Consider the following 144,179-nt stretch of genomic DNA (forward strand, 5'->3'; position numbering starts at 1 on the left):
TGTGTTCCCCTCATAACGGCATGTGAATCCATTCCTACAATGTTCCCATCATAACAAACGGTGAACACATCCTCTGTCCTCCTCGCAACAGCCTGTGACCATATCCCCACTCTCATCCCCTCGCAGCGGCCTGTGAATGCATCCCTGATCTTTTCCTCAACAACTGCTTTGGGAACCATCCCGAATGTGATACCCTACCTGGTGAAAGTGAAACCAACCTCACTATGTTACCCTAACGACAACCGATAAACCAATCTCCAAGCTGCTCTCCTCGCCAATGGCCTTCATCCTATCCACACTGTGTTCTCCATGTATTGACCTGTGAACCCATCCTCAATCTATTCTCCCAGCAACACCCTGCGAAATTAACTCCACCTTGCTGCCTTAACAAAAGCGTTAGGACCCATTCCCAGTCTTTTCCCAGAGTAGCAGCCTGTGGCGCAATCCCCAAACTCTTCCATAGAAATGGCGTGTTAAACCATCCCCACGCTGTTCTCCAATCAACTGCTTGCGAGTCCATTCCGATCTGTTTCTCTAACAACAGCCTGTGCACCCATCCACCGTCTCTTCCCCAAACAATGGCATGCAAACCCAACCTCACTCTGCTCTCAGGTATACAATCTGTAACGCTATCTCCACTTGCAGTCCGAGCAACTGCCTGTGACCCCATCCCCTGCATTTTCCCAAAGAACTCAACTCACACTGTTCTAGCAAGTACCTGAGATCACAACTGCGCTGTGTTCTCCATCATTGGTCAATTAACCCATAATCTCTCTATTCTGCCAGCAACTGTCTGTTGCACGATCTATGCCAGAGGTGGAGAACCTTTTCATGTTAGAAGGCCACATTATGTTAGTTGTAATCTAATACGGCCGCATCAAAGAACCTTCAATTATATATTCTTCCAAATTCACATTTGTTCAATTGTGGCAGTCAGTCTGTGAGGATTATTTCGTTGATTTTTCTTTCACTCTCTGGTATTTTAAATACATTCATTTTAAGATTAAGATTAAACTAATAAAGGACAAAAAAAAGATTTGTTCTGAAAAATTTTGATTCATTCAAAAGGACACACACAATGGCCTAGAAGACCGCATGCGGCCGAAAAGCCGCAGTTTCCCCAACCGTGATGTATTCTATGTTCTCCAAGAAATTGCCAGCGAACACATCCTCGCTGTTTTCACAAAACAACAGCCTGTGAAGCCATCCGCAATCTGTTCTCTTTCAATGACCTTTGAACTATCCTCATTCTGTTCCCCTGACAACTGCCTGTGACGTAATCCATTCTCTATTCTCCTCGCAACGGTCTGTGTACCTATGCCCAATCTGTTCTCGCAGCAACAGTCTGTAACCCCAGCCGCCTTTGCTCCGCAAGCAATGGCCTGTGAATCCAAGCCCTCTCAGTTCTCCTAACAATGACGGATTACCCGATCCTCGCTCTGTTCCCTAGCAATAGTGCCTAACTGCTTCTGCAAAATTATTTTCCTTGGAATATCTCTGTACACATACCCACGCTTTTCTCAGGGCAAAAGTCAGTGACCCCATCCCAACTCCAATCACCCCGAAACGGTCTGTGGTCCCATTCCATCCATGTTCCCTCTCAATGCACAATGATGGCATTCTTGTCCCGTTCACTAGCAATAGTATTTAACCGCGTCCGTCATCTGTTTTCCGACAACGTTTGCCATACACGTTTCCAAGTTTTTCTCCTGTCAACAGCTGAAACTTCATCCACTACCTGTTCACCGAGCTTCATCCTGTGACCCCATTTCTACTCTGTTGTCCTAGCAACTGCATATGATCCCATTCCACTCTGTTGTCCAAGCAACTAGCTGGGACCCAAAAAAATATGTTCACCTAAACAACTGCCGACCAACCAATCCACTTCTCTGTCCTGCTAGCAACTGCCTGTGACCCTATCCCTCCCATTCACCAATCTGTGAAACAATTCACAATCTGTTCTCCTCGTAATGGCCAGTGAACCCATCCTCACAATTTTCTTCCCTGTGACGTTTTGTGACCACATCCGCACATTGTTCCCCTAACAGCGGCCTGTTAACTCGTCCCAACTCTATTCTCCTAGCAACTGTCGGTGAGCCTATTTCCACTCTGTTCTCCTAGCAACAGCCTGTGATTACATCCCCGCTGTTTTCTAATCGCAAACGCCTGAGAACCATCTCCTTTCTGTTCACCGAATAATGTCATCTCAGCCCAAACTGACTCACTTCTCTAAGAAACGGCCGGAAACGCCATCCCTACTCTGTCCCATAACAACGCCCATGAAACCATTCCCACTCTGTCCTCCTTGCAACTGCCTTTGAACCCATCCCTTCCCTTTCCAATGGTAAATAGCTTGTGAACCTTTCCAGTCTACGTTCGCCGAATAACGGCCAGAACACATATGCTCACTCCATTCTCCCAGTAACAGCCTGTTAACCTACCCTAATCTGTTCCCCAGCAACGGTCTTTGAACCCAAACCCACTCTGTTCCCCTAGTTACAGACTGTGATCGAATGCTCAGACTGTCCGCCAAGAACAAGCCTTTGGCCCCATCCCTAATCTGTTCTCCAAGCAACTCTCTGTGAACTCATTCCCACTGGGATTCCCTACCAAATGCCTGAGACCCAATTCCCGCACTGTAACCGAACAGTGGCGTGTGAACCATCCCAACTGTGTTCTCGGAATAACTGCCTGTAAATCCACTTCCACACTGTTTTTCTAGCAAAAGCCTGCGAACTCATGGCTAGTCTGATTTCCTAACAACGACCGATAAACCATTGTTCTCCAAGCAATGGCCTGTGGAAATGACCCCACTCATCGAATCTGGCTGTGACCATATCCCCACTCTGTTGTCCTTGCAATGGCTTGTGAACAATATCCCCGTTGTGTTCCACGAACGACAGCGTATTACTTAATTCCCACTGTGTTTCCCTAACAAGTGCTGATGATCGCAGTTCTGCTGCTTTTCCCGCAATTGCCTTTGACCCAATCCCTATTCAGTTCCCTGGCAATGGCCTCTCAAACCATCCCCACTCTGTTCTCCGAGCAACTGCCAGTGAGCACATCCACATTCTGACCCCATTCTCATTCAGTTCTCAGTGCAAATGTCTGTGGCCCCTTGCACGCGGCGTTCTCTGAGCAACAATCTGTGACCCATCTCTGCTGTTTTCTGATATCAACTGTCAAGGAACCCATCCCCTCTCTGTTCCCTTAGCAATGGACTGTGGAATCCATCCCGCTATGTTCCCTGAAAAACGGACTGTGACTAAATCCCCACACTGTTCCGCTGGAAATTGTCTGTGATCGCCCATGTTTCCCTAGAAACATCCTGTGAACTTATCATAACTCTGTTCCACTCGCAACTCCCTGTGATCCCACCCCACACCACTCTGATTGCAACGGCCTGTAGTCGCATTCCAGTTTTGTTTCCCTAGCAAGTGCCTGTGACATCAGCCTCGCTGTTTTGCGATAGCAGCAATCAGAGAACCCTTCCCAAAAGTGTTCCCTAGGGATTCTCTGAGAAACCATCCTCAAACTGTTAACCTCAGAACAGCCTGTGGCGCCATCCCCGTTCTGCCAGCAATGGCCTTTGAAACCTTCCCTGCATTTTTCTCCAAACAAATGCCTTTGATCCCCATTATCTCTAATTTCCCCAGCAACTGTTGCCCGAGTAATGACCTGTGGACCTCTCCTCATTCTGTTCTCCCTGCAATCACAGGTACAACTATCCCCACACTTTTCCCCTAACAACCGTGTATTAACGCATTCCGACAATCCCTCCTTCCTGACGATCTGTGAGCCCATCACGACTCTGTTCGCTGAGTAACCACCAGTGAACCCTTCCCTGCTGTATTCTCCAAACATGTACCTGTGCCCCAATCCCTGCTCAGTTTTCTAGCAAAGGCCTGTGAAATCACCTTTACTCTGTTTTCCATGGAACTGCCTCTAAAACCATTTTCATTGTGTTCCCATGTCAACAGTCTGTGACCCAATCCCCACTTTATCCTCCAACAAACTGCCTGTGAACCCATCACTTCCCTTTCCGCTTGACATCTGACTGAGGACCTTTCCACAATCGGATCCCCAACCAATTGCCTTTGACCTAATCCCCACTCTGTACCCAAACACTGGCCTGTGAATCCATTCCAACTCTGTTCTCCAGGCAACTGCCTGAGAACCTATTCCCACACTGTTTCGCTTGCAAATGCCTGCGAACCCATGCCTACTCTGAAGTCCTCGCAATGGCCTATGAGACCATACTGCCGACTGCTCTCCAAACCATGGCGTGTGAAGCTGACCCCATTCAGTTTTCCTTGGATCTGCCTGTGACCTCAACCCCACTCTGTTGTCCTTGCAATGGCTTGAGAACCCATTGAATCTCTGGTCCCTGGACAACGTCCTGTGAACCCAGCCAACACAGTTCTCCAACGAACGGCTGGAAACCCCACCCCGTTCTGTTCCATAACAGCACCCCGTGAAACCATCCACAATCTGTTCTACGACCAACTGCCTGTGAACGCTCCACACTATGACCCCGAATAACGGTCTGTAATCCTATCCCCACACTTTTCTTCCAGAAATAGCCTGTGAACCCATCCTGCTCTATTCTCGAGTAACGCCCTATGAACCCAACTCCACTGTTTGCTCCGAGCAACAATATGTTGGTCCCATCATCGGTCTGTCCTCCAAGAAACAGTGTTTGGCCCCAACGACACTCTGATCCCCTAATAATTGCGTGTGACTCCGTACCGCTCTTTTCCTAATACAACGGCATGTTAACCCTTTCCCATTCTCTTCCCCTCGCAGCCGCCTGTGACTAAATCTACACTCTTTTGCCGAGGAACAGCCTGTGAAGCCATCTTTACTCTTTTACCCACGGGCAGCCCATGGACCAGTCCCCAATCTAGTCTGCTGGCCCCCGCCTGTAACCCCATCTACACTGTATTCTCCTCGTAACGCTTTTTGAGCTTATCCTCACTTTGTTCTCCAAATAAGTCCCTTTGAAAGTGTGCGCACTTTGCTCCCATTGTAATCGTCATTTGACACATTCTATATTTGTTTACCATCGCAACAGCCTGCGACACATCCACACTCTGTTCTTCCCCACAAAAGTCTGTGAGTGCTTGCCTGATTCCTTAACAATGGACCGTCCATCCAAGCACCGTCTTTTCCAATAGCAATCGCCAGTGAACCTATTTCCACACTGTTCACAAATCACCGAACTGTAAGCCCATCAATTCCTAGCTGTCCGAGCACCTGCCTCTGAATTCATCTCTCTCCGTTGTCCTCGAAACGACTTGTATTCCCATCCCCTCTCTGCTCAACTTTGCTTTGAAAAACATCCCCGCTGTGTACCTCGAACAACATGTGACTCAATCCCCACCCCGTTTCTCTAGCAACTCCATGTAACCTTATTCCTGGTGTTGTTTTTTTTAGAATCAGTCTGTGACCCAATCCGTGCTCTCTTCACCAGCAACGGCTTGTGAACACTTCCCATTTATGTTGCCAGAGTAACGTCTTGTGAACCCAGACCCACCCTGTGCTTCAGGAATGGCTGGAAATTCCATCCCCATTCTGTTCACCTCAAAAGGGCCTTTGACAAATCATTGCACTGTTCCATAGCTACACTCCCTGAAACCGTCCGAGTCTGTACTCCTAGCAATTGCCTATCAACCTCTTCCATCACTTTTCCCTTGGCAACCGCCTGTGAACTCATCCACACTATGTTCCCCGAGCAACAACCTGTGAATCCATCCTGAGTGTTGTACACATGCCGTTGCTACGGGAACAGAGATTGAATATATGCACAGGTCATTCCTCGGACGGCAGGGTGGGTTTGGTTTCACAGGCTGTGGCTGAATGACCACTCTCTTGTCCGAGCAACTGCCAGTGACCCCATCCCCACTTCGATCCACTGGCATCTACCTGTGTCCCCATACCCACTGTTTTCAGAACGCAACATCATGCGACCCTTCCCCATTTTCATCCCCTCTCTACCGCCTGTGAACCATTAGCAACAGACCTGTTCCTGAGCAACAGAGTGTGAAGCCATCCTTACTCTGTTTCGCATCGGCAGCCTATGGCCCATTCCCCAATCTGTTCGCCTGGCTACCTCCTGTGACCCCATCTACTTTGTGTTCTCCTCATAACGCTCTGTGAGCTCATCCTCACTCTGTTCTCCCATCAACCCCCTGAGAGAGTGTGCACTCTTTGCTCCTCGAACAACAGCCTGTGGACCCATTCACAGTCTGTTTTCCAAGCAACATAATGTGTCCCGATCCGCACACCGTTCTCCTAGCAACTTACTGTAGGCGTATTTCGACTCTGATGATCGAGCAATGGACTATGAATCCAATCATAGTCTATCGCCAAAGCAATGGCTACTGAATTCGAACCCTCACTTATCACAAACCAACGAATTGCAACCCAATTGCCACTCTGTTGCCTTGGAGCAGTCTGGGAAACCAACCCCACTGTATTATCCGACCTGTGAACATATTTAGTCTCTGTTCCCCTGACATCGTCCTGTGAACAACATCCTCTAGTGTTCCTCAAGAAACGAACTATGAATCAATCCTTACTGTCTCTCACTAACAACTGCAGCGCAGTTTGCCAGCAATGGCATGTAAAACCATCCGCACTCTGTTCCCCGAGCAATGGCCTGTGAACTCATCCCCCACCAGTTCGCATTGCAAAAGTCTGTGAAACCTTCCACATTCTTTTCTCGCTGAAACAGCATGGGCCCAATCTCCCCTCTGTTTCCCAAACACTTGCTTGTGAATCTATACCCTCAGTGGTCCTCCAGCAACGGCCTGTGACCCCTTTATCGCTCTTTTCCGAAAGCAACAGTTTGTGAACCTTTCCTTAATCTCTTCCCTTCGGAACAGGCTGTGAACCATCCCGCTCTGTTCCCGAGCAACGACCTATGAACCCATCCTTACTCTGTTAACCTAGCAACAGACTTCGGCACAATCCCCGATCTGTTCGCCTGAGAACACCCTGTGATCTATTCGACATTTGGTTCTCCTCGTGTCATTCTCTGAATCTTTTCTCACTCTGTTCTCAAAATAAAACAGCTGTGAAAGTACCTGCACGCTGCTCCTCTAGAAACAGCTAGTGGATCCATTCCCAGTGTGTTCGCCGAGCTATAATCTGTGACCGTCATCCACACTCTGTTCTTCTAGGAACTGCGTTTTTGAGCCCATTCGCAATATTTTCTCTCGCAACAGGCTGTGGACGCATTCAAAAGATGTTCCCATAGGAATAATCTGCACACCCATCTCCATTCTCTTCTCACATCAATGACCTGTGACAACATCGCCACTGTGTTATTCTAGCAACTGCCTGTGACCCACATTCCCACTCTGTTGTTCGAGCAAAGGCCCTTGAACGCCTTCACCGGTCTGTTCCGTGAGCATCATTCAGTGAACACCATCCCTGCTGAGTTCCTCGAACAACGACCTCTGATTTCTTCCCCATCTTTTCCCCAATAATAGTCTCTGACACGATCCCCTTTCACTTCTCCTGGCAACTTCCGCTGTAACTCCATCCCCGCTGGGTTCTCCTCGCAAGTGCCAATGGCCCCACACCGGCTGATTTCCAATAGCAAAAGACTGGGAACCCATCACCTCACTGTTCCCTTAGCAATGGCCTGTTCACACTATCCCCGCTCGGTTCTCTGAACAACGACCTGCGTTTCAATCCCCACACTGTTTCATGAGCAACTGTCTGAGGCGGCATCACCCAGTGGTCCCCGAGCATCAGACTGTAAAATCATCACCAGTCTGCCCCCTCTCAACCGCCTGTGACCAGACCCCACTTTGTTCTGATAGCGACAACCTGTAATCCCTTCCCCACTCTGTGCCTCTGATAGGAATCTATGACGGAATAGCCATTCTTTTCTCTTTGCGATCAAACGGCTGTGATCCTATACTACACTGAGAAATCTTGGTAATGACGTTCGAAATCATACTCACTGTGTTATCCCTGCAAAATTATCCCCACTCTGCTCCCCTAGCAACTGCATGTCAACCGAACTGTACCCCTAGCGACGACCTGTGATCCCATCCTCACTCTGTTCCCCTTGTAACTGGCTGTGACGCAATCAGAGCTCTGTTCTCTCACAGTGGCCTGCAAATCCAAAGATACTATTTTCCCCTAACAATGGCCTGTGAAATTATTCTCACTCTATTGTCCGAGCAACTGTCTGTCAACGTGCCCTGTCCGTTACACTCGTAATGTCCTTTGAACCCATTCCCAATCTTTTCGCCTGTCAACAGGCTTTGAATCCATCCCCAGACTGTTCCACTCTCAATGGCCTGTGAACCCAACCAGAGTCTGTTCTCCAATCAATGACCTCTAATCCCATCCTTGTTCATTGTTCTCACAACGGCCCAAAATCCTGTCACCCCTCTGTTGTCCCAGCAACTGCATGTGACAACTTTCCCACTCTGTTTCCAACATTCAATTTCGAACATATCCCCTTTTGATTCCCCGAGCAATAGCCTGTGAACCGGGCCCCACTCTGTTCAAGCAACAGCTGGAACTCCATCCCCGTTCAACTCCCCAAAAAACGACTTGTGACCCGAACCAACTCTGTTCTGCTCGCATCGGCCTGAAACCCTATCCCCGCTTTGTGGCCGGAGAAATGACTTGTGAACCTATACCCATTTTGTTCTCCGAGCAACCTCCCGTGAACGCAACCCTTTTTTTCCGCGAGCAGCTGTCTGTGAACCCTTCCCCAATAAGTTCTCCAAGCAACAGTCTGGAACCCCATTCCCACTCTGTACCCCTAACAATGACCTGTGGTTCCAACACAACTATGTTTCCTCAGCAACTGCCCGTGATCCTATCTCCGCTATATTCCCTGACAACCGCCTGTGAAAACAATCCCACTCTGTTCCCCGAGCAACAGACTGTCGCCTTTACCACTCTGTTCTCCTCGCAACTGCCGTCGTCCCATCCCCCGATCTTTTGCCCGTGACACCATTGTCTTCCTTTTCCCTTGGCACCATTCTGTGAAACCATCTACAGCGTTGTCCCCTAGCAACAGACTGGAACCCACCCTCACTGTGTTCCCCAGCAATAGCCTCTCACCCCATCACCAATCTGTCGTCCCAGCAACGGCCTCTGAAACTATTCCCACTCTGCTGGCCTAGCAACAACTTGTAACCCCATCCCCACTGTTTTCTACAATTAACGACTTCCCAAACCATCGGCACTTTCTGACCCTACCGCCCTGCTGTTACTCTAGCAATTGCCTGTGAACCCGGCCATACTTTGTATTCCTTGCAACAGCCTGTATGCCCATCACTACACTTTTCTGCTCGCAGCGGACTGTGGGTCAAACAGCACTCGGTTATTCTAGCAACTGCCTGTGACCATATGTCCGCTGTATTCTCCGAACAACTGCCTGTAATCCGATTTCTGTTCTGCTCCAAAGCAACAGCATGTGAAACCATCCCCAATCTGTTGTCGTAACAGTGGCCATCACAATGGCCCATTCCCAAGACTGTTCTCCGAGCGACAGCCTGTAACTCCACCTTTACTGTGTTCCCTTGGCAATAACCTATCACCCCATCTCCATTCTGTTCTCCCAGAAACGGCCTCTGAACGTATTCCCAAGCTTTTCCCCGAGCAACAGACTGTGAAGCGATCACGGCGCTTTTATGAGCAACGGACTGCAACTTCATCCATACTGTGTTGTCCGAGGAAAGGCCTTTGAAACAACCCCCTAATGTTATCTTAGCAACAACCTATGAGCCCTGTGCCAGTCTATACTCCGTGCAACTGCCTGCGACCCCATCCCCTCTCTTTACCCCAGCACCTGCCTGTGAATCCACTCACACGGTATTCCTGGAGCTACTCACTATGAATTCATCCTCATTGCTTTCACCTCGCACCGGCCAGTGGAAGTATGACCAATGTGATTCCCTAGCAACAGACTGTGAACCCATGCCCCATGATGTTTCACTTGCAATGGCATGTGAACCAATCGGACTCTGATGCCCTAGCAACAGACTCTGAAAGTAATCCAATTCTGTTTAACTAGCTCAGCCTCAGAACACAAACCCACTCTGTTCTCCCATCAACGACCTGTAAACAGATCCCACTCTGTATTCCGAGCAATGTTGTGTGAACCTATAAAGTCAAATGTTGGCCAATCAACGGCATGGAACCACATCCCTGTTCTGTTCCCCTCTCAACGACCTGTGACCAAACACCCCCCCCAACGCCGTTTCCCCAGCAACTGCCTGTGACCCAATCCCCACTTTGTTCCGTAGTAATGGCCTGTGAAACCATGCCCACCCCGTTCTCCTAGCAACTGCGTCTAACACAATCCCCGCTCTGTTCCCGAGAAATGGCCTGTCAAATGAAACCCATTCGGTTCCCCAAGTAGCTGTCTCTGAACCCGTCCCAACTCTTTTCTTCCAGCAACGGCCGGTGAGTCAATCCCCACTTTATTTCCCTAGCAGTGGGCTGAGACCACATCCCGCTGTATTCTCCTGATACTGCCCGTTCCCCCATAGCCACTGGTTTCCGACAGCATTATCCCGTGGTACCATCCCAATTCTGCTCCCATAGCAACAACCTGTGATCCCATCCCCACTCTATTACCTCGCAACTGCATGTGACAACATTCCACTCTACAACTCTATCAATTGCCTGAGAACCCAACCCCATTTTGTTCTCACTACAACGACGTGCAACCCCATCCCCACTCTATTCTACGAGCAACGGCCTGTGATCCGATGTCCCAGATGGTTCTCAAAGCAACCGAGTTTGTGAACTCATTATCACTTTGTCTTCTAAGCAACCGTCTCTGACTCCAACACCACTCTCTTTTCCTAGGAATGGCCTGTGAAACTAAAAGTCCGACTGTTCTCAAAGCAACGAATCTCCTAACAAAGGTCTGTGATCCGAACTCACGACTGTTCACCGAGCAACAGATTTTGAACCCAAATCCACTCTGCTGACCCAGGATTGGTCTGTAAACCCCAACGTCCGAAGGTTGTTAAAACAACAGCCTATGAACAATCCCCTCTATTTCCCCACAACCGCCTGTGAACCCATGCTTACTACATTCCTCTAAAACCGGCCTATGAATCCATCCTCACTCTGTTCTCTAAGCAACGGCCTGTGAATCCATCTCACTCACGTTTCGCCTCGCAACTGCCTGTGGACCCCTCCACACTGTGTTTAGAATGGTAAGTGCCTGTGATCCCATCCTCACTGTGTTCTCCAAGCAACGACTTGTAAACACATCCTCACTCTGATCGCCGAGAATAGGCTTGTGGCAGCATGGAAGTTCAGTTGTTAGCACTGCTGCCTCACAGCGCCAGGGACCTGCATTCGATCCCTAACTCAGGTAAATGCCGATTTGGAGTTTGCAGATTCTTCTTGTGTCTGCGTTGATTTCCTTTGGGTGCCTCCGTTTCCTCCCACAATCCAAATATGTGCAGGTCAGGTGAATTGGCCATGCGAATTTTCCTATATTGTTAGGTACATTAGTCAGTGGTAAACATAGGGTAGGTTAAAGTGTCTGGGTGGGTTAATCTTCGGAGGATTGGTGTGGACTTGGTGGGCCGAAGGACCTTTTTCCATACTGTAGGAAGTGTAATCCAATTTAAAAATCCTATTCACGATCTGTTACTCAAGGAACGGCCTGTGAACCCATCCACAATTTGTTCCCCGATTGTGGGCCATGAACAGATCTTCATGCAATTCTCCCAGCTACGGTCTGCAAGTCCATCCACTCTCTGTTCCCCATGCAACCCCCGTGAACACATGCCCACTCTGTTATCGTAGAAACGAGCCATGAACCCACATGCCCAATTGTTCTCATGACAATGGCCTGTGAACCCAATCCCTCAGTTTTTCCCTCGAAGCTGCCAGTGAAGGCATTCTCACTGTGTTAACCTGACAATCGCTTCTGAAACTTTCTCCACTCGTTTCTCCGTTCAGCGACTTGTAACAGCATCCCCACTCTGTTGTCAAAGGAAAGGTCTGTGAACGCAAGCCCACTTTCTTGTCCGATGAATTGTGAGTGACCCCTTTCCCGCTGTATTATCCTCCCAATGGTCTGCGACCCGATCGCCATTCTCTTCTCCCAGAAAGTGGCTCTGAACCCAGCCCCACTCTGTTCCCCAAGAATCACGCTTGGGACCATCACCATTTTTTTTACCCGAGTGGCAGCCTGCATCACCGTTCCCTGTGTATCCCCCTAGCAATTGCCTGTGAACCCATCAGCATGGTAGGAAACAAAGACGTAAACTCATTCGGTGGGAGGGAGATTGCGAGTTGGAGAGTTATTGAAGGAGATTGTGCAACACTTGCGGTGAAAACAAGGGCAGAGTGACTTCAACACAGCTCCTAAGCTCAAGTCCCGGCCCGACCCATCCCATGAGGACCAGGACTTGTGATTAATTCTGTTTCATTCCTGTTCAGCTTCTTTAGCACCAAGATAAACGTCAATGTTGTTCACTCCACTGATCGGTATATTTTAATGAATTTGGAGAAAGTGCGGACTGCAGATGCTGGAGAATCGACTTTTTGGGCATAAGCCTTCTCCTGCTCCTCGGATGCTGCCTGGTCTGCTGTGTTTTTCCAGCACCACGTTTTTCAACATTTTATTGAATAGTTGTTTTGCTAACAAATTAAACTGCTAGATAGAGTGAGTGACGTTAAAAAGTCTCATTTGCCACGGAATTGTGAGAAACTTTGAAATATGTCCCTGCAACATCTCCGCCCCTCCACCCCTCGAGATAGATTGGACAAATCCCCACTACCCTCAGTCTGTGACCATAATGAATCTGCTTCATCGTTGAACATGGAAATAAAATGAGCAAATCTGGGATGGACTGATCAATGCGTGGAATTGATTGATTGTTGTTTTTTGGTGAAGGGATATTTGAGCACATTCTTCAGTTAATGTCGGAACTTAGTCTGTGTCATTGCATAAATCGCGGTGTTTCTGCAAGAACTAAGGATCTGCAACATGAAGCCTAATTCCCGCACAAAGTTGTGCAGAAATATAGGGGTACCCAGTGTCCAATGCATTCGTCCTCACATAGAATACACCACTAACGTTGACCACAACAGAATGAAATTAGCTGAGACCACAAATAGTAAAGTGATGGAATTTTTTCGGTTTCTCATTTCTGTGTCAGACTGAGCATCCTCGTTGGTGTGAGCCCGGAGTCTCGTGCGGGCTCTGCAGATCACTAAAATATGTCTGACGGTGATAACATTAAGCAGCAAAATTAGGAGAAATGGGAGAGCCAGTGTTAGAATGTAGTGGAGGGACTCAATTGTGAGCCAAACACGAGAGAATTTAACACCGCCTGCGTCCAAACAAAACCAGGGGGAGTTCCAACCGATATACCAAGCTTCGAGCATAAAATACCAGAAAATGTTTTTAAACAGCTCAGCACAGTCACTGTTCCTAGAACCACATACGCTGTTTTCTCATTGCAATATTTGATTTTCAGCTTCTGGCAACAAATGGCCACAAAACGATCAAAGGTGAAAGTGACGGTGAACCAGACAGAACAGTCAGTGGCTGCATAAAGCAGGACGGCGTGGATGTTACACACGGGGATGGACGCCAGGAAATAAAACTGTTCCGGATAAACAATGGGAATGTGTCTCATTATCAGGTCCAGGATAATGACCAGGAGATCCGCCGCTGCCATGGCCGGCAGGTAATGTCTGACACTTGGAGTCAATCCACAATCTTTATATCGCAGGACGTAGATCGTCACTATGTTAACTGTGAGAAAGGAAAACAAATATATTATCCACAAACCTGGAGGCAAAGTGATCATTTTGATTGAGAAACCAGTGAGATTTTCAAACCAGTCATTTCATTCAGAAATGTATTCACAAAACTGGAGCTGAAATCACAAAAGGGACGATCTGAATTACTGAGAAAATGATGTCAAAAAAACAAAGGAAACCTTCCGTCTCCAAACACACAGAGACATGGATATAACAGCACATTGTTTCGTGAATTTCCACAGATACAAGATCACTCGACAGCAGACACAGGTCACTTCTTCACAGCTCCTAATCGGGAGGATGAAATATTTGCTGTCGTGAAGGATTCTCTCCCAAATCCTTGAAGATAAACTGAGGTTGGGAATTTATGTATTTCAGTCTAAAGTGTGGTCGATCATTTGTCATAGAGAAATGTAAACGCAGGGAAAACGTATTCACCACTTTAACTACCTGAGGGTACATAGAAACATTGTCTCCTTCTGACTGAAACGGGATCACTTTCCTCGGAGTCTTATCTTTTATTTAATTAGCTGCCATTCGGCCATTCACAAATAACGTCAGTTATAGAATCTTCCAGTGAAAATTGGGTACATAATGTTCCGGAGAATGTTCTGCAGAATGTCAGTTGTCGGATGTTGGAGAGAGAATGTTCCTTGGAATATCAAGTGTGGATTGTTCAGGGGAATGCTGGTTACAGAATGTGATGGAGTCATAAAGATCCACGTCACGGAAGCCCTTCTGCACATTAGGTTTGGTGAAACTGACTCAGTCTCATGAAGGAAATATCTCCCCAGTCTCTACTCAAATGGCATTTTGCAACATAAAAAATATATTGTTGACACTATCTCAATCATTTGATGTAAAATCCTCTTTTATGATCATACAGGTGTCATTCATATTCATTGCCAACTTCATTTTTGTATAGAACGCCCAAATATAAAATGTTCTGGATATTCAGTTCCAAATATTGGTCACCTGCAGCCATGTCACTCTAAGCCATAAATCATACCGATTTCCCTCATTGTATGCAGTGATTTCTTCAATCCAGTTTAAGAGTACACCGAACATTGACATTGAGTGCCTTTCATTCAGCTTTTGAACTCATTATTTCCTGCTCTAGTATCACCTTGTTTCCTTGTATTGACGGTTCAGGAAACAGTCTGACAGCGTCATACTCACAGAAGCAGACCTGAGCTGTCAAATTTCAGAGAGCTTTGTCATCTTCCCTGGCTATATCCTGTCCCAATGGCAGGAAACATGCACCAGTGATAACAGCACCTTCGAATACAATCGAGAAAGGGGCTCCCCGGAATTTGCCCAACATTGATTCCAGAACCCGGGAAATCACATGTTAACAGGTCAAACATGGCTAACGAAATGTCCTGGTAATGGGCATGTATTGCATTCCACAGCAGCCCTTGGGGATAACTCAGTTCCCCTCGATGTTGAAAACAAATCGGAGGAACCAATGAGTATGACAAGGACACATAACGTACTTTGGGTTTGGGACTTCAATGCCCATCACCAGCAGTGTCTCCACAGTCCCATCACTGACTGAGCAGTTCGAGGCCGCAGGTACTCAGCAGCCAAACTGTGGGAAGTGATTGGGGAACAAACAAGAAGGAAATATTCGCACCACAGCACTTGACACAGATGGATCTGATCCTGACATTATCTGTTGGAGCACCCAGTCCGGTCAAAGGAAAAGGCTCAGCCTCATAGTGAAGTTATCACCCACTGTGTGACATGGTACTACCTCCTGCGAAGTACGAAATACTTTTAAAGGACAAAGCAAATGGAAACTGACCATTCGTGACGTCCTGTGGGCGAGGAGCAGCTGTAAAATCAATGACCTTCATTCCATCATAAAGTCAGAAAGGGCTGTTCACTGATGGTTCCAAAATATTCAGCACCATTCCCAACTGCACACATATGGAAGCAAGCTATTCAACTCATGAAATGTTTGAAACAGGAACAGAATGAGGCCGTTCTGGCATTCGAAGCTGTCCTTAGTATCCAAAGCATATCATTGAATCTCTCATATTAGTTACACAATTAAGGAAAGCGAATATTCAGCCTTTCAAATCAGTTATACAGGAATATAGCGAGGTCCAGTTACTGAGCCAAAGCAAGAATAAATGAGTCTTTATCAATTTAACACAAGTTAATGAGCATAGAGACGCAGTGAGCACAGATGGGGACTTAACGTCTTGCAATCGAAATCAACTATTTTGATAAATGGAACAAAGTTAGAGCTGAAACGATCAATAATGCAAAGGTAGACTGGAAACGATATTATCACGAGGAGGTATAGAATGAGTAAATAAATAATCTATGGATAATTTGACAGATGGAGTAACATGTGCATAACTATTAGCATCTGAATGTTTCTGCAAGAGATAAGACTCCGTATTACATAAGATAGGGATTACTAAACTTAAGGGGCAGGGTGTACTGGACGGTTCACACAATCTTTCAGACATCGGAAGTGTTGCCTTCTCACCCGGATGGACTTCTCCCTGGTATTCCCAGTGGCTTTATTGCTCTCATTACATACGGGATATTTTGAGGTGTTGTGGTAATCAGTGGGTTTGTTCTGACTTGTGTGCCAAGTGGATAGCTTTTATCCATGAGGCCACCCTTTCTTTCTAAGTGGTGAACGGAAGACGATAGAAATGGCGGTCAGTTCTGAAAATAAAAGGCTGTGTCTGCTGTCAGGACAGCGGGTATTCACCAACATAATGTAATGTGTATTAGCACATTGAAACATTAATGGAGTGAGACAATGAGGGTGCAATCATAGAATGAGAAGTTAAGGCATTGCCAGATCAACTGAAATGGTTAGTTACATCACAGTCTCAATCTAACATAAGAAACCATTAACACAGACGAGATATCCGTTGAGCAAGGAGCACTGAGTGATCAAGCTCTGCTCAGTCCAACCAAGTAATCTTTCCAGAATGAAACCACAGCGGTGCATTGATCTATCAACCCTAACGAGATAAATCTCCAGCGCGGGGAGCTATGCAGAACATAAAGACGAGCCGATCAGCAGCCTGACATCGTCATATTAATGGAATCAGATCTTTCGCAGGCACAACCATCATCCAGGATAGGTCCTGTCCAACGGCAGCACAGAACTAGCAGAGGTGGTGGCACAGTCGGGAGGGAGTTGCTCTGGGCGTCCTCAAAATTGACTCTGTACCCCATGAGGTTTAATGCCTTCAGGTTAAACATGGGTAAATTAATGTACTGCTGATTACCACCTAGCGTCCTCCATGAAACTAATGAATCAGTACTCCTCCATTTCGAGAAATAAACACTAAGAGGAAGTACTAAGAGTGGCAATTTACAAACTGCACTTCGGCAAGAGGATTTCAAAACTCACCATTAAGAGTGGCTCGGCAGCAGTACTTGTGATCGATTTGCTGTTATCCTAAATGACATAGCGGGTGAAATGAGTCTGGAGCAGGTGGGGAGGGAACCAACGAGATGGAAAAACATTCTGAACATTATCCTTAACAATCTACCAACTGCTGATGTATCTGTCCATGACAGTATCTGTATGACTGACCACGTGCCGTACTTTTGGAGGCAAAGTCCCAACTTCACATGGTGAATATCCTCCATCATGTCCTCTGGGAAGATCATCATGTTAATAGGAGCAGGATTTGATCAGATCCAGCAACTCAGGACTGAGATTTCCTGAGATAATGTAGACCATCAGTTGCAGCAGAATTCTTATCCAACACAATCTTTCATCATTCCACTAATCTCCCCATGCCAGCTACTCTACTTCTCTCTTTATTTGCACATCACGCTCTCCCCTCCTCCAGTCCTGAAGAAGGGTTAAACTCGAAACGTTGATTCTCCATGGCCCAATGTTACCAGCCTTTTTGTGTTGTTCCAACCTCCTGTTACACAGGCAGACAGGGACCAGCAACCATAGTTCGCCCAACAACGTCCTTGAATCTCTTCCCTGGGTCGAGGAAGAGGAAATTCACGAACACAGCAAGACAGGAGGCACTTCAGACATTGTAAACTGTTACAAAGAAATACTAGGATGTCATTGATATTGCAATACAAAAAACAAATGAAGCACAGACTGCACAAACAGAGTGCACCACGTTGATCCTCATGGCTACATTGCTAAAGGGACATACTGTTAATTTAACGTGGTTTGCTAACGGGGAGTAGGGAAAATATTAGGTTTATAAATAGTCTGAAGGAGACATATTCCATCTCCGAGAAGACAGGCTAGAGTTTTATATGCAGTTCAGAAGATGGTAGGAATGGCTGACGTTTTTTGGGTGTGGCTGCTGAACGATTTGTGAACAACGTGACGTTGAGTGCAGCGTGTCGAAACAACTGGACATTGTGGCGTTGTGAGTTTATTCTACTCAACGTCGCAAGAACTGTCTTAACAACAATCTTCAACTGGAGGAAGATGGTTTCTTTCCGATACATTAACCATTTTGCAAGAAAAGACAACACACAATTTACTGTTCTGATTTGTCAATGCCCTGTATGAATTCTGTTAGTGGCTCATGAGCAAGGACAGTCACCTCCTTTTTGCCAAGAGCGATTCCCATCCTCTCAACTCAGAATAATTACAATATCACGTGAATGGCATGATTTGACAAATCATTTATTTGCCTTGCCAACAGCTGTGCTTCAAGTACATCCACGCCAACTGCAACGCTGCTATTGTCAGTGGAGATGGTTAGAGATGGTGGGGAGGCGATGGCCGAGCCGTATTAATCTAGCGTCCCAGGTGAGGACCCAGGCTGAAAATTCGAATCCTACCACGGCAAATAATGCAATTTGAATTGAAGAAAATATCAGAAATAACGAATCAAATGATTCGATGAAACGACTATCGTTTGATAGATAATCCTACCCAGCACTATATTTCCTTTCAGGGAAGGAAATCTACTATCTTCATTTGGTCAGTCTTACAAGTGACTGCAGATCCGCAGCAATATGGTTGACGCTCAGCTGCCCTTTGAAATGGTCTGTAGAATCTGCAGTCCTCACTTTCGCTTAGTTGATTTTAACCTGAAAGTCAAGCTTCTTCCAAAAATGCCCAACTTGAAGAATTTCTCCTCCTTTCTCTGCAAGGATTTAAGTGAGTCTCTTCATGTCACTGCAACCCCCCAGGTCTTCTCCTCAGCCACTCGGCATCGGCCTCATGACGTGTCCTACCTATGCATCTACCGTCCACCTCTCCGCTCCAACTCCCTTCTGACCTATCAAGTTTTTCCTCTCCTCCATCTAACTATTGCTCTGCAACCCCACGATCCGTCCATTCATTTCCCCAACCCCTCGGCTCACAGCCTCATTCCTGATGAAGGGCTTTTGCCTGAAACGTCGATTCTACTGATCCACGGATGCTGTCTAATCTGCTGTGCTTTGCAAAATCCCCTCTCTACTCAAGGAAATGAAGTACTACTTATGGATTACTTACAACACACGGACTCCAGTGAGTTAAAAAGGCAGCTCACCAACATCTCTCAGACATGAGGAAATGGAATTAACTGCTGGCCAAGAATCCATTAATTAAAAAAAGAAGATGATCACAACATAATGAAGAGACACAGAGGCATAATGCACTTTCAAGAGGTACTTTGTTGTAAAGCCTGCATGGGCATGATATTCACGAACATTGAAACAAGAGAAAAATAAATTAAGTTAATCTCGTATTCTATTTCTATTCCAGCTGATCATAAACAATCCCTGTTTGCTTCTTGCTTTCTCTCGCTTGCTCTTGCTTTTCAGCATCTACGCACAGCAATCCTTCTCCCTTCACAACAGATATCCATTCACCAACATCAATCATTATATTTCGCAGGTGTGTACAGTTTTTATATATAGTCAGTTGACCCGAGATGCCAGTTGTGTTTTCTTCTCGAAACGTGTCTGCCAAATCTGCTCAGTTTCTTTGGCAATTGCTCATGAATTTAGTTTCCGATCTATAGCATCGTTCTGTGTTTTCATTCAACGTTAACTTTTTTATTTCATGGGATGTTTGCATCGCTGGCAAGTGCAGCTTTTGTTGATATGACTAAGTGACCTTTACTGTGAAGCCATTCATTAAGGTAGCACAGAGCATAGCACATTGTTGTGAGTCTGAAGCCAATCTTAATTCAAACTAATTATGTTAGATTTATTTGGCAAAGGGCATCAGTGAAATAGATAAGCTTAAGATCAATTTCTGGTTGTGTTACGGTTGCCTTTACTGAAATTCGTTTTTATTTTCAATTCCTGTCATTTGAGTTTTCATTCTGACATTATATGTGATAAGGTTTGAAACAGTGTCTTCAGTATAACTGTGCCTTTGAGTTATATATCCAGCGACATTTATAAACTGGCACAGTCTCTCGATCATGAATTTACTTTCAAAACAAGAGCAAGGTTGTGATGGAAATATTTGCACCAGAAAGCTGCTTGGAAGAGTGCTGGAACCGTAAAGTCTTAATTTTGACTAGTTGTAGATAGTGGTTTATTTCACAACAGCAATGACACCAAGATGGGGACTGGTGATACTTGAAGCAGGTCGTGAATAGGGTTCGTGATGGAGGGAATTGCAAAACATACATCAATTCAGGGCAAAAAGCGACCTTGAGTTTGTGAAGAGCATTTTTCTCAGATACCTGTGAAGGCAGGGACGGAAGTTATGTTAAAGGTAGAGGAGGAAGCGGCTTCTGAAATTTGTGTCTAATGAATGGCGTTTGCAAGTGAAACTGAAGCCAATAATGTCAACATTTATCAAACATTGATAACATAAATAGCGATGAAGTTCGTTCACCATAGTTTATGGGATTAATAAATAGAGACATATGGAGAGACTTACCAGGAACCCCAACAATGGCGATTATGGGATACCAACCCGCCTGAATAACCATTAGTACACATGATATCCGATCTGGTAATGTTGGCCAAGGCAAGGAAATTAAGAGAAGACCCGCAGGTTCTGTTCTCTCCCCTCCCTCTCTCTGCAGCTGCTGATCACTGTCAATGTTGGAGACGATGAATGTGCTATTACAATGGGATAACACAATGAATGCAGACCGTTACTAAATGGAGATGGAAAGCCTCCAATGGCAGAACTAGAATCCATGGAGACAAATATCAGACACGGTCACTGAACAAACAGTTCCAGTTAACTTCTGTCAGTATGATACTTGCAGTTCACAATATCAAGTGGTTTGGATTGGATGGTGACAGCGATGGCTCTTCGTCTCATTTTCATCATGAATTCTGTCTCCCCAGTTTTACATCAAGAGCTACCCTACCTTATTGCACAAAAGAAAATGATGTTTTGTTCCATCTACACCAGCGGCATCCACACATTGATATAGGAACTTTTCTTGAACACATTTGACAAAGTCTTCACTATTCAAACCTTCAGCACTCTAGTCGCCCCAATCAATGTGTGAAAACATAAAAGCACCCATTTTTTCACCCTTATGAAGCTTACATATATCTGAGAAATTCGTTTCTCAGTTTCTTTCTTACCGCAGGGGATGCAAAATAAAAATCTCATCAAAGTGATCGTTCCTTTCTTGTTTTTATGCCTGGACGGTTTTTCAGAAATATCTTCCCCAGTGAGAGCAAGATCACATTCCTTTATCAATACCGTGAAGTCTTACCCCATGCTTCCTCTTCTGTTCCTTTTATAACACCTCACACCGGGAACATTGTGTTGCCAATATGAACATCTCTCAAGTTTCTGTAAGAGCTATGATATCACAATCATGTTCTTAACCATGCCCGGAGTTCGTCAGCGTTTCCTGTAAGAAACTTGTATTGAAATAAATGCAATTTAGTTTACCAGAATTACTATATCATCTGACTCTCTCGCCTTTATTTTTGAATTGATGTGCTTTCCTCAAATTCAGAAACTTATCCATTCATCCTAACTTTTACAATGCTACTTATAACACACCTACTTGCCTTCTCTATCAATATAAAGTCTATCTACGTAAAGTGAGTAAATCTCCCTGTTAAGTTATTGATATCTTTCCAGATTAGATCAGGCCAATCCTTTTTCAACAAATCTTTTCTATTCCAAAACACATTCAAATTTCGATAAAAAAAACTAAATTCCGAAGCAACACACCTGCACTTGACACATTGATTTTTGTCCTTAACCTTTTGTTCTTTCCCTCCTTGAATTTTGGCATTGTGTGTAAACCAGAAACTGTTATTTTAAGGTTTTTTTTAACCTTCCACCTGACCTCTGAGATGCACTCTGCACTGCTTTAAGCATTATCCTACAAATGTCATACCTAACAATCTGCTTTAGAGTCATCGAGATGTACAGCATGTAAACGTATCCTTCATTCCAACCCGTCCCTGCTGACCAGATATCCCAATCTAATCTAGTACCACTTGCCAGAACCCGCCCAGTTCCCTCCAAGCCCTTCCTATTCATGCACCCCTCCTTATGCCTTTCAAATGTTGCAATTGTAGTAGCCTTCATGGCAGTTCATTCATACAAAGATAACTTTCAGCTTTTAAATGTTCCCCCTCAGATCGCTTTTATATCTTTCGCCTCTGACCCTTAACCCATGTCCTCTAGTTCTGGACTCGCCCACCCCATGAAAAAAAAGATTATTTATACTGTCCATGCCCGTCATGGTTTTATCAAACTCTGTAACGGCATCCCTCAGCCTCCAATGCTCGAAGGAAAACATCTCTAGCAGATCAACCTCTCCCCATAGATCAAACTCTCGAACGCTGGCAATGTATTTGGAAAACTTTTCTGAACTATTTCCAGTTTCACAGCATCCTTCCGATAGTAAGGAGACCTGAATTGCACGCAAGATTCCAAAAGTGGCCGAACCAATATCTTAAGCAACTGCAACATGACCTCCCAACTCTTGTACTCAAAACTCTGACGGAAAAAGGAAAGCATAGCATACGACTTTTTTACTATCCTATCAAACTGTGACACTGCTTACAAGGAGCTATGAACCTTCACTCCATGGTCTCTGTTTAGCAACACTCCTTAGGACCTTATCATTAATTGCATGTGTCCTGCTAAGATTTTTTTCCTGAAATGCAACAACTCGCATTTATCTGAATTAAACTCCACCTGCCACTCCTCAGCCCAAATACGATAGACAATAGACAATAGGTGCAGGAGTAGGCAATTCAATCCTACGAGCCTTCACCGCCATTCAGTATGATCATGGCTGATCATTCCTAATCAGTATCCGCTTCCTGCCTTATCTCCACTTTTTTGAGAGCTCTATCCAACTCTTTCATAAATGAATCCAGAGACTGGGCCTCCACTGCCCTCTGGGGCAGAGCATTCCACAAAGCCACCAATCTCTAAGTGAAGAAGTTTCTCCTCATCTCTGTCCTAAATGGTCTACCCCGTATTTTTAAGCTGTGTCCTCTGGTTCGGCACTCACCCATCAGCGGAAACATGTTTCCTGCTGCCAGGGTATCCAATCCTTTTATAATTTTATATGTCTCAATCAGATCACCTCTCAGTCTTCTAAACTCAAGGGTATACGAGCCCAGTCGCTTCAGTCTTTCAGTGTAAGGTAATCTCGCCATTCCAGGAATTGACCTCGTGAACCTACGCTGCACTCCCTCAATAGCCAGAATGTCTTTCCTCAAATTTAGAGACCAGAACTGCACACAGTATTCCAGGTGTGGTCTCACCAGGGTCCTGCACAGCTGCAGAAGCACCTCTTTACTTCTATACTCAATTCATCTTGTTATGAAGGCCAGCATGCTATTAGCCTTCTTCACTACCTGCTGTACCTGCATGCTGGCCTTCATTGACTGGTGTACAAGAACACACAGATGTCTCTGTACTGGCTCTTTACATAAATTAATTCCATTGAGGTATTACTCTACCTTCCTATTCTTGCCACGAAAGTGGATATCCACACATTTATCCACATTAAACTGCATCTGGCATGCATCTGCCCACTCACCTAACTTTTCCAGGTCACCCTGTAATCTCCTAATATTCTCATCACATTTCACCCTGCCACACAGCTTTGTTATTGCTGAAACCATCTTCTATATCATTAACATATATTGTAAAAAGCTGCAGACACAGCACGGATCCCTGCGGTACCCCACTGGTCACTACCGTTTGTTTCCTATCAGACAACCAATTTTCAATCCAATCTAGTACTTTGCCCCCAATACCATGTGCCCTAAGTTTACTCACTAACCTCCTGTGTGGAACTTAATCAAAAGCTTTCTGAAAGTCCAGGTACACTACATCTACTGGATCGCCCTCGTCCATCTTCAGAGTTACATCCTTCAAAAAAATCAAGAAGATTAGTCAAGCATGATTTCCCTTGCATAAATCTATGCTGACTCTGTGCTAACCTGTTACTCCTAACCAGATGTGTCGTAATTTCATTCTTTATAATAGACTCCAGCATCTTTCCCACCACTGAAGTCAGACTAACTGGTCTATAATTTCCTGCTTTCTCTCTCCCACCTTTCGTAAAAAGTGGTATAACCTCAGCCACACTCCAATCCTCAGGAACCGACCCCGAATCTATTGAACTCTGGAAAATAATCACCAATGGATCCACGATTTCCCGAGCCACCTCCTTCAATACACTGGGATGTAGACCAGCAGGCTCCGGAGACTTATCAACCTTCAGACCTAACAGTCTCTCCAACACCAAATCCTGCCAAATATAGATTCCCTTAAGTTCAGGTCCTTCAATCACTGTTACCTCAGGAAGATTGCTTGTGTCTTCCCCATTGAACACAAATCTGAAGTACCCATTTAATTCTTCTGCCATTTCTTTGTTCCCCGTAATATATTCCGCTGCTTCTGTCTTCCATGGCCAAATTTTAGTCCTAACCATATTCTTGCCTTGACAATACTTAAAAAAAGCTTTTACTATCCTCCTTTATATTATTGGCCAGTTTACCTTCGTACCTCATTTTTCCTCTGTGTATTTCCTTCTTAGTAATCCTTAGTTGTTCTTTAAAAGCTTCCCAGTCCTCTGTTTTCCCACTTATCTTCGCGATGTTATACTTTTTCTCTTTTAACTTTATATGGTTCTTAACTTCCCTCGTCAGCCACAGCCGCCCATGACTCCTCCTGGGATCTTTCTTCCTTTTAGGAATGAACTGATCCTGCAAACTCTGCATTATAGACAGAAATATACGCCATTGTTCCTCCACGGTCATCCCTGCGAAGGTATTGCACCATTAAACATTGGTCAGCTTCTCCCTCATAGCTCCATAGTTCCCTTTATTCAACAGAAGTACTGCCACTTCCGACTGTACCCTTTCCTTCTCATAAAGCAGATTGAAGCTTAATGAATTATGGTGACTACTTCCCAATGGCTCCTTCATTTCGAGGTCAGAGACCTATTCTGGTTCGTTACACAATACTAGATACAGAATTGCCTTCTCCCTGGTCGGCTCCAGCACCAGCTGCTCTAAGAATCCATCTCTGAGGCACTCCACAAAGTCTCTTTCTTGAGGTCCAATACCATCCTGATTCTCCCAGTCTACCAGCATGTTAAAATCCCCCAAAACAACTGTAGTAACATCTTTACCACAGGCCAATTTCAGCCCCTGATTTAACTTACATCCAACATCCAGACTACTGTTTGGGGGCCTAAAGATAACTCCCAAGAGGGTCTTTTAACCCTTAGTATTTCGCAGCTCTATCCACACTGACTCTACATCCCCTGACTCTATGTTCCCCCGCGCAAGGGACTGAATATCGTCCCTTACCAACAAGGCCAACCCACACCCTCTGCCCGTCAGTCTGTCCTTACGATAGCACATTTCCCAGGCCCAGTCCACTTGAAGCCACGACTCTGTTATCCCCACAATATCATGTCTGCCAATTTCGAAAATGCCACAAGCTCATCTGTCTTATGTCTAATGCTTCGTGCGTTCATATACAGTATTTTTAATTTGTTACTGCTCTCACCCTTCCCATCAACCCCTATTTCACTCAACCTTACAGCATGATCCCGTTCCTAGTTTTCTGCCTCATTGATACTGTTGTCTTTCTTGACTTCTCTTGTTTTAAGTTTCCCTTCAATTTCCTTTTTAAACATCCAGTTTGTCCCCCCCACCCCCCCCCCCCCACCCCCCCCACTACTTAGTTTAAATGTAGCGGTGTTGCAGTAGAAAACCTGCCTGACAGAATGCTGGTCCCGTCTCTCTTGTAGAATTTATGCTTACCACAAAATATACCCCAGTGATTCAAGAATTTAAATCCCTGCTTCCTGCACCAGTTCCCCAACCACACGTTGAACTCCATTATCTCCCTGTTTCTGCCCTCACGAGCCCGAGGAACTGGAAGCAAACCGGAGATAACCAACTTGGACGCCCTGCTTTTCAGCCTTCTTCCTACTTCTCCGAAGTCCCGCTATAGTATGTTCCTCCTCTGCTTCCCGACATCATTTGTGCCAACATGTACCACCACCTCTGGCTCTTCACCCTCGTCCTTGAGGATTTCCTCCACTCTGTCCGCGATGTCTTTCACCCTGGCACCAGGAAGGCAACACACCATTCTTAAATCCCTTCTGCTGTCACAAAAACCCCGGTCAGTTCCTCTCACGATTGAGTCCCCTATTACCACGGCTCTATGCGATGTCCGACTCTTCCGCTCTGCCTCTGCGCCAACTTTTGATTGGCAAACCTGGCCGCCTTGCGAACTGGCAGTGTCATCAGTCTCTACTGTTCCCAAAAGCTTCAACTTGTTCCTGACAGGTACTTCTTCCTGGGTCTCTTGCACCTGTCTCCTCTCTGCCTTCCTCGTCGTCTGCTTTCTTCTGGCATGATTGGTGTAATAAACTCGCTGATGGTCTTGTCCAGAAAGATCTAGTTCTCTCAGATGACCCTAAGGTCCTCGAGTTCTTTCATCAGCGCTGCAATATGCTCGGTCAATAGCTGAATGTGCACACACTTTCCACACATATACGAGCCAGACACACCAGAGTCGGTGTCCTCCCACATCATGCACGTAGCGCACTGAACCAGATGGGCAGTCATGTCTTCAACCTCTCCAACTGTGGCGTAATCACTTCACTCAAGCTCCTTGTCAAAGACTCCTGAGCTGAAGCCTCACTCTTCGATCCAAACTTCCTTAGACACTCTTTTTTGTGGCAAGTCTGTGGACTCTTAATTTAGGTTAGAGGAGGAGGGAGGGAGGGAGACCCTACTTTGTAGGATCTGGGATTTAGAACACACCCACTCTAATAGCAATCACGTACCTTCCCGACCGGATTTGCGCTCCGCCTGAACTTCCGCCCAGCTCCCGCCACTCTCTGCTGCGAAAAGTCCAATAGGCCATCTTACCATGGTCCCGTTTTAGTCTGAGGTAATATTATTTACTGTCCAATACACCTCAAATTTTCGCGCCATCTGCACTTACTAACTGTACCTGCTATACTCACATCCAAGTAAATTGTGAAAATGACGAAATGTAGTAGGTCCAACCCCGAATGTTGGGGCACTCCCCTGTCACAGGCATCCAATTGGAAAACTGCCCTCCACCACCACCCTCTTTTACCTTCGTGCCAGTTCTGTGTCCAAATTGCGAGGTCACCCTGTATTCCATGAGATCATACCTTGCTAACAAATCTTCCGGGGGAACCAAGAAATACTGAAATCCATGTCGATCACGTCAACGAGCTTCGCTCATCAATCTTCCTTGTTACTTCTTCAGAAAGCTCAATCAAGTTCGCAAGATATGATTTCACACGCACAAAGCCACGTTGACTATCCCTAATCAGTCATTGCCTTTCCAAATACGTGTATATACCGTCCTTCACAATTCTCTCCAACAATCTTCCTTCCATCGACGTCAGGGTCACCGGCCTGTCGTTCCCCAGATTGTCCTTACAACCTTTCTAAAATAGTGACACCACGTTTGCCAAAGTCCAGTCTTCCGGAAAGTCATTTGTGACTATCGATGACACTAATATTTCAGCAAGCGTCGCAATGATAACTTCAGCAGTTCACCACAGAATTCGAAGTTACACCTGATCAGTTCTTGGGGACTGTACACTTTCATATGTTTCAATACATCCAGCATTTTCTCCTCTGAAATATGGGCACGTTTTCGTATGGCACCATCTAATTCCCGAAATTACATATATATTTCATATCCTTCTGCACTGTGAAAACTGATGCAAAGTGCTCGTTTAGTATCTCCCCAATCTCCTGCGGCTACATACAAAGGCCGCCTTGCTGATCTTTGAGCGGCTCTATTCTCTCCGTACTTACACTTCTTTTTTCCATAAAATATTGGGGAAACCATTTGGATTCTACTTAACACACTTTATCAAAGCTATTTCATCCACTTTGTGTGCTCGGGTTTGCATTATTAAGTATTTTCATACTGCCTTTATACTATTCTAAGAATTCAGTCAATCTACCCTGTTGATACCCGAGTTATGCTTCCTTCATTTTCTGAAACATACCATCAATATCTCTATTCATAGAGCATTCCTGACAGCCTTTCAATTCATCAAAGCAGGAGTGTGCTGGCTCTATCTCAATTCTAAAGGCTTCCTTTTGTTCCGTATGTCCCTTTACTTGGGTACATCTGCCCCATATCAGCTTCTGACAGTCCTTGCCTAATACCGTCAAAATTAGCCATCGTTCAATATACAACTTCAACTTTCAGATCTGGTCTATCCTTTCCCATTACAGTTTTAAAATTAGTAGAATGATTCTCGCTGGCTCCAACGTACTATCCCACTGACTCTTGCATTATTTCCCAAGAGCAGATCATGAGTTGCACCTTCTCTTGGAAGTACATCCACGCACTGAATAAAAAAGGATCTTGTGCACACATACCAAATTCCTTTCCATCTAAACACTTAACACTATTGGAGTTCTTATTTCTCAGTTCCACCCAAATTATTTCCCTAAATGTATTTCCAGCAATATCCTCCCTCAGTGGAGCTGTAATGATCTCCCTTATCAAATACGCTACTCCCCATCACTTGCATCACATTCTGCCTTTCCAGTAGCATTCAAATCCTGGAATATCAAACTCCTCGTCCTGACCATCCTTTAGCCACGTTTATGTAATTGCCATGATATCCCATTCTCATGTTCCACAGCAAGCTCTGCTTTCTCTGCCATCCCTGTTAGACCGCTTGCATTTAAATAATTTCAGTTTAATTTATTCTATTTTGTTCTCTGCTTTATCACTGACTGCCCTGAATCTTTTACTCGCTCCATTTCTCAACTATATCAATCTGAGATTGATCACTATCTCACTATCTCCCTGGGTACCACCAATCCACCCTACTAGTTTAAATCCTCCTAAATAGCTCCAGTAAATTTATTTATCAGTATAGCAGTCCACTTCCAATTCACGTACAATTCGTTCTTCCACATAGGTCACTTCAACTCAGAAGAGATTCAAATTAGCCAAAAATGTGAACCCTTCTCCCATAAACCACTTCCTCAGCATGTATTCATCTCCTATCACCACCCTCACTCACTTCTCGCACCTGGAGTTATTCAGATATTATTACTCTCGAGGACATCCTTTTTAAATTTCTGCCAAATGTTCTGTATGCTCCCTTGAGAATCGCATTATTTTCTCTTCCTATGCTGTTGGTCCCAATATGTACAATGACGACCAATTTGTTGCTTTTCCCTTTGTGAACATTCTGCACCATCTCTGAGACGTCCTTGATACTGGCACCATTCTGACCTTTTCCCTGCCAGCCACAGAAACGTCTGTCTATTCTTCAGAACAGGGAGCTCCCTAACACTATCAATCTCAATGACCCCGACTTGCCTCTCATTTCATCAGAGTCAGTGCCTCGTTACAAGAAAAGTGGCTGTTCGTGATACATTCCCCTGAGAATCCATCACTCCTATTTTTTAAAACAACATTTGAAATGGGGACTGACATAAAATATTCCTGCACTATCTGCCTACCACTCATCCCTTTCAGTAATCCATGTATGTGAATTTTTCTGCGATTTTCTCCCTTCCCTTATCTGCCATCCATCGCACACTTTGGTCTTGTCAATTCGTCAGTGCCTGTCACTGGAGCTCCGACTCGTGCATTCAATCTGATACGACAAACAAACAACAGCAACATGTAAATCTCATCTTTAATAATATGCTTGAAATACTGAGAGGCGTTCTTAGTGCTCGCATCGGGAAAGCAACACATCATTCCAAATCTATGCTCACTGCCACAGAGTCTCCTGTTAATGCGACTGTTAGGGGAGTCCCCTGTAGCAATAATTCTACTACGTCTTGTCAAACGCTGTGTCACAGCCAATTCGTTGCTAGTTTCCAATAGCTCTTCCATTTTCCGAGGAAAGACTGTCCCCTTTCCAAGAACTTAATGCTTGTTTGATGGAGGCATAACTTACCTCTTTTAAGATTTTTGAACTACCTTGTTACATTTCCTGGCAGACATCCAACTGTCTGATTTAATTTGCTGAATAACAACGTGTCAAAATCTTCGAGCCAACTGTATGTTGTATATGGCCTTAAAAACATCATGTCGAAAAAGTTGGATGTTTCATATCACTATGGCTTACCTTTCATGACCTACAGAAAATTATGTTTAAATGAAAAACATATAAATATACATAGTCATCAAAAGTATAAAAACTAAAGAAGTCATCCATTTATCTAATTAACTCAATAAGACGATTCCTCTACAATAAATTCCTGTAAAATTTAAGTCTTCTCCAAAGCTGAACACGAATAGAACTCTCCAGAATGAAGGCACAGCGAGAGCCGTAGACTCATAGAGATGTACAGTATGGAAACAGACCCTTCGGTCCTACCTGTCCACGCCGACGAGATATCCCAACACAATCTATTGCCACCTGCCAGCAACTGGCCCATATCCTTCCACAACCTTCCTATTCATATACCCATCCAAATACCTCTTAGTTGTTGCAGTTGTACCAGCGTCCACCACATCCTTGAGAGCTCATTGCATACATGTACCAACCTCTGCGTGAAAAAAAATTCCCTTCGGTCTCTTTTATATCTTTGCCCTCTCACGGTAAACCTACGGCAAAAAAAAAAACGCTTGGGTTTTGAAAAAAAAATCTTTTGAATTGTGAAAAATCTAAACCTTTGAAGACGTAAACAGACTCTCCTAATTTCATTGCAGACCAACTTTTAAAAAGCTTGTTAAAAACAACTATCTTTAAAGAAAAATGTTGTGATGTCTTTTGCTTAGTTTTTCTTCTGGTTTGATTTTGAATGTTAATAACACAAAATGCGTATATAATCTTATGTTAATAAACTAAATTAACGGCAAAAAGGTGCATCATACATCTGTATTTTTGCCTCCAATCCCAGCAGCAGCTGTAAGGTCCATGCTGCTCTAAGAACATTTTAAAAGGTTTCTTTTACACTATGGAGATCAGTGGGGTATGTTCTAATATATTGCTTCCAATTTAAACTAGACTTGCCGACATGAATTGATTTCCTACTCTGTCTATGAAATAGATTTGCATTGAACCATTTTCCTTATCACTTTCGCTCTTAAAAAAAAGAACTGAACAGTATTTTTCCACAAACTCACGAAATACTCTTTCAGATCTGATTCTTGCAGAAAATGTTACAAAAAACAATATCCAAGTCCACATTAAATACTAATGTTGCAGTGAAAGTCTCCTAAAACTACAATAATCCAATATTAATTACGTTCAAGCCTTACAAACAAAATATAAAGAGGGGTATAGTATAAAAAGGGAATTGAGCTCCATGTCCAAAGGAAAATGAGTGGCTCTCACATAAAAAGGCCCGAAATGCATCACGCGGTAAATTCATTAAAACGAGAAGAACAAGAGGCTTAAAAATTCTCCTTTGCTTAATAACACCTGAAGGTCAGGAAAAAAATCAAAGCTTATTTATTAGTTTCCAAAACAATGATGATGAAAATGTGAGGGATGAGCTTTGGGGCGGGGAATGATAAATAATGTTGTGGATGGCAGAAAGATTAGCTGGGTGTTTCGCAGCGATAAGGAACGTCTGAGGAAGCAGAAGAATGTAAGTCGCTTGCTCAGGTGGCCAGGTCAAAGGCTGATGAAATTTTACACTGATAAATGTGAAGTGATGAATTTCGCAAATAAAAAGACAGAGCGTATGCAAACCATGAAGAGCAGGGTCGATGCCTTTTTGAAGGGGAGAAGGTTGAGAGGGTCGGCTGGTCGAGGTATTTAAGAGCATGATGAGCATGGACAGACTGAACGAACAGCAGCTGTTTGCCTTTCTCGAAGGCTCAATAACCAGGAGACACAGTTTTAAGATGAAAGTTGTCCAACCATTTGTCTGTAAAACCTAGGAAAATCTTTCCTCTTTCTATACTTTAATATATATATTTATGTGTTCACACACACACACACACACACACACACACATATATTCGGTTTCAAAATATTTCAACATTTATATTGCCTTCCGAAAAGCTTGATGCAGAGGTTTTCCCTTTCTGATCCAGGTGCCCTGTTCCCGCTCCCTCAGTTTCGCAATGTATCCACTGAAATAATATACTGCTTTTCCATTCTACTCACCATGTTCTCAAACACAGACACATTTTCCAAACTATAATCGAAAGACTAATCCCATTCCTTGAACAACCTTGACCGTTTTATAGACACATGTCCACTTCACATTTTCCAATCGAAATATTTCAAAAATATACAGATTATGACCACATTCCAATGTACTTGTAAAGTGATATTTTATTGGATACTTAAACTGCAAAGGTGTGACAATGCTAAAGTGCTTTGCTTTCCAGTTCACAGTCAGCAGTTGCAGCAAATTACCATTAAAACTCAGTAGAATGTGCCACTCTTGAACTCTGATCTAAAATTAAATTTTCCCCTTTCTCATAAAATGCGAATGTTAATTATGGACTGACTGTCTGATTGCAACGTTTTGATTTGGTTTTGTCTTGGCAACTAAACACCAAGAATTAGAAACGGGGGTAAGCATGGTCTGTCAATCAACAAGGTTTGACTGACGTTGTTTCTTCATATTACTGTCTTGTTCTCTACACACAGAGCAACGTGAATCTCCCTGAACGAAACCCCTCGACACTTGCCACCCCAAACACCAACGCTGAATAAAATCACCGCAGGTCGAAGAACTTCAGGTCGTAAAACATAATAATAACACAGGAATTAGGAGTGGGAGTGGGAAATTCCGCCCTTCGATTCACTGCATTACTTTCTATTTCAGTTCAAACTCTGAACAATCAAGATGTTGGACGCTTTGTGACAAACTGAGGGAATTGATGATTTGTCCGACCTAAGCCCACAGTGAATTATAAGAACTTACATGAATATTTCTGTCAACTCAGAGGCAGTGAGCAAGTTCTGACTGTATTTCTAACTTCAATTCGTAATTAATTAAAATGCCCAATTGAGTGTGCCACGCAGCAGAGGGAACTATATTGCTTGTTTGTCGTTGCGTTGAAGAAGCTAAGCTGGACAAACTCGGCCCCAGGTCCTGATACTCAGGCAATAGTTGAGCTCATGAAATGTGCTTTAGTCATTGCGTCCTTTCTTTCACCTCTGGGTCACCCACTACGACAGAATTTTGGTAGATGTCGTCTCATTCCCTGGCTTCTTCTCGCCCTATATTCCCCTTTCATTCTCACATTATCTCTCTCTCTATTATTTTTCGATCTTCCCATTTTGTCACCTACCGATTATATGCCAGGGACAACATCGATCGGGCAAAAGTGCCGTGTCTCTGAAGATATCATTTCGAGAAGGAAGCAACTGTGAGACCTGAAGATTTACAGGTTTTCTTCAGGGAGCATCTGTCGCTTGTGATGAGGGGGAACACAGGAGGAAGTGACAGAGAGAGACACTGTTACACTGGTGCATCAGTTTTTACTTCATTTATTCGATGAAACCTCCCTCCAGTATGTCGATTGCAACCAGGGGTAGGCACACAGAGGCACACGTATATAGAAATACATCAACACTTCCGTTGTATCACTTTGTCAGGGATGCAGGCACAGCATATACTGAAACACGTTTACACCAGTACACTGAATTTTCAGAAGATTTATAAATTCGGTTGAGTTTCTGAATTTACGTTTGCTCATTGAGCTGGAAGTATAGTATCAGGTTTTCCATCAGCAAAATAGGTAACGTCAACAGTGAGCCTGAAATGAAGCAGTAGTGTTATGCCTCACGCTATATTCTTGGGTTTAGATTTGCTTGGATTGTTGAATGTCATTTCCTGGGTTGGTGCTGACGCTTCATGTTCTTTTTCTCAGATGTTCGTAGATAGCATCAAAATCTATGTGTTTGTTGATAGAGTTCCAGTTGGAATGCTATGCTTCCAGGAATTCTCGTGAGTGTCTCTGTTTGGCTTGCACAAGAATGAATTTGTTGACCCAGTCAAAGCGGTGTCCTTCCTCGTTTGTATACAATGATAGTAGTGATAGTGGGTTATGTCTTATCGTGCTGAGGTGGTATTCGTGGCATCCTACCGGCTATGTTTCTGCCTATTTGTCCAATGTAGTGCTTCATTTCAGATCTTGCAAGGTGTTTTGAAGTCCATTCCGCTTTGCTGTATAGGGTGTTTTATTTTCATTTGGTTGGGTTTGTGGGCAACAATGATGTCAAGCGCTCCGTAGTCTGGCAGTAGTTTCTGAGGTGACTTTGTTGCAGGGGAGAGTAGCTAGGGTTTCTGCGCGCTGTCTATAGAAAAATATGCATATAGACAGGGAGAGAGATTGAAGTGGATACAAGAGACAACCCTGTGAGATTAGATTAGATTAGATTAGACTTACAGTGTGGAAACAGGCCCTTCGGCCCAACAAGTCCACACCGACCCGCCGAAGCGCAACCCACCCATACCCCTACATTTACCCCTTACCTAACACTACGGGCAATTTAGCTTGGCCAATTCACCTAACCCGCACATCTTTGGACTGTGGGAGGAAACCGGAGCACAGAGACACGGGGAGAACGTGCAAACTCCCACTATGGAGCACAAGAGAGAGAAAAAGACAAAGAAAGGGAGAGAGGGAGAAACAATAAAATACAGAAAACGGGAAGGAATTTGAGGCAGAGACCCAAAAGCAAAAAGGAAACTGGGAGAAAACAGAGCAATCGGCAGTATTTTGCGCATTTTTGGCCGCATTGTTGCAGGAAGGATGTACTGGCACTGGAGCGTGTTCAGATGAGATTCACGCGGATGGTGGCAGAAATGAACAGCTTAACAAGGGGGGAATGTTTGATTACTCTGGATTTATCCTTGATTGTTTGTAGGTGCAGGAGTGTCAAGATTAGTTTAGCACAGCAGGCCAGACAATATCTGAGGAGGATGAAAATCGATGTCTTGGCTCAAACCTCTTCATCAGGAATGAGGCAAGAATCCTCGGGTGGAGAAACAATTGGGAGGGATGTGGGGCTGGGAAGAAGGCGGTTGAGAGAGCAATATGTGGATGGAGGTGGGGTGAAGTCAATAGGGCAGAGAGGGGGATGGAGCGGATAGCTGAGAAGGAAGATTGACAGGTGGGACAGATTATGAGGACGGTGAAGACCTGGAAGGTGGGAACTGGGTTAAAGTCGGGTGGAGGAGAAATTAGGAATCTGGTGATTTCCACATTGATGCAGTCGGGTTGAACCATCCAAGCCAGAAGACGTTTTCTACCTTCGGGCGTCAGGTGGTGAGGGAGTTGTGGTGGAGTAGGTCCAAAACCGGCAGGTCCTCGGCATTGTGGGAGGGCGGGTTGACAACGCCAAGGGGCTTTGGTGTTGATTCTTTTGCAGGGATCCCAGAGCTATTCCCTATAGCACTCTGCGGAAGGCATTCGCTTTACCCAGTGAAGAGGAGACCGCATCAGGAGCAAGAGATACCATAAATGACACATGTGAACGTGTAGGTGAAACTTTGATGGATGTGGAACGCTCCTTGGGGGGCCTTGGCAGGAATGAGGGAGGAGTTGTGGGCACATGTTTTGCTATTTCTGCGGTGGCAGGAGGAGGTGCCATGAAGGGAGAGTGGGTTATTAGGCTGCGTGGAACTGACCAGATGGTCACGGAGGGAACGGTCTTGGTGGAAGTCAGATAGGGGTAGGGAAGGTAATATGCGGAACGCGGACAGGGTTGGAGAGGGAAATATGCTAGGTTAAGTGGAGAATGAGGATCTAATTGAAAGGCAAATGATACTAAACGGCTTTGGTGGAGTGGATGTTATGAAGATGGTTCCACTGGTAGAAGAGACTCTGACGCGAAGGCATAGATTCACTGGAAAGGCAAAGCCTTTTCCAACGGAGTAAAAGACATACTTCCTCAGCCAGTGAGAGATGCACACACAGAATTCGTTGACATAGAAGGGTATAAAAACCTGGGCACTGAGTTATCTTAAGGTTTTGATAGATAGGTTTTGCATATCAAAGGGATCAAGGGTTATACAAGAAAGCGGGATAATGAGGATTAAAAAAAAATTGCCATGATATCAGTGCAGATGCAATGGTCTGAAAGATTTCATTTCTGCCCCGATGCATTGAGATTCCAGTATCTCTCCCTCCCTCCCTGTATCCCTGACACAAATACACACAACTGTTTCATAAACTACAGTCTCTGTCACAGAAGCGCTTCTCTCTCCAAAATCCCAGTTCATCCAGTCAGTTCCCAGCTCCCTCTAGCTGGAACACAACTCCACGAGATAAGGAGCAAACCAACAAGTTTTTTGTGAGATTAAAAGAAGAAAAGATCGAGGTGGAAGGATAAGCAACTTCTCAAATGGCAAGGCCAATCGTTGGTATCGGACCCTCCATTGTCCCCTCACACAGTTACAATCTCGCTAACACATGCGCGCGCGCATACACACTCACACACACACACACACATGCATGTCACAGAACTGAAATCCACACCGAGACAAAGCTGTAGATTCAAATCGGGAGAAAGTAAGGACTGCATATGCTCGCGATCGAAGTCAAAAATTATGGCGCTGTGAAAGCTCAGCAGGTCTGGCAGCATTCACGTGATTAAACGTGTCTCTGATAATACATCATCAGGAATGTGGTTTGTGGGCCTTGGGGTGGGGGACTGCGAGATCAATGGTAGGTGTCCCGGGCTGGGGGGAAGATAACGGAGAATTCTAGAGATAGATGAAGGTGGGGAGAACGTGATTCGTTGGAGAGGAGGCTGAAGTAGATAGATGGGAATGTGAATGGAAAGATCAAAACGGAGGTGCAGAGTTGGAGGCTTAAGATTGGGCAAAGTGGCAGAGGGGAAATGAGGAAACTGGTGAAATCCGCATTCAACCTGTGTGGTTGCAGAGAGCCAAGGTGTCAGATGGGGGGTTCTTCCTCCTGGCATCAGGCAGTTAGGGTTTGTTGATGGAAAAGTTCCGGGACCTGCATGGATAAGTGGAGATGGATGGGGAGTTGAGGTGCTCAGCCACGGGTTTTGGGGTATTTTGTTACGGGTATCCCGGAGATATTCTCTGAAATAATGCACCAGTTAGTATTCTGTCTCCCCGATGTAGAGGAGATCTCATCGATTGCAACAGATACAATAGACAATGAGAGGCAACTGGGGAAAAACATGTCAGTTTCTGTCAAATATGCAAGGATTGTTTAGGGCCTTCGATGGAGGTGAGGGGGAGGTTTGGCCGCAGGTTTTGGAATTCATGTGGTGGCAGTGGAAGGATCAGGGTTTGGGTTCTGGGCTGGTGGGGGACGTAGAAATGACAAAGGACTCGCAATGATCTTCCCGAAATGCTGATTTGAGTGGGGAGGGAAATATATCATCGGTGGTGGGGTCTGTTTGCTGGTGGCGGAAGTGTTGTAGGATGATGCAATGTTTCTGGAGTTTGGTCGGATAGACGATGAGAACAGCGGGTGGTTCTGTCCTTGTTGCATTTGGGTTGGTACAGTTCAAGGGTGGACATGTGGGGCATGTGGGATCTCCTCTGGATGTCATAATCGAACACGTGGGAGTACAAAAGTGCGGCATTTGAACAAGGAATCCGTCTGAGAATTTATATCGAGGAATTGGTCATACTGGAATATTGCCTAACCGGCTTTGGTATTTCTGCACCAACTATCAACTGTGAAGTATCAACCTAACTGCAATAAGATTGAACTCAAAGAGGGGAACATACTCTTGCGCAGATTTATCACACAAGGGAAAACCATATCTTCACACAGGAAACACGATACGTTTTTGCGACCGAACTTATCCAATGAAATCTGTGAGTTTGCTTTTAATTCGTTTCTGAAACTATCAACAATCCGATTCACAGATGGACATTATGAAATTACACTGCTTTCTCATCATAATTCAGCGGGATAAGTTGGGAATTATCATATTGACGCAAAGTGTAGCAAATATGTTTAATTTCAGGGCAGTGTCAGTTATATTATACAGTGTTCGTCTGTATGTAATTATGTGTCTGTATGCATTTGTTTTTGAAGGTGTGCACTTGTCTACGTTTATTTATCTTTGCTTGTGTGTGTCATTGCGTTTGTATGGAATTGTATCTGTCAGTGTGTAAGTTTTTGTTAGTTTAGCTGCGTGTGTCAGTATATCTGAATGCGTGTTATATTGTCTCTGTGTGTGTGTGCTAACGTTATGCGTGTGTGTGTATGTTTCTGTGTTTTGCGAATGTGTAGGTGTGTGTATGCGGATGTGTGTCAGATTGTGTCTGTGTGTCTTCATGTGTGTGTGTTTGTCGATGTCTGTCTGCGTGTGTTTGAGTTTCTGCTGGTATGTCTACGCATCAGTGTGTCTACCCCTGTCGGAATAAATCTGCATTTTTATAATTGCTCTTGCATGAGCTAGTGTATATGAATCTATGTCTTACTGTGTGATTTTATGTCTCTGCATCTTTGTGTCTGCTTTGGGTTTCTGTCTCTGTTTCTCTGTGTATATTTACTTTTCTCGAACTGTCACCTGTGCTTGCAGATGTCTGTATGTGTCTGTGGGTGCGGGTGTGATCGCTGATGCATATGCATGTTCTGAATGGAAGTTTGGTCTCTGAGCTGGAAGGTTAGTTTTCAGACGCTTCCTTACCATACCAGATAACATAAATGATGGGAGCCTGAAACTGTAGGCAGGAAGAGTTAAGACAGACAGAAATAGAGAGACGCAGAAAGAGAAAGACAAATAGACTGATCCAGACCTGCAGGGGTGCAGACAGAGACGGAGAGATCCAAGGGAGACAGATAGAAAGAGAATAACATGCGGGATAAGCAGAAAGAGGGAAAAATATGAATAAAATCCCACGAAATGGAATCAAGGACAGATACAGTGAAACAGGAAGAAATCACATTGCGAACAAGAAAAAAAGACAGAGAGAGATAGCTGAGGGGATACACACCCAGTGACAGAGTCAGAGAATGACGGTGAGAGAGGCAGAACAAGAGAAATCCCAGGGAGGGCAGAACAGTTAGAGACATGACATCTAAAGTGAGTGGGAGAGAGTCGGAGGTGGACCTGATGTCATAAAGCTCAGGTAACAACAGCACTATCCGACAAAACAGAGACAGAAGGAAAAATGTGGAGAGAAGTGAAAAGTGCATTTCATACATCGGCAACACTGATTTATGGAACAGTTCCGGTGCAAAACGGGGACGAGACAGAGTCGAGGGAGGGATCTGAGAGGAGGAGAGAGACTGAACGGGATGGGGAGGCGGTGCGAAGGATTTTGGGGTATCCGAGACTTATTGAAAGCTTTGTCAAGACAGACATTTGCGAGGATTTAGGCAGAGAGAGATTGGGAGAGAGTGAAATCTGTGTGATCCCACTGCACAATAGACCCTTCTCTTCACTTCGTGTCCCCATCCACGAAGTGAAGAGTACACTAGCGTGTGGCAAAAATCCCAGAGAACTCCTCAGTCGCAGCATTCTTTGTCGATCTGAGTTTGGAATTGTATAATTAAACGACAAGGAGACGGCGTAGCTTATTAGAATTATCGAGGTCTCTCTTTCTGGCGAGAATTTCAGCTCTTGCCAGAGAATTTCTCACAATAGAACGATTTGTTCTTTCTGTCTCTGCGTCATTCTGAGATTCAGCTTGCCAAACAAATATCCTCGGGAGTGAGAATTGAACGACTCAGGAAGATATAGAAATTGATTAAAATAAAAGTAGTACCAAAAGCACAACAAGATTCCCTCGCTCCTTATTTTCAAAATCTGACTCATTTGCCCCTCAGTTACACCATAGCAAGACGTCACTGCTGGGCATGAACCTCCGTAATCCTAAACCTTATTTGCCCAATACATCCAATGCAACTAAATCCAGAGAAATTGGGTGCAGGGGGTGTCTGAACTGTCTCAGGATTGTACCAGCGTTTCTGTTGCAGGGTAACACAACTACAGATACCGACTGTCGAGGCCGTGATTCAGTTCCTCCTTGATAAATTCCAACGGCTGCGTGTCTTCCTCCCCCTCAGAACCCTTTATCCCCACTTCTAGAATCTGCGTGTCTGCCTGTGGCTGTGTCGAATCTTCGGTCTCTGAGGAATCCTCCGAGCGTGTGAGAGACAATGCGACAGAAATTGATCATATCATACTCAAGAAGTTTGTATTCAAAAATAAAATCAATGAATGATTTCCAAAGTCCCTCCGGTTTTTTCAGCTTTTTTCCCTTGACTTGAACCTCAGACAACAGGAACACGTTTCATCTGGAACTGGACGCAAGTGCTGCCCTAGTTTTTCCTTGTTCTGAGAGAGTGTACATTCAGATAGTGATGAGGCAGCCACATCGCAGAGCCCGTAACTCTCCCTCCGTCTATCACTAACTCACTCTGCCTCACTCATTTCGTCTTCAACTTAACGCCTCCAACTGGTTCTCAGCCACGCCAAGGGGGTATGAAAAAACAAAAAACAAGGACAACAATGCCCTTACCCCGTCCCTCTCCCTTAAAACGCCCAGAAAACTCGTGACGCTCCATCTAGAATTGGTACTAATTCGATATGAAATAGAAGAAATGAAAAAGAAAACTAATTCACTTGAACAGGCCCTTCAAATACACAATTCTACGCCAATCCTATTCTTATATCGAAGCATCTCACCTAATTTCCAATGATATGTATCCATTTGACATCTGCCCCTTCATCTGCCTGTCTGCACACGTCATAAAAGACGCTATTGTGCGCGGCTCTACCACCTCCACTGGCAGGTTTTTCGAGGCACACATCATCCTCTGTGAAAACAACTTCCCACGCACATCTCCCTGAGTCAGTTCTCCTCTCAGCTTGACCTCGTGAGCCCTAGTAATTGAGTCCCCGAACTTACAAAAGGCTTCTTGGTATCTCGCCTGTTTATACCTCTCATGATTTTTCGGCCTCAATGATTTTCCCCCTCCCGACACCAAAAACCTTCGTCTTACTGGTCAAAATAATCCTTACCTCTTCAACTTCCTTTTGTTGGTTATTGCCCTCGATATGAGGGAACATCCTGTTGAATCTCTTCTGCACCCTCTCCAACGCATCCACTCTTTTTCCTAATACGTTTACCACAACGGTACACCATATTCCAAATGTGGTTCAACCAAACTTACTGAAATTTTCCAATGACCTTATACTGAGTGTCCCATTCTGATGAAGGAAGGCACGCAGTTACTGGAACACTCGATCAAACTGCATTTCTACCTTCAGCGTGTAATGGATTTCTCTGCACTCCAATGTTGCCCAATGCCTTTTTCGTTTTCCTCATAATTCCCTCAAAATTAGTTCTCCCAAAATGCACCATTCACATTTGTGTGGATTGAACTTTATCTGCCATTACTCTGCACAATTCTCCAATCTATCTGTGTTCTTATACTTCTCCGACAGTCCCCATCCCCCACCCTAACCCCATCCCTAACTGGTACTCCATCAATCTAAGTATCATCTGCAAACTTTCTAATCAGAATACTTATACCTTCCTCCAGATCAAACAAACGACAATGGTTTCGGCACGGACTCTTGTGAAACACCATTGGTCATGGGTATTCATATTATGAAACTCCCTTCCACTACTACTCTCTGGCTCCTATTGACTAGATAGTTCTCTATATATCTAGTTTGTACAGTCTGGGCGCCAGGTAACTTCAATTTCTGCATTGGCATCACATGGTGAGTCTGCTCAAACGCCTTACTGAAATCACGTATATGGATCTACAGACCTCTCCTCAATAAACAACGTTATCATTGCCTCAAAGTATTCTATTAAATCAGCAAGACTTGACCTTCCAACCAAAAAAAATTCTGATAAGACAATTGTCTCCCGTATGGTAAAAAAAATCCTATCAATAAATATCTTCCTCAGCAGCTTGCCTAACACTGTTGTGAAGCTCACCCGTATACAATTATGAGGGCTATCCTTCTTCCCCTTCTTAAACAAGAGGACAGGCCTAGTAATTATCAGTCCTCCATAACACTTCAGCGGAAGTAGTGGAAGCTGATACAATTGCCGCATTTGCCAGTGATCTGGATGGGGAGAAGAATAGGAAATCATTTCGAGATGCTGGTGTTGGACCGCAGTGGACAAAGTTAAAGAGCACACACAGCAGGTTACTGTCCAACAGGTCGAAAGGAATACGGGACTCGTGCTGGAAAACGCGACCCCAGATCACGTTGGACATATGCTCGATATGGACGAGTTAGAAAGATAGGTCTGTGATTCGATGACTCGAAGACTCCACAACCTCACCCGTGTTAAAGGATTCGCCAAATTTATCTGTTAAGGCACCAGCAATTTCTTCTGTCACTTCCCTCATTAACCTTGAATAGATCGCCTCGGACTTGTGGACTTGTGCACTTAATGCCTTTTAGAATGCCCAACACTTCCTCCCTCCAAATGCACATTTGACCTGGAGAAATGAAACGCCGATCCCTAACCAAGGCGTCCATAACATCCCTCACCTCTGTGACTACCGGTGCAAAGTCCTCATTGAGACTCACCCATTTTCTCAATATCAATGCATAACTTTCCTCCATTGTCCTTCACTGGGCTACCTCTTTAAACTAGATACCGTCTTGCTCTTTATTAATGAATAAAGGGCTTTTGGATATGCCTTAACACTGTTCGAAAAACATATGTCATGATAATGTTGAGCCTTCTTCATCGCCTCATTTCAGATTGATCTTACTTTCCCGATATTCTTCCAAAGCCTCATCTGTCACCGAGACCATATGTATGCTTCCTTTTGCCTCTTCCCTAGATTCACAGCTCAACTGTTATTCATGTTTCTCTCATCTTGCCAGGACCATGCCTCAGTTTCGCACGGCACCTCTGTCCTGCACACGCATCAAACTCTTGCACATATGAAATGTAGATTTAACCTCAAACAGCTACTCTAATGCACATTCTCTAGTGTTGGTTGAATTTTGCTGTTGTTGGTCCGCCCCCCAATTTAGCAGTCCTACTTTTGGACTACTCTCTTCTTTGCTCATGAGTTATCTAAAACTGAGGAAATTGTAATCCTCCACTGGTGGTTCAACAAGCTGGTCGTGCTAATTCGACAACACAAGCTCCGGTATGACCCGCTCCTGAAACGGGCAATTTTCAGCTTATTCTGTAAAACGCATGTGGATTCTCTTTACAATTCTGCTTCATGCTAAACTCTAACAGTGAGTAAATGCCAGCCCATTAAAACCTCGTGTCAACACCACTCTATTGTTCCTACATGTTTCACTAATCTGTCGACATACTTGTACCTCAATCTCACGTTCACTATTGGGAGGCCTGTAGTACAGCACTAACATTGTTACTGCACCCTTCCTGTTTCTGTAATCTACTCATATTGCTACACTGGTCGAGTAATCCATCATGTCCTCCTTCAGCAGAGCTGTGATATTTCTCTGATCTCATGCAACTCCTCCACTTGTTTTACCTCCCTCCCTATTGCTGCTGAAGAATCCACATTCTGATATATTCAGTCGCCAATCTTGCGCTTCCCTGAATCAAGTCTCAGTAATAGGAATAGCATCGTGCTCTGAGATACCAATGCAAGCTCGAATGTCATCTGCGTGTCTAGTACATTTTTTGCATTGAAACAAATGTATTCCCTTTGTATTTATCATTTGCACACTGAGGATTCTTCCACTTCGCCATGTTGACTTCATTATCGAACTCCTTCCCCACTTTAGTTACAACCTCCTTACTGTACACTAATCTCTTCAGTTGATTCACATCCCCTGCGAGATTAGTATAACATTCCCATAACAGCGTTAGCCAAAGCCTCCCAGAGAATATTGGTTCCTATAGTGCCAGCCTGATTTGTAATAGTCCACCTAGCCTCAGAACAGGTTTCCTTATACCAAACATCTGAACATCTCTCTCCTGCACCATCCCTCAACTCACTTAATGGTCCTGACTTTTCTTTCATTTTTTTTGCACTGGCTAGCACGTGGCATGATGTTAAAGATTATCATTTCGCGAGTACAGGTGCCTGCCGGTCCATCTTTGTGCCCTATCTCTCTCTTTATCTCTCTGTCTCTCTTTCTCTGTCTCCCTTTCTCTGTCTCGATTATTCTCTATATCCCTGGTCAGTCATCTCCTACTCCCAAGATTTGATCAATATCTCTCTCCTCTCCCTATTTCTATCTGTCTCTCCCTTCCTCACTCTCTCACTCTTTCATTCTCCATTTTTCTATCACCCTCCTCTCTCTGCTCATGTGAAATCTCTCTCGATGTTTAGCTTCCTTCTGCTCTCATGAAATGATCATTGTCTCTGTCTCTCTGTTCTCATTTATTCCTCTCTCATACACACATAAGCATACTCTGTCTCTCTGTCTCTGTCTCTCTCCACTGTCATACTTTTTGTACTTTCATCTATCCTCATTCCATTCTTCATCTCTGCTCAGTTTTCTCCAGTTCTTGGAATTCGATTGCTTTCTCTGAACTCCAGTTCCTCCATGTTTCGATTGAAATGTTCTCTGCTGCCCCGCGTTTACCAGTGTTCCTATCTGGAAGTTGATTTGATATTATTATATTATGGTATTCTGATTCGTTTGTGTGATCAATAAATCTGCATTTTACCATTGCTTTGAGATTGCTTCCAAATTTTGTGGCATTTTCTCCCACTCCATATATTATAAGGAACATTGCCCGACGTTCAGCTTAAGTTAATTACTGCAGTTCCGACAAAGTGAAAATGCTGTCCAAGCTTAAGGTGTGTCACATCTTAGCTAAGCATGACAAGCGAAATGCCAAACCAATGCGATGATAAAAGACGCTGATCTCATAAAAAAGTATCTTTAAATTTAGTATTATATTAACATGAACTCACAATATTGTTCTCATGCAGAAAAACAAAACTCTTGAAACCACTGTTAGATTAGATTACTTACAGTGTGGAAACAATCCCATCGGCCCAACAAGTCCACACCGACCCGCCGAAGCGCAACCCACCCTACATTTATCCCTTACCTAACACTATGGGCAATTCACCTAACCCGGACATCTTTGGACTGTGGGAGGAAACCGGAGCACTCAGAGGAAACCCACGCAGACACGGGGAGAACGTGCAAACTCCACACAGTCAGTCGCCTGAGTCGGGAATTGAACCCGGGTCTCAGGCGCTGTGAGGCAGCAGTGCTAACCACTACAATAGCTCTCTGGCAACTTTGTTTGAATGTTTATCTCGTCATACTTGTCACGCATCCTGCACTCTACTTAAAATTTAATGGTCATTTTTATACCTTCTCTACACTACAATTTCACTAACCTCAACCACGACGCCAGTCAGTGCATTCAATGCTTAAATGCGTGCTGGACAGAAGTAAAATAAGTTTCCTTAATTTCTCGATTCTGCTTCATTTCCAAAATACCACAAAATTGGGTCTTATGGTTTCTAGCCTGATACCATGGGAAAACATGTTTTACTTACAACCATGTCGAAAGCCATGAAAATTTCATTAAGTTCTGACAGATGCCATCTTAGCCTCTCCGATACGAGAATAAACAGTCAAAAATATCACACTTTATCAATTCGACTGAACTCTTCCTTGTTTTGAAGCATGATTGCAAAACCTTCTCCACACTCCACAATAAATGTTGAATCATGCATAAGATGTCACACGCGTCAATCTGTTTTATAATCAAATTACGGGACGTGAGCATCGCTGACGGATTCAGGTTTTGTCGCCAAACTTTTCTGTCCTTGAAACGGTGATGTTGAATTATTTTGACGACAGAAATATATTTGCTTCACAAGAGAAACAGTCCTAATATGGAGACATTTTCATCACATGGTTGTGCACCCATTTGTGTGCTGCTCTTCCGTCCAGGATGTCATTAGTCCTCGGTTTGAAGGGTGCTTCAAGATGCCTTGATGAGTTTTTTATGGGATACATGAGCTGATTTCTAACTTATATCCTATAAATGTTGAATACATTCTCCTTGCTCTTCTTTCCCTTCATTAATTATTTATATTCAGAACAGCATACCGAGTCTTCACTGACCTAAATGCTCTACTGTTTTTAATGAGATTCGCATGTAACCACTCACGTGCTCCTGCAAAACCATTACAAAATTACCCTTTATTTATATTTTTACTTGCCAGTCATTTCAGCAATTTTGTAGTCATCCGCAAATCTACAAACGATGTCTCGTTTGCATTCATCTTAACCGTTTTTTTATAAATGAAGAACAGTGGCCTCACCAACACATGGAAAAATTGCTGACCTGGTCAGATTAGTGATAGGTGAATGTCATAGGCAGAGCAGCAATGTGACATATTTTGATGAAATGACTGGGAAGTAAAAGTATAAATGAAGGGTAATTTTGTAATGGTTGTGTAGGAGCAGGTGAGTGGTTATGTGCGAATCTCATGAAAAAAGAGTAGAGAATATGCTGCTCTGAATCTCAATAATTAATGAAGGGAAAGAAGAGCAAGAAGAATGTATTCAACATTTATAGGATATAAGTTAGAAATCAGCTCATGTATTCCATAAAAAAAATCATCAAGGCATCTTAAAGCACCCTTCAAACCGAGGACTACTGACATCCTGGACGGAAGAGCCACATACAAATGGGTGCACAACCACGTGATGAAAATGTCTCCATATTAGGACTGTTTCTCTTGTGAAGCAAATATATTTCTGTCTTCAAAATAATTCAACATCACCGTTTCAAAGACAGAAATGTTTGGGCGACAAAACTTGACCCCGTCAGTGATGCTCACATCCCATATATTGATTATAAAACAGATTGACGCGTGCAACATGTTACGCATGGTTCAACATTTATTGGGGAGTGTGGAGACGTGGTTTGCAATCATGCTTCAAAGCAAGGAAGAGTTCAGTCGAATTGATAAAGTGTAATATTTTTGACTGTTTATTCTCGTATCGGAGAGGCGAAGATGACATCTGTCATAACTTCATGAAATAATCATGGCTTTCGACATGGGTGTAAGTAAAACATGTTTTCCCATGGTATCAGGCTAGAAACCATAAGACCCAATTTTGTGGTATTTTGGAAATGAAGCAGAATCGAGAAATTAAGGAAACTTATTTTACTTCTGTCCAGCGCATATTTATGTATGGAATGCATTGACTGGCGTCGTGGTTGAGGTTAGTGAAATTGTAGTGTAGAGAAGGTATAAAAATGACCATTAAATTTTAAGTAGAGTGCAGGATGAGTGACAAGTATGACGAGATAAACATTCAAACAAAGTTGCCAGAGAGCTGTTGAAGTAACAATGGTTTCAAGAGTTTTGTTTTTTCTGCATGAGAACAATATTGTGAGTTCATGTTAATATAATACTAAATTTAAAGATGCTATTTTATTAGATCAGCTTATTTTATCATCGCATTGGTTTTAGCATTTCACTTGTCATGCTAAGCTAAGATGTGCTATCAGCTTAAGCTTGGACAGCATTTTCACTTTGTCGGAACTGCAGTAATTAAGTTAAGGTGAACGTTGGGCAATGTACCTTATAATATATGGAGTGGGAGAAAATGCCACGATATTTTGGAAGCAATTTCAAAGAAATAGAAAAATGCTAATTCATTGATCACACAAACGAATCATCATGACATTACATAATAATATCAAATCATTTTCCAGATAGGAACACTGGTAAACGCAGGGCAGTAGACGACATTTCAATTGCAACATAGAGGAATTAAAGGACAAAGAGAGCAATCGATTTCCGGGAACAAGAGAAAACTGAGCAGAGATGAAGAATGGAATGAGGAGAGATGGAAGGATAGAGAGTATGACAGTGGAGATAGACAGAGAGCGAGAGTATGTTTGTGTGTGTATGAGAGAGAAGAATAAATGAGAATAGAACGATAGAGACACTGACCATTTCTTGAGAGCAGAAGAAAGCTAAACAGCGAGAGAGATTGCAAATGAGCAGAGAGAGGAGTGTGACAGAAAGAGCGAGAATGACAGAGTGAGAGAAGGAGGAAGGGAAAGACAGAGAGAGAGAGATATTGATCAAATCTTGAGAGCAGGAGATGACTGACCAGGGATATAGAGAATAATCGGGACATAGAAAGAGAAAGAGAGACAGAGAGATAAAGAGAGAGTTAGGGCACAAAGATGGACCGGCAGGCACCTGTACTAGTGAAATGATCATCTTTACCATGATGCCACGTGCCAGCCAGTGCAAGAAATGAAAGAAAAGTCAGGACGATAAGGTGAGTTGATGGATAGTGCAGGAGAGAGATGTTCAGATGTTTGGTATAAGGAAACCTGTTCTGAGTCAGGGTGTGACTATGACAAATCAGACTGGCACTACAGGAACCTATATCATAGAACATAGAACATAGAAGGATACAGCGCAGTACAGGCCCTTCGGCCCTCGATGTTGCGCCGACCGAATCCTACCTAACCTATACTAGCCCAATAACTTCCAAATGCCTATCCAATGCCCGCTTAAATGACCATAAAGAAGGAGAGTTCACCACTGATACGGGCAGGGCATTCCATGAACTCACAACCCGCTGTGTGAAGAATCTACCCCTAACATCTGTCCTATACCTACCACCCCTTAATTTAAAGCTATGTCCCCTAGTAACACCTGACTCCATTAGCGGTAAAAGGTTCTTAGTATCTACCCTATCTAAACCCCTAATCATCTTATACACTTCTATCAGATCTCCCCTAAACCTTCTCTTCTCCAATGAGAACAGCCCCAAGTGCCTCAGCCTTTCCTCATAAGATTTTCCTACCATTCCAGGCAACATCCTGGTAAACCTCCTCTGCACTCGTTCTAAAGCTTCCACATCCTTCCTATAGTATGGCGACCAAAACTGCACACAATACTCCAGATGAGGCCGCACCAGAGTCTTATACAACTGCAACATGACCTCAGGACTCCGGAACTCAATTCCTCTGCCAATAAAGCCCAGTACACCATATGCCTTCCTCACAGCACTATTTACCTGGGTGGCAACTTTCAGAGATCTGTGTACATGGACACCAAGATCCCTCTGCTCATCCACACTACCAAGTAGCCTACCATTAGCCCAGTAATCCATCATCTTGTTATTCCTACCAAAGTGAACGACTTCGCACTTAGCTACATTGAATTCCATTTGCCACATTTCCGCCCAGCTCTGCAACTTATCTATATCCCGCTGTAACCTACCACTTCCTTCCTCACTATCCACAACTCCACCGACTTTTGTGTCATCCGCAAACTTGCTTACCCAGCTTTCAAGTCCTTCCTCTAGATCATTTATAAAGATAACAAAAAGCAATGGTCCCAAAACAGATCCTTGTGGTACACCGCTAGTAACTGCGCTCCAAGATGAACATAATCCATCAACTACTACCCTCTGTCTCCTTCCAGCCAGCCAATTCCTAATCCAAACCTCTAATGTATCCTCAATGCCATACCTCCGAAGTTTTAGCATTAGCCTACCATGGGGAACCTTATCGAACGCCTTACTAAAATCCATATACACAACATCTACTGCTTTACCCTCATCCACTTCCTTGGTCACCTTCTCAAAGAACTCAATAAGGTTTGTGAGGCACGACCTGCCCTTCACAAAACCATGCTGGCTATCCCTGATCACGTTATTCCTACCCAGATGTTCATAAATCTTATCCCTTACCATTCTCTCTAAGACTTTGCCCACCACTGAAGTCAGACTCACTGGCCTATAGTTGCTAGGGCTATCCCTACTCCCTTTCTTGAACAATGGGACCACATTCGCTATCCTCCAGTCCTCTGGTACTATTCCTGTTGACAACGACGACATAAAAATCCAGGCCAATGGCTCTGCTATCTCCTCCCTAGCTTCCCATACGATCCTGGGGTAAATGCCATCAGGCCCAGGAGACTTATCTATATTCATCCTTTCCAATATTCCCAAAACCTCTTCCCTGCATATTTCCAGGGCATCCATTCTAATTATTTGTGATTCCATATTCACATCAGCAACAGTGTCCTGTTCCTGAGTGAATACTGAGGAAAAGTACTGATTTAATGTCTCTCCAATCTCCTCCGCCTCCACACACAACTTCCCACTACTATCCTCGGGGAAGCTTTTGGTAACGCTGTTATGGGAGATTTATGCTAATCTCGCAGGAGGTGTGAATCAACTGAAGAGGTTAGTGTACAGTAAGGGGGTTGTAATTAAGGTGGGGAAGGAGTTCGATAATGAAATCAACATGATGAAGTGGAAGAGTAGTCAGTGTGCAGATGATAAATGCAAAGGGGCAGTTTGCCTGAGGTACATTTGTTTTAATGCAAAAAACGTACTAGACAGGCAGATGACATTAGAGCTTGTGTTGGCATCTTGGAGCACGATGGTATTCCTATTACTGAGACTTGATTCAGGGAAGGGCAAGATTGGCAACTAAGTATATCAGAATGTGGATTCTTCAGCAGGAATCGGGAGGGAGGTAAAACGAGTGGAGGCGTTGCATGGTGTCAGAGAAATATCACAGCTATGCTGAAGGAAGACACGATGGAATACTCGACCAGTGTAGCAATATGAGTAGATTTCAGAAACAGGAAGGGTGCAGTAACAATGTTAGTGCTGTACTACAGGCCTCGCAATAGTGAACTTGAGATTGAGGTACAAGTATGTCGACAGATTATTGAAACATGTAGGAACAATAGGGTGGTGGTGACGGGAGATTTTAATGGGCTGGCATTTACTCACTGTTAGAGTTTAGCATGAAGCATAAGTTGTAAAGAGAATCTAGATGCGTTTTACTGAACAAGCTGAAAATTGCCCATTTCAGTAGCGGGTTATACCGGAGCATGTGTTGGCAAATTAGCACGACCAGCTTGTTGAAGTACCAGTAGAGGATTAAATTTCCTCAGTTTTAGATAACTAATGGCATCCCAAAAGGATGAGAGCAGTCCAAAAGTAAGACTGCTAAATTGGGGGTTGGACCACCAATAGCAAAATTCAGCCAATACTGGAGAATGCGGATTGGTAGTACCTGTTTGAAGTTAAATCTACATTTCATATGTGCAGAGAGTGTGATGCGTATGCAGGACAGAATCGCCGTGCGAAACTGAGGCATGGTCATGGCAAGATGAGAGAACCATGGATAACAGTTGAGCTGTGAATCTAGGGAAGAGGCAAAAGGAAGCATACGTATGGCCTCGGTGACAGATGAGGCTTTGAAATGGTGTCGGGAAAGTAAGATCAATCAGAAATGAGGCGATGAAAAAGACTAAATGTTATCATGCGATATATTGTTCAAACAGTGATTAGGCAAATCCAAAAGCCATTTATTGGTTAATAAAGAGCAAGGTGGTATCTAGTTAAAGATTTGGCCCACTGAAGGACAATGGAGGAAAGTTATGCGTTAATTTTAAGAAAATCGTTGAGATTCTTAATGAGGACATTGCACCGGTATTCACAGAGACGAGGGACGTTACGAAAGTCGAGGATAGGGATCGATGTTTCATTGCACCAGGTCATGTTTGCATTTGGAGGGAGGAAGTGTTGTGTATTCTAAAAGGCATTAAGTGCACAAGTCCACAGATCCGTGGGGATCTATTTGAGGTTTATGAGGGAAGTGACAGAAGAAATTGCTGGTGCCTTAACAGATACATTTGGAGAATCCTTTAACACAGGTGACGTTGTGGAGTCTTCGAGTCATTGAGTCACGGCCCTTTCTTTCCAATTCGTCCATATCAAGCATATCTCCAACGTAATCGGGGTTTCCGTTTTCCTGCACGAGTCCCATATTCCTCTCGACCTGCTGGACAATTAACTGCTGTTGTGTGCTTTTTAACTTTGTCCACCGCATACCAACACCAGCATCTTGAAATGACTTCCTGTTCTTAACCCCACTCAGATCACTTATAAATGCTGCCATTGTATCAGCTGCCACTACTTCCTCTGCAGCGTTATTGAGGACTGGATAATTACTAGGTCTGTCCTCTTGTTTAAGAAGAGTAGGAAGGATAACCCACATAACTATAGACAGGCGAGCTTCACAACAATTTTAGGCAAGCTGCTGAGGAAGACATTTATTGATAGGATCTATTTACCATATGGAAGAAAATTATCTTATCAGAAATATTTTTTTTGGATTGAAGGTCAGGTCTTTCTGATTTAATAGAATACTCTGAGGAAGTGATAAAGTTGATTATTGTGGAGCAGTCTGTAGACGTCATGTATGTGATTTCAGTAAGGCATTTGGGCAGACTCACCATGTGACGCCAATGCAGAAATTGAAGTTACCTGGCGCCCAGACTGTACAAATTAGGTAAATAGAGAACTATCTAGTCAATAGGAGCCAGAGAGTAGTAGTGGAAGGGAGTTTCTTAATACGAAGACCTATGACCAATGTTGTTCCATAAGAATCCGTGCCGAAACCACTGTCGTTTGTTTAATATCCACAAACGACCGTGGGAAAGTGTAAGTATTTTGATTAGCAATATTGCAAATGAGACTAAGATTGGCGGAGTCTCGATCAGTGATATGGTGGGAATGGGGGACTGTCAGAGAATGTATAAAAACACAGATAGATTGGAGAATTGTGCAGAGTAGTGGCAGATGAAGTTCAATCCACACAAATGTGAATGGTGCATTTTTGGAGAACTAATTCCTGAGGGAATTATGTGGTACACGAAAAAGGCATTGGGCAACATTGGAGTACAGAGAAATCCATTACACGCTGAAGGTAGAAATGCAGGTTGATCGAGTGGTCCAGTAACTGCATGCGTTCCTTCATCAGAATGGGACACTCAGTACAAGGTCATTGAAAAATTTCATTAAGTTTAGGTTGAACCACATTTGGAATATGGTGTACCGTTCTGGTTAACGCATTAGGAAAAGGAGTGGATGCGTTGGAGAGGATGCAGAGGAGATTCAACAGGATGTTCCCTCATATGGAGAGCAATAATCAAGAAGAGAAGTTAATGAGGTAAGGATTATTTTGATCAATAAGACGAAGGTTGTTGAGACCGGGAAGGGGAAAAATCATTGAGGCCGAAAAGTCATGAAAGGGATAAACAGGTGAGATAGCAAGAAGCCTTTTGTAAGTGTGGGGACTCAATTTCGAGGGCTCACGAGGACAAGATGAGAGGGGAGATGTGCATGGGCAGTTTTTTTCACAGTGGGTGACGAGTGCCTCGAAAGACCTACCAGTGGAGGTAGTAGAGCCGCGCACAATAGCGTCTTTTATGATGTGTGCAGATAGGCAGATGAATAGGCAGGTTTCAAAGGGATACGTATCAGTGGAAATTAGGTGACATGATTCGATAGAAGAACTGGATCGGCGCAGAATTGTGGGTTTCAAGGGCCTGTTCATGTGAATTAGTTTTCTTTTTCATTTGCTCTACTTCATATCGAATTATTGCCAATATTGGATGGAGCGTCACGAGTTGTCTGGGCCTTTTAAGGGCGGGGAAAGGGCATTTCTGTACTTGTTTTTGTTTTTTCATACCCTCCTGGTGTGTCTGAGAACCAGTTGGAGGCGGCAAGTTGAAAACGAAAGGAATGAGGCAGAGTGAGTTAGAGAGAGACGGAGGGAGAGTCACGGGCTCTGAGAAGTGGCTGCCTCATCACTGTCTGAATGTACACTCTCTCAGAACAAAGAAAAACCAGTGCAGCTTTTGCGTCCAGTTCCAGATGAAACGTGTTCCTGTTGTCTGAGGTTCAAGTCAAGGGAAAAAAGCTGGAAAAAAACCGGAGGGACTTTGGAAATCATTCAGTGATTTTATTTTTGAATACAAACTTCTTGAGTATGATTTGATCAATTTCTGTTGCACTGTCTCACACATGCTCGGAGGATTTCTCAGAGACCGAAGCTTCGACACAGGCACAGGGAGATACGCAGATTCTGGAAGTGGGGATAAAGGGTTCTGAGGAGGAGGAAGACACGCAGCCGTTGGAATTTATCAAGGAGGAACTGAATCACGGGCTCGACAGTCGGTATCTGTAGTTCTGTTTCACTGCAACAGAAACGCTGGTCCAATCCTGAGACAGTTTGAGACACCTCCTGCACGCAATTTCTCTGGATTTAGTTACATTGGATGCGTTGGGCCAATACGGTTTAGGATTATGGAGGTTCAAGCCCAGTAGTGACGACTTGCTAAGGTGTAGCTCAGGGGCAAATGAGTCAGATTTTGAAAGTAAGGAGAGAGGGAATCTTGTTGTGCTTTTGGTACGATTTTTATTTTCATCAATTTCGATATCTTCCTGAGTCGTTCAATTCTCACTCCCGAGGATGTTTGTTTGGCAAGCTGAATCTCAGAATGACGCAGAGACAGAAAAAACAAATCGTTCTATCGTGAGGAATTCTCTGGCAAGAGCTGAAATTCTCGCCAGAAAGAGAGACCTCGATAATTCTAATAAGCTACGCCGTCTCCTTGTCGTTCAATTACATAATTCCAAACTCAGATCGACAAAGAATTTTGCGACTGAGGAGTTCTCTGGGATTTTTGCCACAAGGCGTTGTACTCTTCCCATAGTGGATGGGGAGACGAAGGGAAGAGAAGGGTCTATTGTTCAATGTGATCCCACAGATTTCACTATCTCGCTATCTCTCTCTGTCTAAATACTCGCGGATGTCTGTCTTCCCAAAGCTTTCAATAAGTCTCCGATACCTCAAAATCCTTCACACCGCCTCCCCATCCCGTTGAGTCTATCTCCACGTCTCAGATCCCTCCCTCGACTCTCTCTCTGGTCCCAGGGTTTCACCGGAACTGTTCCATCAATCCGTCTTCCCGATGTCTGAAATGCACTTTTCTCTTCTCTCCCCATCTTTCCTCTGCCTCTGTTCTGTCAGGTCGTGCTGTTGTTATCTGAGCTTTATTACATCAGCATCCACCTCCGTCTCTCTCACACTCGCTTTAGATGGTATGTCTCTAACTGTTCTGCACGCCCTGGGATTTCTCTTGCTCTGCCTCTCTCACCGTCATTCTCTGACTCTGTCCCTGGGTGTACTTCCGCCCAGCTATCTCTCTGCCCTTTTTCCTTGTTCGCAATGGGATTTCTCCCAGTTTCATTTTATCTGTCCTTGAATCCATCTCGTTGGCGTTTATTCATATTTTCTCTCTCTTTCTGCTTATCCCGCATGGTATTCTCGTTCAGTCTGTGTCCCTTGGATCTCACCGTCTCTGTCTGCAACCTGCCGTCTGTACCAGACTATTTGTCTTTCTCTTTCTGCATATTTCTCTATTTCTGTCTGTCCTAACTCTTGGTGCCTACAGTTTCAGGCTCCTATTATTTATGTTATCTGGTATGGGAAAGAAACGTCTGAAAACTAACCTTCCAACTCAGCGCTCAAACTTACATTTAGAACATGCATATGCACCAGCTATCACACCCGCACCCACAGACACACAGACATACATACACACAGACACACATACACATCTGCAAGCACATTAGACAGTTCGCGAAAAGTAGACATACACAGAGATACAGAGACAGAAACCCAAGCAGACAGAAACATGCACAGAGACATAAAATCACACACAAATACATAGATTCATATACACTAGCTCATACACGCGCAATTGTAAAAATGCAGATTTATTCCGACAGGAATAGACATACTGATGCGTAGACATGCCATCAGAAACTCAAACACACACAGACAGACATCGACAAACACACGCTCATGAAGACACACAGACACAATCTGACACACATACGCACATACACACCTACACATTCCCAAAACACAGAAACATACACACACAAGCAGAACGTTAACACACACATGCAGACAAGATAACACACATTCAGATATACTGATACACGCAGCTGAACTAACAGAAACCTACACACTGAAAGATACAATTTCACACAAATGCAATGTCACACACAAGCAAAGATAAATAAACGTAGACAAGTGCATACCTTCAAAAACAAATGCATGCAGGCACACAATTTCATACAGACTAACACTGTATAATGTAACTGACACTGCCCTGAATTTAAACATCTTTCAAGCACTTTGCGTCAATCTGATAATTCCCAACTTATCCTGCTGAATTATGATGAGAAAGTAGGTCAGTGCTGCTATGTCCCTTGTTCTTTTTTTCAGAGAAGAGGTCAATGAACAAGGATACACTCATACAACAAATCGGTGTAATTTCATAATGTCCATCTGTGAATCGGATTGATACTTGTTCTCGGAAACGCATTGAAAGCAAACTCACAGACGTCATTGGTTAAGTTCAGTTCCACATAAATATCATGTTTCCTATGTGAAGATATGGTTTTCCCTTGTGTGATAAATCTGCGCAAGAGTATGTTCCCCTCTTTGAGTTCAATTTTATTGCAGTTAGGTTGAAACTTCACAGTTGATAGTTGGTGCAGAAATAGCACAGCCGATTAGGGAATATTCCAGTGTGACCAATTCCACGATAAAAATTCCCAGACGGATTCCTTGTTCAAAGGCCGCAATTTTCACTCCCACGTGTTCGACTATGACATCCAGAGGAGATCCTCATGTCCCACATGTCCGCCCTTGAATTGTTACCACCGAAATGCAACAAGGACACAGCTTTCCTCGTCTATCCTACCAAACTCCAGATACATTGCATCATCCTACACCACTTCCGCCACCAGCAAACAGACCCTACCACCTGTGATATATTTCCCTCCCCACTACAATCAGCGCTTTGGGAAGATCATTGCGAGTCATTAGTCATTTCTACAGCCCCCACCAGCCCACAACCGTTGCAATCGATGTGGTCTCCTCTACATTGGGGAGACAGAATAATAACTGGTGGATTATTTCAGAGGATATCTCCGGGACACCCGTAGCAACAAACCCCACAGCCCGTAGCTGAGCACCTCAAATCCACATCCATCTCCACGTATCCATGCAGGTCCCCAGAACTTTTCCATCAACAAACCCACCTGCTAGATGCCTGGAGGAAGAACGCCACATCTGACGCCTTGGCTCTCTGCAACTACGCAGGTTGAATGCGGATTTCACCAATTTCCTCATTTCCCTTCCGCCACTTTACCCAACATAAAATACACTGTACAGCAAAGCGGAATGCACTTAAAAACACTTTGTAAAATCTCTAATAAAGCACTACAAATGGAGACACTCACGAGAATTCCTGGAAGCATAGCATTCCAACTGGAACTCTATCAACAAACACTTAGATTTTGATGCCATCCACAATCATCTGAGAAAAAATATCATGAAGCCTCAGCACCAACACAGGAAATGACATTCAGCAAGCCATGGAAACCTAAACGCATGAATAGAAAGTGGGGCAAATCACGACTGCTTCATTGCAGACTCACTGACGACGTTACCTATTCGAGTGATGAAAAAACCTGATACCATCCTTCCAGCTCAATGAGCAAACTTAAATTCAGAAACTCAACCGTATTTATGAATCTTCTGAAAATTCGGTATATTAGTGTTAGCGTATTTCAGTGTATGCTGTGCCTGCATCTCTGACAGAGGGAACTCTGCTGTTTCGTGGTGACTTTATTGCAAAAGTGGTCAAACCCTCCCCCTTCTTCCTGTCGGTAGCTCTTGCGTTCAAAGTGATACAACGGAAGTGTTGATGTATATCTATATACGTGTGCCTCTGTGTTTCTATCCCTGATTGCAATCGACTCACTGGAGGGAGGTTTCATTGAATGAATAAAGTAAAAACTGATGAGCCAGGGTAACAGTGTCTCTCTCTGTCTCTTACTCCTCTGTTCCTCCACGTCACATGCGGCAGATGTTCCTTGAAGAAAGCATCACTGCCTGTAAATCTTCAGGTCTCACAGTTGCTTCCAAGTTGAAATGATATCTTCAGAGACACGGCAGTTTTGCCCAATCTATATGTCTCTGGCATATAATCAATAGGTGACAAAAATGGGAAGATAGAAACATAATAGAGAGAGAGAGAGTGATAACGTGAAAATGAAAGGGGAATGTGGCGTGAGAAGATGGCAGGTATAGAGACGATATCTACCAAAGCTCTGTCAGAGTAGGTGACCCAGAGTTGAAAGAAAGGACGCAATGACTAAAGCACATTTCCTGAGCTCAACTTTTCCCTGAGGACCAGGACCTGGAAACAAGTTTGTCCTGCTCAGCTTCTTCAATGCAACGATAAACAAGCAAATTAGTTCCCTCTGCTGCGTGGCAAACTCAATTGGGCATTTTTGTTAATTACGAATTGAATTTAGAGATACAGTCAGAACTTGCTCACTGGCCTCTCAGTTAACAGAAATATTCATGTATGTTGTTATGATTCACTGTGGGCTCAGGTCGGACAAATCATCAATTCCCTCAGTTTGTCACAAAGCGTCCGACATCTTGATTGTTCTGAGTTTGAACTGAAATAGAATATAATGGATTTTTTTGCGAAATTAATTAATCTCAATGATTTATGCATTTGTGTAAAGGGATATTTCAGTATACTCTTCATTTCCTGTCTAAATATCGTCTGGGTAACTGCATAAATCATCGTGTTTGTGCAGCAACTGAGCAGTTGCATCATGAAGCCCAATTCCTGCGCAGAGTTATCGAGTTTCACAGAGTCGTAACCCAACCAAAACATCCGGTTCCACAGAGTATCCACCATTATTACTGACCATAACATGATGAAATTGAGCGATATCACAAACAGTAAAATTATGGATTTTTTCGATTTTGTATTTCTATGTCAGACTGACCGTTCCATTTGTCTGAGAACGGAGTCTGGTGGCCACTGAAATGTGTCTGACGGTGAAAACATTGAGCAGCAAAATCAGGAAAAATGGGAGTGTCGGGGTTATAATGTTGTGTAGGAAATCAATGGTGACCCAGACAGGAGAATATTTAACACTAGTTGTTATCACACAAAACCAGGGGGAGTTCTGCACCAGTATTGACCTGTGTACATAAAATACCAGAAAATGTTCTTGAAACAACTCAGCAAAGTCACTGTTCCAAGAAACACCGTTGCCGTTTTCTCACTGCAATACTTACTTTTCAGATTCTGGCAACAAATGGCCACAAATCGATCGAATGTGAAAGTGACGCTGATCCAGACAGAACAGTCAGTGGATAGCGTGGACGTTACAAAGGGGGATATGCAGGAAGAAATTGAATTGCTCATAATAAACAATTGGGATGTACCTCAATATCAGGTCGAGAATAATGACCAATAGATCCGCCACTGCCATGGCCCAGAGAAAACGACGGACACATGAAGATAATCCAGTCTTTGTAACAGAAGATGAAGATCGTCACTACGTTAACTGGTAGGAAGGAAAGCAAAGAAAACTATGCATCATCTAAATTCGAAGTTACCAATTTCATTGAGCACGTCATGGCTTCAGAGGTTATTAGAATAATTGATGCTAAAATTACAATCGAAAAAGATCTGATTTACTACAAAAATGTGATGTAAACCGCCAGCACTCTCCCAATCCAAACGCACAGGCAAACACTTGTATTGACAGTGGATTTCCTGAACATTTCCACACACTGGATCACTCGAGAGCAGATACCGGTCACTTATTTTCAGTTTCTAATATGGAGGGACAACACGTTACCGTTCTGAAGCATTTTCTTCCAGTTCGTTGACGACAACGATATTTTGGAAGTTTCTGTCTTTTGGTCAAAATTCTGGTCGACATTTGTAGAGAAGAAATTCAAACGCAGGGAAAACATACTCATTGCTTTAACTGTCTGAGAAGTCTTGGAAACTGCGTCTCCTTCTCCCTGGAACGGGCTGTCACCCCTCTGGATTATATCTTTAGTTAAGTTAACTAATACCGGGCCAATTTAAAATAATGTCAAGTATAGAATGCTGCACAGAATTTATGTTGCACAATATTCCGGGAAACGTCGGTTATGCAATGTTCTGGAGAATATCACTCTCGGAATGTTCCAGGAAAAATTAATTGCAGAATTATCTGGCGAATGCCTGCTACAAAATAGTTTATAGAATGTGGGTTATGGAATGCTCGCTGTCATTCGCTTATGTAATTTGCAAGGAATAGAGGTTATACAATGCTCCTGAGAACTTCGGTTTTTATGAAGGTCAATTATCGAATGTTGCACAGAATGTTGGTTACAGAATGTTCAGGAAAACGTCAGTCACACAATGTTCTGGAGAAAGTTCGTTGTAGAATCTTCCAGAGAGTGTTGTCTAAAGGATATTTTGGGGAATATCCGTGAGTGAATTTTCCATGGCAATACCTTGATGACTTGTTCTCAGATCATTTTTTTCCCTAATTTATGGATGCAATTCCTTTATCATAGAACTAACCAAATTAAAACTAAACTCGTCTTGGTTTTCACTTCTCAATATCGGTCGCCCTGCAGCCATTTTCATTAAATCATATCATTTTCGTCAATGTGTGCATTCAATTCCTCAATGTTCTCGAGAATACAAGACATTTTAAAATTGATTGACTTTCATTCCACGTTTAACCCATTATCCACTGCTCCATTGTTGCCATTAATCTGTATTTTGACTATTCAGGAAACAATCTGACACAGTCATGCTCACAAAATCAGACCTGTTCGATAATGTTTCATGAAGCACCAAAACCATACCCTGGGATATACTGTCCCACTTGCAGGAGAGACCTATCATTGTTTGTGGCACTGTGGTACACAGACAAGAAATGGATTACCTTGGAACTCGTCAACATTGATTGTAACACTCAAGAAATTTCATATTAAGTGGTCAAATGCAGTGAAGAAAATCGCTTGATAATGGATATATACTACCACCCATACCAACCCTCAGTGATGATTAAATTCTCCCGACGATGAAACCTTGTCGGAGAAAGCACTGAGGGTGACATGCACAGAGAGCAGTCTCTGCGTATAATACTTTAATTTCAATCGATAAGATTGTATGCACAAACCCACCACAAGCCCAATGCAGGGCAGAGTCTCAAGTACACAGTAGACAGACTTCAGGAAGTAACGAGTGAACCAACAAGAGGGAAGCATTCTCACCAAACCTCTTTTCGTAGATTTATTCGACCCCAACAGTATCAGCAAGAGACAAAGCACACAATTCTGGCGAATATAAAGTATCCACTTTATTATTGAAGATACCGTCCACTGTATTTTGTGACACTACCTCGTGTGAAGTAGGACATAATTCGAGCGGAGCGATAAAATCGAAACTGGACACCCATAAGTCACTTTAAGCCATCAACACCTGCAACATTCCTTCCATCATAAAGTTGGACGTAGGCTCTTCACTGATGATTCTAAAATGTCCAAACCATTCAGAACGGCAACAATACTGAAACAGTCTATTCAAGACTTCAAGTGTTGGAAACCTGAACCTGTGGGCGGCACGGTGGCACAGTGGTTTGCATGCTGCCTCACAGCGCCAGAGACCCACCAGACAATTGAGCTCTATCCAGGCGACTGACTGTGTGGAGTTTGCACGTTCTCCCTGTGTCTGCGTGGGTTCCCTCCGCGTGCTCTGGTTTCCTCCCACAATCTAAAAATGTGCAGGTTAGCTGAATTGGCCATGCTAAATTCGCCCGTAGTGTTAAGCAAGTGGTAAATGGAGGGGAATGGGTATAGGTGGGTTTCGCTTCAGTGGGTCGGTGTGGACTTGTAGGGCCACACTGTAAGTAATCTAAAACGACCATTCAGAATTTCAAGCCAGAGACTCAGCAATTGGAGTAGATGTTTTAAACTGTCACGCATCTTACACAGTAAATGTAACGTTCAGCCATTCAAAGCTGTTACATCAGAGTACTGGGAGAACGGGTTACTCTGCCGGTAACAGTGAAAAATGAGAGATAAATAAGGCTTTATCAATTTACCAATAACTAATGACTGGTTGTATATTGGATCAATCATGAACATAGCTACCTAATATCATGGGGCTGCAGATTTGTGTGACTCTCTGGATGAAGTTTCTATATTATCTGTGTCTGGATGGTCCACTGGGTGCTCAGGTTTCCAACCACACTACAAAGGTTTGCACATCAGATAGCGAGCAATGGTAAGTCATCCACAATGTGTAGCGATCTGCCGTGTAGGTGGATTTGTCATGGGAACTTGGCGGTTATGTGGTGACTGAATTATTTTCAGGTGGTCAGTATGGCCTCGATGGACCGAATTATATGCTTCCAGGTTACAAGGATTTCATGGTTATCTCTGATTGCAGGGTCTCAATGATCAGTACCATGTCCTCAAATATATTCATCATGGATCAACATTTTCAATAAGTGGAACAATGGTTTTCCAACTAAATTTGTCAACGACGCAAAAAATAGGCTGGTATCTGAAATACCTTGTCGCAAAGCTATGTTCTAAAAGCTTTTCGCTTTGTCAATAATACTGTGCCCTTGCTTTTTTTCAGAGGGATCGTAAACCAGGGGGAGCTCCGAAAGGACTGGTTTAGCACTGAGATGAAAAGCTTTATGAAGAACCCGAGTTCGTTTCATGTAAACAAAGGAGATATTAGGAAAAACGTTTATATGCTAGAATTGGCTCAAAGGTAGATGAGAGAACGTGGTGGTGGAGGGTTGCCTTTCAGACTGCAGGCCTGTGACCAGTGGAGGGCTACAAGGATCGGTGCTGGGTTCTCTACTTTTTGTCATTTACATAAATGATTTGGATGCGAGCATTAGAGGTACAGTTAGTAAGTTTGCAGATGACACAAACATTAGAGGCGTATTGGACAGCTAAAAATGTTCCCTCAGATTACAACAGAATCTGGACCAGATTGGCCAATGGGCTAAGAAGTGGCAGATGGAGTTGAATTCTGATAAGTACGGTGTGCTGCTTTTTGGGAAAGCACATCGTGGCAGGACTTATACACTTAATGCTAAGGTGCAAGGGAGTGTTGCCGAACAAAGAGACATTGGGGCGTAGGTCCATAGTTCTTTGAAAGTGGAGTCGCAGGGAGATAGGATAGTGAAGAAGGCGTTTGGTATGCTTTCCTTTATTGGCCAGAATATTGAGTTCAGGATTTGGGAGGTCATTTTGCGGCTATAAAGGATATTGGTTAGGCCACTGCTGGAACATTGCATGCAATTCTGGTCTCCTTCCTATCGGCAAGACATTGTGAAACTTAATATATTCTAGTCTAACCTAACTGAAGAGAACTGCAACACGGTTAAGCATGGTTTATCGAAATTATAACTGGACAGTGAGACTTACCAGGGACACCAACTACAGCCAGAATGGGATAATAAAAATACAGAATAATCAAAAGTGAAATTCGGATCCTTGCTGTTAATGACCATTGATGATAATATGTAGAAAGATACCACACAGCCTCGAATATACCCTTGTCCAATGTTGTAACATTCCAGTCGATTGTTCTGAGATTCTGATTCATTGTTATAAATTTCCAGTCAAGTGTTGTCAGCTTCTGATCTATCCTCCATATCTCTCTGCAGTTGTTGATCCTTGTTAGTGCTGTATGAAATGCTCTGCACTTATCATGTGATGCAACATTGAACGGAAATCATTTATAAATAAAAGTAGGAACGCTCCACTTGGACAATAAAAATCCATGGAAACTGACGGAAATCACAAGCTCCGAACAATCAGGTTCAATTAACCCATTCCTTACATGGCTGCTCATTTCAGAATAAAAGGGAATACTTAGTTTGGAGGGATTGGATGAGAGTTGCTGAGAATTGAGACATATACCTTTCAAACTTTTTAATTTTCACTCTAGTATGTGGGATTACAGAGAAAACAATGCAACGTCGTATGTGTCCCACTCTGCAAAATGAGACTGACTAGATAAAATGACTTGAAGTAAAATTTCTATGGACCATGCAAAATAATCACAATATTTAACCCTCGTTGACTTTGTGTAATGCTGCTCCTATTTTAAGTGCGTAATATTAAATCCTTTTGCAGCTTTGAGACATCGTTCAGAGCATTGAGGCTTTTATTCAGGAACATGAGGAAACAGTTCTTTACTTCTATGCCTGCTATAGAGTGGTGCGAGGAAGCCATTCAGCCCACTACTGCCAATTAGGACGTGAAAAGGCAGAAAGTTGGCACGTTGTCACATTTTGGAAAGGGAGCCATTCAACACATAAAGAAGTGTTCCCAAAGCTCAACGAGGACTCACTGTGAGGCCACCTACAATACATTTTGCTGTTTCCGTTTTTGTAACTGGGAAGGAAGGGGTCTCCAGCTGATACAATTTAACAGCGGTTCATGGGTAATGTGAAGAACAACACTGTCCCTCAGTACCATTCCTGATGAACAGCAGGAGGCGATACAACTATTCGATGCTGTTGCTCAGGAGCAAGAGGAGGACATTCAGTTCACTAACCTGGTACACAGGAACAGGAGGGCGTACGTTAAATTTTCCAGCTTGGCGACCAGGAATATCTGTAGGCCCGTGAGCCTCCAGGAACATAATACCCACGAATTCGGACAGAAATCATATTCCCAATGAATGTGACGCACTGGGAGAGAACGAGGATTGGTTTGTTGCAAACAGAAGAATATGAACAGGTTTAAAGAACACGTTATTCAGTCCTGCTGCTACATTGATGAAAAATCATATATCTCCTCATTCCGTTTAACAGGGGTTTCATTCTCTGCAGCCACTGCTCCATTTGTTGGTTATATTACAGACACAGATGTTGTAACTATAATCACCTGAAACCGCAAACTCCAGGAAACCATCCCCAGTATCTCTACAAACTTTCAAATATCAGAGTTAAGTCAAACACCAATCGACGGCAGGATCTAAGCCTCATCTAAATAAATAATCATTGAGTGGTGCCTCACGTGACAAAACACATGATCTGCAGAGCAAGTGACGTCAACAGAATTTCAGTGGACAGGATTAGAACACGGTACAAAGATGTGCCTCAAAGATTCTGAAACCGTCTATTTAACATTCACCACCGCACACGTCGCTGGGAAGCGAGAGAAAGCGTGAGCAATGCGTTTAGACAACATCGGAGCTTCCTAAAAGTGGAACCCGATGTTCCAGAGTGAGCCATACCTAGGTGAAGAGAAAGATGCAGAATGTTAAAACTAATCAATTACTTAATGGAAAACAAGTAGTTGACATTTGGGGTTGATCCTGGAATTGGATGACATGGAGAACTTTACATTTGGAGTTCCAATTGTGAAAGTGAGAATATGAAAAAAAGACATTGCCACATCAGCTGAAGTGGTTAGACATGTCACATTCGCCAACCACCTCTCATAAGCAGTAGAAGGTGATGGCTGCAGATGCTGGAGAATCAGAGTTGGGAAAGGGCGCTAGAAAAGCACACACGGTCAGGCAACGTCCAATGTGCAGGAAAATCAACGTTTTGGGAAGAAGTCATTCATCAGAAATATCGTGGAGGCGGGGTGAGGTTGGACGGTAGGTTGGCGGGGAGGATGGACTGGATAGATAGGAAGGAAAATGGGCAGGTCAGAAAGATCAAGAGTGCAGTGCCAAGTTGGAGGATTGGATCTGGGACGAGGTGAGGAAAGGGGAGACGAAGAAAGTGGTGAACCGACGTTAATGTCGTGTTGTTGTAATGTCACAAGATGGAAGATGAGGCCTGTTTCCTCCAGGCGTCGCGTGGTGAAGGCCCAGGAGTTGCATGCCCTTGTTGAAGTGAGAGGGTGAGTTGAAGTGGCTGGGGTAGAGCAATGTAATTGTTTGCTGTGTGTATCAAAGATTGTCCCTCAGACATTGCCAGTTACTTTCCTGTTTCCCTAAAGTACAGCAAACCGCATTGAGTGCAATGGACACAGTCGATGAGATGTGTGCAAATCAACATGCCCCCCAGTTCATCTGCTCTAATTTCTGCACCTCCACACTTGAACACCACCACGCTTATCAAATAATGAGCTGAAGTGTTCTCCTACTGGCAGAGAATACCCCTGCCTGGCGAATGTCTCATTTTCTCCATTGCCATCGCGGCTGCTCGATCTCACCATTGTACCATGCCTTAGAGCATCCTTGCCTTCAGTATCCTGGATAGACAAAAGTTGTCCGAGTCAAATGAGTACCTGCTGGTTCCATGATGGGTGGCGCCTCACGTGTCATGTTTGGATCCATATCGACACTATGACACGTCTTTCATTGGCTGCTATGGCAGGGTTGTGTGTCTGACTTTGTCTTGAATGTTGGGCAGTTCCAGACAATCGTATGGTGAAGGTTTAGCTGTTGTTTGAAGGTGAGTTGTGAGGGCGTAGGGAAGATGTTGACGATGTGCTCATGCTCATTGATAACGTGTTGCAGGCTGCAAAGAACTAGAGCTGCTCCCTCCCAGTTGGTGAACACTTCAACAATTATGGACGTTCGGCCTCGGACCTTCGGGTGATCATCCTCAAAGGCGGACTTCAAGACAAGCAACATTGCAGATTGACCAAGCAGAGGCTGATAGATATGTTCAGTACGCATGAGGTTGGCTTCAACAGGGACCTTGGGTTCATGTCTCACTGCTGGTGACCCCACTGGACTATAGATTCTCCTTCAAATACACACACTCACACAAGCACCCGGAAACACACTCTCTTACATACTCACACACACTCCACGCGCACACTGATTTGTGCATTGTCGCACAACAGAACAAACACAGATGCACACACACTTATACACAAACTCATGCTCTCACTCTTTTGCTATGCTTCACATACACACGCAAACGCAAACAAGCACACAGACACACACACACACACAGACACACACACACACACACACACACACACACACACACACACACAGATCCAGGTGTGAGTTTGCATTTGCAGAACTGCATTGCAGGTGCTTTCGATTCTGTTCATTATTCACACAATCTGTAGGCAACGAAATAATTTTGGTAATCCAAGCAACATTTTGTAAATTCCTTGCTTGTAATCAGAACCAGACTGGCTAAAGTCTGGAATAACTACAGACTTCAACATCAAATCTTTAACGCGTTGTCTGAGCTGAAATGATACCTTTTCGTGCTAAATCTTAAGTTAACTCTGGAATATGAGTTTAATGAATATTTGGAATTTACATGTTAATTAATCGAAACCTGCAAAACATTTTGAAAGGTGTAAGACGTAACAACAATGTAGATTGATTCAATACGTTGCATCAGTGAATGACATTAAGATATTTTGCAAGAATTCTATGTTTAATGATCCTCCTCCACTTGACGCAGAGCCACGCTCCGATAGCTTGTACTTGCAACTAAATCAATTGGACTGTAACATTGTGTCTTGTGATTTTTCACTCTGCCCTCTACACTGGGGAGACAGGATTCCAGCTCGCACATCAGTTCAGGGAACATCTCTGAGACACTCGCATTAAAGAATTCAGCCACCCTGTGGCCGACAACTTCAACACCCCCTCCGCCAAGGTCATGCCATTCCTGGACCTGCTGCACCGACAAATCAAAGCCTTAACCGGGACCTTGAGTTCATGTCGTATACAAGTGGTCCGACCACATTATATTCCCTCTCATGCACACACTCACGGAAGCACACATAAACACACTGTCTTACATAGATAATCACACACACATGCAGACGCTCTTTCCTACCTGCACTCTCTCTCTCATGCAAAGACACAGGCAGCCCCAAGAGTCGCACCCATGCGCACACCTCCACACAGGCCAGTGCTCCATCGTGCACACAAACAAACTCTATCAAACACGCACGCACAATCGCATACACACAAACACACGCACACCCACGTTCTCAATCTCTCTATATGCCTCACATGCATGTTGAAAGAAGTGGGCCTCATCTTACTTCTTGGTAGCCTAAAACTACATGGCATCAACGTCGAATTTGCTCTCCCCTGACTTCAACCCAGATCCAATCCTACAATTCGGCAGTGTCCTCTTGAAATGTCATATCTGTTTATTTTAATACCAACTACATGCTCAAAAATGCCCTCTGACCTATCACCATCTCCCCGCGCTAGCGTCTACTATTGACTTCCCAGCTTCCTTTCCCCAGAACCACACCCAAACTCTTGTTCATCTTTATCTTTCAAGCACCATCATCCGCCCACCACGCATATTCCTAATAATGGGATAATATCCGAAATGTTGATTCGTCTCGTCCTTGGATGCTGCCTGACCCGCTGTGCTTTTCTGGCGCCATACTTTCCAAACTCACAGAAACAGCCCAGTTTCCAGAAACAAGATGAAATAGTTGTTCAGCAACGAGCACTGAATAGAACATAGTATACCGTCCAAATGAGTTTTGCAATCTGTACATGATTAATAATGATAGAAAGTTGTGCAGTCCACATCTTCGCGTCAATCTCTATACTCGAACTGGGCTTGTTATTACATTTGAGAATTTGTGCTGATCACTGCAATGCATGGATGTCTAAATCAGCGGTTCTAATATGTCTCCAGCGTGAGAAAGCTTGCAGAACATAGCAGCTTGCCAGACAGCTCTCCCGATTCTGTAAGCATCTTCTGTCTCGGTACAGATCCCCATCTCTGAAAACTCCATTTACATAATCCTTCCCGATATGTAGAAACATTTCCAGCCATCCCTAACTCTGTAATCTCTGCCAGGTATCGCTAACATTCACGTACCCCTTCAAATCTCCCAGTCTCTGAAACCTCCAGCAGCTGCTTCAACCCTCTGTTAGATCCTGCACGAAAAGTCACATCCTTTTCGGCAGAACCTTCTCCTATTAATTTCCTGCAGCACCAATGTAAGCTTTTCTTTCTGTTTTCTGCAAGCCCTCCATCTCAACATCCTCCAACCGGACGTGCCTTGCTTGCTCTAACCGCTTTCAAAAAAACAATCTGCCTGTACAAATGTGAGATTCTCCATCAGGATCAAGGGTTATTTGAAACGGGCGCTCTGCAGGTTGGAAGGATGCTACAAATGCATGAATGTTTGTAGACATTATAGAATGTACACAAGTAGGAAGGGTTATCGAACATAAAAGATGTTATTGATATTGGCAATTTGAAGGCACTGAGGGAAGAATCTGAAATTCACCTTTTGGCTTTCAGTTTCAACAAAAATGTAATCGAGCTGCAAATGCGCAGGCACATTGTTGAGTCTTGAATCTGTCTGTTCTGACTGTGGAACTACGTACTGGAATAGGTACCAGGGGCTGATTCTGCACAGGCTGATGAGAGAGTGTTTGGTCTTCATGATCGAACTTTGGAGCTCAGTTTCAATAGAGGTGAGATCAGCCGACTACATTCAGACAAGGGAGGGAATTTAGGATCATTCTGATCTCATTGTGAGACACGTTTTCCAGAATGGGTGTGGATAAGGTAAAATGCCCTAAAGCGCTGTGGCTTGTTCAGTTCTGAATGTAGTTTCCTATTCTGTAATTATGTCACGATGGGATTCTGAACTGAAACAATTACAACAGAAATTACTGTATCAACAACTTCCAACTCCCTCATACTCCTGGTAATGCTCACATTACAGAAGGAGCTACCCAACATTAGCTCCTCACCCCCGAATAGGGGAAGGATCCTGACCCAAGCAACTACGAAACGCCGTCTGACTGTTTTCAATCTCCCGGACTGGTATACCTGACTCCCCCTCACTCACTGGGTACCTTGACAGACTGTGGAGAATGATATCAAGTATCCTGCTTTTTTTTTTCTGTCTATGCTAAACAACATGAAAATATGACAGTAGTGTCCACCTGGTTGGCTGGCTGAGGGAAAACACAGCTCAAAGCAGGATTAAGCAAAACAAGAATTCTGCCAGCATTCAGATCAGCTCAAAGTGAGTATGTGTGAACACACAGGGAGCAGCCAGAGGTGCAGTCCATTTGCCGGGTGTGTGTGCTTGCAGCAGCATTGCAGTGAGAGTTGTCTGTGCAGCACTGATGTACAGAAGCATGCTCTCAGTGATTTGGATATGTGCTGCGATGTCATGATGAGATCGTTGTGTGATGTATACCAGCTTTGTTGGGTGTGGAGTGCATGCAGCTTCTGTCTTTGTGGTTTTCCCAGAGACGTTCGTTACCAACATAGAAGTCTGCAGGAGCGAGCAGGGAGATAAAGTCACTAGTTATCAGCTCTGGCTTTCATGTCAAATTGCCCACACTGAGTGCACCCCACAGTGGGAAGGAGGATACAAAACTACAAAAGGATGAGGAGAGATCTAAAGCAATGTAGCTGTCGATCACTTGTAATCAATCAGTCAGCAATTGGCCTTCATCATGCTGATATCTTGCCTTAAAGAGCAGTACAGCAGAGGACCAGGCCCTTCAGCCCAGCAAGCCCGCACTGACACATGCTGCCTTTCGAAAGGTATAAAATTTATGATATCATTTTATTCCCTGCCTACTCATGTCTCTGTAAAGATATTTCTGAAACCTTGTTTTTGTTTCTTCTTCTATGATCGCATTCCAGGCACTTTCATGTCCTGGAACAGAAAAGAAAATCATGCTTCTCATATTCCCTTCAGACTTTCCTCCTTTTACGTAAAACCTATGACACCGAGTAATTAATGTATCCACCTTGAGAGAAATTCTCCAACTATCCATGCCTTAAATAATTTTGTTTATTCTCTGTCATTAGCCACTAATATCCAATTGAAAATAAATCAAGTTTGTCCAATTTCTCCTCAGGACTAATTTCCTATAAATTAGACAAAATCCTCGTATAAGTATTACAAACCCTCTCCAACCCGTTTACAACGTTTTGCTGATCTGGCAACCAGTACAGAACACAATATTCCAAATGTGCACAAAACAAAGTTCTATCTAGCTGCACCGTGACATGCTAAACTGCATATTCCAGCTCTCATTAATGTACGCAAGCATGTGATAAGCATCCTTGATCGCAATGTTTATCTGTTGCTATTTTCAGGGAACTGAGGACCTGTATTCATAGATCCCTTCGGATGTTGAAGCAACGGAGAATTCCTCCATTTACTGGATACTTCTCTCTGCAGCAGGCCATTTAAATTGCGTTGCATCGCAATTGCCCAGATTAAATAAAATATACTTTTTTTCTCCACCAAAGTCTTGAGCCAACATATAACCTGCTGCATTCTGTGCCAATCAACCTCACCATCCTCACCTTGTCTAATATATTCACAGATTTCCAACCACAAAAACACCCTGCCGCCACTCCTCACTCTTCTATGACCAACAGTTCTGTATCCATCTTACCGACTGACGGCTGATCCCATTTGACTTCAAGTTCTGAATGACCCTGCTGTAAGGAACCATATCAAAGTTCTGTATGACCACAAAGATGCCCCATGCCATTATCAATCACATTTGCCACTTGTGCAAAATATTAAATCAAGTTTGTGAGATAAGATCTTCCCCACACAAAACCGTGTTGCGTTTCGTTAACAAGTCCATATTTTTCATTATGCAAGACATTCCCTTCTCTCAGAATCGCCATTAATTTCCCGACCACCGTCATAAGTATCGCCAAGCTGAAATTTCTTGAATTCTTCCTTGTTGCACTTTTCAACATAGGAACTAACCATTAGCTATTCTCTAGTTCTCTGGGAGCTCTCCTGCGACGAAACAGCATAAAATGAGTGTGCACAAGGGCCCAGCATTTGACTCCCTCTCTTCACTCAGTAATCTGGGATTGATCCCGACATGTCCTGGGGACTTGCCTATCCAATTGCTTTTTAAAATCATACAGCAAGTCCACCACTTTTAAACATTGAAATGCTATAGAATATCCCCATATCCTTCCCTTGACAAACTATCCAGAATATCCATCTCGTTTTTGAATACCGATACAACGTATTCATTCAGGGCGTCGACCACTTCCTCCAGCTCCAAGCATTAATTCCGTCCTTTGTCCTTGAGTGGACCTATTCTTTACCTAGCTATCGGTTTAAACTTGATAAGCCAGTTTGGGATTTTCTTTTCCCCAAAATACATTTAATGGTGCCTTTTAGTTCTTCTAATTCTTGTTTTTTTTTCTTTATTTATCCCTGGTTTTCATGATTTTCGAGGCTTCCAAATGTCTGGAGTTAAAAATTCTCAGTTGTGCCTCTTTCCTTTTTTGACTTAGTTCATAATACTTCTTATCCCAACTGGTTTCCATATGTTGTCGTCGCATCCTGTCCCGATGACGATGTCTCAAATTCCTAAATGCCGTAACATCGACAAGTGTCTGATTGGCTTCTCTGGCATATCTGCCAGATTCATCACGATAGCCTACATTACTGAGGTTCCTTTAAGCTTCAATTCAAAATCAGAAACTCTACAAACCTTCTGCATCGAAATGTGATTTCTATCGTTTGACTTTGACGTTCCTTACTTTCCGTATTTTGATTTATTGTAATGAAAAGAAACTGCTAAATATCGCTCGATATATCTGGCCAGTATACTTCCACAAATACTGTTGCCTTTATAATTTATGTTCTGATCTCACCCCTCCTCACACCACTGACTGCCATTAGCGTACATTTTGTGCCTGAATGATTGTAGACTTTGAGGAATGTCTGGATTTTGCAACCTGACACTTTTACCTTGAGGGAACACGCATTCTCAGAGCCACATTAATCTCCGATCAGAATACCTGCCACAACTCCGATTCTGATTTATCTAATTGTTATTGTTTTTTTGATCAGCTGGATGACGTTTGTTCTCAGGTTAATAAAATGAAACTGGGTCATCCTAATACTCCAGCTCTTAGTCTGGCTTTGTCCCTTCAATATTTAAGTGAGAATCAACTGAAATATGATCTCATTTCCCAAAATGCTGCGCTTTTCTTTCCAGATGGCAGTGACAATCAATGACAGATACTGTTGAAAGAATACCATGGTAATCACAGCAGATTCTGAGTGTTGATGGTGGACCGAGGGAATGATTGTGGATTGGGACCGATCAACTGGGCTGCTTATTCCCAGATGTGTCAAGCTGTTTGTGCATTACTGGAGCTGCATTCATTCAGGTAACTGGATAGCATTCTACCATATTCCTAACTTGAGACTCAGAGATAGTGGACAGGCTTTCCTAAGACAGGAGAAAAGTTACTTGCTGCAGGCTTCCTAACTGCCGCTCTGGTATTCTAACCAGATCAGCTGTGTGATCTTGGATTAACCTGAGAATGTTCATGCTCAATCGATTCAGCGAAGTGACTGTAGTTGGATGTCAAATTGCGGTGGTGACATGGTTTCGAATACTTATTATCTAACATTTGTTTTGCTCAAATGTTTCTTCATTTTTGCCAGCCCAAGCATGGCTTTTGGCCAAGTCTTGTTGCACCTGGAGTGATTCCGTAACCTGAGGATTTGGGAATAGTTACATCATGAACCAACTTGATCACATCTGACCCTAAGAAAGAGGGAGCATGCAGATGGGTGATTTTCCCTTTGATCGGCTGCCTTTCTCCTTGTAGACGACCGAGGGTTTATACGGTGCTGTCTCATAAGCCTTAGTACAGTTCATCTTGAAGTCAGTATGTAATGCCAGTACTGAGCATCAGTGGTGGAGGGAATGGATGTTTGTGGAAGTGAAAGCAATCGAATGGACAGGTTTTGTCCTGTGTTATTGCTGGGATGTAATCCTCATTTCCTTTGAGGACAGGCTTTCGGGTATCAGCAGGTGAGTTACACATTGCAGAATTCTGAGCCTCTGACACGCTCTTGAAAGCAATGTCAGTGATATCACCCAGGATGCTAATAAGCACCATATTGAATATCAAGCAAGGACAGTTTGTGTCGTTATTTATGAATTTGTCTCGCAATTGTATAGTTTGAATACTATTTGGCATCTATGAGATTAAAGCTGGATATTATCTAGGTCTTGTGACACATGGACAATTTCGGTATCTGTGGAATGGTGTAATCAATGAACATTCCCACTTCTGAATTTCGGATGGAGAGAGGGTCATTGCAGCAGGTGGAAATGTTTGATTCTCGAACAGCCTCTTTCCAGAGGAATGGCTGCAGAGCTGTCCTGGAGTTTGAATTAGAGACACTGACATTTTTTTTCTGGTAATAATTCCAAACAGGGCAGCACTTTCCCTGTTTCCAACGAAGTATAATTTTACTCAGATTTATTGTCACACACTGGTATATGATGCCACGATGTTACGGGTAGCATTCACTGCCCTTTTGGAATTTCATCCTTTTCAACTAATATTTCAGTAGGGTCATGGTTTTCGTGAGCCTAACGAGACACTAACGGAATGCCACTGAGCACGTTATTGCTGATTTATCACATTATTGCTGGCACCTTTCTTCATATTTACATGGCAGATCGTACACCGATGGCTCAGTGGCTGGCTGCAATGTAAGTGTTCTGCTTTTTGTTTACAGGACAAACTTGGGCCATTTATCACATTGTTTGGAGATGCCAGTTTTCTGCCTGGAATGGAACAGCCTAGTTGAAGAGTTATGAATCACTGGAGTTAAATCACGGCTTCCAGTGTCTCCAGTCATTATTTTAACATTTTGTGGAGTCAATCTCATTGTCCGAAAATTGGGGTTTCTGCTGCTGGAGTCGACAGGAGGAGGCGGGAATGAATCATCTGCTCAGCCCTTCTGGCTAAAGATTGTTACAAATGCAACAGTTTTGTTTCTTTTTTCCCATGATGTGCTGCGCTCTCGCATAACTGGGGATTTCATTGTTGGAGAGGAGCCTCTACCTCCAACAGTCTCTTTCATTGTCCACTACCATTTATGTCTACATGCAACAGAACCACAGAGTTCGACCTCAAACATTGTTTGAACTATCACTGAGCCCTGTTTATCACGTATTGCTGATGCTGTTTCACATGCAATTCGTTTTGTTTTATAGCTGAAGACAATAAGATCTCCTACAATTTGTCCACTCACGTCAAGATCTGGATGGTGCGACTCCCACAGTGTACTTCTGCACCCTTCATTGATTCAGGGTGGATCCCTAGTTTGATGGTTACTGTGGAGTGGGAGGTATGCCGGGCCGATAGCTTGCAGACTGTTTGAGTTGTTCTGAGTATGATTCTGCAGCGGGTGATGGCCCTCTGCACCATGTGGTCGCCTCTTCGTTAGTTACTCGATCTGCTTACAGTCTGTCCCATTCAGCACACGGGTTACTAAATAAGATGGTGGTGGGCCTTGGACCTTCCTCCCCATAAGGACTGTGTAGTGACAACACTTACCAATATATTAAATGGAATGGTGTAGCTGCAGCTGGCAGATTGCGGATGATGTGGTCAATTATATATTTCCCTTCTGTTTATTCCCTGATACCCTGATGCAGAGCTGTCTCGCAGCCTCCGGGTGCAGCATCAATGCTGAGCAGTATAGTGACTATGCACTTTTAGATAGTAGTTGCCTCCCTCTGCCAAGCTTTGCCATGTTAGTGGGACCAAACCTACCAGCATGATTTGCGATGTTGACAGGACAAATACACGTTCACTGAAGTCTGATTTACAGCCAATGTCTGACTACTGCTTGATTTATGTGTGGGGAATTTACGGCACGTCACTTTTACGTTTTGTACAATGAAGAGTTAATATCACTTTACTTGTTACATATTTTAAAACAAGCCAAATAGCATTGTTGTTCAGTTGAAAACAATTCAAGTTAACAATAATTCAACTACCAGAGTACACAACTAACTCTAGCATAATCCAGTGACAGCAGTAAATAGCTGATTCATGTTCAGACGATCTTGCAGTTAGCAAAGCCGTTGAACACTACTTTGAAGCAAAACAAAACTGAGTTCAGACTCATTGCTACTTGGCCTCATAACTACCTCCAAAATACTCGGTCAGCCCTAAAATCTTACAACAGACCTTCCAAAAGGGAACTGACCAGTTATTCACACAATCCTTCAAAACAGACCAGTTAGAGATATACCTGAACAATTGGGAATGTATGGGGCAGACTGGTCAATGCCCGAGCACCGAGCTCCGTGTTGATACAAACGCAGTTCAACATGTGGCAAAATCACCAGACAACAGAAGTTTCTCTCTTCTGATGTGTCACCTAAACTGTGTAATTCTGTACCTTGGACCCGATCCCGAATTACAGTGTTTTAAAGGTGGTGGACTCCTGCAACACACGGCACCTGACATCGAAACCCTCATCTCCCATATCCAGTGCATGTCAGCTCCACAACGTCTGAATCAAACAAGATTGTGCAGCCACATTGATTGCCAGCACGATCCCAGCCCAACATCCTTGTGTGTAAATCCAGCTAGAAATTTCGACGGAAACGTTTTCAGCATTGATCGAACAAGGAGCATCAAAGTCTCTAGTGAAGGTCCGACATCCTTTGATAATACCAACAATGAGCATAAAATCCACCCATTTATTCAGTTCACATTTACAAAAACAATACAATGAAAATAGGGCTCAAATCACAGCAAGGAGAATTGAAAGGATAAGTCTCCTTACCCCATCCAAGGACCAGTTATTATTAAGTGCAAGGTCTTTGAAATTATACAATGCTTTTTACATGTCGTAATATTGTGTGTTAATAATTGATTCTTCTGCTCGTTAGATTCTGCCTGGCCGGGTCTGCTGTTTCAGCACCACCAGTTTTAACCCTGATATCCAGAATTTGCAACCCTCACTTTCTCCCTGCTAATATTCGCACCTAATATTTTTCATGACAACAATATTGCTGTGCGCGTAAGCATGTTACATTCAGTTATGAGAACAATTTCAGTTGCTTTTGTCTATCTGCAGCTCAGTAAATTGGTAATGTGAATGTCAGTGTCTGTGTGATGCTTGGTATGTAGACCGTGACTCTGAAAGACTGTTTCCAACAGTATATTCCATCAGTTGTTCACAACAAACAAGCTACGGACTAGACCCAGCCTGCCTGCACTCACAAAACACAAAACTCAGTGTTCTGTATTGGGCATGATCAGACGTTATTTTTCATTCTAATTGATTTACGGAATCTGATTGACTCAGTTCATATTCTTCATAACTTGTTGCCCTTGAGAAGGTTTTGTTGAGCTGCCTTATTTAACTCCAGTCCAAGTGCTGCAGGTGGACTTAAAATGCTATTTCGGAGACAACTTTAAGAAGTGTAATTGTAGGGATATCAATATATCACTTGTTCTTCTAAAACTCCAAGTTTTAGTAGTCTTTCGTAACGAGCCTTGGTAAACTTGACACAGCTGAGTGTCAGTGGATTTTTTTTGTTCTTGTATACATGTTCAAAATGCATCTTATAGATGGTGTAAAAAATGAGGTCTGCAGATGCTGGAGATCACAGTTGAAAATGTGTTGCTGGTTAAAGCACAGCAGGTTAGGCAGCATCCAAGGAATAGGAAATTCGACGTTTCGGGCATAAGCCCTTCATCAGGAATGGTGGACAGACTTTCAGAATTCATGAGGCTAGTTATTTTTGCAGGATTCCCAGTCCCTGAAATATGTTTGTCGCCAATGAATTTGTATGGGTTGAAAGGTGTGGTGCTCGAAAAACACTGCATGCCAGGCAGCATCCGAGGCGCAGGAAAGTCGACGTTTCAGGCATCTGCCATTCACAGGATCACGATCAGCAATCGTGACTTTACGGTGTAGAGACCAGGTATATCTTCAACAAGTGCAGAGGATTACCTGATTTGCATTTGCTCCAGTTTTGCTATTAATCTTTAAAACAGTACTTGGTCAAATGCAATCATGATGATGTTATGTACAGTCACTCTCGATCACCACTCGAGTTCAGTTGCGTGTTTTTTTGTTGTCCATCATTAAACCAAGGAGGCTCTGGCAGAGCCTAAAATGATCTTCACTGAGCAGGTTGGTGCTAAGGAAGTGTTGCTTGATCCCCCTGTAGATGTCATTGTTCATCACTTTATTAATGATAGGAATGAGACCAATCTGGCAGTCATTAATTGCCTGATGTTTTGTCTGTGTGTGTATAGGACACACCTGGACCGTTTCCCACTTTGCCAAGTAGATGCTGGTTGTAGTGGTTCTGTTCGTCGAGCTGGAAGTTTTAGTTGCAAACGATTCGTCCCCTGGCTAGGAGACATCATCAGTGCTCTGGAGCCTCCTGCGAAGCGCTTCTTTGATTTTTCTTCCGGCATTTATAGTGGTCTGTCCTTGCCGCTTCCAGGTGTCAGTTTCAGCTGTCCGCTGTAGTGATTTGTATATTGGGTCCAGGTCGATGTGTCTGTTGATGGAGTTTGTGGATGAATGCCATGCCTCTAGGAATTCCCTGGCTGTTCTCTGTCTGGCTTGCCCTATGATAGTAGTGTTTTCCCAGTCGATCACACTACTATCATAGGGCAAGCCAGACAGAGAACAGCCACGGAATTCCTAGAGGCATGGCATTCATCCACAAACTCCATCAACAGACACATCGACATGGACCCAATATACAAATCACTACAGCAGACAGCTGAAACTGACACCCGGAAGCGGCAAGGACAGACCACGAGAAATGCCGGAAGAAACATCAAAGAAGCGCTTCGCAGGAGGCTCCAGAGCACTGATGATGTCTCCTAGCCAGGGGATGAAACGTTTGCAACTAAAACTTCCAGCTCGGCGAACAGAACCACTACAACAAGCTACAAATCTTCGCACAAACTTTGAACACTTACGGGCGATAGATGCTGGTGCTGTAGCCCAGTAGGAACAGCTTGAATGGAATGTTATCAAGGCCCACGCCATCGCATTATCGAGCTGCTTGTGGATATCAAAAAACATGAAGCAAAATAGCTGAAGACTGCCATACTGAGGAGACTAAAACAGAACATTGCATTGACACTTCCGTCTGAACATTGTTGTGAATGTTTCAGCCTTATATGTTCCATTGTACTCCTGGGCTCTTCTACCATTGAGGAATGTGATATTGTGAGGTCCATTCTCCTCCAGTGAGTTGTTTGATTATCTACTACTACTCACTCAGACTGTATGTGACAGGATTTCAGAAATTCGGTCGGATTCATTGCTTAGCTGTGTAAATTACTGGAAACTTATGGTTTTCAGTGAGTAAGTGATCTTGTTTGGTAACTTCACCTCAATTTGAGGTGTACCTGGTTCTACTCTTAACAGGCCCTCTGTATTCCACATTGATTACCCCTGGCTTGATGGTCTGGTTAAGGTGGAGCCTAAGGCAGGCAGTGGACATGACAATTCTGTTGGACTACAATTTTGCTGCCGTTGGAAATGCTTGACTCAGCTTTACTGTTCAGTGCTGAGTTACTAGATGTATTTGAATTCTGTCCCATTCAACACAGTAATGGCCTCTCTCTCTCTCTCTCTCTCTCTCTCTCTCTCTCTCTCTCTCTCTCACACACACACACACACACACACACACTCGCTCTCTCTCTCTCTCTCACACACACACACACACACACACACACACAGTATACGTTATTCACGTTGACAATATAGTCACAGATCAATGTGTCTGCAGCCGGTAGATGGGTAAGGATGAGATCAAGAATGTTTCTGTCTTATTTGTTCCCTCCCCACCTGGTGCAGATCCAGTCTCGCAGCTATGTCCTTCTGTACCCTACCATCTCGATTGGCGATGCTGCTGCTGACCCCTTTTCACAGGTAGTTTTGAATTGCTGCACTCAATAGAAATTCTCCAGTTTTGCTTCTCATTACTCCCTCCAACCTTTGTTCAATGCGTAGGGTAAGCTGACGGAGGGGAGTCAGCAAGAGGGATCCGTGTCAATATGTCATCTGACATCATGATGCTGAATAAGAGGAGTTCGCAGGATGTTTCTGATTCAGTGTATGATCTGATGCCATGAGGTTGATGGAGGAGAGTGTGCACGAGGTTAGTGATTCATGTGACAACATAAGGAAGATGGAGGGGAACAGCAGGAGGCTCCCGTATCATTGTTTGATCTGACGCCATGAGTCTGAGGAGGTGGAGACAGCAAGTGGTTTCCTTTTCAGTGTTTGATCTGACACTACGAGGGTTCATTGTGTCACATTGTTGCTTGAGTAGGCTGTATAACTGCCAACACTGACCACAGCTCCCAGATGTTAGGGAGGAGTAGTTTGCAGGGCCCATGGGACTTCTTTAAAAAAAACATTATTACTGTCAATCGAAGGGCGTCTGCTGTGCTGTATGACACTGACACTCTGGCTCTTGTGATTGAACACTACACAGTGACACATTTTCTGTTCCTGCCAAAGCAGGACTGCAGAAAAAAAATCCGAAGTCCGTATTCCAGAGAAATGGACTTTTGTTTTCTTCACGATGTCACCAAGTCTGTTTTGAAGCTGTCCACCTGTCCCTCTGTATCTTTCCCTGTCATTATCTCAAGCCGCTACGTCCATCTATATCTCAGTGACGCTCCACATCTCCAAACACTTCATCAACATACCGACAAATGTAATTTGGTCCAATATCTACACCCACCTTTCTCAGAAACCTCCTCCAGCTTCTACACTTCTCCCAATTTTTGCAGCCTCCTCCAGCCCCTACACCCTGCTCTATCTCCGTAACATTCGCCAGCCGCGACACCCCCCTTCATCTCAAACCTCCTTCAGCTGCCCTACCCCTCGCTGTCTCTGTAATCAACTCCAGCTAAGTCACCCCTTTCTATCTCTTTAGGCTCCTCCAGCTGCTGCACTGTTCCCTATCTCAGTATCCTGCACCAGATGCTGCACCTCTCGCTATCTCTGTCGCCTCCTCCATCGACTACACCCCTTCCTATCTCTGTCACCTGCACCAGCTATGACGCACAACTCTATTCTTTTTAACCTCCTCCAGCGACTACTCTCCTCCCTATCTCTGTAATTCCCTCCACACTCTTTTACGATACCGACCTCTTTAACCTCTCAAGCTACTACACAAACCCTATCTCTGCAAACTTCAGCAGCTATTCCAGCCTTCTTCTTGGCTGTGAACCTTCCCGAAACCGACACACATCCCAGTCTCTGTAATATCTTGTGGACAATACTTCCTTCCATATCTGTCTCCTCCTCCATCATCGACACACTTTCATATCTCAGTAGAAACCTCCAGACACTGCTCCCTTACTCATCTCTGTAATACCCTCCATGCATCTGAAATCTATGCTATTCCTGAAACACTTCCAGCTCCGACAGCCTTCACGAACTTCGTAGCATCCTCCATTCCAAGCACAATTCCCTATTTCTGTGATAATCTGAAGCCCTATTCTACTCATTAACACTGTAAGCTCCATCACCTATTACATTGCATCGTCAGCTCTTCCTTTCACTTTAACCACCAACACTATATATATCCCACATGATCTCGGTGACCTTCAGCACCTACACTACTACTGATCTCGAAAACCTCCACGATTCCAGAGATAACTTCTGATCTCTGTATTCTCCTGCAGCCCCCGGCAAAAACTGCCCTCTGTGCAATTTCATCAAACAGGTACATCAAGTCTCAATTTCTACACTTCTTCCTGTTTCTGTAACCTCGTCCAAAACTGGCATCCCTCTCTGTCTCTGGAACTTGCTGGTGTTCCGAAACCATTACTTCTCACTGGAACGTCTAACTGCTATTGTATTCCTCCCTAGCGCTAGAACCTTGTGCGGAATGTATCGCTCAATAACTCCGTAATCTCCTCCAGCTCCTACATTCCTCCTTATCTTATGGAAGAATCACCCATCCCATTTTGTGTACACTTCTCTGGAGGTATAATCCTATCGCTGGAACATCCTCCAGACCCATTACTACTCTTTATCTTTGCCACCCTCATCAATAATGAGAGCCGTTCCTATTTAATAACCTGCAACAGCAATTACATATTTCCCTATCTCGCACAATCCACAAGCAACAACTCCCTTCCTTATCTCTGTAACTTCCACCAGCTACTTAGTAGACTCCTCCTTATCACTGTAATCCCCTCTTGCACATGCGGCCCTCCTACCTCTGTAGATTTCTCCAGCATCTTCACATATCCATTTTGTTTTAGCCTCTGCCAGCGCTTTAATTCTGCCATATCTCTGTAAGCAGATCTATTACCTACGCCCCTCCCTATTGTTATAAACTTCTCAAGCTACTACATCCCTCCTGATCTCGGTAAATATTTCCACTCCTAACTCTGTAATGTCTACCAGCTCTACACTGTCCCATATTTTTGTTCTGCGGTCGCTACACAAGTTCCTATTTATTTATACTCATCCAGTTTTGACACTGCTCACTACATTAATCATCACCTCCAGCGTATTTCCATCCCTATCACAGTTACCTCCTCCAGCATCTGTATGACTCATATTCATGTATTCACCTCCAGCAGCTGCAATATTCGATATCCTTGTATTCTCTACCAGCACTTGCACTCCTCTCTATTGCTGAGACCCCCTCCAGCATGTATATGCCACTATCCCAAAATATTTACCTGGTGACTCAGCAGACTCTACTTCACCAGCGAGAGTAGGGCAGCGTGAGCCATGGGGCAGCTGCAAGATAAATTAGGATATAATATACTGACCTGGTGAATCAGCAGGGCGAACGTTGAAAAGGAACGGACACAGTCACGTGGACTGCTGGGAAAGTTAACTCGTATATTAATGCAGATGAAAAATCCAAAATATGATACGTGTAATGTCTCCCACCCATCCTCTTCCTCCTCGAACCCGAACAAAGGTGTGGTGGTTCATAAGGTAAGGATTTTCGAAAGTTTCCTTTGGCAATTTACAGCAGAGCGGATGGAGACTCGGGCAATTCCATGCTGCTCTTGCAGGTTGTGGATATTAAGGTTCACCACCAGTGTCCCTGTGGACTTCACCTGGGAAAGGTGCACTCAACTCTAGCTGCTGACAGACTGCGTTAGGGAACTGGAGCTGGATGATGATCACATCATTCGGGAAGCTGATGAGCTGACAGACAGTGGTTATCGGGTGACAATCACTCTTACATAACAGGATAAAGGCAAGTGGGTGACCGTCATGGGAGGGAAAGGGAAAAGACAGACCGTGCAGGGATCACCCTGCCCGTTCCGTTAATAATAAGTAAAATTTGGGTAGTGCTAGGCAGGATAAACGACTGGGGAAAGCCACAGTGGCCAGGTCTTTGACAGTGGTCCTATCTCTGTAGCTCAAAAGATAATGGGCAGAATAGAAGAACGATAGTGTTAGGACTCTCAATGGTTAGAGGAACAGACAGGAGATTCTGTTGTAACAAGTGAGACACTCGGATGGTATGTTGCCCCCCGGGTGCCAGGGTCAGGGATGACTCAGATCGAGTCTTCAGGGGAGGATGTGGAGCAGCCAGATTTCCGAGCACACCTTGATAATCACATCAGTAATAACATGATCCACTTCTGCTGGCAGCACATTACACATGCGTAACACCGTCTGCAAATAAAGAGGAAATGACCCTCTGTTTCCCTTTTAGTCTGTCCCCTCTAATCTGCAACAGGTGCCCTCGAGTCCTCGCCGTGGGAAAAGGACTGAGTGGTTTCACCCTATTCATGCCTCTCCTGATCTTGCACACTTCTATAAGACTCTCTCCCGTCCTCAACTAGTATTATAAATTCTCAAGAAACATATGCTCTCGCTTGTCCAACCTTTCCCTATAATTCAGACCTTTGAGTGCAGGCAACATTCTTGCAAATTTCTTCTGCACTCTTTCCATTATAACAACATCGTTCCTAGAGAATGTATGGGAATCAGTTTAGCTCAGATGGTTGGATCATTGTTTTACAGAATAGTGTGATGCCAACAGTGTGAGTTCTAATTCCCATTACCTGCTTGAGGTTAACATGAAGGACTTTCCTTCTCGTCCACGCCCCTCGCCTAGCGTCTGGTGACCCTTAAGTTAAATCGCAAAAAAATGTCGCTTCTCTCTAATGAGTGTAACCCCTATGGTCCGGTGCGACTATGGCGACACAACAATAGCAAGGTGATCAAAACTTATCACAATAGACCAAGTACAGCCTTAAAAACGACTTGGAAAACTGCAAGTTAACTTCTGAACTTCTGCACTCGGTGCCGTGACTGGTGAAGGCCAGTGTGCCTAAAGCATTGTCCACAACACTGTCTACCTGTAAACTGTAACAGAGTACTGTGCACGTGAAATCCAAGGTCCTTGTTCTGCTACACTCCTTCCGACCCCTGCATTCTCCATGAAAGTCACACCTTGATTTGACCTTCTAAAATGCAACACCTCGCACCTATCTGTATGACACACCATTTGACATCTTTCTGTCCATTTGCCCTGATGAGCAAGATCCAGCAGCAATTTCGGATGATCTTTCTCAATCTCCATAATACGGCCTATATTTGTACCATCTGCAAAATTACGAATCATGCTTTGTACATTGTACATTAATGATATCTACAACAAACTGTCATGGCCCAGCACTGACCGCTGATGCACTCCACTAGTCACAAGCCTTCAGTCCGACAAGCATCCTTCCACTTTTGCCCTCTGCTTCCAATATTAATCCAATGATGTATGTGATTTGAAAACTCACCCAGCTTCCATGTGATCTAAGCTTCAGGAGCAGCCTACCATTTGGAATCCTATCAAATGACTTATGGTAATCCATAGTGACTATATCTACTGCCCTAGGAGAAAATGAGGACTGCAGATGCTGGAGATCAGAGCCCAAACAGATAATAGATTCCAGCGACATTACTACACTGACACAGTGTCTCTATCTTCCGTAGGAGGATATGAAACAGTGTCTTTGGTGTAATCACCGGCGCCTCTACATTACATTTCCAATGAAATTACACTACCCGATGTGTACATCGGGTCCTTTTGTTTATATCTGACAGGTAATGCCGCAGGCAGAAGGCTTTCAACTCTGCAAGAAATCTGTTATACTCAGGGGAGCATGGACACGTATGCAGCTGGGCAGGTCAGTCCATGTCGGGAGTTCATTGAAAAAATGTCACTGTTGAAACTGGACACTCACGCTTCCTCCTGTGCGTCTGATTTTGTAACTTGTATTCTTTTTGTGCAATGTTTACTCTTTGTGCAAAGGTGATTGTTTATTGGGATTTATGCAAGTATTTTCGAACAGCATAATTAAGTGACGATAGCCTGTCATGTTCTAAGAGGATAGGTTTTTCGGGTATTCTCTTTCTGGTTCGTTATGTTTCATTTAGTAATTTTGTGAGTTATTTCTATTTGTTTAACACTCGGCAGTCTGACCAACTAATTAACTCCAGGAATATAGACTATGCACTTTCTTTGAGAGAAAAAACAAAGTTACGGAAAGGCCACGTGCCTAAAAATGTTTTCAGCCATCAGGCCTGATCCATAATAGATTGTGGGCTCTATGCAGGATTTGCACACCGAGTACTGGGTGTTCGTCTCTTTTATTTGCTGACGATACTAAGCTGGGTGGCAGTGTGAAATCTGAGGAGGATGTTAGGAGATTACAGGTTAAAATGGACAGGTTAGGTGAGTGGTCAGATGTGTGGCAGATGCAGTTTAATGTGGATAAATGTATGGTTATCCACTTTGGTGGCAAGAACAGGAAGGCAGATTACTACCTCAATTGAATTAATTTAGGTAAAGGGGCAGTACAAAGAGATCTGGGTGTTCTTGTACACCAGTCAATGAAGGCAAGCATGCAGGTACAGCAGGTAGTGAAGAAGGCTAATAGCATGCTGGCCTTCATAACAAGAGGGATTGAGTATAGAAGCAAAGAGGTTCTTCTGAAGATGTTCAGGGCCCTGGTGAGCTGCACCTGGTGTATTGTGTGCAGTTGTGGTCTCCAGATTTGTGGAAAGACATTCTGGTTACTGAGGGAGTGCAGCGTAGGTTCACGAGGTCAATTCCTGGAATGGCAGGACTACTTTCCGCTGAAAGACTTTCGCGACTGGGCTTGTATACCCTTGAATTTAGAAGACTGAGAGGGGATCTGATTGAGACATATAAGATTATTAAAGGATTGGACACTCTGGAAGGAGGAAACATGTTTCCGCTGATAGGTGAATGCCGAACCAGAGGCCACAGCATAAAAATACGGGGTAGACATTTCACGACAGAAATGAGGAGAAACTTCTTCATCCAGAGAGTGGTGGCTGTGTGGAATGTTCTGCCCCAGAGGGCAGTGGAGGCCCAGGCTCTGGATTCATTTAAGGAAGAGTTGGATAGAGCTCTCAAGGATAGTGGAATCAAGGGTTTGGAGATAAGGCAGGAGCAGGGACTGATTAAGGATGATCAGCCATGATCATATTGAATGGTGGTGCAGGATCGAAGGGTAGAATAGCCGACTCTTGCACCTATTGTCTATGGTCCATTGTGTTCATTTGGTTGGATAAATATATATTCAGATAGTAGTGAATATTTCAGTCACCAAGAACGTTCAGGAGTTGGAAGAAGTGATCTAGGGGATTTTACAAAAGTCAAATAAGACCAAGCTTAGGGAATTAGTAGAGAAGCTGGTGCTGAATCGAATTCAAAATATGAGGACAAATGAGTTTATTGCAGCAGTATCTCAGCTTTTATATTGGCTGGAATTCTGGTCACGATCCGGGGAGATGGCTCAAACTCAAATACAAATGGAGCAGCTTGAGCCTGAAACAGAAATGAAACAGTTTGAATTCCAATTAATATCAGAAGAGAAATAAAGAGAACGAATGACTTTAACAGAGGAAAGTCTAAAACATCAAATGGTTTCAGCAGAAGACAAAGAAAAGAACGGACATCATTTTAGACAAAGGGCGCACAGTATTGTAAAGTGAGGTTTCAGCGTCGTGAAAGCGTTGAGAATTTGTCGCAGGAGTACTGCACAAACACTCATTTTCAGGAATACCATTTGTATTCACCAGTCGGGGTGTTACCCACTATGTTTTAACAGCCAGTGGATACACAGGCAACTGAAGCAAGGGACTCTCATCCTGGAATCTTTCCTGATTATGTGTTAACGAGGTCACAAAGTCACCATTTGACACAGAATGCAGAGGTGTCTGATAAGGAAACTGAAGTCGCATCAGCAGAGACTCTGTTTGGTCAGATATTTGAGACAAAACAGGAGCAAATAGGTGATCATGCAAATATTTTAAACTTTGAGCTGAACTAATTGAGTTACGTGAGAAAGATGAAAATTTAAAGCAGTCGTATCAAAACCCGTATACGGAGAGTGACTCTGAATGTATCCCCGGGTTTTATTAAATTAAAACTTTTGTTCTATTGGGGAAATGGAGAGCATCACATCTTCAAGCTGATGAGAAATAGGCAGATATTCATCTCATTGTCATGCCAGTGGGTATGGAAAGGAAGTGTTGCGAGTACCGCATGAGAAACCACTTGGAGGTCATTTAGGAGTAGGAAAACACAGTCTTTAATATAAAGCCCGTTATACTGGCCTGAATTGCAGAAGGACGGAGTTGAATCTAGTCAGACATGTCATGCGTGACAGAGAATTTGAACCACTGGTGGTAATAAAACCTTCACTTTGCCTACCGATTCCAGCATTTCAGGAACCTTTGACAAGAGACTTAATTGATTCCTTAGGTCCCTTATCTCACACGAAAAGTTGGAATCACTCTTCCTTAACAATAATGGATGTATCGACACGGTTCCCAGAGAACATCTCATTATGCACTATTACACCTGAAAGAATTCTCGATAAATTACTAAATTTTGCAACTAGAAATGAGATAGAGACAGTGTCAGATCAAGGTTCCAACTTCACATCCGAAATATTCAAGGACGTTACGGACGTTAGGGACAGCCTTGGTATAAAACATCTCAAACCTACTGCATATCATCCACAATCTCACGAAAGGTGTTCTCAAACATTAAATACAATGTGGAGGCTTATAGCCAAGACTGCCCTGTGGATTGGGATAATGGAATTCTGTTTGCACTTTTTACGATCAGAGATGGACCAAATGTATCGACCAAATTAAGTCTATTTAAATTAGTGTTTGAGCATGAAGTGAAAGGACCGTTAAAATTGATTAAGCAGAAATTCGTAAGTCCGAATTCAGAGATCACGCATTTGGACATTGTTTCAAATCTTTGGGAACGATTAAACAGAGCTGGGGAGTTCGTTTGACAACATTTAAAACATTCACAAAATGAATTGAAATAGGTAGCGTGCAAGAAATCAGAAAGGTGAAACTTTGCTATCAGGGATAAGGTTTTTTCCAGTGAGGGGTAAAACTTTAAAAAGCAAAATTTTGTGGACCCGATCAAATCGAAAACGAATTGAATGACATGAACTACTTGTTAGGAACACCAGACAGAAAGAAATCCCACAGTGTGTGTTATGTGTAAATTATGTTGGTAAGGAAGGAAAGCAAGAGGAGAAAGTGATAATAATTACGCCACAGAAGGAACAACTAAGTTCAAAGAATAGTTAATTGGATATTCCTCAAATTTAATTTCGCAATGATGAAATTGTCAAAACTTGGAATAAAATCAAAATGATCTGAAAGAGTGATTTCTATCATGTAGGCAGCTATGCACAAACAGACTTAAAAATACTAACGTTGCTGTTCTTGATGTAGATACAGGAAATGCTGTTCCGATTAAGCAACATTCTTTTCAAAAAAACTGGCTAAAGTTGGTACAGGTTCAGAAGCAGGTTCAACCTATGCTCCAAGAGGATATATTTGAAGTAAGTTGCAGTAACTGAAGCTCATCCATAGTCATGGTACCAAAGCGAGATGGTAACCAAGGTTTACGAGTTGCAATGACAATGCAGTATCAAATTTCGCAGTTGGAAGATTGTTGAAAAGGTAAGACAAACAACTTACATTTCTAAGTTGGACTTGCTCAGAGGCTACTGTCAGGTACTTCTATCAGAAAGAGCAAAGGCAATTTCGGCTTTCGTATTGCCAAATTTACTGCATCAGATTTAAGTCATGTTGTTTGTTATGAGAAACTCACTGGCCACAATAAAGTCATTCCTGCATGACCCAACTGTCTCTGTACATTGAAGACGTGGTGATGTTTCATGATTCACGGAGGAAATACCTACCATATTTATAGGACGAGTTCAATCGATTTCAGAATGCCGGCTTGGTGATAAACCTGGATAAAGCTGAATTTGGATTAGAGTGTTGCTTGAAAAACACAGACTGTCAGGCAGCATCCGAGGAGCAGGAAAATCGACGTTTCAGGCAAAAGCCCTTTGATGATGAATGGCTTTTGCCTGAAACATCGATTTTCATGCTCCTCAGATGCTGCTTGATCGGCTGTGAATTTCCAGCATCACTCTTATCTAGACTCTGATTTCCAAAATCTGCAGCCCTCACTTTTGCCTAAAGCTGATTTTGCCACAGCCCAAGTCACCTTCCCGGGATATGTTATTGGACGCAGACAAATGGCCCCATGGGATGCGAAAAAGAAGGTAATTGGGGACATTCCCACGCCATCGTTAAAAAGAGCTGCACTATGGTTCCTGGGAGTGGGTGGATTTTATCGAAACTTTTTGTCGAATTTTAGCAGTATGGTTGCTCCACTCACTGAGTTGCTCAGGAAAGGCAAGAGATTTCATTGGACAGCGGACTGTTAAACGGGATTTTACAGCCTGAAAGCTGTGTTAAAAACTGCCCTGGTATTAACCAAACTTGATTACATAAAGATTTTCAAATCGGCTATCGATGCGATTGATGTGGGTGCTGGTGGTTACTCTTGCAGTTAGACGACAAAAAGATTAAAAACAACATGTTGGTTATTTCTCCAGGAAGTACAACGTTCATCAGCAGAAGTACTGGACAGCTGAGAAGGAGACTTTTAGCTTATTGCTAACATTGCAACAGTTCAGTGTATATTTTACAAGCAACGCATCTGGGACATTTTAATACATTGACCATAACTCATTAAAGTTCCTAGAATAATTTAAAGACAAAAATGCAAGATTGTTCACGTGGAGCCTGCTGTAACTGACATTCGATTTGAAAATTTGCAAGTGGCAGGTCGTGAAAACATGATTGCTGACTTATCATCGTGGCTCAAATGAGTGATGAAGGAATTCAGCGCTAGGAAGACGTTAGCCTGATTCCGAAGTTTGTTGTACATGTTCGAATGTTTACATTCAGAGAGTATGTGTGTGTTTTAGTGTACTAAGCAACTTTTGGGGAAGGTTTTGAGGAATGTAGCCTTCTTTAGATATTGGTAGTCAATTTCTTAGGTGGGGGGGATGTGTCCCAAAGCTGGTCCTTTTACAACGTTATGCTGTCCTCGATCATTTTCAGAGGTGTTCTGAACAAGGTTCCAGCATGTCTGAAGTTTGAATGGTTCATTGGGGCCATTTTGTCTATACCTAACAGATAATACTTCAGGCAGATGATTAGAAAAAAAAACTGGAATAACCAAGTTAGAGTGGACAGCTCTATGAATGCGCAGGTCAGTTCAGTTCGGGGGTTAGTTGAGTCTGGGTCACAGTTAAAACTGGATGCTTTTCCCCTCCTTCTGCCTTTACGACGTCGTAACCTGTAAGTATTTTGTGCCATTTTATTCCTTGTGCTAAGGGGTTTGTTTATTGGGAATGGTGCAAGTAGTTTGGAACAGCACCGTTATGTCTTGACAGCCTGTCAAGCTCAGATAGGATATGTTATCCGTTATTCTATTTTCTGTTCTTTGTGTTTCTTTCCGTGATTTTGTAAATAAATTCCAACTATTTAAAACTCGGCAGTCGGGCCAGCAAATACACGTTGGGAATATGCATACCGAAAACACATTGCGACGTTACGGTCTAAGCTACTTCCTTTAAAATGTTTGAAGGAGCTGGCCTGGTCCATAACAACGTACAATAACCTTGTTCATTAAATCCCATGGATAAATGAGTCAGGAGTGGAATGAATATAATATTGGTTAGGAGACAGAAAGAACTGAGCCAGTAGCTGAGGAGACGTAAGCTGAGTATACCATATTGCCCAAATATAACCAAATTCAACATATAGACACATCAAGAAAAGCAGAATTTAGAGATAATGGAAATCTGACATAAAAGCACAAAATAGTGGGGAAATACAACAGATGAGACAGGATCTGGAGTGAGAAGCAGAGTTAATATACTGAGTCGGATATGAAATTGCTCTGATAAAATCAAATTGGATTCAAAACGTAATTCTATGATTTTTTTTCTCTGCTCTGATGCAGCCAGACTGATGAGTTTCTCTGTAGCACTTTCAGTTGGTGCAATGGCATGTGGCAGACAGTAATGCTGGGCGTTTGCTTTCAGGAAAAATCCTGGGATCAGCAGTTTTCACAAAGGCTGTTTCTAGGTTTTCATAGTTTGTCAGTTGTACAAATGATTTAAATGAGAGTATAGAAGTTATGGTTAGTAAGTTTGTGGATGACAACACAATTGATGGCACAGTGGACAGTGAAGAAGGTTTTCGAAGGTTACGAAAGAATTTTGTTCAAATGGGTCAATAGGTTCTGAAATAGGAGATATAGCTCAATCTGGATGAATACAATATTTCTAAAAGACAGTATGCGTTTTCTGCTGTCTGATGCACCAGGAAGTAGATGGTTTTGCTCCCCATTACATGTGTTCATCACAAATAAGTAGTTCATGAATATGAGAGGCCTCACCCTCTTCATAGTTACCCTCTTGCTTTTAACGTATTTGAACAATTTGTTTAGATTACCCTTAACCGTTTCAGCTCATACCATCTTATATCCTTTTTTGTCTTCCTGATATTTCTCTCAATAATGTCCCCCACACTTTATATTGATTAATAAATTAAATTAAGTTGTTTTTATATGAAGTAAGATTCGCTTTCATTCTTGAGTAGAACGGCTATAACTTTTTTTCATCCATTGTTCACTAATGTTCCCAGCTTTACCGTTCACTCTAACAAGAACATAATGCCTCGCAACTCTCGTCGTCACACGGTTGAGTGTCTCCCACTTGTCAGACCTTCTTTTTACCTTTTAACAGTATACATCAATCAAACTTGGAATGTCCTTGGCGGATGCCTTTAAAATTTGTGGTACACCAATTAGGAATATAATGTTAATTGGCTTATTCTGTTCCATAACCATTTTGAAAGTAATAGTATTATGACTTCAATACGCAAAGTGTCCTCTCACTTTTACGTCAGTCACCTGCCCTGCCTATTATAGAAAAGAAGATGTAGTTTTACTCCTTCTCTCTAGAAGCATTCACGCATTGACAAAGACAATTTTCTACAAAACATTTAACAAAATCTTCACCACAAACCGTTAACACTACGGTAGTCCCAGTCAATCTTTGGAAAATTAACATTTATCATTATGAAAACCTTAATGTGTTGATGTACATCTGAGACCTCCCTACATATTTGTTCCTCAATTTTTTTTTAATGTTGGGGAACATATCGTGCAATCCCATCAACGTATTCTTTCTTGTTTTAAATTTCTACCAATATATTTTCACTGGACGATTTGTCACAAATGAGCACATTGTTCAATGTCTTCAGCGTGATCTTTACTTTCATATCTTCCCTAGTTACTGCAATACTTTATTCCCTAATCATCGTCTGGGTGCTTCGGTTTCCTCCCACAGCCTAAAGATGTGCAGGTCAGGTGAATAGGCCATACTAAATTGCCCGCAGTGTTAGGTGCATTAGTCAGAGAGAAATGATCTGGATGGGTTACGCTTTGGAGCGTCGGTGTGGACTTGCTGGGTCGAAGGGCCTGTTTCCACACTGTAGGGAATCTAATCTAATCTAATCTAATCTGATCATAATGGCAGCCCTCCAGCAAGCCCTCTAAACCCAGCCAGCCACCGCATGTCTCATTTTCTGTCCTTTTCATGGCACTTTACACCTGGAACATTTCTCAATCAGGTTTTAGTAATATCTATTATGTCCCAATCCCATGTTCTTCAACCTGCCCTGTGTTCATCAGCCTTCTCTGTAAGACCCTTGAAATGAAATGAATGCAATTTAGTTCTTCAGACTTGCTATGTTCTCTGACTCCCTCGTTTGTTTTTTTTCCCCTAATTTATGTGCTTTCATCAAATTCATAACCTTCTCCGTCCATCCTATCATTTACAATACTACTTAGAATAACTCCTGTTTCCTTCTCTACAGATGTAAAGTTTCCCTTGAAAGAGTGAGCAAATCATCTTTCTCAGATATTGGTTGCTTTCCAGTTTAGATTCGACAAATCGTTTTTGGTCTTTTCTATTCCAAAAAAAAATTTTGCAAAAATTCTTATGTCCTTGAACAATCAATCGTCTGTAATTGATTTTTTCGTGCTAACGTTTTGTTCTCTCCCTTGGTTGAGTTTAGAGTTGGGACCAAACAAGAAATTACCACGTTTGACTTCTTTTTAAAAGTCTTCTGCCATAACTCTTAAATTTTCTCTGTACTGTTTATTCTTTTCCCTAAAAATGACATTCCTACCAATATGCGCCATAATTTTGGCTTCTCAATCTCATGCTTAACAATATGCTTCAAATGTTTGGAGGTGTTCTTTATCCGAATACCGACACAGCAACAAGCTATCCTTAATTTACTCTTACTGCCACAAAATCCCGTGTTTTGCCCCTGTCAGAACAACCCCCTGTGGCAACAATTCTATCAAATCTTTTCAAACGCTTCCATACATTAAAATCGTTCCAAGTGTTCAATAACTGATGGCTCCTCCATTTTCTTCGGAGAGACTACCCCTGCATACGTTACAATAACTGAATATCCGTTTGAGGAAGGAATAGCCAGCTGAGACATTTAAACTATCTTCTTAACTTTCCTGAGTCACCAACATTCTGTCTGATGTTTAGGGGGTTAAAAGGGGTCATGAACTAACTTTAGCGAGCAGGTTTAAGTAGAATTCCATAGCCTTTTATTCATCTAAAAGGAGCAAGAGGGTAACAAGAGAAAAGGTTGGCGCACTCAAGGACAAATCAAGAAAGTTGTGGAGTCAGAGAAAACGCGTGAGATTCTTCATGAGTACTTTACATCGATATTCATCGAAGAGAGGGGCATGAAGGATGTTGAGAGGAGAGATAGATATTTGATTACTCTCATTAAAGTCAGCATAAGTAGGGAGGAAGTGTTGAGTATTCTAAAAGGCATTAAAGTGGTCAAACATCCGAATGAGATATATGCCAGTTTTCTGAGGGATGTAACAGAGGAAAGAGTTGGGGTCTTAACAAATATCTTTGCTGCATCCTTGAACACGGGTGGGGACATGGAAGACTGGAAAATTGCTAATGTTGTCAACTTGCTTAAGAAATCTCTCATGGATAATCCAGTTAATTATAGACTAGTGAACCTATGTCAGTGATCGGGATCCTGCTGGAGAAGATAGTGAGGGATAGAATCTATTCCCACTTGAAATAAAATGCTCTTAGCATTGATAGGTAATATACATTAGTGCAGGGCATGTCATGTCTTCCGAACTTCGTAGAATTTGTTAAAGAAAATAGAACATAGAATATAGAAACATAGAAAAATACAACGCAGTACAGGCCCTTCGGCCCTCGATGTTGCGCCGATCCAAGCCCACCTAAACTACACTAGCCCACTATCCTCCATATGTCTATCCAATGCCCGTTTAAATGCCCATAAAGAGGGAGAGTCCACCCCTGCTACTATAAGGGCATTCCATGAACTCACGACTCGCTGAGTAAAGAATCTACCCCTAACATCTGTCCTTAACCTACCATCCCTTATTTTAAAGCTAATAGTTTAAATCACTCAACGTTCCAGTAAACAATATCAGGGGACGCAGAAAGTCATCCACGAAATTAAACTTTAATCTTGTGAAATCAAAGCTGTGACAGCTAGAAAATCGCTTCCCTTCTGTTTCTCTGTACTTTATGCAGGTTTTTTTTTCCTGCGCTTATCTAATAGTACTAGCATACCCAATCATACTGGCTTGCTTTGTTTTCCTCACTTAATAATCCTCTGCCACACTGGTTCGCTATATTACACTTAACCTGTCAAATTACAATACAATCGCTTCAGTACGAGCTCATCTAGCGGTGATTTAATTAGCTGATGACAATGTGAACTACCATTATTGGTTAATGGTGCTCTGTAAAATGATCCTGTGTAGGCATTACAACACTGAGTTAGCGACGTAACTGCCAAATTAACATCCATGCATTAACCCCTTTGAAATCAACAACACTTATACAGAGAAAGAATGCAAGGATGTTGGATGCACAAAGGCCAAATCGATTGCATAGTCCCAAAAGCGGGCAACAATAATTTCCAAGGATTAGAATTCAATGGATTATCCTTCTGCACCTGGAAGCACAGGTCAAAAGCTCGCACCACTCGCACTGGAAGAGCAAAAACAAGATTTACAAACCTTGTACAATCTGAGTGCGCATGCAACACATGCAATCAGGCTACTCCATCGGAACAAGGCTTAAGCACTGCACCGGACATCAAATCATAGTAGTCAAGTAATGGATCCAGAGCGGAAGAGGGGGATGGGCCAGAGTCCACTGGAACAACAGAGATTTGTCGCGCAGCAAGACACATTAAAAATATAAAAATTGAGGTAGATCGCAGCAAAAGACAAATATAACATCAAGCAACATGACACCCGCAACAATCACAATCTTACCGAACAAAGTCCCCAATTCACTCAAAATAGTATTCAACCAGACAAAAGACCCGATGGCTGCACCCTGCAATCTCCTTAAGCTCCTTCTTTAAATTCTGCATTTATCCATAGCCCGAGTAAAGGATCCCTCCAGGCTAACAATGTCCCTAGATTTGTACACAGACCCAACCTTTCGCAAGTAACAAGCAGTCCAAAGCCTACTTATTCAGCCATGCCGTCTGACTGGTCAGACGAACGCGGAGAGGGCATCATCAGAGTATTAAATAAATCCCTGCAAACTGTAATAGATATGATTAGTCCACTCAGCATTCTTGCCAATACCAATGGCAGGGATAAGCAACTGATCTTGTACACATTGTAGTTACCCCGTGGCTGTGCAATACCTTCAACACGCACCGCAGGATCAGGGACACACTCCCATTTTGGGCGGCGCAAAGTCGGCGGGGCAGAACATCAAACTGAGCCCGTGCCGAGGCAAAAGTCTCATTGAAGTGCATCGCAGAGATTTTCATCAGAGCTAACATCTTTTGGCCACTTAGTTAGTAAATCTGAAGTTCGGTTTACCCATATTTCAGAATTTTTCAAAGATATCCTTTCTTACTACTGAAAATACGCATTATTTCAACCTCAGTCACTTTGTTGAACTTGACATATATTCCAATCAAGTTGATCGATTGCCTCTGTTCTCACAATTCATTCCCTATGCCTTACATATCCGGTAACACATCGACAATTGTTGTGAATATTCCATAACTCTACAACTCGCAATCGTCTGTTATTGGTTTAACAGTCGAGAAACTACCTTAGTTTCAACTAATTAATAAAGACAATCTATTCTCGTTCGTTCTGCCTGTACAATTCGAGGAGTGCATCTGCACAATACTGTAATCACTGATGCTTCTTTGAGATAGGTTTTAAGAAAAGCTCGATCTTAAATTTCTACAGTGCAAAATAAAATCAAATCACTCCCGGATCTCGAGCTCCGGGAAACAAGACATAAACATTTGACCACCAAGAATAAATTGTCCTTACAAAGCAGACCACAATGGTTGAACTCGAGAGTCAGTCTCTCTCTGGAACACACACACACACACACACACACACACACACACACACACACACACACACACACACACACATACACACACACACACACACACACACACACACACACACACACACCCCTTCAGTCTGATTATCATCCAGACCACTTTAAGAAAAAAAATAAGAGTCCAATAACACTTTAGAAAACTTACTATTCTCTACTATTTTACTTCTAATCGTCTACTTCCAATCTGCCGGCTTTCAATGTAATTGAACTTTAATAATACTAACAATAAAACAGTCCTGACCGGTTCTGCCCACTCAGTCACCTGATATTCCTTTACTTTCTGTTTTGTTTTTACTTATTTTCCTTTACTATTTCAGGGCGGAATCCACAGAAGTTATTTAAACGACGTGGAATTTTGACTCGATCCTCATCAACCCCCTGCGCCGTTTTCCTGATCATCCTCAACCTTTGATTTTCCATCCACCTTTTGGTTCTTTGGATCAGAGAGACCCACCAGAAGCTTTCTTTGCACTTTAGTGTTTCTGAGAACCTTCCTTATTTTACAAAATATAGCTCAGATTAGCAGCGAAATGTTTACCCTTTCTTTTGTGTGTGGCCAACACTTTTATTCTGCCCGTCTCAGGAGAGCTCTCGCTAAACCTCGGATGTTGCAGCCTCTTTTTGAAAGGAAACGTCCCTCCCCAGTACCATTGGACGTGCCAAGATGGTTGTGGAAGAATCACTCATTATTTTGTAATAAAAAAAAACCTGGAGATGCAGACAATCCCTCAACAAGTTAAACTTTAATTAACAGAGAAAAGCTGTGGCATTCAGCTAATTGCTACCCGGTTGCCCACTAAACCTTTGTTCCACTGCAGTTTAAACGGTTGTTGTTTCTGGGCTTTTTTGGAAAATATTAGCATAACCAATCACACTGGCTTGTGCTGCATTTCTAAACTAATCATCCTCTGCAACACTGTTTTCCTACATTATACATAACCGATCACATCATTGTACCATCATTTTCGGCAGTAGCTTTCCTACCAGTGAATTAACTTGTTTATTGCAGTGCACGACCAATATCTGTGACTAGAGCCCGTTAATATAGTCCCGAATATGCATTACATCACTAAATTAACTATATAACTCCGAGAGTAATTTCCATAATATTATCTGAGTTGGTTTTCCGAAAACTTCTAACAAGCATGGTATGCTGGGACATACGATTAACTGACGTGGCATGCCAATGAATTAACAAGTGTGAAACGTTGGCTTGGTCAGAGGAAGAAATGATAGTTGTGGTGGGTTGTATCCGACTGGAATTCTGCAACCAATGGTGATCTGCAAGGATCAGTGCTGGGACTTCTGAAATATAATTTTGTTTGTCTGTGGATATGAAGATAGGTGTAGAAATGGCAGTTGGAACATCATCTGTGTGAGCAGACGCACTTCAGGACATTGATTGCAAGAAGACAGTATGAACAAATGGCAAGACTCAGAGGACCATTGAGACATGGAAAGCCTTTGTTTGAAAGTCCACAGTTCCTTTGAAGTTAAACTACTAACACGTAGCGAGGTGACAAAAGTGTACAACATACGTACCTTCATCAGGTTAGGGAACTGAGCACAAAACTTGGCAGGTCACGTTGGAGTTCCATAATACTTGAGTGAGTTGGCAAGTGTGACATTGAGTACAGTTGTGGTCACCACAGTAGAAGAACGATCTGAGTAGTTTGGAACGAGTATAACCGAAGTGTGCCAGGTCGTTTCTTGGAAGGTAATGGAACATCTATAAGGAGATGTTTGAGAAATTTGGATTATCTTCGCTGGGAGTCGGAAGCTGACGGGCGAACTGATAACAGTCCATACGATTTTGAGAGATTTTGACATTCTCAGTCTTTTATTCGAGACTAGAGTACCAAATACAATGGTTAAGGCGGAAGGGGACATGTTTATAGGAGATGCAAAAGGAAAGTGTTTTTTTTTAAACAGAGTTTGGTAGGTGTGTGGACGTCGCTTCCAGGGGAGAGGTAGATATGATCTCAGTGTTGAAGGAGCATATCAACAGACACTTGAAGAGTGGATGGAGAGCGTGGGCGTGATCTTAGAGGAAAATGAACAATGTGTGGACATATATGATTAATTTCGAACTGCACCATTGACGCTACAGATCCGATGGATCAAGCACCCTGTCTCTGCACTGATGTCTTGTGTGTTCTGGAGGACGGAAGAGATGTGCTGTGAGGTATAAAGCACCGGAGCGGACATGTCATAAGTGATACACCAAATTATTTACAAACATAAGGAGACTGATGTAGAGAGGGGCTAGACACATGAAAGGACAGCGAGATGCAGTGACAGAGGGATAAAAAACGGAAAGAGAGAGAGCAGACAGACAGAGAGATGGAGAGTCAAACGGCAACATACATGAAGAGAAGAGAAGACTGACATGCAAGTACTTTGCAGTTGCTGAATTGGCTGGGAAGGAATAAGGCTAAGACTGAGAAAGGGCATACAATGATGTAAGAGGACAGTCTTACAAGAATTGAAAGGGCATGTAACGTGTGACAGAGGAGCAGAGTTTTAATAACGATGTGGCAAGGTTATGCTATAGGAGCACCCTCAGTTTCAATCGGAAGGGCTTTCTGGGAGACAAGCTCAATCACACTGCAGAAACCATGATACAATTATAAGTCAGGGTTGTCCTCACTGCTGAAATCACTTCCAAAGCTAATCGTAACGCCACTTCCTTCCCTGTTGTTGCTGCTCGCTAAGACAGTTCCACCGCCATTGAAGTCAATCACCAAAACCGCCGCTGAAGACACCCCGAATGTCATGCGTAAGGACACTTTCAATCCGGAGGATGCCACTGAATGCAGCACCTCCACCCTCCAAATAACATTGTTCATGACACTTGGTTTGATAGCAGCCTCTGTCCCAACTTCCAACTCCAACTCTGTGCCAGGTCCTTAACGTCAGCCTTGCTGAGTGTTTTTACCCATCCCTCACACTTCCCACTTACAGAGGACGAACGTTCAGTCCTGTTGAATTCAGGCACCATCTCCGTTCCTGAAAGAAAGATTTCAACAGCTGTTGGACATCACATTTCTCTTCTGCTGCCACTGACTCCGTGCTTCTTTTTTTCATCAGGAGTCCCATCCAACATCCGATGACCCCTTCTACTACCTCCGAAACACTCCATCCACTGGATACCCTGTGCTGCTCTGTTGCCCACCCTAGGCAGCTTCAGCAGCAACTACCACCTTTTCATTGACCACCTCAATCTCTCCACCTCACTCCAACCTCTCACTCTCACAATGCTCAGTCCTCAGTTCCCTTTGCTCCAAGTCCAAACCCATCATCAACCCATGGGACGGGAAATTGGGGGTGTGCTGTGTTTGTTTGGTGCACTGACTTCTAAACAGTTGAAGCCAGGCGCCATCTCACAGCCACCTCCTCCTACTGCCCCCCACCCACGACCAAATCTTCAGTCAACAAACCATGATCTCCCGTATTATCGACAACCTCATCATCTCAGAGATCTCTCATGCACATCCTTCATCAGCATCGTCAAAAAAATTCAGCATCATCAACCAAAATTCACAAAGCCTATTGCTACCATCGAACCACTGTCTCCTTCAACTCATTCCCCACAGAACGTATTTTTTTCATATCTTGCAAGTGTCCTATTCCCCTCGGTCCAGCATCTTCCCACATACATTGGGAAACCACTACATGCCCTAAAAATCCTCCACGATTTTCGTTTCCCTTTTGCCAAAACATCTCATCTTCACCATGGACAACCATTCTCTACACACATCCATTCAGCACGGTGCAACCGTCTAAACCCTCCGTTTCCTCCATTCCCGCTGATCCAGCCATTATCCCTCTATCGATACACTCATTCATGTAGTGGATTTGGTGTTCACCCTCAACAACTTCTCTTTCGAATCCTCCCACATTTTTCAGACCAAAATGGCAGCTAAGCCCACACATGTGGGCCCAAGACAATTCTGTCTCTTCGTCGTATATGTCGAACAATCCACCTTCAGGCGTTACCATTGCACCATTTCTCATTTTTTGTTTCCATTCGCTACATTGTTTATTCTGTGGGCGTCAATTGTGCGACTGTGAGGAAGATTTACAGTTCATCAACGTCAGAAGCAATTCGCATGCTGACCTCAAGATCACCTATACATTCTCAGACACCTCCTCCTCTTCATGGACCTCTCCATTTCCATTTCTGGCAACCAACTCAGCACGCACATCAGCTTCCATCCTAACCATTCCCACAAGGACCTGAAAAACAACTGCACCCTCACCTCGTCCTGTGAAAATGCTGTCCCATAATCCTAAACCAGCCGTTCCGGCCGTATTTGTAACCAGTAGTATCAATTCAACTCCACAGCATTGCAGATGTCCTCATTTTCAAGGAGAGCAACGTCCCGCTCCACAGGGTCAGAATGCCCTCCAGCGCATTTCCCGACCCTCGTCTTTGAACCCTATCCCTACAACCACAATAAGAACAGAAAGCCGACTGGATCTCACCTTCCAACCAAAAATATACGGAGAGAGCAGATAATCCTCTGCCACTCCTGCCAACAAAGGCAGACCCCAGCATCAGATGTGTATTTCCCTCACCACGACTCTCAGCATTCCGCAGAGACAGTTCCCTCCGTGACTCTCTCGTTAAGTCCACGTGCCCTTCCAACCGACCCGCTATTCATGGTCGCCGCAGGACGTGATACACCTGCGCCAACAACTGCCCCTTCACCTTTATCCAAGGGCCGAAAGGATCCTTACACATCCAGCAGACATTATTCTGTGTATGCAAACACCTCGCCTACTGTGTCCATTGGTCGTGATATGGTTTCCTCCACTCTGTGGACACAAGGCACCAACGTGTGGAATGTTTCACCGAACACCTCTGGAACAAACAACCCCACTGCCCTGTCGCTGCATACTTCAACTCCCCCTCCCACTCTGTTAAGTACATGCAAGTCCTGGATCACCTCCACTTCCAAATACTTGCCATGCAATGTTAGGAGGAAAAACACCTCACCATCCACCCTATTACACTCGAATGATACGCATCAAGTCGACTTCGCCAGTTTTCCCATCTCCACTCTGCCCACTTCATCGCAATTCAAACCGCCAGCGTAGTACTGTCCTCTTGAACTATTCCATCTCTCTATGTTCCTGCCCATCTTCTGTTCAGACCAATCACCACCACGTCCCAACTGCATCTTCCCATCAGTTTCCCAGCCAACCTCCACTCAGCACCACTGCCTCCCATTTATCTCTCAGTACCCCTTCACTGCTACAATCCTAATGAAGGGCTTACGCCTGAAACGTCAATTCTCCTGCTCCTTGAATGCTGTCTGATTTGCTGTGGCTTCCAAGGACCATAATTTTCGACTCCCCAAACCATGCTGACTATTTCGACTCAAACGATGTTTTTTCGATCAGTCATAAATCCTAACGCTCAGTACTCTCTCCCATATTGTGCCCACCAACGACATAACAGTAACTTGTCCGTAATTCCCAGGCTTATCCCTATTCCTTTTCTTGAACAATGGAAGAGCACGTGCCAGCGTCAACCATCTGGCACTGCTCAAGTGGACTGAAAAAATATGGCCGAAACAGGCATGTCTTCCATCCCATCTCGTGTACGCCTTGGGTACAAACCGTCTCCACACGTTATTTAAATGTCAGCATGTCTGACAAAGTTTCCAACACATCCACCTTCTTAAGATCAACCTTTCGATAGCATCAGTCCCTTTCACTCATCTCCAAATAAAATCCAGCTGATCTCCAGCCTCCAAATGCAGCCTCATGTAATTGTGTCTGTATTAAAGGATATGAATAACTACATAAGAAATCCGAAAGTGACTGGAGAGTACGGGCTTATTGTGTATCGAGATAAATATTGATGTCATGTTTAAGTGTGCATATTATTCACTACAGCAACAACAAAAACAATGAAGGAAACAATGCAGAGCCGAATGTACGACACACTAAATGCAGTACCAATGCCGCAGATTTCAATTCACAGCTTGTCCGTTCAAAGAATTCACCACTTCATACTTGTCGCTCAGTCAGACAGTTCTTTGAGGATGTGACTAGAAAAGTTGAATTTCATTGAGGATGGACGAGAAAAGTTGATGAGGGCCGACCTGTGGATGTGGTGTATATCGACTTCAGCAAGGCATTTGGTAAGGTTCCATATGGTAGGCTCATTCAGTAGGTCAGGTGGAATGGGATACAGGGGAACTTAGCTGTCTGGATACAGAATTAGCTGGCCAACAGAAGACAACGAGTGGTATTAGAAGGGAAATATTCTGCCTGGAAGTCTGTAGTGTGTGGTGTTTGACAAGGCTCTGTCCTTGGGCCTCTATTATTTGTAATTTTTATTAATGACTTGGAAGAGGGGATTGAAGGATGGGTCAGCAGGTTTGCAGATGACACAAAGGTTGGCGGTGTCGTTGACAGTACAGAGGGCTGTTGTAGGCTGCACCGGGACATTAAAAGGATGCAGAGATGGGCTTAGAGGTGATAGATGGAATTCAACTTGGATAAATACGAAGTGATGCATTTCGGAAGGTCGAATTTGAAAGCTGAGTACAGGATTAAGGATAGGATTCTTGGCAGTGTGGAGCAACAGAGGGATCTTGGTGTGCAGGTACACGGATCCCTTAAAATGGCCACCCAAGTGGACAGGGTTGTTATGAAAATATGGTGTTTTGGCTTTCATTAACAGGGGGATGGAGTTTAAGAGTCGTGAGATTTTGTTGCAGCTCTATAAAACTTTGGTAAGACCGCACTATTATAAGAAAGATGTGGATGCTTTGGAGAGGGTTCAGAGGAGGTTTACCAGGCTCCTGCCTGGACTGGAGGGCTTATCCTATGAGGAGAGGTTTACTGAGCTCAGACTGTTTTCATTGGAGAAAAGGAGGAGAAGAGGGGATCTCATTGAGGTATACAAGATAATGTGAGGCACAGATAAGGTCGATAGCCAGAGGCTATTTCCCAGGCAGAAATGAAAAACACGAGGGGTCATAGTTTTAAGCTGGTTGGAGGAAGGTAGAGGGGATGTCAGAGGCGGGTTCTTTACACAGAGAGTTGTGAGAGTATGGAATGCGTTGCCAGCAGCAATTGTGGAGGCTGGGTCATTGGGGACATTTAAGAGACTCCTGGACATGCATATGGTCAGAGAAATTTGAGGGTGCATACATAAGGATCAGTGGTCGGCACAACATCGTGGTCTGAACGGCCTGTTCTGTGCTGTACTGTTCTATGTTCTATGTTCTAACCGTTGATGACAGTGGAAATATGTAAATTCACTTGCACATTGAGGATTATTCTGTCCTGGACATTGTTACAGTTTTGTCGTTAGCAGATTTGTGCCAGGGACAAGTCTACAGTCGCTCTAAATAGGCAGAAGCCATTACTAATTTTGCAATGCATTCGCATGAATATTTCGCAGTGTGATTGAGCTCATTTCTGAATTGATGCTGTGTTTCAGTGTAAAACAAAACATTGGCACATATGCTGAGGAGCTGAATCAAAGCCGATGTGCGTTCTCTTATCATGCAATGAACTGAGCCAGAGATATGAAACTCAATGTTTTCAGTTCGCACAGATATCATAAACAATCCCAAGAGCCAATGAAACCATGAAAGTATCAGATATACTAAAGAGTAAAATAATGGATCTCCTTCCCTTTACCATTTCACGGTCTTTGTGATTATCTCCAATGGTGCAGTCCTGGAGCCGGTGCCATTCTCTAGTAGTCACTACATTGCGACTGACTGTCAACATATTGAGCAGCAAAAGAAGGACGGACGGGAGAACTTAAACATGATAAATGCGGTCCATGACGCGTAAGCAAAAAAAAAGCTGAGTTTCAAACTGCATTTCCATGGACCAATACCAATCCAAAATCGAACTTCCTGCGTAACGTATCGATGATGAGGTTCCAAACAGCGCAGTACGCTCACTGTTGTCAGAAACAAAATCGGTGCTTTGCTTTTCAGTGTGGTGCATTGTTTTATGTTTTTCACAGCAAATGGCCAGAAAAATTAATCAGAGGCGAAAACCACAGTGAACCAGTGAAACAACGCTGGCTGCAAATTTCAAAATGGCCATTAGAGAACAAATACGTGTGATGAGCAGGCATGAATCTCGGAAATTATTTGCAGCTATCCACCACAATATAACTCCAGTGAGAACGACCATGCGATTGTGAAGAATGTTTTTGAAGAAAGAACAGTTGCTGCGGGGGAGAGGATGACACCTGAAATGTGATGAACTGAAGGAGACAATAAACAATCTCAGAGCTTTCTTATCACATACAAAGACAACGGCTCAATCAACATGTCCAGACATGTTTTTGACCGTTGTCAGCACATTTTCAATGAGGCAAGCAATTTTTTTCTGTATTTCTGTTCAATATCCATTGCTGGAAATGGGCAACCACTTCTAATTGATTTACTCAATACCATAATTGAGAAAGAAAAGCACGATATCCATTTGAATACCCGAAGGCAGTTGCAGTGAAGTCGGGAAGGGATGAAATATTTTATAAATATGACTATCCGACAGTATCAGAGCACACTTTCAGCGGGACAGGGTAAAGTTTAAACTGAGGTTAACCGAACTAGACAAAATATAATTGGATCGTACGCAGAGTCAAAGTCGCAATTAACATATCGAGGATGAAAGTTTAGTCGTTTTCCGCCATTTCTATGATGGAGGGTGATATTTTTTCTCTCTAGTCCTATACAACTTACTTTGCTTTAAAAAAAGGTTAACATTTATTTACTCAATACCGTAATATAATTTTAAAAATGCATGGGATCTACTTGAATGGTTGAAGTAAAATGCAGTGAAGTCTGCAACTGGCAAAATGTCTTGTCAATTAGAGTATCCAATGGTACAAGTTCTGGTCTGGCACCAGTTTCAAAGCTGGTGAAGAGTGACGGCAAAAGATTCCTTTCGACATATTAAGTAGAGTGAGACTGTGTTCTGCTCAGGCAGAATGCATGAGAAATGTGAGAATTGAATCAATATTTTCTAAGACGTTTGAAACTCCACAACTACCTGATGAAGAAGCAGCGCTACTAAAGCTAGTGCTTCCAAATAGACCTGTTGTGTTAGATTAGATTTCTTACAATGTGGAAACAGGCCCTTCGGCCCAACAAGCCCACCCCGACCCTCCGAAGAACAACCCAAACGGAAACATTCCCTGACATTTCTTCCCTTCACCTAACACTACGGGCAATTTAGCATCGCCAATTCACCTCACCTGCACTTTTCATGGGACTGTGGGAGGAAACCGGATCACCCAAGTAATACTTTCTTCTACATCAGATCAAAAAGGCCCATTCGAAGCTTTGTCCAAAAGTTACAAAATGCTGAGATTTCAAAACATTTTCCTTGACACTCGATCTATTGGACAATATATAAGTGTCAGCAGAGTTATGACTTCCACCTTCATCCTTGTTTTTATATTTAAAATATTTATCTCAGACAGTTATTATTTCCCAGTATTAAAAAGATTGCACTTAATTTTAAAACATCATTATGTAATTTTAAGAGACTCGGGCTACCATTTCTAAAGTCTCTTCATAGCCTAAGCAATATTAGAACAGATTAATGTGAGTAGATAAAGATCATCCAAGATGATGCCAGAGCACAAAAGGGTTAAACTGAACAAAAATGTCAAAGCATAACAGGGAGCAGAGAGATGGAAAATGAGAAACGGCAAAAAAAATTCCTTGGCGAATACTAAACATCACTCACCCCAGACTTCTACATTTTTTCTTCCTGTAATTGACAGCCATGAATGTTGAAGCGTGGATTTAGGAAGTAAGACAGAGAACGATCACAAGCTCAGACAGAAAAGACAAGATCTCAGACATGCAGTAACAGATGCCAAGGCACATAACAGTCATCACAACATAAACTGACAGAGTCATAAACAGAGTCTTGAATACACACAGTCTTCAATCCAGTGCAGCTGCTTTCATCACTATAGAAAGTACTTCATAAAACTTTTAATACGTTAATATTGAAAAATTGAAGGTGATTATGAAATTATCTTTTTTCATCGTTCTCTATAAAGACAAATGCAGGAGGTATTCTAATCATGATATGGATAATCATACATTAATAAGAAAAGAACATCTAATAATTAGAATGGTCCAGTTGAACTATAGTTTTGCGTTGATGATTAACTTTGAAAATAACGTTGGGTTTCTCAAGAGAGCAATTGTAATGAAACTCAAGTGAAGACAGCTTGACAGAATTAGGTAGTTCGAAATAATTGAATCAACAATGTAGGTATTCTATTAATAATTCATGCATTGAATAGTATAATATCCCAGCATTTTATCAGTCACCCTCAACTGCTCCAGGGCAGTTAACAATGAGGCACATTACAGGGGTCAAACTTGGTCCATCCCGGACATCACCCTCCCCTGTCTTGACATCTCCATTACTATCTCGGGTGCAATCTCCAGACCGATGAGTGCTAGAAAACCCACAGACTCTCATCGCTCCCTGAACGACACCTTTTCCCTGCCAATAACCGGCAAGCAGTGCACAGAATTCAAGCAATACTTCAGCCGATACTGCAGCTGCTTGAATGAGGAGACATTACACTGTCAAGCATCATAGATGTCCATCCATCTTGATCAACGTGTTTCTCTGCCCTGTCATTCGCAGAGCCCTCGAGCGCACCTCTTCCATTCCCCACTGTACTGCTCTTAAAACCCCTTCACAAACAGTAAAGGTCAGTTCACCTTTGCGCTCACCCAACGGCTGACCAGTCCCTACATTCAACCGTTCATCCTTATAAACTTCTGGCAACTCTAATTGAACCACAACACCATGAATACCTTGCCCTCCCCACCCCTCATGAGCTCATCAAGTATCGTTTCAGTCCCCAAATATTTGGTGACTTGCCCCGTAAACGCTCCCGAACCAAAGATACCTTCCCATACGGCTTAAGGTATGCAAAACCTATTGGCACACTACCACTGACACACGTCCATCACGTGTCCCTCACTGTCTTTCCAGGTGAAACTGATGTTCACCTGCCCCTCCTCCAATCTCGTCTACTGTATCCAGTGGTCCCGATGAGGCCGAATCATCATCAGCGAGAGCAAACGTAAACTGAGGCCACGTTTCACTCAGCATCTCAGCCTGGCCTGCAGGAGCCGTCCTGACCTCCTAGTCGTGGACTGTTGTAATTCCTTTTCCAGCATAACCATCCTTAGCCTCCTTCTTTGCCACAGCGTATCTGACTGCAGGTTGTGGGAAACGGCACGTCATCCTCTGCTTGTGGAGATTGTAGCCTTGACACACAACATTGAGTTCTCTAATTTCAAATACCTTCCTTTCCTATCACGAGCACCTTTCCCAGCCCATCCCCTCTCCCTCTCATCCATTCCTCTCACCAAGCATTTCTTCCAGAAGCTAAACAAATGCATTGTTCCCATCAATCAAACAGGCCTTACTCTCTATTTGACTTCATGTCTCCTGAACACACCACTCCACCTTCCTCAACCGCTACACCGCTTAATCTATGAATACACTTGCACCCATCTCCAGGACTGAAGGAAGGTTACACCCGAAACATTGATATCTTCACCTCCTGATGGTGTTTTTTTTTTTGCCTTGTTTTCCAACCCTCCTGCCTGTCTGCCTTGGATTTCACCAACTGCAGTTCCTTTTTGACTCTTCTGATGTCACACGTAGGTCGACTGATTTCCTCCACGAAATGAAACAGGGAGAAAACCTGTCATTCTGCGAGTTTATTTAATCATTAAATTCAAATTTATCTACTGTAAATGGATTAGAATCTATGTACATGCAGAGATGCTAAGATTATGATATTTGTGTTTATAGCAGAATTCCGTTACATTTGCTTATAGTTCAACGCAATGTTAGCTCAGTGGCCTGGTGGCTAAGTTGTTAGCCCTGCTTCCTCACAGCACGAGACAACAACGTTCAGTTGCAGCTTCGGACGACAGCCTGTATGGAGTTTGCACGTTCTTCCCATGTGTGAGTAAGTTTCCGCCAACATTCAGAAGCCGTGCACGAGAGGTGAATTGACCAAGCGAAATTATCCATAGTGTTCAGGGCTGTTTACTATAGGTGCAATCGTCAGGCGAAATGCAGAGCAATCGGGTCGGGGTATGGATCTGAATGGGATTCTCTTCGAAGGTTCAAGTGTAGACTTGTGGGGCCAAGTGGCCTGTTTCCACACTGTGGCGATTCCATTTAAAAAAAGAGAAAGAAGAATTCTCCCCGTGTGAGTGTGAGTTTCCTCCGGGCGCTCAGTTTTCGTCTTTAATCCAAAGATATGCATGGAAGATTAACTGGAGATGATAAATTGCACATAGTGTTGAAGGTTAAGTTCAAAAGTCAGGAGTAAATCGAAAGCAATAGAGTAGGGAACTGGTTACTCTTCGGGGGCGGGCGTTGTTGTCATTTTGGCTAAATGGCCTGTTTTCACACTGTCAGCAATCAGTGAAGGATTACACTGCAGCAGTGCTTCTTTAACTGAACTGGAAGTAAATGGTTCAAGAGCCACATCAATTATTAATCCCTATGGCCTTTGATGTTAGTGACAGGTAAGCAAAGGGTCAAACCAAGTTTAATAATTCCACACGGCCGATTTTTATACAATTAAATTACATTGCAGCCCATTAGACTTGTGCTTTTTCGATTTCTGTGAGAAAGGCCTTTTTATGCACAGTTTCAAAATACTGGGTTATGAAAATATTGATCCAACATTGGATACAAATGCGGTTTAGAATTTCGGAATGGTCACAGGTTTATGGAAGAAACTGTTATACTGAGAGTAACATGGTTGCATCAAGTGTGGCCAACTTCCAATATCGCTCAATAAGACAGAATTCCATCAAAAAACAAAAATCAACTTCTCCTTGAATTATTGTGCATGGTCTATTCGTTTCACAGCTTCTCCCATCCATCTCAATACCTTTTCATCCCTTTATATCCCTCTAATTTGTTCTCCATCCCTCGTTGTCACACTCTCTCTCAAACACTCCCAATTGCCAATTTGCGTCTCTATCTCAATTGTGCAAAACACAGTCTCCTTTCAAACCCACAGTTGATTCCTCCTGTGTCTTTCTTCACTCTGTCTGTGTGATCGCTTCATCTTTTGATCTCTCCTAATCTGTTACGATCATGCTCGCTCAACCCATTTCCATACCTCTAGTGACTTCTTCCTGATCAATTCCTGTCCCTGCATGTGCTCGATGCTATTCTCTTTCTAAATTACAATAATCTCTGATCTTTGTGTCCCCTTATTTAAAATCTGACGCCCATATGTTTTAGGCTCAGTTATGCACAAAATTATACAACATCAGACTAGCTGTCAATATTGTTAAATCCGAATAAACATAAGCCTCAGAGTATGGTGAGACGATTTCCAGCTTCCTCTACAGATAAGAGGGACGGGAAATCACAGCTTTCCTCCCAAAAAAGATTTATATCAAACGATTTTTCTTGGCACAGCAACTCAATGGTTAACACAGCTGCTTTACTGTGCAAGACACATCGGTTCAGTCTCATCCTCAGGCGACCACACGAAGTTTGTACATTCTCCCTGTGTCTGCATGGATTTCCTCTGAGAGCTCCGATTTTGTCCCACAGTACAAAGATGTGCACAGAACGTGGGTTATACGTGTTAAATAGCCCATAATATCCAGGGATGTGCAGTGTCGATGTGTCAGCCATGTGAAATGCGGGCTACAGGTTTTGGGTAGCTGGATTGGACATTCTTTGGAAGATTGGTGTGGATTCCGTGGACCGAACGGCCTGCCTTCACACGAAAGGTATTTGATAATACTTATTGTGATCGCCAGGCTCACAAGTAAAACCTGGTAGAAATTGATGACTATCCACTCCCATCACTTGGCCAGAAGCCTTTCGCTAAACAAAAACACTCAAGGAGAGTCACAATTAGTTAACCCTTTGAAGATACAATCAAAAATACATAAGTTGCACATTTATCCCTTCGAGCCTGCATTGATAATCGATTATTTCATAACTCACACACCTTTATCCTCATATCGACATTCCTGAATATTTCTGAATATCCCTGCTTTTCTTTCACTTCATTGGTCATCAAGGAACTAGCTCTGCCGTCGTGATTTCTTTTCATTAAAAAGAAATCATTTATTAACCTGTGATGCCCAGAATTCTGAGGACTCCCAAGAGAACAAAATCACCACATTTTTGAAATACACATGCACTATTTTGTTAAACTAGGACTGAATGCCAGAAATTAACAAAGCAAACTCGTTGCAGATACAGCGCAATCTAAAGCAATGTAACACTGTGCACAGAGTAACTCACTTTGCTCAATTTTTAAGCACAACAAGGGGTTGTGAAATAAATCAATGTGAACTGCTATCAAGAACATACAGAGCTCACAGCGACGTTCAACATCAACATCCAAAGGAGATAACCAGTGATCTGAACAGCTGCTAGAATCGGCTAGTGACTGCGCTCTGACTCACCAATTACGGCATATTCCATTCCATGGATAAGACGCTGTTTTAATTAGTCTGGAATTGATAGTCCAACAAGATCCTCTGAACTGATCCATTTTAATGGGTCCTGGAATACAATTGAAATACATCCTCTCAAACATGGCTGTGCATCTCATCATTGACATTCGTTGAACTGACTTGAGCAAAAATATTACATCAGCTGCTATGATACCGGTTTCAAAAACATGTTGTAACTGCTCAAGAAATAAAATCAGAAATTGATGTCAACATTTCTGACCAAAACGTACATCGCCGAATTTGTTAAGGAGTGACCCGTCAACAATGAAGGATAGCTTCACTTATCTCAATGACGTTTCTGATGAAGAGTCTCTGGACCCGATACGTTACCTCTGTTTTGTCAACACAGATACAGCCAGAATTGCCGAGCTTCTCGAAAAGATTTTGTTTAATTTTTATATTGTACAGACAGTACACACATTTTGTATTTATTTTAAAAATGTTCCTTTTGTATTTACCAAACGTAGAGAAGTCACTCACAGAGTGAAACCCGATTCCATTGTCTTCCTGTAGTTTCTCATTCTGATTTTCAACCTTTTGTCTGATGCACGGTTGATTACATTGAAACTTCAAAATCTAGTCCAATGACAGCTGTGGGAATTGTTAAGAACTGGACAAGCTCCGTTCACAACTTTTGAAGAAGATACCCCCGACCCTAAACTTTATTGATTTAAAGGCATACAAAAATTGCAGTGTTCCAAATGTGATTGATTTCTTCAAACTACTAGGCTTTAAGCAAAACACATTTTCTTATTTAAAATAAAGTTAACATACAGCAAAGAATGTAAAATTGGCATGTGTTCCACTCCATTAAATGGCTGAACAAACGTATACTTTTTTCAACTATTAATCCTCAACTGTTACAATGTAGCAGCTCTACCAAAATCCGAAGAAGTGTGACTGTACACGCAACGTTAACTCTTGTTTCTCTCTGGAGATGCTGCCAACCCTGTTGTTTTTTTCCAATATTTGTTGGGTTTTTTTCTTTTCTCCTGTAAACGCAGATTCTTCTTTTAAACCTGATATCTTCAGTCATGGAGAAAGGAAAAATAAAGAAAAAGAAAAACTCTGTAGCAGCAGAGAGAGTACGCAAAGTTTTTTCAGCAAAAGGGAAAGATCTGTGTCTCTGAGATTCAATTTTTTTCCAAATCCCCACCCCAACTTAAAGTGACGGGAAAACTAAAAACTTGTTTCCCGGTGAGAATGAGTTCACCCATATATGCTGCTTTTGTTTATTTCAAGGATCTCAATGCTGTTTAACCACTGTTTCTGAAGACATTGCAACAACATTCTGGCAAAATAATTTTCACAAGAGAACCAGTACATAGTTATTAGATTAGATTCCCGACAGCATGGAAAGAGGACCTTCGGTCCAACAAGTCCATACCGACCATCCAAAGTGTAACCCAACCGGACTCATTCCCGTATCCAATAATTACACCTGACTAACGCACCTAACACGATGGGCAATTTAGCATGGTCAAATCACTTGACCGCCACATCTTTGGATTGTGGAAGGAACTGGAGCACTCAGAGGAAACGCCAGCAGACACGGAGGGAATGTGCAATCTCCACATAGACAGTCGTCCGAGGAGGGGATCCAACTTTCTGTAAAGCACAATCAGCAAAGCTTACTAGTTGGAATGCTTCCTCAATAATACTCAAGACGTCTCATAGCATCCCTGGCAAAGTACCTGTCTTCTTTGGCAACACTTAAAATTCCTCTTCCTCAAATGCCTGTGCACAAGTCGCAGCCGTAGAGAGTTGAGAGAATAGTCAATATTGTTATGACAGAGCCTTCCAAACTCATACTCTCTATTGTCTGCAAGAGCAACGACAGTAGATATTTCAGAACATCATCGTCAGGATGCGCACTAAGCCTTCATCAATCTCATTTGCCAAAAGAAAAACCTGTTCCTTAACAATCACTGAATGGGGAGATGCTATGGCTTTGACAGGTGCATTTTATGCTCTCTTTTTTTCTGAAACAAGTGGAAGTTGAGACAGAATTGGCGAGTGGTCTACCTGAAGCCTACAAAAGCAAAACGTTTATGAGGCCTTGTATTTATTTAATGCAAGAGAAGAAGCCAGAGGTGTGAGGTATCGCACAAAATCACACTTTTAGTTTCAGCTTTCTGTAGCTTTTGTGGTTGTGAAAGCTACAAATCTCACTCTCTCCCTTTTGTCCGCCCATTCTCTCTCTTTGTCTGCATCTCTCTCCCTCATCTCTCTCCCTCTCTCTCCCCGTCTTTCTGTTTGTTCCAGTTAAAAACTGAGTTGCTCTTTCTGGTGGTACAACTGCAAGTGAGACAATCAATACAACTTAATTATTTTTTTTCCACGTGTGATGCTTATGAGGCATTTCAACGTTTGAATTGCTAGTGGCAATTGTTTTGTAGGGATTAAAACTAGGTCAGCCGGGTGAACTTCAGAGAATATTATTTAATGTGATTCAGCCAGGGATTATTGTCTGACAGATGCAATTAACGTGTGGGAGGTTCTTTCTTCTCTGAGAGCTGTCTCTGAACAAGCTGAACCTATGTCAAATATTATGCATTTGTCCTAAAGAGTGCCTGGGTAATGGTATTCCATCTTCTATGGAGTAATTTCAATGCACAGAAAAGTAAAACAGAAGTGTGACTGAAACATTGGCTCGCAATAATAGTCATTGATTTGGAGTAACCATTTCAGGCATTCAGCCAATATTTGTAAAAGTGAATACGTTAGATCCAAAGGTTTAAAAATTGCCCAAGCATGTCTTAAAATAGGTTATTGTTTCTGACACCGTGCTGCTAGTTCCAAAGTCATATTGAGTTTGGACGACGCTCTGTCATTTAAAATCGGACCTTTCCAATATCTGCTCTCAATGACTTTCGGAGATGCATTGTCAAGACACTAACACTTTTTAGGACGAATATCAGTTTGTCCATTCCACATGGAGAACAAAATGGCAGCTTTTTCAACAGAATGAGGGATTGTCGGGGTGGGGAAGATTTGAACGAATTTGATGTTATCGTTGTCAATGTGAATTCACGCAGTAGCATCTCCCATGAATATATTCACCTTTTCCTCTGGACCTCATTGCTGGTTAGAAACTTAATTCACTCGCTGAATAAAGTTTTGCAAACAGGCGACATTGCAATTGGATAGGGATCATCAAAACATCTGTTAGCAATTCTGTTCGACAATTTGCTCAATTTGCTTTTTCTCATCTGAATGACATACGCTGGGTGAGAGAGGTTTAATCCCGCAGTGCCATACTAGGCCATGCACGTTGAGTGCTGTTGCATTGCCTATGTCCACAGGCAGATCCAAACCACCGCAGCCAACGCCAGCTGCACTACTCCAGCAAGTAGCCTCACTCAGAAGCAGACTTGCAGGCAATGGTTCTGGTCGTTTCAGTTCCAGCTAGACTGAAACCAAAGGTAATGGCCTCGATGTCTCCAGATCGTTGGACTGACACCAAAAAACAGCAGTGAACTGCTAAACTCACCTTATAAGTTTGCATTGTCAATCACAAACCAGGGGATAATAAGTTGTAACTCTTCAGAGCTGCTTCCAGCATTTTGTAGAGCGAAATGTCCAGTTTCATCTTAAACACTGTCCTTTTGCATTCTTTCAGCCATTCTTACCAGGTTTGCTAACTCTGTACACACTGCCATCTTAGCTAAGCAGTCCATGTATATGCCTGGTTGAATGACCAACACACCGCCCCTCGACCCCAATGATCTCAGTGCCTACCCAGTTGTGAAACTCCAGTGTGAATTGATTCCTCCTCTGCATGAAATGGTGCACAGAATCAGAACCTCTTCCACTCAATCTTTTTTCCTCTCGCGCCATCTCTTTGGCCATATCTTTGTCCGATATACCTTTCTGTTTCTACACTAATGGGCACGTGGCACTTCGCATCATTCGAAGATCACTGCATTCGAGATCACACTGTTGCACATGCTTCCCAACACACTGCTGTCTGCCTCTAGGTCCTCACGCTTGTTTTGCACACACATGGTTGGTGCCAATGTGCCCGACAACCATTGAATATTCGCCTTCAGATCACCCCCATTCTGTCAGAATACCATGTAGCCACTCTGAGAGATCCTGTCACCTAACACCTTCTCCTCCCCTTACAATTGCTTCACGACTGTATTTCCCACAAAATTTCCCATTTCCCTCTGCAGCGGAGTCAACGGGTTTCAAGCAATTGTCTGTTAGTACTGCCTTCATCCCGAAGGCTCACTCGTCATCCATAAGAAGTAAAAATGGTTTCTCTGTTTATCTGGGGCATGTCCATAGTGGGATAATATTCTTGCTGAGTCCCCTCTCTCTGTCAAGAGGACAACCATCTCTCTTGCTAACCGGCAATTCCTATCCTTCTGTGTGTCCTCATAGCCTCATCCCTATCACCCATTTGTATTATCCCTGATTCAGTCTGTCTCACGCGTAATGAACTGTATTCCCAGCCCCAGCTCCCGTTAAGCAAATCTGTGCTCTGAAGAGCTGGGACTGGAGACACCACCTGTTTCACTGGTGGGTCCGTGGGCATGGTATTGTTTCTGCTTTTAATCCCATAGTACAGGAGGAGCACGCAAAGAGTTGAGCTCGCCTGGCCTGCCATATGACCCTCAATTGCCTGTATTGCAATATTCTCCTCGACAACATTGTCTTTTTCCAGTGTGAATACTGATGGGAAATATTAATTTGGCGCCACTCCTGTCTCCGCAGACTCAATGCAAAACTTTCACTGCTGTCCTTCACTGACCCTAAGCTTACGCAGTCATTCTTTTATTTCTGACATAGGTTGAGAAAGTTTTAGGTTCTCCTTAATGTTACCAGGCAAACACTTCTCATGTCCTCTTCCGGCTCTTCTTAGATCTACCTCCAGTTCCATTCTAGCTAAGTTGTAACTCTAAAGCGCAATAACTGAGCCTGAACGTCACATCCTCACACAAGCCGCCGTCCCTCACAGGACAACTGATTCAACTTGTTCAGTTAACCAGGAATCCCTCGCTTGACCACTTCCTCCCTGCCTGACATTTGCAGAACTAACAAGAACACGCATTTGTTCACCCTTAATCAAGCACTGCATTTCATTTGTGCCCATCCCCTGCAGCTTCTTTCCCCATCCTATGCATCCTAAATCTTGCCGATCCCATCCTAATTGCCTTTCCCTGAGCTATAACTCTTGTCGTGCAGCACATAATATTCCTTTTCTATTGCTAAACTAACCGGAACCGAGTTGCAATCATTATCACCAAAGTGCTCATCTATCTCCACAACTAATACCTGTTTAATTACCTCATACCAAATCCAATTTAGCCTCACTTCTTGTTGGCCTCTTCAGATGCTGTGTCAGGAATCCTTCAAGCATACATTGGACAAAAACTGAACGACCTAAAGTGCTCGAACTACAAAGTTTGCAGTCAATATTTGGAAATTTAAAGTCTGCAATAACAAGTAACATGTTACTTTCGCTGCTATCCAGAATCATCTTTGTAATCGTTTCCAGTACGTCACTGGAAATTTTCGGTGGCTCATAGAATACTCCCAACCTCTTCTTTTCTGTTTCAGTCTTCAGTTGACAAATCTCAGTAGTCGAGTGTTCATCAAATATCCGTTCTGCTACCGTAATATTGTGCTTGACAAATAATGCCACACTGCTCTTTTTCGTCATTTCCGTATTCTGACGCTGGAACCTGCAACATTCATTCCTGACCCTGCTCTATCCACATCTCCGAAATGGTCATAGCATCGAAATCCAAAGTCCGACCTCATGTTGTAATTTCACACGCCATCATCTACTTGTTCCGTTTCCTCCCTATGTCGTTGGTGCTTATGTGGAACAAGACTTGAGATCGTTCCCCCTCCCAAATAAAAAATCGAAAAACACGATCGGAGTCAACCTGAACATTGGCAGCTTGGAGACAGCATATCTACTTTAAGTCTCTCTCCTGTCCACAGAAACTTCTATCTGTCTCCCAGCTATGGAGTCGTTTATAAGTGATGCTCTTCTTTTCCCCACTTTCCATTCTGAGCATCGTGGTCAGACTCTGTGCCAGAGATCTGAAACGCCTGGGTTACCTCTGGTAAGTCATTCCCTAACAGTATCAGTGACCACGCTGAAGAGCTGCAATTGCTGGTTTGTCTTCCACAAAATTTCAGTGACTGTCAAATGCAACAAAGCAACACCTCAGGGTAGAAACGGCCACACTGAACAAGGTTCCCCTTATTGCTGCTCTTTCAAAGTCCTCTCAAAATCTGTGTAAGGCATCGAGTCATGCAGAACAGAAACAGAACCTTGAGCCCAACCAGTTCAGTCCAACCATAATCCCAAACTAAACCATTCCCACCTCACCAATCCTGTTCAGTCTTTTGAAAGTTTACTTATTCATGTATCGATCCACATGTCTTCGGAAAGTTGTACCTGTACCCATATCGAAGGTTTCCTTTGGAAGTTAATTTTTCCCATGAACCACTTGCTATTTATTAAGAATACTTCTCATGTTTTGGAAAATTTCCTCCACTCATGTTAAAAAACGCTCTTCGCATTCAAATCACACACCATTTGGAAAGTTCTCCTGCCATTTGTCTTATCTGTGCCCCTCATGATTGAAAGAGTTGTTCAAGGTCACCCCACAACCTCCGAGGATCCAGTGAAAAAGCTCCCATCCTCTCGTTGCTACACAAAAACTCCATGTCCATCAAACTCCTGGTAAATCGCTTTGCGAAACTCTCAATCTTAATCATATACCCACTAATGGACGATGGCCAGGACGTCACATATTTCTTCAGGAAAAAATGTCCACCCGTACCCTTGTTTCTCCATCCTATGACACTGCCCACAGCCCTATATATGTTTTTATAAGTCTTGCCCTCAGCTGTGTTACCAAAATGCAACGCATTGTGATTATGCAATTCAAACTCCGGATGTTCAGCCTCTCAAGCTTCTCCATTTATAATGTTCCAATTCTACAATTAAGCACTTATACCCGCCCGCTCTCTCTATTATTCTCTCTATCTATGTGTTGTTTGTACACAATAATGCGTAAAGTTTCAAATCCAGTCGCTTTTTGTGGCACTGCAATTCACGGACTCATAATTCCCCTGGTTGAACAGAAAACGAAAGAATCACATGAACGTTCCTATCGGATCTGTTGTTGTGAACGCTTGTGCTGCTCTTCTCTTTGTCCAAGACTTAACATAGCTCATTTCTGATTTCCTGAGTTTCCCCTCCATCGTTTGTCTGAGCTGAGAAGTTGCAGTCAGCTTGGCCTTTTGTGTTAGATATCTGCGACTTACAGCAGGCAATGTGCATCACTTAGCGCTAATCAGGAGTTATATTTTGAAATCCTCTGACAAAATAGCAACTTTATTGCAGTTCCATTTTCGTTTTCGCAAATTGCCTCAGTCCACTTTATGGTTAACCTGACAGCAACGGAATAATACGACTTCACAAGTGAATCATCAAAATTTGAACATCTCCATTCTTCATCAGAACGTTTTCTCTGTTTGCAGCTGGGGAAAAAAAATCACTTTCATCGGTGTCACTTGCTGCAAATAAGCAAACATGGAGGGGGAGTTATGCAAATCTGACTCATAGAAGATTTAGAATTCACAGCACGAATTATGGCTGTCCCGAGTCAGAGATTCCCCCCTTATGAGTCTAGAGTTGCGAAATGTATTCAGAAATGTATAGCACTTAGTTGTAAAGTTAGAGTTGTGATATGGCTGGGAAAGGTAGGAATAAAAATGGGAGAGCTGCAACAAAGTGTACCTCGGATTTCTCCTTCACAGTAGAATAAATTTTGCTCTCCATCTGATCGAATGTTTTACGTATGCGAAATGAAGATGGGTGCACGGTGTTTCCTTCAATGTGCCAACTCTCCAAACCCAAATCATTGCCAGTCACTGATAGTAGGAACCTTCAGTTCTCGGGGTCAGTCACCTCCCTGTCTTCAGATCCGCAAGCGACCTCCTGGATGGGATCATTGACTGTTTTTTTTTTATTGGCACAGGGTACGCCCCTTGAGGGAAATGCACACCATATCCAAACGGGAAATCTGATTCTCTCTCTGGTTCTTCGAGTATTTATGAACTAAATTTCTAGGCAGTGAGGAAATGTGGCACAATTTTCAACCCGGACAAACGTAGATCAATCTGTCGGTGTCAGGGACGGTTGTCTTGGACACAAAGCAGCGCTCCTATTGGACGCCTCGCCTGTTTTGCTATGCCAGCTATTCTGTCATTGGACAGCAAACCCTTTGTTCAGGGCTATTTCCTGTTTTATAAAAACAGGAGTTCATGTGGTTTTGATAGTCAGAAAACAGCAATGGCTCTCTTTGTGCTCCTCCTCCTTTTCTGCTTATCTCCAGGTAAGATGCCGAATTCTTTGTAACATTTCCCTCTTTAGTACGTTGACAGAGAAGAGGAAGGCTGAGCGGTTGTCGCTTCCCACTGCTCTGATGCTGATGGGGATTCACTGTTTTTTTACTGATCAAAGTGTTATCTGAAATGTTCCCTGCTCAGTGACAACGATGGGAAAGTTGCATTAATTTATCAATTCTATAACATGCTTAGATGTTTGTATTCATATAATGCGAAATTCTGAGAGAGCTCATAATCCAGTAAAGCTTCCTCAGTTGCATGGTAAGAGAGAAATCGATTTAGATTTCATTGAAACTCATCGATTTAAGCGGGGCTATCGACAAAATTGCCCTTATCCTGAGGAAGTGAGTGATCGGAGGCCGTGTCAGAATGGGACACGGCGTGGGATCCACTCTACAACCGAGCCCTGCTTTGCCCACGAGGGGATATACTGTGGATTCTGAAAGTCGTGAAAGCAGGGCGGCACAGTGGTTAGTACTGTTACAGTAAAGCTTCAGGGAACGGTTTCAATTTCACCATCGGTGACTGATTGCATGCACTCTCTCCTGTGTTAACGTGGGTTTCTTTAGGTGCTACGATTTTCTCTGACAGTCCAAGAATGTGCAGATTATGAGTGTTATCCGAAAATGCAAGGTGACAGGGAAAGTGCAGGATGCACTGCGGCAGATGTGATGGACCAAATGGGCTCCCTTTATACTATTGTGAATTACAAACAACCAAAACTGCTGTTTAAAATCAACTGCTCTGGTATCATCCGCAGAGACAGAAAGCTGAGTTTTGAAACATTGTCAAAACTGTCGACAATGCAGTCAATAGTGACAAGCACTCTTTTATTTCTTTCGACATAAGGGGTTATGAGAACTGTGCCTGACAGCTATCCTGATTCCACATCTGGGAGAGATAATATATCCCCTTACGGCGTGGTTTTACCAACAGCATTTTAGAAAAGGGAAGTCTCATTATGACCTGAACAGTCTCTCTGGAAGCATTTTCCAGGCCAGAATCTGTTGAGTCTTAGGCAGCCACAGCTCCTGTGGCCAGTTGTGTCCTTATGCAGTAGAGACCAGAAACACATCAGTTGAAATGGCACAAAGAATTCTGACCATTCAGTTCTGAGCGTCCCAGACTGAAAATTACCACATGACATTGTGATTATTCAAATGGTGACTAAGGGGAATGAAACTACACGTTGACGCAATCCTGGATTGTCCTATCCTTCTGGATCCTCCAACTCAATTCTCTCCAGTCAACAAGAAAATCTGTGAATCTTCCACCTCCGAGCTTACCTTTACAGTTAACTCGGAAGAGGGGGGTGTGGGGAGAGAGAGAGAGAGATGAATGCTCAAACTACTTTTGAAATCTTTATGAAGGACCTTGCTGCCCAGGGTTGCCCATCTCAATCCTAATTCTCTTTCCATCAGCCCCAATTGGATTAACCTGATGAACCAGTCATGGCCAACACTCATTGATGCATGTCTTGATAGAAGCATTATTAGAAATGTCTGTAAAATGTTTCGATTGTTCTGTGCAGGAGGAAATGTATTCTGAAGAGGGTTCAGTGGACCCGAAACATTGACCGGACATTCACTGACTCCACAGGTGCTTCCAGATTTGCTGAGTTTCTAGAGCAATTTCACTGTATCTTCTCCACGGGTCTTAAAATTACATGCACTCCCGAAGATACAAATCGAGAGAACCACTTTTGTGCTCTTTAGTCTGGATCTCTTTTTTAAAAAAATCCGTCGCCCCCACTCCGCAGTCAACTAAAATATGAAAACTGGTTTATTCATTGTCTGCAGGGAAACATTCCCTATTTAATCAGAATCTCTCCCATGTCTCTGAATTTCAGTTTGGTCAACAATGTCATGTCAACTGTGTGAGAACATCTCCCTTAAGCTCCAGTCGCAATGGAGGGAAGGCGTAGGCATGGAAACACTGCAGCAGGAAGTCTGCAACTCGCTCCCTCGTGAGTCCAATTTGGTGGTGAGTTTCAGGAAGAATGAGATGGAAGGTGCTGGAAAAAATATAACAGGAGGAAAATGAGCTTATTTAAGGAAATATATCGTTTGCTTGAAGGCATTTCAGGGAAGATGCACCAGGATGAACCTTTAGTATGGAGGGATTGATTAATGAGCAAACGCTAAACAGATTGGGACGTGATGTGTTGGCAAAACAACTCAGGATGGATTACACAGTTTATGCTAGTGCCTGGGGAATGCAGTCCAACAGAGAGGCCAAGGGTTGCAGGTAAATATTTGCTTAAAGTGACGTCACAGGTAGACAAGGTGATGCAAATGTCCTTTTCGAGCACGTCCCTACAGCAGTCAGAGCATTGAACGCAGGAGATAAGATGTCATGTTGGAGCTGTATGAGACTTTGGTGAGACCATTTTCGGAAGCTTTACATCATTCTGCTCACTCTGCTGCAGGAAGGATAAGAATAAATTTGAAAAGGAGCAAGGAAAGATTTACAAGGCTGTGACCGATTCTGGAAGGTATGAGTTATAATGCGAGGCTGGAGATATTGGGAAGTTTATCCCTGGAGTGTAAGAGGATGAGTGGGTACCATAGTAGTCAATCATAAGGCGCAGAGATGATCAAATCGCCGTTATCATCTCTATCAGTGGGATGGTCGAAAAATCAGACAGCGTAATGTTAAGGTGAGTGGCAAAAGACTTAAATAAGAAGTGAGGGGTAACCTTTTCATACAAAGGGCGGTGCGTGTATGCAGCGAACTAGTCGTGGAAGTGGTGGAGACTGGTACAATTCGAATATTCAAATGCATCTGTATGTAATCAACTGAACAGTTTTCTCTCTTGTTACCATCTTGGTTCTGACAGTGCATGGATTTTGTCAAAGACCACATGAAGTTGATCACTAAAGCAGTGAAGATTCCGGGCACTTACGATCTGTGTGGGGTGAGTATCACTGAGTAGTCATTCACCACACTATTTGACTGATGGCCAGCAATTGCGGTCCTCCTATTTCACCGCTCTGTGTACGTCAGAGAGAGAGAGAGAGAAAGAGAGAGAGAAGGTGATCTCACAATTAACTGAAGGGAATGCAAGAGTCAGTGGGCCAAGTTGCGCTCTGCTCCTTCACTTTTGGACTACTGTCTGTTCCTTCACTTTTGAACTTTATCTCTTCAACCTCTGTATCAGTCACAGAGTGTGGACGAGACGTTCTGTCATCCCATTGCAGTTTCTTGCTGAGGCAGAGCCTGAGATTTTGGCCCCTGTTCCTTATGGTGCAGATTAACCCCAACCAGAACTCTTCTACACACATACACACACACACACGCACAAACACACACACACACACACACACACACACACACACACACACACACACACACAGACAACCACACAGAGACACACAGACACACACACATACACACACACCCTCTGTCACATACGCACGCTCTCGCGTCCTCTCCTTCAACCAACACTCTCTCACAAGCACTCACATACACACACTCGCAGACACACACAACTCACTCTGACACACTCATACACTACTCATTTGTGCACGCATTCTGAATCCAACTGACATGCAGTTTCATACTTACAGTCTCATTCACACACACACTCACACGAACGTGGACACTCACGCATCCCATATACACACAGACACGCACCAGCACATACACACTCACTCACACTAACACAGACCCCCACACACGCACATAAACACGCACACAAACAGGAAAGAAGGGTATGTAGATATTATGGTATTGATTTGCACAAACCATATTATATGCTCCATAAATTTTCTGATTGAAATATGAGAGAATTTGCCTCATTAAAGGAGAGATGAGGCCTAAGTGCAGACAGGTGCTGCTAGGCAGCAAATGTTACTGTTGAAAGGTGAGAGAGGTTCCAGGATTTGAATGGTCTTCTCATGTTCCTGTGTTTTATTCGTGGAGAGGAAGAGTTAATGTTACACCAACTGTGAGAGGGATCATTAAAGACCAATTGAGCGAGGCTTCGAATTAAATACGACCAGTCGATTGAAGGAAAATATGTTATTACCTAAGAATATTACATCAGGGAGGAAGCTGTACAGAGAGGGAGCCGTGCTTTTTAAAGGAGTCGAAGATGTTGTCAAGAGGAATGAGAAAGCTTATTTTAGAATGAGACGTGAAGGCTCAGTTCCAGGGCGTGAGAATTAAATGTTAGCGAGGAAATACCGATTCAGAAAAATAAGAAGAGCCAAGAGGGGACATGAGAAGTCGTTGGCAGATTCGATAAAGGAAAACTATCAGGTTTTCTATAGGTATATCGGTTTAAAGAATGGCGAGAATAAGATTAGGGTCAATCATAGATAGTAGTAGGAAGTTGTGGGTGGAGTCAAAGGAGATAGGCCAAGAGGGAAAATGAATATGTCTCCTCAGGAAACATGTTATCATGGAAGAAACTGCGATACACGCTAATAGACAAGAAGGGATTGAGATTCTCAAGGAGGAGGTGTTCACAATTTTGTATGTCCGCTAGTCCGAATGGGATTGATCCCAGAATTCCCTGCGAAGCCAGGGAGGAGATTGCAGAGCCTTTGACTTTGATCTTCCGGTCTTCATTGTCTGTGGAATTAGTGCCAGAAGATTGGAGGATTGCAAATGTTGTTCCTTTGTTCAAGAAGGTTAATAGAGGCAACCATGGCAATGATACAGCAGTGCGCCTTATTTCGCTTGTGGGCAAAGTCTTGGAAAGGAATGTAAGAGATATTGTTTAAAATAATCGAGAAATGAATAAATCGATAAGAGATAGGCAATCCGATTTTGTGAAATGTAGGTCATGCCTCAGTAAACTTATTTGGTTCTTTGAGGAAGTGACCGAAAAGGGAGATGATGGTAAGGTGATTGATGTGGTGGCTATGGATTTCAGAAAGGTGTTTGGCAAATTCGCTATGGTGGTTCTTGCATAAAATACGGAGGCGAGGCTTTCAGAATGATCAGGAGGTTTGAATCAGAAATTGGCTAGCTGCAAGAGACACATAATTTGGTTGATGGGAAATGTTCATCCTGGAGTTCAGCTACTAGTGTGCACGGCAATGATCTGCTTTGCAGCAACAGCTGATATTCATTTTTTTCATGAATTACCTCAATGTGGGCAAAGTATCATGAGATTGTAAAGTTGTGGAAGACCCTGTGGTCGTTAGAGTTGTGACTCGTGCTGAAGGTTGAAGTAACACAAATGCAGGTAACTGGGCTAATGGTCCGATGCTTGGTAGTGTAGATGAGTAGAGAGATCACACTTTCCATGAACGTTTAACCATGGGTGTAGCCATCCAGGTTAAGAGGGTCGCTCGGAAGACATACGGTGTGGCAGTTTTATTATTAGAGGGACTGCGTTTCAGCGGCATGAGGTGATGCTTCAGGTGGACAGTACTCTGGTGACGCTGCAAATTTCAGTATTGCTTGCCGTTCTGGTTAGAAGATGAATGTGGAAGGTACGGAAAGGGTTCAGAGGACATTTACCAAGATGCTGCCTGGTATGGAGGGAAGGTCTTACGAGGAAAGGCTGAGGGATTTGAGGCTGTTTTCGTCAGAGAGAAGAAGGTTGAGAGGTGGCTTATTAAGACGGAGAAGGTAATCAGAGGGTTAGATCGGGTGGACGGTAAGAGCATTGGTATGTGTATGCAATGAGCTGTCAGAGAAAGTGGTGGAGGCTGGTGCAATTGCATCATTTTAGAGGCATTTGGTTGGTACATGAATAGGAAGACCTTGGGGACATATGGGCCGGGTGCTGGCAGGTGTGACTAGATTGGGTTGTGATATCTGGTCAGCATGGACGTGTTGGACCAATGAGTCTGTTTCCATGCTGTACGTCTCTATGACTCTATGAATCTATGATTGTTAAAATGAGGGGATGAAGCTTTGACATGAGGTTTGATCGATGTAGCACAGATGTCAGACGTAGTGTCTTCACTCAGAGATTACCAGGGGCGTGGTACGCGCTGCCTGCAACAATAGGGGTCTCGCCAAGTTTAAGTTAATTTAAAAGATAATTTAAAAACATCGATGAAAATGAAATAGTTAAGATGGGCTTCGGATTGGTTTCACAGGTCGACACAACATCGAAGCTGAAGTGTCTGCATTGTGCTGTGACGTTGTATGTTCGATGTTCGATACACAGATATAACACACATAAGAAGCAGAAGTAGGTTATCTAGTCAATAGACAATAGACAATAGGTGCAGGAGTAGGCCATTCTGCCCTTCGAGCCAGCACCACCATTCAATATAATCGAGGCTGATCATCCTTAATCAGTATCCTATTCCTGCCTTATCTCCATAACCCTTGATTCCACTATCCTTGAAAGCTCTATCCAACTCTTTCTTAAATGAATCCAGAGACTGGGCCTCCACTGCCCTCTGGGGCAGAGCATTCCACGCAGCCACCACTATCTAGATGAAGAAGTTTCTCCTCATCTCCAAACTAAATGGACTACCCCGTATTTTTAGCTGTGTTCACTGGTTTAGCACTCACCCATCAGCGGAAACATGTTTCCTGCTGCCAGAGTGTCCAATCCTTTAATAATATTACGTGTCAATTAGATCCCCTCTCAGTCTTCTAAATGCAAGGGTATACAAACCCAGTCGCTTCAGTCTTTCAGTGTAAGGAATTGACCTCGTGAACCTACGCTGCACTCCCTCAGTAGCTAGAATGTCTTTCCTCAAAGTTGGAGACCAGAACTGTACACAGTACTCTAGGTGTGGTCTCACCAGGGCACTGTACAGCTATAGAAGGCCAGCATGCTATTAACCTTCTTCACTACCTGCTGTACCTGCATGCTTGCCTCATTGACTGGTGGACAAGAACACCGAGATCTCACTGTACTGCCCCTTTACCTAAATTGATTCCATTTAGGTAGTAATCTGGCTGCCTGTTCTTGCCACCAAAGTGGATAACCATACATTTATTCACATTAAATTGCATCTGCCATGCATCTGACCACTTACCTAAATTGTCCAGTTCACCCTGTAAACTCTGAACATCCTCATCACATTTCACCCTGCCACCCAGCTTAGTATCATCATCAAATTTGCTAATGTTAGTACTAATACCATCTTCGATATCATTAACATATATTGTAAAAAACTGCGGCCCCAGTATTGATCCCTGGGGTAACCCACTGGTCACTGCCTGCCATTCTGAAATGGAGCCGTTTATTACTAGTCTTTGTTTTCTGTCAGCCAACCAACTTTCAATCCAAGTTACTACTTTCCCCCAATACCATGCGCCCTAATTTTGCTGACTCACCTCCTATGTGGGACGTTTTCAAAAGCTTTCTGAAAGTCCTGGTACACGACATCTACTGGAACTCCCTTGTCCATCTTCAGAGTGCTCAAAAAATCCAGATTAGCCAAGTATGATTTCCCCTTCATAAATTCATGAAGACTCTGATCTATCCTGTTACAACTATCCAGATGTGTCGTAATTTCATCCTTTATAATAGACTCCAGCATCTTTCCCACCACTACGGTCAGACTAAGTGGTCTAAAATTTCCTACTTTCTCTCTACCACCTTTCTTAAAAAGTAGTATAACATTTGCCATCCTCCAATTCGCAGGAACTGATCCCGAATCTATCGAACTCTGGAAAACAATCACCAACACATACACGATTTTTCGAACCACCTCCTTCTTTATCCTGAGATGTAGACCATCAGGCCCCGGGGACTTATCAAACTTCAGACCTAACATTCTCTCTCACACTAATTCCTGGTAAATATAAACTCCCTTAAGCCCAGCTCCTTCAGCTACTGTTACCGCAGGGAGATTGCTTGTGCCTTACCCAGTGAACAGAGATCTGAAGCACCAATTCAATTCTTCTGCCCTTTTTTGATACCCGTAATATATTCCCCTGTTTCTGTCTTCAAGGACCCAATTTTAGTCTTAACCATTTTTTTTTGCCTATCACATACCTAAAAAAACCTTTTACTATCCTCCTTTTTTTATAACTGGCCAGTTTACCTTCATACCTCATTTCTCCTCTGCGTAATTTCTTCTTCATAATCCTCTGTTGTTCTTTAAAAGCTTCCCAGTCCTCCGTTTTCCCACTTATCGTTGCCTCTGTTGTACTTTTTCTCTTTTAACTTTATATGCTTCTAAACTTCCCTTGTCTGCCACGGCCACCCATGCCTCCTCCTAGGATCTTTCCTCCGTTTTGAAATGAACTGATCCTGCAACTTCTGCATTATACACAGGAATACCAATTCTTGTTCCTCCACTGTCATCCCTGCCAAGGTATTGCACCATTGAACTTTGGCCAGCTCCTCCCTCATAGCTCCATAGTTCCCTTTATTCAACAGAAATATTGTCACTTCCGATTGTACCCTATCCTTCTCAAATGCAGATAGAAGCTTATTGTATTATGATCGCTCCTTTCCAATGACTCCTTCACTTCGAGGTCCCTGACCAATTCTGGTTCGTTGCTCAATAGCAGATCCAGAATAGCCTTTTCCCTGGATGGCACCGGCACCAGTTGTTTGAAGAATCCATCTCTGAGGCACTCCACAAATTATCTTTCTTGAGGTCCAATACCATCCTGATTCTCCCAGTCGACCTGCATGTTGAAATCCACCATAACAACTGTAGTCCCATCTTTGCGACTGGCCAATTTCAGCTCCTGATTTAACTTGCATCCGACATCCAGACTACTGTTTGGGGGCCTGTAGTTAGCTCCCAAGAGGGTCTTTTAAACCTTAGTATTTCTCAGCTCTATTCACACTGACTCAACATCCCCTGATTCTCGGTCCCCCCGCGCAAGGGACTGATTATCATCCCTTACCAACATGACCACCCGACCCCCTCTGCTCCTCAGTCTGTCCTTACCATAGCACGTGGAGCCTTGAATATTCATTTCCCAGGCCCTGTTCACTTGAAGTCACGTCTCAGTTATCCCCACAATGTCGTATCTGTCAATTTCCAAAAGAGACTCAAGCTCATTCATCCTAATTCTAATGCTTCGTGCATTCATGTGTAATTTGTTTCATTTATTACTGACCTCACCCTTCCCATAAACTCCTATTTCACTCAACCTTACAGCATGACCCCTTTCTGAGTTTTCTGCCTCATTGATACGGTTGTCTTTCTTGACTTCCCTTGTTCTAACTTTCCCTCCAATTTCCCTCTTCAACATCCAGCTTTTCCCCTCCCCCACCCGCTACTTAGTTTAAACATAGCTGTTCTGTAGTAGCAAACCTGCCTGACAGAATGCTGATCCCTAACCTATTAAGGTGCAAACTGTCTCTCTTGCAGAATTTATGCTTACCACAAAACATACCCCAGTGATCCAAGATTATAATTCCTTGCTTCCTGCACCAGTTCCCCAGCCACACGTTCAAGTCCATGATCTCCCTGTTTCTGGCCTCACCAGACCGAGGAACCGGAAGCAAGCTAGAGATAACCACCTTGGACGTCCTGCTTTTCATCCTTTTTCCTAGTTCTCCGACGTCCTGCTGTAGTATGTTCCTCTTCTTCTTCCCGACATCAGTTTTGCCGACATGCACCCCCACCTCTGGCTTTTCACCTTTGTCCTTGAGGAATTGGTCAATTCTGAACCATTCAATAAAATCGCTGCTAATCTTTTCACGGGCAGAGTTCAAGCGACTTTTTAAGTCACAGTAACCCTTAAAATCTTCAGTGTTCCATGACCGATTCAACTGTTTCGTTGGTACATTCACAGATTCACAACACTTTGGGTGAAGAAACATTTTTCAACTCATTCTGCAATCTGTTTCCCTTTGTTTAATGGCAGTGCCACCCCTTTCTATTTTACTTCCTAGTGGAAAAAACTCCTGGCTTCTATCTTACTTCTTCCCTTCCTAAATTTGCATGTGACTATAAGACACCCCACCCATTTATCTAAACTCGAAAGAGTATCCTCTCAGAGAGTAAGTCTGTCCTCAGAAGCAGGAATCAATGTAGTGAACGTTCTCTGCGTCCTGTCCAGTGCCAATACATTGTTTGTCAATTAAGAAGATGAAAACTGTACATAATTCGATCAGGCGTGGCTACATCTGCACCGGATACAGCTGCAGCATCACCTTGGTGTTTTGATTATCCATGCAACTCTCAATTAAGGAAACGTCTCCATTTCCTTTCTTAATTACCTACTGCACCTGCAAATCAATATTCTGTGAGCCATACACAACGACACCCACGTACCTCTCCGTCCCAACGTGCTGCAATTTTTCAACATTTAAATAATAGTCTTTGTTCCTGTTATTCCTTTCAAAATAGATGACTTAATATTTACTGGCATGGTAATGCGCCTGCCGCAATCTTGCACACTTAGTTAACCGGTCAGGATCCCTCTGTATTGTTTACTGTGCCACTCTTCGTAGTGTCATCTGCGGAAATTGACACACTGCACTTGGCTGCCAAATTTAAGTCATCGATAGTCAGAGCGAAATTGAGAAACAAACTTGTAAGGAGAACTCAGCTATCTGTAAGAATTATGGGTATGGTTATGGTAGGGTTTTTAACATTCCAAACATAGACTGGGACTACACAGTGTTAAGGGTTTAAACGGAGAGGAATTTGTTAAGTCTTTAAAGGCAATTTTCGAATACACTATGTAGATGTACGTACCAGAGAGTGTGCAAAACTTGACCTACTCTTGGGAAATAAGGCAGGACAGGTGACTGATGTGACATTGAGGGAGCACTTTGGGGCCAGGGACCATAATTCTATTAGATTTTAAATAATGGTGGAAAAGGATAGACCAGATCTAAAAGCTGAAGTTCTAAATTAGAGAATGGACAATTTTGACAGTATTAGGTAAGAAATGTCGAAAGTTTATTGGGGGTAGATGTTCGCAGGTTAAGGGATGACTGGAAAATGGGAAGCCTTCAGAATTGAAATAACGAGAATCCAGAGAAGGAATATTCATATTCGACTGAAAAGAAAGGTTGCCACGTATAGGAACTGCTGAATGACTAAAGAAATTGCGAGTTTGGTTTAAAAAAAGAAGATACCACCTGTAAGGTAGAGACAGGATAGATTGAGTGAATCCTCAGACGAGCATAAAGGAAGCAGCAGTATCCGTAAGAGGGAAATCAGGAGAGCAAAAACGGGACATTAGATAGCCTTGGCAAATAGAATTAAGGAGAATCCCAACAGATTTAACAACTATTTTACGGACAGAATGGGAACAAGGGAGAGCATAGGGCCTCTCAATGATTAGCAAGGTGGCCTTTGTGTGGAGCTGCAGAAAATGGGTGACAAACTAAATGAGTTTTTTCATCAGTATTTACTGCGGAAAACGATAGGGAAGATATAGACTGTCGGGAAAACCACAGTAGGACAAGCTATGACAGAATAGAATGTAAGGAAATAGATGACGATATCTTGCAAAATGTCCATATGACAGAAGAGGAAGTGCTGGATGTCTTGAAACGGGTAAAGATGAATAAATCCCCAGGAGCTGATCAAGTGTCGCCAAGAACTCTGTGGGAAGCTAGAGAAGTATTTGATGGGCCTCTTGCTAAAATATTTGTATAATCGATAGTCACGTGTGACGTGCCAGAAGACTGGAGTTTGGCGAACGTGATGCCATATTTAAGAAGGGTGGTGAGAACAAGCCAGGGAACTGTAGACAAGTGAGCCTGATGACAGTGGTGGGCAAGTTGTTGCAGGGAATCCTGAGGGACAGGATGTAACTGTATTTGGAAAGGATAGGACTGATTAGGGATAGACAACATGGATTTATGCGTGGGAAATCATGTCTCTCAAATTTTATTGAGATTTTCGTGGAAGTAGCAAAGAGGATTTATGAGGGCAGAGCGGTAGACGTGAACCATATGGAATTCAGTAAGGCGTTCGACAATGTTCCCCGTGGGAGACTGATTAGCAAGGTTACATCTCACGGGATACAGGGAGAACTAGCCATTTGGATACTTAAGTGGTTGACAGCTAGAAGACAGAGGGTGGTGCAGGGTTGTTTTTCAGACTGAAGGCCTGTGACCAGTGGAAGGCCACAAGGATCGGTGCTGGGTCCTCTACGTTTTGTCATTTACATAAATGAATTTGGATGTGAGCATAAGAGGTAGAGTTAGACGACACCAAAATTGTAGAATTGCAAGTGTAGTGGACAACGAAGAGGTTACCTCAGGTGACAACAGGATCTTGACCAGACGAGCCAATGGGCCATCTTAGAAGTGCCAGATGGGGATTCAATCAGATAAATGCGAGGTGCTGCATTTTGGGAAAGCAAATCTTAGCAGGACTTATACACTTAATGGTAAGGTCATAGGGAGTGCTGCTGAGCAAAGAGACCTTGGAGTGCAGGTTTACAGCTCCTTGAAAGTTGAGGCAGAGGTAGATAGGATAGTGAAGAAGGCGTTTGGTATGCTTTCCTTTGTTGGTCAGAGTACTGGGTCAAGTAGTTTGGAGGTCATGTTGTGGCTGTAAACGATATTGGTTTGGCCAGTATTGGAATATTGCGCGCAATTATAGCCTCCTTCCTTTCTGGAAGATGTTGTAAAACTTGAGAGGGATCAGAAAAGTTTTAGAAGGATAATGCCAGGTTTGGAAGATTTGAGCAGGATGGAGAGGCGGGACAGGCAGGGGCTGTTTCCCCTGTAGCGTCGTAGGGTGAGAGGTGACCTTACATAGGTTTACAAAATTATGAGGGACATGTATATGGTAAACAGGCAAAGTATATTCCCTGGCGTTGGGAGTCCTGAACTAGAGGGCATAGGTTTAGGGTGAGAGAGGTTTTTGTAAAATAGACCTATAGAGCAACTTTTTCACACAGAGAGTGGTATGTGTATGGAATGAACTGCCAGAGGTAGGCTTGGAGGGTGGTACAATTGCAACACTCAAGGGGTTGTGGGGATTATGGGCCAGCTGCTGGCAGGTTGGACTGGATTGGGTTGGCATACCTGTTCGGCATGGATGACTTGGACCAAAGCCTCTGTTTCCATGCTGTATATCTGTACGATTTTATAATTTGTAACAATTTCGTTTCCAGCATTGATCCCTGGGGCACACTGGGAGTCATTGGTTGTCAATCCCAAAACACACATCGCTTTCAATTCCTTAGCCAGTCATCTATATAGCTCTCAAAATGTGTCATGTGAATATGCTCAAAAATATTTCAAACACGAACTCGAGCAGAAGAATAAGGTGAAACGTGTTACACCTGAAACCACTGCGTCAATTTCAAATAATTCTAAACCCGACATTACTCGAAATGGACAATGAGGAAGTTCTTGAAAATTGGGTTAAATTATTGATATACCTTCAAACGAAAATCAAAATGAGCTCAAACAGTTGTAACAATCACCTGCATAGACAGATGTTAATAAGCAAGGAACAGATCATGCATCATGCCGACATAGAAAAAGATGTTCCTTTGAAGCAAAGTTCTGATAAGCTTAATACTCCACAACAGATACAGCTTCAAAAGCGATTGTAACCATGTTCAATGAATATCTAAAAGTTGAGAACAACGACTGCAGTCTATTGCTGCTCCTATCCAGGAAAACAGCGTGGTTCTTGCTCTGTATGGTTGACAGAAACTTGTGCTTCCATTAATGTCACCTTTGTGTATTTGCTCACAGGAACTACAACTGTGTCCTTGGCTGGTCTGTAGACGTATAGGTGGATGTATCGATGAAAAGTGGTGACTTTCCTCCTGAGTTTCGTCCATAGAAAACCCATCCAGTGCCAGTCGGTGTGTCGAATATGAAATATTTATGGGCCGCAGCCTGACAGGAAACTTAACCGTTTCCAAACAACAGAACATCTGTCCTTAAAATAAAATGATATGGACAAACTACAGGCAAAGTGAATTGCTTCCATTTGGTAAACAATATTCGCATGGACAAGATGGGCCGAAGCATCTGTTTCCATGCTGTATACATCTGGGACCCTTTGAACAATTCTCTATTCATTGAGCTTGACCTTTCAGCAATAGGAACCAAGAATAGAGACCTCCTTCACCCTCTCCCACTTATTGTGCCTTCTGCCAAGTTACCCATCACCCGAAGACCCCAGGAAAGCACCATTCCCTTCCATGCTCCGCAAACTCAAACCTGTGATGACTGATATTCACTAAGGCCATAACCAGACTGACAAATTGTCTGCACTTAATGCGGATCCCTCCTCCTTTTTTGTCACTGCATTCACCCCCATAATAGCTCAGGGATAAAACTGTGCACCATCTTACCCTTGTCACCGTGATTCCAGCGTGTTTACCTTAAGGGTAAGTCGCTGGTTAAAAGTTCACGCAAATTGGCAACCAGTGGTGAAAATAGTGCCCGATGACTTCGATACCACATGTGCAGATGAATGGGTGAAATGCTTCAAACTCACAGATGACTTGACCTTTCGATCTCTTTGCGTCATTTAGAGTGTTTATTTCTACGACGTAATTGCACCTCCCAGCCCCGTCTTACCTTTACAGTGTCCTCAACACCATAACGTTTTACGGATGGTCTATGTCTCGCAAATTAGTTCTGCACTTTTCTGACATGTCTGCATTCTGTCCATTCCTCCTTCTTTCAGAAAGCTTGCTTTTATATTTGGCATGTCTGGATCGAACAACATTCTGCAAAATTAAAAAATGCATTTCTATGGCAAGGTATCACAACGATACTGAAGTAGAATTAAAAAGTGATTATATATCTGCTTCGAACCCTCATTGAGGAACATCACCAATAGTTTATTCTTTCTGCCTGTTGTACATTTTTATTTATGTTCTTTGCCTGCCTTTACAGTTTGTCAGTAATCACTCACACATCACACTCACTGCCGTTGTGTACAGGTTGGTTATCAAACTAAATTATTGCCTCACCCTTACCGACGAAACTAATCCATTCTTGTGGGTGTCTTGTGTTAAGTTCTGGGCAGCAGGTTGTTGGAAAAGTGTTGGAGAGAGTGCAGTGGAGGGGTCACAGAATGCTTCGAAAGCGAGTTTTGAAAATGGGAGTGCTAAATTTGGAGGGGAGAGCGGAAGGCAAGAGAGGGTTAGATAGAGGATTTCAAGACTATGAAATCTCAGCACAGAATAGCCATGAAAACATTGTCTACCTTTCTTTCAATGGCAATGACTGAAATGGCTGTTTTATAATTACTTTCAACGGATCTTGTTGAGAAAATAAGATTTCTCATCCAGCCAGGAGTTACGTGGTGGAATGGTGTGTCTGGAAGGCACGTTCGCTTGAGTACATTCAGGAGAATGCTTTGGATGGGAAATGAAAAGTAATAATCCTGAGTCATCCTGACATCACTGCTTTTGGGATGCAACTGCTGTGCTTGCTGCCTGATGCCAAACCATCTGCTTTGAGCGCCATGTCCCTTATGTTATACGCACATTGTTGGTATGAATGTACCCCTTGACTATTGGGTGTTCACCTTCCCCCTGAACCAAACAGTAGGGTCTTTATAAACTCAGGGCTTCCGTATATTTGGATCATGTCTTTCGACTCTTCTTGCCTTTCCCCTTTCCAGCAGAAACTAACATGATAATCGATCTTGATTGGTCGTTGCTGCTCCTCCTTCCCTCGACAGCCTATTGGCAATCCAACAAGATCTAAAGTAGCATCTCCTTCTCTAGTGAATGGCCAGAATCTGGCAGTATTCCTGCCTCATCATCTCACTATTGCACTCCCCTTCCTGCCCGTGCAATCCTAAACCATTGCTTTACTGCTACCCCTCTCCAACCTCTGCATAAATTGCAACATCCGCCGACATTTCTGCCATCTACAAATGGAGCCCATCACCATAGATGTATTTCCCTCCACTCCATTGTCTGCTTTCCGCAAAGACCGTTTCCTCCACGATCACCATGAAAAGTTCACGCTTTGTGACAAACCACCCTCCCAGTCTGGCAGATTCCCCTACCACCGTAGGAATTGTTAATGCAGCGCCCACTCCGCCTCCTCACCTCCATCCAAGACCCCAAGAAGACTTCCATAGTCATCAACGTTTCACCAGAGCTTCCACACATGTCATTTACTGTATCTGTTGCTCATAATGTGGTCTCTTCTACACTGGGGAGATTGTACGCCTTCAAGCAGAGCGCTTCAGAAATCTTCGCCGGGCCACCCGCACCAATCAACTCCACCGTCCCCTGGTCAAACATTTCAACTCTCCTTCCCACTCTTCCGAGGACTTGCAGATCCTGGGACACCTTTATTGCCACTCCCTCACGACCCCACGCCTATAGGAACAACGCCTCGGGAACCTCCAAACCAAGGGCACTGATGTGGACTTCGTCATTTTCCTCATTTCCCATCCCCCATCTTACCCCAGTTCCGAACTTACAACTCACAACCGTCCACATGTCATATCCCTCCTCTCAATCTTCATTCCCACCTATCTGCTACACCGCCATCTCTGCCCTATCACCTTCAACCCCATCTATTGCACTCTCAGCTGCATTACTCCGTACCCCACCCCGAATTTATCTCTCCACACCCGAGGCTCCTAGCTTCATTCCTGATGAAGGTCTCCTGCCCAACCAGTCGCTTGTCCTGCTCACGATTGCTGCATGACCTGCCGTGCTTTTCCAGCACCACGCACTCTTGACATGCTTCTCCTCTCCGTCCACTTTACCCAAAATTCCCTCAGGCTCACGAATGTCCCACGATATTCCCAGCCTCCGCTCCCGTTCTGAATTTATGTCGAATCTCTGCCACATTTTTGTTCAGCAAGATGTTGAATTTCTTATTTATTTCATTGAACTAATGTCGAGGGAGATCTATGATTCCAGAATATGTGGGGAATGGTATTACAGACCATACTGTTATACAGAGCTTGTGAGATATTTGCGCACTGTCAGATGAGAGGTCAAATGATTATAACGAGGTCAAACATGCTATTTCAAGTGATTATGAATTGGTACCAGACGTGCACAGATAGCTGTTGAGAAACATAAAGAAGGAACCAGGTCAGACTTATGTTGAGTTCGAAACAATTAAACATCGTCATTTTGATGGATCAACGCGTGCCTTGAAGATAGATTGAACATATGACGCTACAGGAAAGACTATTCTGATGATGGAGTTTAAAAACTCACTCCCAGAGATGGTAAGAATTCACCTTTCAGGAAGTGATGAATGCATGTTGATGTAAAAGACGGGATTCCAGGTAGAATTCTGTCAAGTGAGGGATCGAAGTTGGGACAGGAGGAGATCGCCCACTATAAAACCAAGAGTGGAGAACACTGGTGAGAGGTGACCACAGGTTAAAGAATAAGGCCATGAGGGGGTGAAGGACATGAAGGGCCTGACTTGATTCCACTGACAAATTCAAAAAGTCACAGTGCTGGTCGTGAAAGAAAGGCCCTATGGGAAACGATGCATGAAAAGAAGGTTAGACAGTATCATTAATGAAGATCGTAAAGGAAACCCCAATAAAAGCCAAGGGGCTGCAGGAAGTGGCTGGGAATTGAGTTAGTACCTGATCGCGAAAGAATTCGCCAGTGTGTGTAAATGTTATGCTGAACGAACTGAGAGAAAAGGACAAGAAGTTATAATTTTGAGAGATACGTGATCTAACCGGTCACTGATGAGAAGGGATGATTGTTCATTTCACTCATATTGTAGTGGTATCTTAACATTCATTTGAGTAGTAGCTTGATAAAAGCTGATTTATCATGTTTGAGCATATGTTTATACATAGCCTCAGGAATGAGTTATTACACCGGAGGAACGTGTCAGTGTTTAGAGGCATTCCTGGAGTGGAGCGGGGCTGGGGGGTGGGGGAGGTGGGTGGGGGCGTGGAACGGTTCGTTGTTTCTCATGTGTTACCTGAGCGTGCGGCAATTTCTGGGCGACATGCACAGAAATTTAGTGTTCACTATGTAAGATTTGGTTGGAGTAACAACCGACGACTGAGGAATTTACAGTGTGACTGATTGACAGAATCCAGGAGTTCAGTTCTCTGTTGGGAATGAATTAGCAAATTTCAAGGTGTGAGTGAATCCCCCTTTTGTGAAGTAGCCCAAGGAAAACCAAGAATATGAAGAGTTAAAGCCAAAGTATGCTGATATTTTCTCAGACTGTATACGAACCAGATATCACTATCAGAAGTCACAGTGCTAGCAAAAATTAAGGAGACAGATGAAAGATTTGACCCAATGGTGTGGGACAAACCTGGAACGGTACCGGGTCAGACAGAGGTTGTTAGGTCCTAAAAGAGTAAAAACCTTGCAACAGAAAGACACAACGACGAAAGATGCATATTGGGCACATATTCCGAAAAGTAGGCCCAATATACTCCTGAGGGCAATTGTCGAAAAGATATAATTTTAAACAAAAACAGAGACCGTGGCAGGACAGTGCAGAAGAGAGATGGGCTGAAATGCACCACATTGGGTTGCCAGTAACTTGGATTGGAGGTGTTATGTGTAGCACACGAACTAACTGTAGGAGGTCACATAGTGGTATGAAAGAATCAGACTCAGGCTCAAAAACATATTCATTGGGCTAGAATGCACAAGGATGTGGTTACCTTTTGCCTTACCTGCCATACACGCCAAAATGGTTAGCAAGCCAGTGGTTTTACTGAGCCCAGCGCCTTTGTTCAAATTCCAGCATTTGAAGAACATTTCACTCGAGTTATATTGATTGTGTAGATCCACAACCGAGAACTAAACATGGGAACCAGTACTTGTGATCCATAATGATTGGTTCTCCCACATTTCCAGAGGCAATTACATTTCGGAGTTTCAAGGCAAAAAAGGATGGTCGTGAAGTTAGGAGCTTTCTCCTCCCCGTATGCAGAGAGAGTCAGTCGGATAAAGGAGCACATTTTACTGCCAGGCTGTTTCAGTCGGCATAGCTCAGATATACAGCACTTTAAATCAAATGCAAATCATCCTGCGTGATGCTTAGAAATGTGTTATCAGACATTGAAGTCCATGTTGAGAGCATACTGTCAGGGTTACCCGAATAATTGGGATAATGGTATCCCATCCGTATTGTTTGCCATTGCAGATGCGGCAAACGAATCGACACACTTGGCAACCGTCGAGTTAACATTCGGACATGAAGTGAGAGGACCTTACTAATTAATTAAATAAATATCCAACCCCTGAATTAAAATCTATCTTTCATTCCTCAGCACACTTGCTCAGTTCATCAAGACCCTCTTTGATAACCGGATTCAGTGCGCACTAAAACACGAATTTGTTCTCCATAAATTACTAATAATGACTAATGCATTCTCATTGAACATGTTTATGTCAATGATACAATCAATGGACCGAACACGGATCCTTGTGGCACACGGCCGCTTAGTGGGCACCATCCTGAAAAACAACCTTCTCCCACCACATTCTGTTAAACTAATTTTGTATTCAGTTGCTGCGATCACTCTGATTGCTTGTGATCTAATTTTAAAACGTGTCAAATACCCTGATGAAGTCAGTATAGTCGACATACGGCCATCTCTTCAGCAAATACAATAATGTTTGTGAAACGTGACTTCGTATGTACAAAGCCATTCTGATTATCCTTAAGCAATCCACCTTTCCAAATGGAAGTAACTCCTGTCCAGCATAATCACTTCAATAATTTCTCCATTGCTGGCATTTGGCTAATTATTGTTTAGTTCCCTAAATTTCAAATGCAGTCTTTTCAAAATAATGGAACAACAGTATATTCGTAGGTTTTGCGTAACATAGCATGGACTTGGATCCTTCGGTTTAACCAATCATAATTTAAAATTGAACTCGCCCCACATGCGTGTTGTTGGCCCATATCCCTCCAAACCGTTCATAATCAAATGCATATCCAAATGTCTGTTAAACGTTTTAACAGGATACACGACCACCTCTTCCTCAGAAGGTCCGTTTAATCACAGGCATTTTGGAGTCAACAACTGAGTTACATTTTGCCGAACTCCTGGCCATTAACTTGCTCGTGAAGACAATGTTATTGATATGGCTGGTCCAGAGCAATTTCTGGTAATGAAAGCACCTAGGATGGTGATAAATACCAGGTTGGGTAATCAGTGATAGTATCAATGAAGGATGGTTTGATTCTTTACTGCCGTACTTGTCTAATATTTGTGTGACGTGAACCTTAACTGCTATTTGTCAGACGAAACCTGAATGTATTGCAAGGCTTGTGGCATTGACCATGGACTATTTCAGGAACTGCATAATCAGTGACCGCTCCCACGTCCGACTTAATGTTGGAGAATGGGTCATTGCAGCTGGTGAAAATTATTGAGCCTGGGACTCTCTCTTTCCCGAGCAATGGCTGCAGAGATATTCTACAGTTTGAATTACAAAACGGACAATGATCAGTTTTGTCTCGGGTGATTCTTCCAACGCGGGCAACACTTCCCCAAGATGCTGATTAACTATAATTTTATTTGGGCTCCTGTTGTCACGCACTATTAAATGGTGCCTTGATGTTAAGTGTAATTGCACACATCGCCCTTTTAGAATTTCAGTCTTTTGATTGAAGCTGGCAATGGGGGCAGGAGCTGAGTCAGGCTGATGGGACACTAACTGAACGTCACAGAACAGGTTATTGCTGATCAAACACATTAGTTCAGACACCGTCCTTCACATTTACATGATAGACCATACACCGTTGGGTCAATGACTGTCTGTAGTGCCACTACCCTGCTTCATGTGTACAGGACATACTTCGGCAATTTCTCACATTGTTGATAGATGTCAACGTGCTTCCTGAAGTAGAACAGCTGGGCTAGAGATGTGCCAATCTCTGGAAATTAATAACAATTTCAAGTGTCTCCAACCATTTCTTAAAATTGTGAAGAATGGATCGAATTCTCAAAAAATATGTGTTGGTGATGCTGGGTCCCAGTGTAGATCGCTGAAATGGATCATCTGCTCAGCCCATCTGGCTAAAGATCGTTACAAATGCAACAGTTTTATATTTTCTCTGATATACTGCGCTCCTCCATAACTGGGGACATCATTGTTGGAGAGGACGAGCTTTTCCAGGTTGTCCCGTCATATTTTTGGGGCTGCAAATGAGATGTCCTTCTGCACTTTTGTTTGAACTAGGATGGCGTCCTAGCGTGAAGCTCACTGTGCAGTGGGCATATGTTGGCCCATGAGGTTGCAGTCTGAATGAGTTGAACAGAATATGATCCTGCTGTTGCTGATGGCGCACTGCACCTCATGGACATCACATCTTTGGTTGTTCGATCTGTTTGAAGTCTGCCCCATTCAGCACGCAGGTACCTACATAACATGTTGAGGAAAGTCAACCAAATGGATGATGGCCCTTCCTGCCCACAAGGACTGGGCAATGGATGCTCTTACTAATATTTACGTGTGTCTGCAGCAGGCGGATTGGTGACGATGAGTTGAATTATATGTTTCACTTTTATTGGTTTCCCCAAAACCTGGCGCAGTGCAGTCCAGCAGCCACAGGATCCAGCATTAATACCGAGCACTATATTAACTATGTAGAAAGGAGCTACCCACTCTGTGTCGCTGTGTCCACCAGAAAGGTTGGTGATGTTGCCTCGCACATAGCCCTGTTCAGGAATCCTGTTTCGCAGACAATTTATGTCTGTACCTTGATTAGCTTGTTGGAAACATATGACAAGATTCTTCTACATATTGTTCAAAGAAGAGTTAGGATCTCTTTCTGCCTTACATATTTTAAATAAACCAGACAGCATTATTTTCAGTTAAAAGTTAATGAAGTGAACAATAATTAATCTACCAGTGTAGAAAGCGAACTATTACGCAATTCAGTGGCTGTCGTGAGCAACTGATTCATGTTCAGATCAGGGAACACAGCATCTCGCAGTGAGCAAGCTGTTGAAAATGACTTTGAATAATGCTTTAATTCAGACGAAGTGTCACTAGGCCTCACCACTCCCTCCACAGCTCTCTCCAAAATCTGCCTACTTAGATTCCAATCTAGAGCTGGACAGTTGTTCATAATTTCCATCACAGCAGACCAGTTAGCGACATATCGTAACAATATCAAAATGTGTGGGGCTGACTGGTCAGTTGACCAACACCGGATTGGCTGCTGGTGTAAATGAAGTTTCAACATTTGTAAAAATCACCTGACACCATACATGATATCTGCAGCTCATGTTATCTTATCTTGAACCCTTCTTAAACCATATCCAGTGTATGTCTGCTCTACATCAGTATCTAAGCAGAATTGTGAAGCTCCACTAACGCCAGCATGATACCAGCCCAACGTCCTTGCGTGCGTCTTGAGCTGGAAATATCTATGTAAAGAATTTCAGCATTGTTCTGAATTTTAACAGCAAATGCTGTTCACTGATGATCGATATTCCAAACAGCACAAAAATCCACTCGATTCATGACACTTTTACGACTTAATATGAGGGAAGCAATGCACACATCATAGTTAGGGATTTTGAAGTGATGAGTCTGGTTACACACCCAAGAGAAAATTGTGATTTTTAAGTACAAGGACCTCGAAATGTGCAGTTATTTTCCTATGTACTAATATGGTGTGCTAATATATCGCTAAACACAATAGATTTAAAAGAACAATATCACTGTGTTGTTTAAATATTCTGCAGTCAGTTATAAGTACATTGTCTATTGCCTCTGTCACCACACAGTTCAGTGATGTGGTATGTGAATGCCAGTGTCTCTGTCATGTCAGATATGTAGGGTATGGCTCTCTTTTTTTTCCAATCAGCATATCCATTCAGCTGTTCAGAACAAGCAAGGCACTGACTGGACCCAAACAGCCTGTGATCTCATATCCCAAACCTCTGTGCCCAGCATGATTGGACAATATGTTCCATTCTAGTTTATTCCTGGAATGTGGGAAGAACTATAATTATTGCACATCCCGTGATGCCACTGAGAAGATGGTCTTGTGCTGCCACATTGAATCGCTGTATCCCAAGTGCTGTACGTGGAAATACAATATCATTAGGAAGGGAATTTTGAAACAAAGACACTGAAGGAACAGCATTTCCAAATCAGGTTGTTGAGTGGCTTGGAACGAAACGTGACCATTGTGTGGGTCCCAAAAGTCAGCTGTCCTTGTCCTTCTTGATGGTCGTGGTTTCAACGGGGCTTTGAAAAAAGCCTTGGCAAATATCTTCAGAGCATCGCGTGGACGGCAGACATCGCTGCTACCGAGTGTTATTGTTTGAGAGATGAAGCTGCACTCACCACCTGCATACCTGCATCTTTCCCTATCGTCTCCTCTATATCTGCATTTGTATGTCAGTAACCCTCTGTATCATTATAATCATCGAAGGTGCAACAGCCCTATCTATCGTTATGACGTTCTTCCAGCATCTACCCACTCTGTATTCCTCAACTGTACTCCAAAATGCGACAACCGTCACTGTCTGCGTAATTATCGCCCCCTCCTTCACTGCTCTCCGGCTATATGTTTCTGCAGAGTCGTTGCTGGCCACTAATTCTCTAACCTCCTCCAACCTCGACAAAATTCTCTATATCTCTGATCACCTCATGCTCTTTCATCCCTCTCTATGTCTCGAATCACCTCCAGACCTTTCACCGCATTCAATCTCTCTGACCACCTCCATGCCCTTCCCCGTCTCTCTCTCTCCCTAACCACTTCTGTCTCATCCACCTCTCCCTATCTCTCTCAACGCCTGGGCCCATTACCACAGACCCTATCTTTCAAACTACCTCCAGGCTGTATAGTCATCCGTATCTCTGTAACTTTCTCAAGATACTCCAGTCCTCCAAATCTGTCCAGCAACCTCCTGCCCCTTCATCCCTCCCTGTCTCAGTAGCCTCGTCCCATTCCTTCCCGCATACCTGTCTGTCTAACTACCACCAGCCTCTTCACGCCTCCCTATAACTCTAACCACCTAGAGCCCCGAAACTCTTACGTTGTGCTGCGACAAATTCCTTATCTCTCGAACCACCTCCAGGCCACACCCCTACATATCTTACTAACCACCTCCAGCCATCCACCTCTCCTGATAGCTCTGCACACCTCCATTCCCTACACTTCTCCGTATCTCTCCAAACTCCTCCAGCCACTACATCCCTTCATATTTCTCTCATCTCTCCCTAACTCCCTCAACACCTCCACCGCAAACGTCCCCTGCCTATCGGTCTAACGATCTTTAATCGTCACATTACACCCTAATTCAAGTCCAGCCGCCATTCCCCCCTCTGTCTCTGTAACCACCTCGAGACCCCTCAGCCCTCCCTATCTTTCTCACGACTTTCAGCTCCTTAACCTTCCTCATCTCTCTAACCATCTCCAGCCTCCACTCCTCTCCCTATGCATCTGACCACCTCCAGCCCATTTGTCTGTTTTGTCTCTAAACCCAAGCTGCTTCTACCCTCCATATAGCCTGTAAATTATTAAAAGAAATCTCAGAAGCCTCCTCTACATGCACAGTTCTCACTACCTCTGTCACATCCTCAATCTTCCTCTCGTCTTCCGGTATCAAACTCATAAAACTACGACTACCTCCTGTAGTCTTCAGTCCTGATTACTTCTGTGATTTCCTTCACAATCTGCAGCTCTCCAGAATTTTTTCATCATCTCCTTTTTTGTCCCGTCCCTCTCTCAGTAAAATGCTCCACATCCTGTTCCACTTGGCATCTCCTCCAGTCCATTCAAGTCTTCTGATCTCAGCAATCTATTCCAGCACCTGCAACCATTTCCTACCCATGTAACATTTGCCAGTACCAAAACCCCTCCCTATGCCTGTAATATCATTTAGCACCTGCACCCCACCCTACCTCTGTAGTCGTCTCCAGCAGTTACACCCACTCTTTGTTCCTCTAACATTCTCCAACACCTACACCAATTTTTAATCCTGTAACA

Source organism: Hemiscyllium ocellatum, chromosome 48 (assembly GCF_020745735.1).
Source record: "Hemiscyllium ocellatum isolate sHemOce1 chromosome 48, sHemOce1.pat.X.cur, whole genome shotgun sequence".
NCBI classification, from domain to species: domain Eukaryota; kingdom Metazoa; phylum Chordata; class Chondrichthyes; order Orectolobiformes; family Hemiscylliidae; genus Hemiscyllium; species Hemiscyllium ocellatum.